Raw genomic sequence first — 144179 nt, forward strand, 5'->3', positions numbered from 1 at the left:
TTTTTTGGAAATCTTCAAGAGAGGTTTCGATGTTATGTGAGAAAATTTTTGAAACAAATAGATCACCATTCCTCGACTAGTCGCTCAAAGAACTTGGTCTGCATTCAGTTTGCTGGTGTTGGAAATGTTCATGACGTGCAAATAAGATGGGCAAACTGTTGGCAAAATATAAGATAAGAGAAAAAGGAATAAAAAAACAATGAAATTGTATTTTTGTCATTTTGTCTTATTTATAGCGTGATTGCTGTTTTTATTGATTTTTTGAAATTTCGACCTGGAAAAAAAGTCAGTTTTTTGGAAATAACTTTTGAACTACTTTTTCAAACTTAATGTATGATAGCTCAAAATTCAAGTTAGAGCATCCTCTATACAATAAAAAAAGAATGAACAAAAAATCCAAATCCTGAAGCTCACAATATCTCGACAAACCTGTATACTTTTTTTTGGTGCACCCGGTAGTAAAAAAAATTCTCTGATACAGGACTTGGGAGAGAAAAGAATAAGGGGACAAAAGTGTCCCCCCCGCCGAAGAGTGCAAAAAGTGGTAATAGTGCAATTACCGATTAATCGCACTCCTCTAAACCAATCAGATTCGAGTAATTTTGCACGGCTGACGATTACATATACTAGCGGTAATAACTACAAGTTAATCAGGGATAATACTTAAGTGGCAATTATAAATCAAAATATGAGGTGCGTAATAATATACCGTAAGAATATTTTTGGATGATTTTCGCCAAAAAAGTTAAGAATATCCATGATGGAATGAAAATACACCATTCTTATAAAAACAAGCAACATGCTGAATGGACCTACCTTGATCAATATCAGATTAAAGTAGGTATTCTACATATTTTACAATTATTGAGCAAACACAATAAGTTTTAGAACAGTGCAAAAACGTCTGATTTATTTTCTTTTATCATTGTGTAACTTGGTCGTCTTTTTTTGAAAATTTTATGACAAAAAAAAATTTTCCGAGAAAAATTACTTAAGCCACATTTTAAGGTACCTAGCACTCTATCTTTCTGACAAAAATCAGGAAAAACTAATGAAGCAATTTTGCACCAAGTCCAAAAAACCTTATTTTTAGGTAGTTTTTGGCCCAAATTTGCCCCCTTAAAATTTTTTTTCAAAAATCGGGCTCCGTCACTTTTCAGGCATTGCTATTTTGTATCATTGTGCAAAAAATTAAAAAAAACTAATGAGCCAATCCCGAGAAAAGCTGCTAACAGGAAAATGGTAAAAGGGAATTTCCCCAAAAAAGCGAAAATCCGTATTTGACGATGAAAAAAAATTTTCCGAGAAAAATTACTTCAGCCACATTTTAGGGTGCCTTCCACTCTATCTTTCTGCCAAAAATCAGGTAAAACTGATGAAGCAATTTTGCACAAAGTCCAAAAAACCTTATTTTTAGGTAGTTTTTGGCCCAAATTTGCCCCCCAAAAATTTTTTTCAAAAATCGGGCTCCGTCACTTTTCAGGCATTGCTATTTTATATCATTGTGCAAAAAATTAAAAAAAACTAATGAGCCAATCCCGAGAAAAGCTGCTAACAGGAAAATGGTAAAAGGGAATTTCCCCCAAAAAGCGAAAATCCGTATTTGACGACGAAAAAAAATTTTCCGAGAAAAATTACTTCAGCCACATTTTAGGGTACCTTGCACTCTATCTTTCTGCCAAAAAATCAGGAAAAACTAATGAAGCAATTTTGCACCAAGTCCAAAAAACCTTATTTTTAGGTAGTTTTTTGGCCCAAATTTGCGAAAATCCGTATTTGACGACGAAAAAAAATTTTCCGAGAAAAATTACTTCAGCCACATTTTAGGGTACCTTGCACTCTATCTTTCTGCCAAAAATCAGGAAAAACTAATGAAGCAATTTTGCACAAAGTCCAAAAAACCTTATTTTTAGGTAGCTTTTGGCCCAAATTTGCCCCCCAAAATTTTTTTTCAAAAATCGGGCGCCGTCACTTTTCAGGCATTGCCATTTTGTATCATTGTGCAAAAAATTAAAAAAAACTAATCAGCCAATCCCGAGAAAAGCTTGTAACAGACGAACGGACAACGGTCAAATTAAAGGACCTCCCGGTAGGTCCAAAGCGTGTAAAATCACTGGGACGAGAAGACCTCTATAGATTGTTATTTGAAGTGATGTCCCAAATCATTGATAAAAAAACAAAAACACAAGAATCAAGGAAAAAACGATCGATATTATATTGAAGAGAATGATTCACTGAGTGAAATAATAATGGATTACCAAAATGAGAAATATAGCGAAAATCTTGCATTTTTAGAAATTATCAGAAGTTTCATATTTTTTTACATTCATTCCAACGTAGTTTGAACTCCTTAAAATGCAAGAAAATTTGCACTTCCCAGCACTTCCTGCAATTTGTAAATATGAAAAAGTCAAATTTATATAATTTGGAAAAAATATCATAACATTTTTTTGTCCATTTTACCACCCTAAAACCGTCCCAGTCTTTCTTCGCACTTAGGGACAATAGAAAAAAGTGTAAAAAAAGGATTGGATCGAGTTTAGGGTGGTAAATCAAATAATAAAGTGGTACGCACCTGACCGCGTAACTATGGTAGAAAAGGTGCATTAACGTGATATAAAAATTCGTCCGACTGTTGTTACCATGCCACTAGGGCGAAGTTACGTTCATTTGGCAAGAGAATCAAAACAAAGGTGTGGGAATCAAACTCTGACCTTTTACAAAGAAAGTAAGAAAGAAAAACAAATACTGCGCAAATTTTTTATATTCATTGAGGCTTTTGATAGACTTTTAATAGTAACCCAACTGCTTGATCTTCGACCTTTCGTGCACCCCAAAAGTAAATTTTTGAATTTTCTATTTCTATTCTATTGACTGAAATTTCTTCCACCTTCCACTCCTATAAGAAATATAGGGCTATATAAAGTAGGGGCTTTTTCGGGAAAACAGTCAGTCCTTCTTACTTTAAGTAATCCCATATGTACGAGGAGGCTGGTAACAAGTTGTTGTGGTTCAACTCTTGAGTCTTTGAATGCTTCACCCAACACACATTCTATGGTAAAAAAGATTTCACTATTATTAGGATTAGCTGGTAACATAGTTTGATGAAAGTTCACATTTCCTTTTTTAGTCCTCTATTTGATGGGCATGAAAAGTCGTTCCCACCCAAAAAATGAAGAGTCGCAAAACCGAAAAACCACTTATACCACTTTCGAAAAACGATAGAAAAAGATTCAAACGAAAACAGTCGATTAGAGCCAACTAGGGCCGTAAAAACGCAAAAACCTATAAAAATTCCAAAATTGGGTTCAACACAGTCAATATGCATATCTTATGTCCTAGCTAGACTTGAAAATTGCTTACTTATCGTCAAAAGTAAATCTCACCAAAATTAGTACCGGTATGTTATACCTCTCAAGTCTGTCCAAAAGTCGTTCTGTACAAGAAATTGTCAAGATTAAGTACCTGAAATTTCTTTGATAGCAGATTCATCATTTTCCATACACCCACAGATCTAGCCAAAAAGAAAAGCTTTCTTATAATCATCATTAATTCAGAGCTGAAATTTATCGACAAGATATAAAGTCAGCAACACTATATCGCGGGAATGATCTGCTTACAAGGTGGTGTATGGTGCTCGCTAGTGTTGATCGAAAAGGAAAAAACATTCCGATTATTTGACTCATTTTTCTCATTCAGTAAATATTTCCTGTCAAGACGGACCATTTCGATATACTTAGTGTTGTCGACTGACATAAATAAGAGTTTGTCTATATCTCTTTGAGGATAAGCCTGATTTAGAGCTGTCACTGACAGTTTAAGGTCTAAATAAATTCAAGACAGTCTTATTTCCTAGTATCCTTATGTTACTGAGCAATTCTATTGTTTCCAATGGATTTTGCGAAATTTAGATATATTATAATAGATAGACACCAAACTTACATGAACGAAGTGGCGAGCAGTTTTATCTGTAGATGGCAACACACCCTAAAGATAAAAATGAATCAATGACGCTTAACAAAAGATGGATAAATACGATCGTAGCAATCCAATAAATGTTTACAAATAAGCCTAACTTACTTTTCTGGAATAACTACAGTTAGTATGAATAAAAAGTATCACAATATGAATTGTATTACCTGTTGCATATAATTTTTAAGCGCGTGTTTCCTTTGATTGACATCGTATTCCATCCAGGTTTTGTACGACGGGTTGTCTGCAAAGTTACGGATGTTGTCGACACTGCAAGCTTTCTATAATGATCAGAAAAACTCAATAATTTAACCATATAACGAAAACTTCACCTGAATGAGACGATCGTAAATTATTCAATTCAATTTTTGGTAAGTAGAGATTCCTGATATTCTTCTTTCAGAAAATAATTTAATAAAGCCTGTGCGCCCTTTTGGGATCTTTTTTCCAGGCGACCACTCAAAAAATTGGAATTATATACGATCCAAGTGTACTGAATTTTCTTTCTGAAGGAAGAAATAGCTCACCTTTCCTTTCGAAGGTGTCGTTTTATTGAGCCCCATACTCCCGATTTGTGACGTCAGATCATCCTGATCTCCAACATCAATATTGCTCTTCTAAAAATAAAGCCACAAGCAAGCTCGCTTAAAACCATCATTATCAGGCTTCGAGTTTCCTTTAATCATGGTATGTTTTCCAACACACTACATAATCTTTTATCTAAAGGTACGTCGAACTGGAAACAAGCAAACATTCTGTCAATATATAAAAAGCTTCGTGGTTGTAAATCGAAATTCTTTTCTTGTCTACAAAGTTGAGTGAAAATCAAAAAAGTAAAACAGCTAATTTTGGAAGGTTCTGATCTAAATTTGTCTTTTGAATCAGTTTTATCATTATTATATTTCGTATCAGTGAAGAAACACTTTCTGTTGTCCAAGTATGCACTAATATTTTATTTTTTGCTAATTGCAAACCAAAGCTTCAAATGTAACAAATCATATTCGATTGAAAAGATAATTTAGATTAATCAAGATTCATCTTAAATAATCTTGGATCTCGAGAATTTTCACTTCAAAAGGAAGAATTGTCGGGGCGAGTCCAGTATATCATGGAAGGATTCTTAAGCGAGTATGGATAATTTCTGTAATGAAAATGATATAAACGACGTATCGGCGTAGAAGTATGATTTATATACGATTTTTGACAGGTTGAGACACAACTTCTACATCAATTATTTCTAAGTACACATATACTAAACTTGTTTCTTATAGGTTTACACTGCCGTTCACTGCCTGCTCATTTTTAGAAATTGAAAAATAGAAGGAATTTCATAGATTTCTTAGACTTCCCAAAGTCTTGCGAACGCAAAGGGAGATGGTCCAAAGGCTTCCTTTACAGAGAGATAGAGGGTAGGGAGCAAAATATAATTACGTTCTGCTCTTCATCCTCCTCATCATTGTCGTTCTCTTCATCGGAATCAGGTTCTTCATTGTCATCAAACGGACCAAGTGAGTTGATCATATTGAACTCCGACATTCGATCCTGGATCTCTTCTATACATTCTCCAAGTTGGTTTCCTTATAATCAAAAAAATCATGAGAGTATGGATTTGCATGATCGAAATGATCATAACCGTTGCCCTATATTTTTTCTAAAACTGAAAATATTGATGTTCATCTATCCGCAAACACGTGTTTCGTCCTTCACTCATTAGTGCGACTCGGGTAAGCGAGTATAGACTGATGTTGGTACCAGAGTGCTCAAAACACTAAGTGTTGAGCTTCGTAATATTGATGTCCATGAATTTTCATATTAAAAGTATTTTATGAGAAAAAAATACAAAGAGCACAAAGGCTACAACGCTTAGACTCACCATCCAGATTTAAGAGTTCTAGAGAAGTTTTATTTTTCATTCCATTGACGACGGCCATTGCTCCGTCTCGTCGAATTTCGTTGAAGGAAAGGATGACAGTCTACGGTGAAAACAAAGGTAATGTTTAGGTTGAAGGGGCAACATTCAACAATTGTAGTTTTATTGCGATAATGATTTAGACAAAGAAACAAAGAACTAGCTTACGATAGCACAATAACAGCTTAGCATACCTTAAGACTTTTTGTTGCTGCGAGTGAAGGAGCGAGTATTTCCGCACCACGGTCTCTGACAAGACAATCTCCGATATTTAGTGTTTCCAGGTTTTCTAAGTGATGAATGCACTGAAAGAGGGGCGAAAATTACACAATTTTTGACATGAATGGTCTTTTTCCTCACTGAGACTGATCGAGACTCAAACATTAAACTTTCTAAAGACAGACTGCGAGGATAGAACTTCTTTTAAGAAACTTGCAACAGGGCAAGATAATTATAAAAATATCGTAATTCACCAAGCATAAACAATTTTAGCTTACATCAGCTAAAGCTTTAGCCCCAGTTTCCGTACAAGTGTTATCGTTGATGTTGATGCACTACAAAAGAACAAATGGAAAAGGGTGATTCTTGACTCTAATAAATCAAAACTGTTTTAAAAGATCATTGGTTATTCTGACAAGGGAAACACAAACACCTAAGTACAAGTAAAACAAATGACTCATCTGTTTGATCAACAGAAAACATCAAATTTAAAATTAACAAGAAATCACCAGAAACCACTTTTCATCGAAAATAGAGCTCTTGCTTAATTGTGCAAAATGGCATAAAAATATCAGGAGTGTAACTCGATAAAAGTGCTTTAGCCCTGATTTAGGCAAAAAGGAGAATTATGGGTCTGTCTATAAAAACATGATACCAGCAGGTGGCATCCTTTTCATCCATTTCAAAAGAATGACGACGTCATCTATGATGCCAAAATTTTAAGCAAAAATGGCAATTCATATTTGGTATACACTTCGGTCCCGTTCTGTTTACCTTTGTCATTGCCACCGTAATGATCACCTGGAGAACAAGCGTTTGCCGTCCGTTATGTGTTTTCCGTACCAAAAATGACTTTGTTCTGACAGGGAGAAAACCTACCACCAAAGGGGATGATTTCCCGTTCGACGATTCTGAATATGCTGACGATACAGCAGTATTATTCGAATCCAGAGATGATGTTGAAACCCTTCTGTCCGGTGCTCAAAAAGCATTTTCAAAGGTTCGGAATGGAAGTGCATGTCGGCGATGTACGAAACCCAAACAAGCCTTCGAAAACTGAAATTCTTTTTGTTGGAGCACCAAGGATGCTCTACACAACCCCTGAATCTTTTGATAACACAAATATTGAGCCCATCCGCCTAGATGACAACTGTTTTTTACCGATCGTCGATCAGTTTTGCTACCTTGGCACAATACTCTCGAGGAACTGTACTGATGAAGCGGATGTAAATAATAGAATACGTAAGGCTAGTAACGCATTCGGAGCTTTACGTAAGAGTATCCTGTCTAACTCACACATATCTCTATCCATCAAAAGTTCTGTTTACGAAGGGCTTATCTTACCAATCCTCTTATACGGATCTGAATCGTGGTGTCTAACTGAAAAATTGTTTAACCTTCTACGCACATTCCACCGACGATGTGTTCGATCGATGTGTGGTGTTACAATGAAACATGTTTTCGAGTTTCGTTTAACTAATGATGAGTTATTGAACAAATCTTTTATCGATTGATAGTTATGCTTACAAACGGCAACTCCGATGGCTTGGCCACGTTACACGTATGAAATATGATCGTTTACCTCGTAAAATGTTGTCGTCTTGGGTCTGTTCCAAAAGGCCAAAAGGAGCCCCTGAGTTCACTTATGGTCGGGGTATTTTCAAATGTTTGAAAAAGTGTGAAATTGAGAAAAGTAATTGGTTTTATTATGCCTTGGTTCGAATGAAATGGAATGGATTGATTGCTAATGTATAGAGTTCATTTCTCTAGTTATTTCTTTTTCATGTCTAGCGCTATGATTTTCCTAGGACATAATTTTTTTTATTATTTCTTAGGCCAATTCCCCTTGCAGGGATGGTACATCTCTCATCTCTCTCTCTCGTACACTTGCAAAATTTCAAGTCAATTTGATGATTATTTTAAAAGTTAATAATATTCCTGTCAAAAAATACCAGACTATTTTTATACCCCTCCCAAGATGCGCGAAGGGTTGATATAAAAATGTTTTTAAAAAAAATCTATGGCGTTAGTTGCAAGCTGTTGGCCTGAAATATTAAGTTTTACTTTGACTTACTTTTAGGTGGCTATTTTTTTTGAACGCGTCTGCAAGTAGGACAACTCCTTCTGGACGAATTCCATTTTGTGGCATTGTAATCTCCTCCAGACTGCCCAATAACTAAAAAAGAATGGAGAAGTCATTTTTGTATCAAAATAAATTTTCATGGTGAATACCATTTGTAATCTTGCAGTTTTATAGAACATACTTAAAATATAGGTTAAAAATAAATAAAATAAAACTCGATAACAGGCCAATCGAGTTGGGATTCTTCTCTAGATGAAAGAACAATACCTTGAAAGCTTTACTAAGCGCCTTTGCTCCTTCATTTTCGAGTCTGTTTCTGCCAGAGATGAACACTTTTAAGGCGAAAGGAGTTCCGGCAGCTGAGCTTGATTTGTGACAATCAATGAATGCTTCTGATAATATCTACAACGAGGCAAAAGAAAAGGACAATATTTTAGCGTTCTTTTTAGAAGATAAATTTCTAATCTAAAATATCATACAAAAATTTATGAATTAGTTTTTTACCTTTCCTCCTCCAATTCCCAAACCATTGTTATTCAGTTTTAAAGTGTGTAATAAATAAGATGATTCGCTGCGTAAAAGCTTCTTGATTCCATCCACTCCATCTGGACCAAATGCATTGTCACTCAAATCCAAGACTGTCAGTTTAGCACCAGCTGTTATAATGGCATCTCCAAGGAGTTTCTATATGTAGTAATCAAGATATGACCAGTTAGACGAGACAAACTGTGTTGTTTTACGGGTCATGCCACCCGAGGACTATATTAAAACAGCAGTAAAATTTTCAAATTCTGATAATAGAGCAAAAAGAAAATTTGCAGTGAAAAAAGGTGCTTTCCGCAACAAACAAAATAATCAATAAGATATACACTTTATGTATCATGTCGATTGTCAACTAAGAACTAAACTTGTTCGAGTTAAAGAGTTTTTTTAGTTATGGTACGGAAAATGCAGGCTTCACTGTAAAAAATAGCGATATAATGCTACACATCGGTCTCTCGTTAATTCGAACTTCTATTAATTGAATCTTTCTATAATTTGAACCGATTCTCAGCCCCGTCAAGGAAGAGAACCTTTGTAAAAAATGCTTTTTTAAATTTGAATCTCACCGTAATACGAAAAAATTTGATTCCCCGTTCGAGTTCGAATTAGCGAGAGTCAATATCTCAACTTTACTTATTCAAAATAGACTTCTTGCGAAGTGCTCGGATCTCACCCAAAATGAAAATGAAGTTTACACTTACCAAAGAGGGAGGGATTTCCGAACGGAGTCGTCCGGTATACATGTCACTCCATAGCGCGTTCTAAAGAAGTAGAAATTAGAAAGCTAGTAGTTCCTAAGAAAAGAATGTGCACAACTTTCAACTATTGGGCTGTTCCATGTAAAACCCATACTGGGGGTCGGACGAACCTTCAAGCCAAAAATAATTCTTGACAATTTGTGGATACCCCCTGGAAAATTGAAATATTTGCTAAATTGATTGATCGTCCTGTAAATGTACCCTTGAAAAAAATATTCCTCATACCTAGCACTAGTGAAAAAGACTCGTCCCCAGGTCCCAATTATCAAACCTTGTAAAAAATGAAAGAGATATCCTCAGATGTTCACCCAATAGAAACAAGTGTGCACAAAGTCCTCCCTACCACCTCGCTCCATAAAAGTGATTTAGCAGTATTTGACTCCTTCCAAATTATTTTTGTTGTCTAATCTAGATTCAGCCTAAACCACATAGTACCACCAGCTTTAAACTCTACTAAATTCAATACGCAAAAAAGGTTTTCGCAAAAAACGGAAAAGTTCGTACCGGGCTGTCATACGGACAGACAACGGTCAATTTCATGGGACGTCCAGGTAGGTAAAAACGCATATCAAGACTACTCATGTAAAGATTGAATTAATTTTCAAAATTGTCCTACCTTGAATGTTGTTTTATCTTTTAATGCATCTGATATCACTTTAGCAGCTTCTACACCAAGAGTATTTCCTTGTAGCTGTAACGTTTCCAAGTTCTTGCATTTTCCGATGGCTTCAACAATCTCGTTTGCTGAGAGAAAAATCCAATGGAAATTGACATGGAACAATCAAGTAATAAAGCGAGATAAAATGAAAGCACGAGGGCACTAGTTCAAGCTCTGGACTACTTTCACTCATTATCAAAATATCAAGAAGATATCAAAAAGCTTATTTGATCATCTCGAAACACTTATATCTTTGACTCTATCATGCTCAGATATTTGTAAGTGTTTAATGTGTATTAGTAGTAGATAATAGAGTTGAGTGTGCACGTACCATCTGATGCACAATCCAACTTCAGCTTTCGATCAAGAAAGCATACTTCTCCCATTATTGCCTTTCTTTTGGAATCTCTTTTTTTATCAGAATATAAATTGTTTTTTTCTGGAATATGAAAGGTATATAAGTTAGAAATTATTTCATTGTCAGCAAGGGTGATGAATGAGTGTCCACGGTCATTTAACGCTAGTAATAAGGAGGCGAAGACTATCAGATTTCTTTATATCTTTTATGATGAACTTTGGCAGGTTTTTTAGAGAAAAATAATGTAGCAGCCAGCTCCTAAGATCTGATAGGAAAAAACAAGCAATCAAGTTATTGATTTTAAAGAAAATAGAGCGAGTCTATTCTGGAGGTGTTGGAATAACCAGAAATGACCAAAACAACTACTGGTTGTTATTGGTGCGAAAAACTTCATTGCAGCTCTGAAATTTTGCACGAATCCTTCAAGAAATGTAGAAAAAACTTTTTAACAGAGCTACAACATTAATGATGACGTCATTTCAACCTATAAATTGACGTCATTGGTTGCCATAGTATAGTATAGTAATAAACAGTTCTTTTAGGAACCAAATATGGCTGGTGCAAGTGGAAGGAGCATAAGGGTTTCGGGGTAGAGCAGAAGCCAACCGATGATTGTTTTTTTTTTAATATTGAGGGTTTCTTCTTCCTGTCACAAGACGGAGATCAGGTCAAAGAGTAAAAAATATCAGCCAGTTCTAGATCGTCAAGATCCATTTAACGGGGAGTACCAGACCCAAACATCATTTGAATCACGTCATTTACAAAATTCATAAAATAGTATATAATGTCTTGTACAAATACTAAAAATTTAAAGCATATCAGCCCATTAGTGACAGTTTTAAAATAAAAACTAGACACGAAATTAATCTGCTTAAAAAAGTTTATGGTAATAATTTTTTACAATAAATAAAATATATTGCATAAAATAGTCTAAAATTATTCACATCGATATAAATCCCATTATGTTAACACGTCAATGGGAATGTTACGTAGAGTAGGTCCTAGTAGTGTTAATAATACTTAGAAACTGTCAAAAACAAGAAAATATCAAAAACAATATTGGCACTAACTCTTATTTTTCCTTATTATTCTTACGGTGTATATATTTTCGGCGATCTCAAAAAATATGAACTAATCTGTCGTCATCACATCAACAGGCAAAGGCAGCAGCAAATCTGTCATTGATCGGATTGATCTTTCAGTAGAGGTGATTGATTATCTAGCGCAATGCCAGTAATTTGCAGCGCCAGGTCGTCAATGTTTGCTTTCTTTTCATCATCTTCTTCCTCCCCCTCTTCATCATTCATTCTCTTCATCGGAATCAGGCTCTTCATTGTCATCAAACGGACCAAGTGAGTTGATCATATTGAACTCCGACATTCGATCCTGGATCTCTTCTATAGATTCGAGTTCATTTCCTGAATGTGTGTTAAAGAGAAGATCCAATTCAAGTTCCGTTACAAGCAAAAGATCAGACACGCAGGCAAATTTCAAAAACATAATGTATCAAAATCCTACCATCAAGATTCAGCATTTCAAGATGATTTTTATTTCGAATGCAATTAACGACGGCAAGAGCCCCATCTTGTCGAATCTCATTGAATGATAAGTTGATGGTCTAGGAAGAATACAGAGTTGGACAGGATGAAAAGAATCTTGATCAGTATTAGGTCATTCCATTTTATAGTCGGTTTTTCCAAGGGCTTTGATGACGAAGCGGTTGAAAGTTATTCTAAAATTCTCAGGGGGTAAAATACTGATTTTACTTCGTCTACCTCACTTTAAAGTTAAGGGAAGAAATTTTTTCTAATGGGGGGGGGGAGATATATATTTCTAAGTTTTCTTTTTGCAAATTTGGACGTATTTCCAGGGGGTGTCCATACATGGATACAGGATCTTTTTTCCACCCCCTGTATGGGTATTAAATAGAACAGTCAATGAATAAGATAACAGCGTTGAAAAGGAGAAACCTTATGTGTTAATCGAGTAAAATGGATAATACAACAAGTGATTTTGTCGACTATCAATAAAAAACATATCAAAACCTTTAATGAATTGCATGCAGCTATTGAGGGGGCCAAAACCTTTGCTCCGTTATTTCTAACTAGACAATCGCCAACATCAAGAACTTCAAGTTTGGTGAGAAGTGGTAAACACTGGAAAAAAAATCAATATTTCAAGCTGTGGTTAAAGCAAATTTCAATTAAAAAATTTGAAATAAACTATCCATTGTAATGCAAACAGTCATAGCAGAAAACAAATGTACCTCGGCAAGAGAAGAAGCACCAGACAAAGTGCACGTGTTATCGTTAATGTTGATGACCTTAAAAAGAAAATTCGATCTTTGTGATTGGTTGATAGAGTAAAGACAATATATCCTTGTAAACGAGGGTATTGAAATTCTTGATGCTATCTATCAAGATTAGTCTGATTTTCAGGCGAGTTGGATAAATCTATTCGTCAACCCTATCCAAGCAAAAAGATTGCTTTGGTATGTAGAATTTTGATTGGCCCAGTAAAAATGTTTAAACATTCATTGCTTTCGACAGTGAAAAAAGGGTTTATTGCAGCAGTTCTATTTAATTCAATTGATAAAAATTGATAAAAGTCACTAAACTTCATTCAAATTATAATGGGCGTATTACCTGGCGTTTGTCTAAAAAGAGTGCACAAATTTGAATCAATTTATTAAGAGCTGTCAACGTGTAGACTAAAAAGGTAGCTTTCAAACTTGTACACTTTTTTCAAACAAACGGTGTAATACACTGAAAATTATCATTCTAGTGTAAATAAAAAACCTTTAGATTCAGATTTTCTTTAAAAGCTTCACATAATATGGAAACTCCATCTGGGCGAATTCCATTCTGCGGCATTGTAATCTCCTCCAAACTGCCCAGTAACTAAAGTGAAGTAAAAGTTAATTATCCTTTTTTCTCTACTTAGCGCTGCCCGATAAACACCACTCTCTAAGAGTGTCACACCTAAAATAAAATATCTGAAAAAGAATCTTCATTACAAAGATTTCATAAAAGCTCTTAAAAAAGAGCTTGTACCATAGGTGAGGCGTATAAAGGTAGAATGAAGGTGGTATAAATGCAACACAACGACAAAACTGTAATGGTAAGATATTGTCCTTTGCTAAAATCCAGAGGTCCTTTTTAATTGTTTCGAAACTTGGATGAATCTAAGAGTGCTGCGACACTTATCATGAATTTACCAGAATTTACAATTTGTTTTTGATATATAACTACTTTAGTTTTTATATTACATTTAAAAAAATAGTTAGGTTTTTTTTTACATCACTCTTGACACAATTGAGTGATGTACTGTCAAACGCAATGCCACCTCAATCGAGGTTAGATTCTTCTCTATAAGAAAGAACAATACCTTGAAAGCTTTACTAAGCGCCTTTGCTCCTTCATTTTCGAGTCTGTTTCTGCCAGAGATGAACACTTTTAAGGCGAAAGGAGTTCCGGCAGCTGAGCTTGATTTGTGACAATCAATGAAAGCTTCTGATAATATCTACGAGGCAAAGGACAATATTTTAGCGCTCGTTTAGAAAATAAATTTCTAATTTATGGTAAAATTTCTAATTTATGTCATAGAATTAAACCTATATACACCTTTTCGACCGTAGTCCGCTTTATCCCACTAAAACTTTTTTTTTGCACCAATAGACAATAGAGAAATACGTCAAAAAAGGATTGGAACGGTTTTAGTGGGATAAAGCGGACAAAAAATGCCCGCGCGACTACGGTCGAAAAGGTGTATTTGTCAACTAGTAAAAAATACATTACTGTCAGTTTCACCCGAAGGATTATCAAATATAAAATGATTACAGTAACTTCTACTTCAAAGAAATTTCTCAATGTACACACAAAATCCCATTGGGAGTATATAATTAACACTATTAACATAGGAATAAAATGATTTATCTGATATTCCGATGGCGTATTGGCGGCCGCCCACGCTAAAGCTCTAAAGGAGCGGGCCAATATACCATCGGAGAGAAATAGTAGTCATCCATTGATGTGCCGACATAAGTTTAGCCCTCATTTTCGGGGCCGTGCTGAACGCTCAAAAATTGTTTTTTTGAGATCTGGCGCCTCAAAAAGACCGTCAAATCACTGTCGTTAGTTACCACGTCATGAGTATGTCGGCAAAAATTACAAACAATATGGCTGATGTAATTTTCAAAAAATGTGTGCTTTTATGGTTGTTTTTGGTTTCTTTTGATGGATTTTTTGTAGTTTAACTGTACTTATCACTCCCTGAATATTAGTTTTAGTATCCAGTGTAATTTCTGTATGTGCACCAACCCAAAAAATGTGTTTCTACCACAGAAAAGTTGATAATCATAACTTTAGTTTTTGTTTGTTTTGATGGCTGATTTTTTCTGCACTTTCTCAAATTTTATACCATTCAAAGACCAAAGAAACTAAAGCAGGTATGTTCCTATGGGCTTAGGCTTTTATCAGTAACTTTCATGTTGTTATCTATCTTAGACCGTCCCCCAAATATAACTGTTGTCCACCGGCCGACAACCGACAAACCGACTTCAGTGTTTCAGAACTGAAGTTTTTTGGATAAAATCTTTATTAAACTTCACAAAAGTGTTCATCGAGGGTTAGTATTCATTTTCTATAGCTTTAGTTTTTCTTTTAGTGTTATTTATAGATGCTGATTATGACTTTTCTCTTCTTTCCAGGCTTTTTTGTGTACAATGTTATTTCTATTTTGTTTTTGCTTCTGTGATCAGTTTAAAGAAGGAAAAATACTTATTTGAGTATTTCTACATGCCCTTCTTGTGAAAAGAATGATAATATTTTGCATGATTCCTTCTCCAAAAAGTTTTGTATTGGAATTTATTTCGTGAAACCTTTTGAAGTTTTTTCTGACCCAAATTTTGTCGGCCATGACACCTTCCCTGTCCAAATTGCACTCGGGCCCATTTTTCTAAAAAATTACGCGGTCAGGCGAAATTCCGTAATGTATTTCTTCCAGATGTTGAAAATTTTCCCGACCTTTAGAGCTTTAGCGTGTCGGAAGAAAATTTCTACATCGGATGCCAGATAATAAAATGATAAAAGAAAGTCGTAAAAGTTGGGTTGTAAAAATTAGGTTATGTCATACAAAAATTTGATGGATTAGTTTTTTTACCTTTCCACCCCCAATTCCCAAACCATTGTTATTCAGTTTTAAAGTGTGTAATAAATAAGATGATTCGCTGCGTAAAAGCTTCTTGATTCCGTCCACTCCATCTGGACCAAATGCATTGTCACTCAAATCCAAGACTGTCAGTTTAGCACCAGCTGTTATAATGCCCTCACTAAGCAATTCCTATTGTTGAAAATATAACTTGACTGGTAATTTCAATTAAAATTTGTGAGCAACTGTGAGCAAAGGGAAAACCCAATTACAGTATTCTGCAAATGTGTTAAATCTTTTCTGTAATTTACATATCGAGATCGAACCTGCGCAACATAATGGGCTAAACTTCAGTAGCTCCAAATTATTCATTGGTCCAACTGTAGCAAAATAAACCAAAAGATTAGTGCCCAGGCTCTGCAAAATGAAATCATTTGAAAAATGAAAAAACACTTCCAGATATTCACCCAAGGAACAACCAAGTTTCAGGCTTGCCCCAAAGTCTTAGCCTCATTTTGGAGAAAAACTATGCCCAGGCTTCAAAAATCAAAAAACACCCCCAGACATACAGACAGCCATATCAGGTATAGATTTAAAGATTTAAGAAGCATATTGTAGCCTTTTGATCTTGACAGAGTGAGCAACTTCTATTAAAATAAAAAAACCTAGGTGATACTCACCAAAGACTTGGGAATTTCAGAACGAAGCCTTCCAGTATACATATCACTCCATAATGCTTTCTAAAAAAGTTAAAGTTTTTTAATTAACCAGACACCCTTTACTTTAATTAGAAAATAAAGGAAAAGGTTTGTCTTTTCCCCTCCTTATCTTCTAATTCAGTGCCGTAGGAAGCATTTTCATATTGGCGGGGGGGGGGTGAGGTTTAGTTACACCGCGAGGGCCAACCATGGTTTGGCCTGAGGGGGAAATTTTGAAAATTTGAGCTCTAGATTGCTTGAAAATGCACTCAAAACAAAATGATTATGACAAATTAAAAAAGAAAAACTTTGCATTTTGCAAAATAACCATTTTTGAAAAAAAATTATTGGGGTGCATAGCCCCACCTTGCCCCCCAGTTGCTACGGTACTGTAATTTTAAACAGGCTCAAATTTATGGCGCGCCAAACTTTTTTTCGATATCAACTTTTTTTTTCCGACACCAACTTTTTTTTCCAATACCAGTGCAATGTAGACATAATCTTAAAGGTTTTCTTTTTACATAAGTGTTTCCGTTTCATATCAGACACATATTTCATATCAGGACAGTGTCTTGCTAATGTTATAATATGCTGATAATAAGCAAAAAAATGTTTTTCTTTTTCTCGTTCTGATCAATCTTGCTCCACATCCGTGTCAATCCAATGTGAAAAAGCTTGTGAATTAAAATTGATGAGTAAGCAAACGATATCATTCTTTAAAAACAAAACCTCTAAAACACTCATGCAATCGCCTGTTCAATCAGCTTACTATAACTAACGTAACGTAACTCAAAAACCTTTTGAAAAATTTGGAATAGAAATCAGAGTTACGTAACTGGGAAACTTTTTTTAAAGAAAAAATCTGGAAATCTTTTATTTTCAAAATCGAATTTGTGATAGGAAATGACATATTTTCTATATTTATGATGTCACAATCCTCGTAATCCGAAAATTCCTAACTGAAAAGTATGAATCAAAGTCTCATAATTCGAAATTCCAGGCCTACTTCCTGATAACTGTCTTCCCATTTCTTCCGCAGAAATATTTTAAGGGCCCCTTTACACTTGAATGGTAAAAGAAATTATTGAACAACTTTAGTAATATTATAAAATGATTTTTGCGTTAAAAATGTTGGTATCTAAAAAAAAGTTGGTATTAAAAACCCTTTTGGCGCCCCATGTACAGATTTACCATTTTTGATAAAAGCACAACATAAGCATTCAGGCGAGCATGAAATTAAAGGTTTACAAGATGAATTTTAATAAAGTTGGCTTTTTAACTTTTTTTCTTCAAATTGCATGAGATATAAAGTCGAGCCTGAATTCGATGGGAAAGTGAATTGTCTGCGCTTGAATATACTTTATATTTCAACAAAGGAAGCTGAATTAGTTGATTTTTTAGGTTACTGACAGTGTAGTACTGGATTCTATCACTAAAAATTTACAACAAATTTACAAAAAAATTACTCACTCACCTTGAATGCACTCTGCTGTTTCAAGGCTTCTGATATAACCTTACTAGCACCAACTCCAAGCGTGTTCCCTTGAAGTTTTAGAGTTTCCATGTCTCTACAATTTTTGATAGCGTTTGCAATTTCTTCACCTTTAAAACCATAATGAAATAGAGTTATTTTGAGTCTTGCGCATTGCATTAAAAGCACAGAAGTAAAATAGATTCAAGTTTTTTAATCTAAAGGTACAGTGGCCCTTGCAAATGACTGAAGGTGAATAGGCGTTTACTATGGGCCCTAAATTAGAGATGGTTAACCGCTAAGTTACCTCTTATTTAGCCTACTCTTCATATAAAGAGAGGAAAAAGTGAATACATATAATGATTAAGCAAATGAATGTTCCTGTTAATTGGCCTTTTCTGATCCCTGCTGGCAAAGATATCTTAGTAATTGCAGAAAACATTTAAAACTGGCTTTTAAACTTACAAATTCACCTCCTACTTTTACAGACATTGATATCTTTCACGACTATCATTAAAAAAATCTTTTCAAATTGAGATATATCAAATCTGGTTATAAAATGATTGGCACACCCCTGGTCTCCCTTGATGCAAAATAACCTCTATCACCATACTTGATTCCTAACCATCGATTGGAATAATTCCAGGGTTTGAATTATAGCTTTGTACTGGGAAGCAAATTCAGGTTTTGGCGATGAAAAATGTATTTTGAAATTAAAAATGTGGAGGGAATTTTTTAAGCAAAGTTAAAAGAATTGAAAGGCAGAGAGAAAAAGCAAGGAATTTTAATAAAACTCTTTGTTTCCTCTTTTATCCTTTCCTTCTTTCTTGAAAAAAGTAGGCTGCATCACAAAACTTTCAACCTCCATAACTTTTGATAAGAAGATTTTCAAGGCATGCTTTATACCTCAGTTTTCATCAGCATTTTCATGCTCTTTCCGCTGGAACCATCAGATTTTGAATATTTTCAAAAAAATAATTCTTTGCCCAGCCACCTGATAACGTCATCTGGCAGGTGGTCATGTGGCAAAATTGGTGTTACTTTGGTGTTGTTTAAAATCAAGGGATCATCTGTGCCAAATTTCATGCTTTTATCACCATCTGTAGTATTCTTACGTTTGTATGTGCTAACAGACCTCACTATTATCAAAAAGTCCAATCTCTTTCTAGTAAATAAAAAAAACTAAAATCTTTTTTGTCTATTAAAAGCTTCCCCTTTTGTTTGCCACTCTCTCAGTAAGCACTTAAATTTTTCTAAACATTTTATGTTGTATTTTATTCTACTAAACCATTTATGTAAGGTAAGTATATGTAAATTTGATCCCGCTTAATCGCAAATTACATCGCAAAACCCAAAAAATACCAATATCTAATAAAGAAACCTTAGCACTATTTGAAAATAAAACATGGAGCTCACAACACTTTGATTGGCAGTGTTTAGTTCCCTGTCGTAAAAATGTTAACATTCATATTCTTCTTATCGTTATAGGCTAGTATATAGTAATATTAGCATTTGGTGTGGCTGTGGGGCTTTTATATTATTCAGCGATATTGACTTTTCAAAAAATGCCTACACAGCTCCTAGATAAAAGAAGCTCTATTTCAGGTTTTGAATTAAAAACGTCATGTTTGTCTGTTTCAGACAAAAACAAAATTGTCTTTTAGAAGAAAAATACAGAGAAAAAAGCATTATTTGCAAATGCATCCCCTCTGTACCTGACAAAGTTTACATTGGCTTAGAAAAAATACAAAAACAAGACAACAATTTCAACATTATATCTGGAATTCCAAAGAAAAAATGGTTTACTTAGAAAAGGGTACTTGCCCACAGCAACATCACAAAGCGATGTCTACTTTGGTTACAGGAAAAGTTCGAAATTATATTTTACAAAAACTAAGGGGATTAATTAAACAAGAGGTCAGAAATAATTTCGAAATGTAGACACGAACACGAATTCAGTTTAGAAAATCTGACTTAAAAATTCACACAATTAGAAACAAAATTAATACCGACCAATTTCCAACAATTAACACATTTTCACAATTCTAATTTACCCAAAAGATAATTATACTTATTACTAACAACTAGATATAAAAACAAAGTTTTTCTAGAATGTGTATTTAAATAAAATCTGCAATACACTGCATGGCCTCAAGATTGCGCCAGCATAAAATTTATTTTTTTATTTTTTGATAATCACTTATTAACAAATGTGACCCCCCCCCCAAGCGATTTAAAGTACCTGAAAATGGGACCGGTCTTTAGACGGTCTTTTTAGGGCCGGTAAATGAACGGTAAAAATTTACCAAAAGGCCACTACGAGTCTAGTTAATTTAGCTGCCGCTGCGAAGCGTCCGGTCCCAGACTGGCCCTGATCGTCTGGTCGACATCCTTTTACATGAATTTTTTGATGTAATCGTTCCTAAAAATCACTAACTAGCGGCCTGGACCGGTCTAACGAGCGGCCTGGACTGGTCTAACGAGCGCGGACCGGTCTAACGAGCGGTCAGGACTGGTCTAACAAGCAGCCATGAGCGTCTAGAAGCGGCCAGGACTGTTAGAGATCATATTTTGAGAAGGTCTGAAGGCCGTACAAAACAAAAAGTTTGACCACTACTAGACCAATCGTAATACCGGACCAAGACCGGTCTGATTTTCAGGTACTTTAAACCGCTTGAGAAGTCACGAATGTTTAGTAAATTTTAATGTTTACTAAGTGTAAACCCAATGCGCAAAGATAATCCAGAATAATAAGTCGGCCAAATCAGGTCTGCAGGTTGGTAGCCTGCCCGTCTAATTGCAACCTCTTTGAGAGGTCCTTTACTGACTTGAATTTCTGGGTAGATTTACTAGATATCCATAAGTTGCATTTTTTTATTTCAAAATACATTTTTTTGCCTAAACCTGACATCAGTGAAGCTATAATTCCAATCCTTATTTTTTTTACAAAGTAACAAATTTCCCTGCTTGAAAATAATTCTGGAAAACATAACATAAACAATAAACTTACCATCTTCTTCGTTGTCAAGCTTGAGTTCCTTTCCAAGAAAGCTTACTTCCATCTTTGGCTTTAATAATATAATGTCTAATCTATAGGATAACAAGCTAAATGCTGAATGGACGTCTACCTGGAAGGTAAATGTAATAAGAGAATAGAAAAAATGGCAGCATTAGTAAGAAAATGCAAACTAAAACATGAGAAAATAATAATCAAGGCATTTGCGAGAAATGCTCATTTTCCCTAAAAATGACAAAAGGGAATTTCCCCAAATAAGAAAATCTGATTTCTACAGCCAAAAAAAATTTTCTGGAAAAAACGGCTTCAGCCATTTTTGAAAGAACATTGCCTCCTGTCATTATGAAAAAAAAACTGAAAAAACTCCAAATAATCCCATTTTTACAAATTTTTAGGCACTTTTAGCCCAAAAGATTATTTATTTGAAAATTGGGCTCCAGATTTTTTCCTTTTACTTGTGCAAAAATCAAAAAAAATACCAAGCCAATCGTGAGAAATATTCATTTCCCAAATTAAATACCTTTGTCGGAAAGTCTTGAGAGGGACATTTACGAAAGTTTATGCTCACAAAAGCTCAGTTAAGAAAAGACAGCTTGCTTGCTTACTTGAGGTTTGCTTGAAGATTGTATTTAACTGGATTATGTTGAATCGGTCTATTAAAGAAGTATTTCTCCCTCTAGCCTAGGCCAGGCCTAATTGATTGCTTGGTAGGAACCAAGAAGAAGAAGAAGCTTTAAAAAATGGGTTGGTTGGTCGGTTGGTCGGTTGGTAGCTAAATTTGGAACCTTTTTTTCACTTTCCGACCAAAAACCTCAATTTTTGAAATCCTCCATATTCCTTAAGTCCTGGAACCCAACCACAAATGTAAAGAAATAGCCTGGTATGTTCTTAAGGAATACAGCTGTGACTCTCTACTTCAAGGTGCTTAATATTTGTTTTTAAGTATGGGTTAGTTACACAAGGAAAATCTTAAAAGAACCATTCTTATTTCATTGGAAAGAAGAAAGATAAACTTAAATTTTGATGGGTCATCTATTAAATTCGATTCATTAGATCAAAAGATATGCTCAATGGAATAAAAAAGTTGCTTTCCGAAAGTGCTTGAAAAAGATAAAAATCTACCTATCAAATTAAACAGAAGCAATGCATAATTATTACATGATATATCAATATTTTCGTTTCAGTCATTAAAAATGATAATTAATTAACCACTGTCTAAATAAAAGAAGGCTAAATTTCAATAAAAAGAACTTGCAACTAACTTGCCTTCTGTTGGATGATCATTATGGGCGTTTTGACATTAATGTAAGTAGGTTAAATGTCGACATCCCTCTGCTAATTCCGACACCCTACTTCAGAATGATCATAGGAATAATAGGATTATATTTAGTCTAGAAGTATGAAACCTTTAACTATTCAAATAGAAACATGGAGAACAAAACCCACGAAACAGAAGGACAAGACAAATCATAGCAAATATCTAGAATGAATATCCACAAGAAAGCTATCAGGTTTGTTAAGAAATGGAAAAAATACGATGAAATCAATATTTATCAAAGTTAAATAAACTAAAGATCTAAAACAACCTCTGGAAGAATGGTAACTCAATAATGAGTCAAGATAGAAAGAAGTAGCGACTCAATATGAGTATAAATAGGTATTTTCATTTGGTTCTCCATTGTTCTTACTGTCAAGTCAGGATTGATGGTGACGTCACCGAAGAATAAGAAAGAAAGGAATTTGTCAGTTTTATGCCAGGGATCGAATTAGCGTATCGCACTTCGCAATTCGCGATGCATTTTTGGATTACTTACAAGCTAAAAATTGAAAATTGATCCATTTTAGGATGCAAAATCATGCTTATCAAAAAATTGCGATGCACTTTCTATCCCTTATTTCGATGCCTGTAATATAGTAATTTGTGAGATATTCTATTCGCCATAGTATGTTAGGCACACCTGGTTTCCATGGCCTCATTTTCAGTATCATGTCACAGTGTGAACTTAGTCTATTTAAGGCCTCACTTCAGTCACATCTCAGAGCTACCATTTTTTGTCATGTCATGCTGACTGACCATAATGGCATCATAACTCATAAGGCTCTAACTTTAAAAGTAAATCAATTTTGTGTCAATAATCAACTTCAACCTCAAGTCACTCATCAGAGTCAATTCATTCACAGTATTTTTATATTGGCTACCTGGTAGGTTTCATTTTTTGTTCTTGTTCTTTGGCGGCCATCTTGTTTTTGCTTTCACACAGCCATTTTGTTTTGTTCTTTCAGTACACACTGATAGCTTAGGGCCTTGCCTTGACATGATTCATAGATTCAGTATTTCATTCAAGCCTTTATTTCCATTTAGGAACTTAGCTTTTTCAATCAGACTTATATACTGTTTCATTTTTCAATAAGACTTATATACTTTTTTCATCGAATTCAGACATTTTCATTTCAAACTTAGACTTATTTTTTATGAACACAATACTCATAGACCTTTGGGTTGGTCTAAAAAGCAGGGTAGCCAATTGGGGTAGCCAATTGGGCTAGGTTGTGGGGTACCTAAATATTTTACAGACCAGAATAGAAATACCGAAAATGAATGCACAGAACCACATTTTACTGACCAGGGAGCATGAATCTGATTGATACTTAGATTGATCATGTATGATTCCAAAGATAAACAAAGATATAAATTACCGCGTGTTAATGCACGAGGAGTAAGAAATAGAGCTTCATTATAATAGAGCTATTTAAAAAGACCTTTTGTACCTATTATAAGCTGCCATATTTAAAAATTTTGAAAGGAATTAATTGTTTGAAACATCTAAATATGATTTAAATTAAATAATAGATTCAATAACAAAGGATTGTTAAGATATGACAAGATTAGAGATCATATGGCCCAAAGGCGATTCCAAAGCTATTATCATCGAATTACAGCTTCACGGAAATAACAATTAAAAACATAAATAAAATCTAAATCTAAAAAATTAAAAACTGTTTTGTATATATTTTTTATTCGGGTCTGTAAATTTTCAAACGAAGCCAAGAAGGAAGACAAAATGGCGCCAGGTCTCTTGAGAAGTAACAAATTTCAGTACCTTTGGAAAAAAGGCTATTGTGGCTGAAGTTCGAAAGGAATCTTAAATTTTATTACATGGAATCATTAACAAGATGTTGTAATAGTTATTTCCACATTAAACAGGTTTCAGATTTCAAAAGTTTAGGCAAAAAGAGGTACCCCATAACCTAGCCCAATTGGCTACCCCATTGGCTACCCTGCCTTTTAGACCAACCCTAGACCTTTGTTATTTATTTCTACAGTTTGAACACATCATCAATCAAAATATCACAATCAATCACAATCAAATCAGATTGTTAAAAACAGTGTCATTTTCTTGTAACACCACTGTTGAGCCCTAAGCCTTCGCAAGATTGAAGTGTTTGGGTAAACAAGACAAAACTGGAAAAAAGCTGGTGTTTTGAAGCGCTTCCGTGCACTTGGAATATCCAGGGATATGTTATAGCGTAGCTGGATGAAGGACGAGATTCCTTAGCGGATTGCTTCTTTGTCTTTTCTATTGTAAATTGTTGATAATAGAAATCCATCTCTGTCCCCTTGAGTGTTCTGTTTTTATAAAAAAAAATGTAGCAGACAAAGTATTCATGCAGTACGTTTGCACATATTTTGCTATGATGTTCCCGCTTTTCATCAAAATAATATATGTAGAAGATACCCCAAAAGCTTCCTTGTAAATGAAATCTATTTTTATCAGCGTGTGTTATGAATTTGAGCAGATCTGAGAAGCTTTCATGATTTCTCTTTAAAAATTTCTGGTGTAAATATTTTGACAAATATTGTTTCAATTGACTTGAAATTTTTTCCATAATCAGATATACCGACTTGCTATCTGAAAATATCAGTTAGAAAGTGAGGCACCCCGTGGTGTAGCGCGGTATTACTAATTATAATCTTAGAGAAGAAACTTCTTATAACTTTACTAATGAAAACAATGTTTTTCATTTTTTTAAATTGTCATTCACCAATGTTTTACATTGGTAAATTAATTACCCTCTTGATAATTAAAAGTTTTTAATCGTGAACGATAAATGCAGCAGCAGAATCATTGGCTAAGAGGAAATCCAGATTTCACGAGTTTGTAATTAAATAAGATAAATTTCATATCAAATTTTAATGTCGGGGACAGAGATAGAACAAGGCTTTTTTAAATGTGCGTTATCCAGCTACGCTATAACATATCCCTGGAATATCGCTCTTTGTGTTCTTTGTGATGCACTGTGAATGGTTAATTACTTTTGTCAGATGCAGTTTTCTAGACATATCTATTTTTGTGACATAAGGTCAGCCCAGGTCTAGGTCCCAGGCAAAAAAATAGGTCCCCCAAACATTTGAAAAGTTATTTTAAGCATCCCAGTCCTATAACTAGTATAAAATATTTGTTGATTTATAATATCATTTTTAGGAAAATCACATTTCTATTCTATTGACTATAATGGTTAATTCAAGATGGTAGAAAAGTGAAAACAAACAGAATCAATCTGTAAAATGAAAGGTTTTTATAAAAATGTGGTGATATAAAGAAAAATAATAGCAGAAATAGTCAGCCCCAGCCTTGCCATTGAAATTCCAGCCCCCCAAAAAACATATCAGGTCCCCCCAAATATTTGGCTGTATTTTAGCTCCCTATTTTCATTTGCAATTTTTAGGATGTAACCACCTCCCCCACAAATGTCAGGGGGGTTGACTCTTGTCCGCGCTAAAAAGGCTCTAAAAGAGTGATCAAATTTAATCTAATCGCAATTAAACTTATCAAACATAATCGTAATCAAACATAATCGTAATCAAACATAATCGAAGATCAATCAAAGGTAATTTATAATCAATCGAACAAATCAAATGTTACTCGAACGCAATCGAATACAATAGAATATTACCCAAGAATTGGCCGATTGCTATTCAATTGCGTTCGACAGTCGAATCGCAATTATTCAATATTTTTTTATCTCGTTCGATTACGTTAGATTGGTTCAATTACGATTTTCGTTTGAATCTATCTATCTATCTATATATTCAAGTAGTAACAAAACATACATGTTCGTTCTCCCTACATATAAAAACATTTAACAAAAAAATATAAATGAAAATGAGTTAAAATAAAATGTTTGGTTCTTTATCCAAAAATAATTTATAATATAAAATTCCTAAAGAAAAAGCTCATATCAAACCGAGGATAAGTAGTAAAGTTGAGATTTAAAGGCTGAGAATATTGACACAAAGCTTAACATAATGGCTTGGTACTGAGAATACCAAAATGTGAAGTTGTACGATTGACACCGTCTAGTTACAGCTTTTCTCTTTGATCTTTTATTGGTTTCTTTTGTTGATCTTCTTGCGTCATTGATGAATTGCGCAAAATTTCTTGAAATGGAAGCACACAGATTTTACCAAGCTGATTGATGTTTGTAAGTGCACCTTATAGTTTTGATTCAAATTGAAGGATCATATTCTGACTTTCATGTTATCATTAAAGCTCTAAAACAGCATAATTTTTAAAATATGCATGATACAGTAATTATGCATGGCTGTATCATTGTTTTTATGCTGGAGTACATAATTATTCAACATGGCTGCCTCTTTAAAAAAAGGTCTATTGCAAGAACTCTCGAAACAGAACATCTAACAATAGACTATAATGTCAAGATGTCAACTAATGTGATCAAAAAAACAAAAACGTGTGAGTTAAAAATAATTACCTCAACTCTGTATTCTGAATCCGTTGCTCATGTTTAATGTTAACTATTCGGACAATTTTGTAATAAAAAATTATGTTTTGTATAGAAGCAATTATTGTTATCAGTGTGTATCAAATTTTGCAGTTTAGTTCACACTTCGGTATCTTTGTTGCGTCACAGCGAAAGGTTTGTTTTTATTTTAGTTTGTATCTTTGAAAGACCCCATCGGATTTAGGCAGGGCTGTCGGATTTAGGACCAGTGACGGTACTGGGTCATTCCAGAAAATTTTTTTTACCCCCTGTCGGACGACGTGCATTTTTGAATTTTTTCTAGCATCGGAAATAATTTTTTCTTTCCAGTGGTGGTTGGAAATTCCGATAAAAATGTATATATACTTTTGCAAAATGCATTTCGGAAATTCCACTCTTTTTTGCCCTTTTTAATTCAATGCAATTGCCTTGTTTTTGTTATTAATTTTCCAAGTCCTTTGGAAATTCATACATTTTCTTCTCTCGCCTTGGAAATTTCGAATAATTACAATTCAATACACCGTTTAGGAGTCTCGCTATTTCACGGTACTCCATTGCAGAGGCCCGGTAAAAATGGTAGGTAAAAATGCGCACTTTAGTACTGTGAAAGGTTAGAGGAATGTAAACATTGTGAATTTTTTTCTCTCCTTTAAAGAGAATGATTTAGATATTTGAACATGATATCAATGATAATCTTATAAGTCTCTCCTGAAAATTTCACAAAAATTCATCAAGAGGAAAAGAAGTTATGATTAAAAGGAGTTCTTTACCTACCGTTTTTCTGCTATGTTTCCTTATGAGAACCATATGTTTACCTACCGTTTTTTGCGGAGGAGAGTGAATTTTCCGTGGTCGCTAAAATCAAAACAATGGAAAATTGGATTGACGCGTGCGCAGTCGACACTCCTAAACGGTGTATTGTCGAATGCAATCGAATCGCAATCGAATATTACCCGGGATTTGCTGTTTGATTGCTTCGATTACGTTCAAATGTATTCGATTACGTTCGATTGATTCAATTGTATTAGATTTTATTTGCTTTAGTATGGTACTTTTAAGCGCTCGGCCGCCCTCGCTAGATGTAAGAAGCTCAAACTCATCGTACATAATTGTAATCGAACGAAATTGAAGATTAATCCAATGTAATTGACAATCAATCGAACCAATCGAACATAGTCAACAATCAATCGAACCAATCTAACCTTACTCGAACACAATCGAATATTACCAGTCAGGCACATCCTGGCAAATGAACGGGGTGAGCATTTGCATGGGGTATTCGTCACCCAGTGTAAATGAGATAGGACGTCTCAGGCTAAAAGCGTGAAAATGAATAAAAATGGACTTCAAACTGAAAAAGGGAAAAAAGGAAGAAAACTGGGAACTTTATTTTTTCGTTAAAAGTTTCTTCAATCTTCGAAGACAAAATTGACCCATGGAAAAAAAATTTCATCTGTGCAGTTCTTTGAAATGAAGAAAAATATTTCCAACCCGGTTCAATTAAACTGGGTACCGTAGAGTCGTTTAATCTCGACATACGTCTTGCAATCTCGACATAGCTGTAGGCTGGTCTTCGAAATAAAAAATCAAACATAAACAAATACATACCAAAGTTATCAATCAATCACTAAAATGTACTCTCTCTCTATCACGTCACAGATTGTTAATATAATATGAGAAATGTGAAGTGTTATTACTTATACTTATATTTGAAAAGGAAACTTTAACGATGTAGTAATCGCTAAAAACTAATTAGCATGCTTTCAACGAAGATGTCTAAATCACAACAACACAACATTTTGCACGCGAGGAATTTTTTAGTAGACATTTTTACCGTGAACCGAAAATAATAAAAAGAACCCGGTTTCCTTTTGAATTTAATGTGACTGCCATACTGGCCATCACGGCGTGCGGCCTGTTAGCGCCTAGAGCGTGTGTTTTTATATATAAGGGAGGGGAAACCAGGCTAAGCGCGCGAATTATTTTTATCACGTGACTTGAAGCGTAATAAAGTTGTAAAATTTTAATGATGGACACGAGAAAGTTACGAGGAAGTTTGCATGCGTTTCGTGTGTTGTTGTGTAAAACTGCTTATAATTTGGCTTTCTTTTTAATTGAAATGATTGCAATGTTTACTGAACTTCTAGTTTGATGGATGAACTTGTTCGATAAGAATGATACCAAGAATTTCATTCAAGGTTTGTTTTGATTATTTTACAGATCCGGTGTCGAGATTGCAAGACGTATGTCGAGATTAAACCATTGAGTTTCAAGCCGAAGGCTAGAGGTCAATCTCTAACCTTTCTCAGGCAAGAAAAATTGAAGCCTTAAAATATGCGCCGTATTTTTGATGACGGATTGAATCTAGCAATTCCTTTGTCTTCGAGTGATATATTTTTCGAAATTTAGCGGTAAATTTTAGTTTCAATCTGTCATTTTTGTAAAAACCAGGCGGGTCGCTCAAGGCCGCGCAACTTTGGTAGGATTTGTTGGCTTCAAATCCTACCAAAGAGATTGACCTCTAGCCTTCGGCTTGAAACTCAATGGATTAAACGACTCTACGGTATTCGGCGCTATTACGTCACTTTCGTTTTCGACCCCGTTCATTTGCCAATGGTCGCAAGTGAAAAATACCCCGTTCATTTGCCAGGATGTGCCTGACTGATTACCCAGGAATCGGCCATTCGATTGAGATTCGATTACGTTCGACAATCGAACCGCAATTATTCGATCGCGTTCGATTACGTTCGATTGGTTCGATTGCGATTTTTGTTCGAAGTTGTTTGATTGACACCGTCTGGCAATAGCCAATAGAATAGAGCCGATGATGGTCAACGCCAACGCAACGGTGAAGCAAAAAGACTATAAAACCAACAAAACAAAACAAGTTTTTACCTTTTTTTACCTCTTTTTGCAACAATCTTCAATTGAGTCTAAAAATCAATCATGAGATTTGTAAGAAAGAAGAGAAAAGAAGTACAAACCTGACATTTTGCTATAAATATTATCGATTATACGACTTATACATATATTTGGGGTACACAGTCGGGTTAGGTTAATAGGTCTGTTCGATCGGCGACCGGACCTATACCTACCTAGGTATTTCCCGCGCTAAAATAATAAAGGCCTGTTTACATGCTGTAGGGGGAATTTTGTTTCAATTTTGAGTTTTTCTGCTTTTACATATAGATAGGTCTTTAACAACATTCACATTTTCAAAAATGGTACCCATTGTAGCGGAAAGCCTGAGTTCTTGGGAAAACGTAAGATACAAACCTCCGAGATGTGATCCTTATCTCTGATCCCGTCTTTCTCTTTTCTGACTGTCTGAGTATCTGAGTTTCTCATTTCTGACTGAGTTTTCATACCTGTCAATCATTTGACCATCAATTTCGACCAGTCTAATTTTCGCACCGAGTGGGATTCGAACCACCACTAAAGAAAGACCTTCAGATTCGGAAGCCAGCGCTCTATCCCTTGAGCCATCGCCGCATAGCAAAAGCACGCAATTCATAACATTTTATATGAAACTGGCAAAATACGGGGGTAATGTTATTATAATATGGGTAAAAGTACCCCTTTTTTAAACCTGACTGAAATTCGAGCCGTTACTAGCAACCCTGCGGGGCCCAAGGCGCCGAGTATGCACCCGGCACAGTGACAAGCCGTTACTAGCAACCCTGACCTAAACAATCCCAAACAGCAAAACCCCCGGAAAATTTGAAATGTCGGAATGAGCAATAGCCGATCACATTTTGGAGGTTTGTCTTTTATGTTTTCCGAGTTCTTGAGTTGAATGTTGAATGTTGAATCTTTCGATCTTCCTCTTTGTCACAATTTTCACATCAACAAGCACCTTCTTCCGCTAAATCACGTATTAGATGTGAGACATTTGCTCCTTTTTTTCCTTTTGTTTTGTTTACAATGTTTCTTTTACTTTTCTTCTTCTCACAATCTCACTTTTTTTATCATTACATTCTGTCATTATATATTGCATTGTTTATAAACCAAGTGCCTGTGTTAGAGACCATTGTTTGAGTCCTAAGTAATTTTTTTTGGAGCTAGCTAGGTACTAACACACCAACTTTACAGTCTGAGGAGCATTCATATGTATAGATAATGGGTCTAAGGACATCTTAATACTTTAAGCCAGACAGCAATCTCAATCAGGACCCTGCCGATGCACCCGGACTGTCCAGGGTGTATTTGTCCGGTGGCAAAAAGTATCCTTTCGCTACACCGGATGCAATAAGTCCGGTGTCAGTCCAGCGTTGCATACAGGGAATTTTGGACATTCACAAAACAAAAAATTAAGAAACACAGGACGCACTGGACTGGCTGGTTGTCATGTCCGGTGTTTTGATTGTCCGGTGGGAAAAAATTACCTTCTCAGACACCGGACATCCAACTTCCATAAGTCCAGTGTAGAGATTGTCCGGTGGTAAAAAAAAATCTCATTTTACACCGGACTTTTCCTGGACTTTCGCATGTCCGGTGTTCGTTAAAAAGTCTGGTGTGCGTCGGCAGGGTCCTTCTCATAGTCATAGACAGGCAGCTGAGGTCAAAAAAAAAATTGGACGGGGTGCGAACAATCCCAAACCACTTTTAATTGAAAATATACAACCTAAATATCTAGAAGCCATCAACCGGAGTTGTTGAAATTACTTACCGGACGTGTCCGGTAATATTTTAGTACCTGATGACGTCATGCGTGCCCATAGGCTAACTGAAAAAATTTTGAGAACCAACATAGACATATTATATACCGATCGAAGCGTTTTTTAACGTAGATTAAGAAAATGGTCAGTAACCATATCTGAAAATATTGCTATAAAAAGTTAGAACGCTTTTCCTTTATGTCCGTAACGTCAATTTTACCTGTCCGAGACGAAAAAAAAATCAAAAATTCAAACTTAACAAAATTGAAATCTAAGACCGCCATTCAAAAGCTCTCAAAAATCGATATAGAAGACTTTTAAGTGGATATATATGATTTCTCAACCTAACTCGAGAAAATCGATCCTAAAGAAAGTGTAAATATGACGTCATCAAAACTTCGGAAGCTTGTAACTTTTTATTATCAAATTTTCAGTCATAGCTACTGACCTTTTTCTTAATCTACGTCAAAAAACGCGTCGATTGGTATATAATATGTCTATGCATTTTTTCATAAAAATTTTCATTTTGCTTGTGACGTCATCAAATACGAAAATATTTTCGGACGCGTCTGGTAATTATTTTCAAACTGTCCGGTTGATGATTTTGTGTTCAGAAAGGTCGTATCTATTGAAAACAACTGTTTAAAGTTTGTTCGCAAACTTTGTAGCTACTGCACTTTTTTATGTGACCTCAGCTGCCTGACTATCAATCGAACGGAATCGACGATTGAACCAGTCGAACCAAATCAAACGCAATCGACTGATTGAAATTCGATTGTCGAACGCAATTGAATCTCAATCAAACGTCAAAATTCTGGGTAGTGACTCCAGAAGTCATACAACTTTCGTTGACGTCAAACCAAATGTTTCATTTTTCCGTGAACTTTGAACCCTTGGAACTTTTCTTCTATGTATGCTAAAGCGTTCCAGTTTTTACTAAATGAAAGCCCGTGATCTTAGCTTTCCAGCGGTATATAACACTGTGGACACGGGCTAGACGGCAAATTGGTAAAATGCCGAACGTTTTGCAACATTTTGAAAATTGTTTGCCGACGGGAGAATAAAAATTTGCAACTATCGATAAACAAATGTGTCTGGAAACGGAGGAAAATGTGTTTGAAGGCTGAAACTTTGTATGTTTATCAGAAAAAGGGTGAGGAATTCAAAAATCACAATCGCTAATTCTAGTTCTTTCATTTTCATTTAGTTTTTTTAACTTTTTTGCTTCTTTAGCATGGGAATGTCCCCAAAAAAAGTTTTTATTGCCGACCCAAAAAAATATCAGCGTTTTGATTGGTCGAGAGCATCGAGATATTTGCGATATTTCATATTGCTCTAGTATGGAAATATGACCGCGTTGATTTTAGGGGGACTGGGTAAGCGGCGGGAGAAAAATCAAAACAAAACAGCCGAAAAGAACTGACTTTCGGAGCTAAACTAACTTGGGAGTCAAAGGGAAAAACGCAACAAAAATATTTTCAGATTAACTTTTACTTTAGAGTTCTTCCATAAATAACACTAAAATCAAATCTGATGAACTAAGAAATTATAAAACTACTTGAGACCACCCAAATATTTTCAACTTTTGGTATAAAATTTGTCCGTGTGATAACCAAACAGTTTTTTATCAATGCATACAAAAAAACTTGAGATTCTTGAATGTTTGCCAATAATATTATTTCTCATAACATAGCAAGGGAAGTGAAATAAAAACATAGAAAAAGACTGAATGTTATCAATAAGATCAATCTGATTAATCCAATGATGAAGGGTTTCTTCTCTATCGAAACAATACTGTACACCATCTGCATTTTGAATTATCAATCTAGAAACTTTCAAATACATCTCTGAAAAATCTGCAACTCATCAAAACAAAACTTCTGGATCGAAAATGATCGAAAATGCTTCTCTGTTTTGTTTTTGTGTGAATATTTTCGGTGGGAACATATCGAATGTTTATTGTTCGAATCTAACGTTCGAATTAGATTTTCGAATAAAAACATTCGAAACTACACAGAAGAAAGAAGCAAGGCGGAAGTAAGTTTTGAAACAAAAACAAAAAGAAATTTATATCAGGACAATTTTTTTGAGTCGACAATAAATTAGTTATCACATGACTTCTCGTGCAATACTCGATATTTTACTCGTTCCGAGATTTTACCGATATTAAATATTACGGAAAAATCTCGGAACTCATAAAATATTTCTCGTATTGCACTCGAAGTCATGCGATAACTAGTACTTATTTCTGCCGAAATGGATTTTCTTTTCATTTGGGGTTTCTCCTTTCAGAAAAACTTATTCTTTACTCATAAGTTTTTATTCCTCCATTTCCAGAGGCCCCTTGAAAATGGGTCCTACCACCTTTTTTGACTCATTTCAACCTTTTCCAAGCTATTTTCTTCAAAAACAAAAATAAAACAATGCAATGTCTTCTTTTTTCAAAAAAAGATATATCTTTCGTTATTTTGATAAATATACTAATTTATTTACAAATATTTTTATATAATAATATTTTAACACCATCCAAGAATTCTCCCTCCAAATTTGAGGTCTCTAGCTACACTAGAAAAAAAGATATGCAAAATTTAAGAAGCATGACTGGAAAATTTCTTTTTTTTCTTTTTTTTCTTTTTTGACACATTTTTCGAATTTTTCCAAGCTATTTTCCTAACCTTTTTTTTGACATTTTTAGTCAAATTTTTGACACTAAAATTTGAATATCTTTACAACCACTTATCCTCTGGAGGCCTATGACCCCTCATTTTCTTTCTTTTTCAAAGCTCTACAGGATAAGATAGATTTTGAAAAAAAAATTAAAACTTGAAAATTCTTCTGGAGTTGCTATTCTGGGTAATATTCGATTGGTTCGATTGTTGTTCGACTGCATTCGATTGTCGTTCAACTGCGTTTGATTGCTCTATGCTCTAAAGTAGACCGATTTTCCGTCGTAAATCAAAGACACCACTTTCGTCATACTACCTCAACCGTATGGAAAGGATATGATTCGTCACGTGACCTAATTCGGAAATTTGTCCTTCCACCCTCATGACAGTTAGTCACACTACTTAGCGTCCCGTCGAAATCCATATAAAACATTAATGCTGCGAAAGCGCTATATCATTTACCTGACTCTCAAGCAAAAAAATGCGCCGCAAAATTTCTAAAGGGATTCATTAAAAAATAACCTGGCGCTTTTTAATGAAATTAAAATTCTCAAAAACCATGAGAAATTACCTGAAATTTATACCATAGATGAAAAAATTTGAGCCAAGCCAACCTTGAGAACTAATTTGAAGATCAACCTCCCAAGAAAAAGATCTACGGCGGGAGACGGAACCCACCTAGATCCGCGCACTGCCGGATAGGCTATTTCCCAGAAATTTTGCCGGACCTCAAACACTGCATTTACATGTGCGGAATTGTATTTACTTTAGCATATAAACAAGGCCTTAAAAATCGAAGCGCTGTCTCGGGAATTGAATGACAAATTTTGATTGGTTGATTTTGGCTGCTGCACGTTTTATTTTGTTTCAAACTTACAAGTTTTGATTAATTGTCTTGCGAATTTGATTCAGGTAACTCTCATCCTTGTTGTTGCAAATACATCCTGTAGATGACTGATGTTGTTTTTTCTGAAAGCCTGATTTCCTAGTGTGACTAACTGCATGATAACACTTACTTTTCTAATCCCGCCCTTACTCGTTTTGGGCGGAATCCTTAGGTCATGGTTCAAAACCACATGTTTTCCCGTGCAAAAAAAAAAGCGCTTCAATGTTAGCGAAGCAAAAGAACGGGAACAAAACGCAACCGCCAGCACCGCGCAATCAAACGCAATCGAACTCAATCGAATATCAATCGAATACCGTAAACATTCAATTACTTAGGTATTAGCGTTTCTCGAGATTGGCTCTGTGATTCTTTATGATTTTTTGCACAAAGATGCATAACTATAAACCCTCGAATGTGATGGAGCCCGACTTTCGAAAAAAAACTTTTTCTGATTTTTTGCATGAAAGTAGAGTGCCGTCATAGGTAAAAGATGGCTCAAGCAGATTTTTTCAAAAAAGATTTGTTGGCTCGAAAAACGCATGTTTATCTATAAGAATCACTAATAATAAGCATACATCAATGTTCTTAGCCAAATTACTCAATTTTTTGATGAGATAGATGTTTTTTTTGCTCACAAAGTCTTGAATATGAAAGAATATTTCAAGAGCATGAAATTTTGGTTTCCTAAACGTTTTTTTTATAAGAAACAGACGACTAATTTTGATAGATCGTCACTATTTGTGTTCTGAATGATTGTTTAATGGTCACGCTCACGTAGATATCAATGATATGTGTGTTAAATGCATAACCAGGTAGGTCCATAAAAGTATCACTTGTTATCTTTCCCTTTACAACAATACAATGCTGACAAGTTGACACAACACTGAAAAGCAAGTAATCCCTGAGAGAAGTTTACATCGAAATCTGCAACAAAAACGAAAGTGGTCCTTTCTACTGATTGCTTCTAGGCGCTCCTTTGCAGCTGTTTATCAAATTTCCACCAATGAGGTTGGCGCATTTCAAACGACCCTTCTTTTTGTCACCTGTGGCCTTCCAGTGCCTTGTACGACGGGCGGCTGTAAAATCCCACCCTTCACATATTTGTTTCAATCCGTGATCCGTGGCTTAGGTTTTTTCTCATCTTCAATTTACTGAAGAAAGCGGGAATTTGATGTGAAAGTTAGATTGTGAACAAAGTACCGTAAAAAATCATTGAATAAAAGAAGAACTTAAAATCTTAATTATTTTCATTTTGAAGAATAGGTGCAAAAAGTGAAACATAGAAAAGTTTCATTTTTCATTGCATTAATCCAAATGGGGGATTTGGGAAATTTTCTATGTTTAGTTTTTTGTACAAACCCTGTAACTATGGGTGAGCAACCCGTTGCTAAGATGTTGGCTTGAAATCGAAAATGAAACCACTCAAAACGAAAGTAAAATTGGCCTGTGCTCGAAATCCCGTAATCTTGATATACGAGTTTAAGTCTATACTGTCCGTGGTTGTGACGTAATTTACAAAATTTTTTCTATGTCATTTTTTGAAGCCTCTTTGTAGGAGAATGTGTCTTTCTATAAGGAATTTTCTAACCAGTCATGGCAGTTTAAAAAGATGATAAGAAAACGAAAGTTTCTTCGTTTTTCATTTTTGCATTTATGGGGAAGAATGAAATGAGTCTGTAATTCAATCCCAACGAAATTTTTAAGAATTTTCGTTAAGAAAGAAGAAAAATGGCAGGACTAATCTGCAAGTATTTATATAGTATTTTGCGGGTCTGAACTGCAAGTATATATATATAGTATTTGGCGGGACTAAACTGCAAGTATATAATATAGTATTTGGCGGGACTAAACTGCAAGTATATCATATAGTATTTGGCGGGACTGAACTGCAAGTATAGTAACTGAACAATAATTTTCCTTTTGTTAGTTTAGTCACTTTAAAAGAAGGATTGGCGGTTTCAACTTTGAAAACAGGGAAGAACGGGGCTAATTATAAATAATACACACTAATTATAAGGCTTTTAGGTATTTTTCGGGGCTGAAATTCAGTCCCACCATTAAATTATCGGGACTGAAATACAGTCCCGCCAGGTATTTTGGCGAAACTAAACTGCAAGTATATATCCAGATTGCATTACATTTTTGTTGGGTTTTTGAGTGGTTTTTTGTGTTTTTGTTTATGTGATTGCTGTGTTTGTATTTTTGCTTGACTTTTTAAACTTTATGTCTATTGGTTTGTTGGTTCTTTTTCGCATAAAATTCTCATTTCCTGACAGAATGTTTGATTGGTTTGATTAATGCTGCAAAAGTACTTTATTGTGTTTGAATTGAACTGTTTGAATGATTTTCCGAAAGATCGCCACCATGGCATTCGAACCCACTAAATGCAAAGTTTCGATGATCAGAAACCCAATGCTCTAACCACTGCACCACAGATTCATACCAGGAGTGTTTTTCTGATGGCTATTTATATTTTACAAACTACTGACCAGACTGTATTAAGAGAAAATCACAAAAGAGTGTTTGTTTCAAGCTCCAACCCTGACCCTAACTGATAATAACCCAATTCCTAGCTAATCTGATATTCAACCACAACCATACCGAAACCCTACTAGGTTGCCTACAGATACTGACACCATTCCCGCAGCCTGATCCAAAGAATATATTTGTGTTCTTTTGCATTTATGAAGAAGCTATCACCTTTACATGTGTGGAATTATTTTTACTTTAGCGTGTAATCATAAGGCCCAAAGAATCAAAGCACTATCTCGTGAATTAGAATGACAAATTTTGGTTGGTTGATTTCGGCTGCTGCACATTTTATTTGTCTTGAGAATTTGATATTGAGGTAACTCTCATCCTTGTTGATCCAAATAAATCCTGTAGATGACTGATGTTGTTTTTACTGAAAACTTTTTTAAAAAGATACCTTTTAAGTTTGATTAGTTTGATTGAAGTTAATCCAACTTTGTGGAATTTAATCGAACAATAATTTGAGAAAACCCTCCCAGGCCTCTGCGAGTGGGCGCAAGATTGATCTGAATTTTGATTGATCCTTGATAACACTCAGCCGTCTTACTCCCCTCGCTTGTGCGTAGTGGATAGAGTAGCCTTAAGAGGTAGGATTACATATATTTTTTGTCGTCACACTTTGTTAAACGGGGTTTTGCCGGGTTTGTTGAACTTTTCTTGTTGTAGAGCTTTGTCGAAAGGAGTTTGTCGAATTTGTCAAATTTTGCTAAAATAGCACTCCTAGAATATACAAGAATGTATATACAAAATCCCTTTTGCAAGGGCTAACAGCACGCCATAATCTTTGACATATTTTTTTATGGAGTGCTATTTTGGCACGCGCAAGGTATTGTTCATGGCCAGGCCTGTATTTAGGAAAGCATAATGAATGCTTTGCTTAAATCAGTCTGGGAAGTCCTCTTAATTATGTGCATTACTCCTGAGAGATTTGCAGCTATCCAAATTGTAGAAATTTTTAAGGGTGCAATTACACCCTTATCACTATCAATCAAAGTGGAAGTAGTAGAATCTTTTATCTGACCAAAATCAGTTTTTAAGGGACACAAACAAAAGAAATCTATAAACTAGCCGTATTGTATAAGGGTTGCGAAGTGATCTGGACTCCACCTCCATTAACAAGTAACCAGATAACAGCTATGGAGTTTTCTCAACGCGACACGCTGAAGCTCTAAAGATCTAAACATCTGAGGAATATGGCCCTATCTCTAGAGAAAGTTTTGGGTCAACTTTTTGTCTTGTGCCAAAAACTTCAAAATAAAAAATCAGCTGAAATGGCGCTCCATGAAAAGTGTGTTTTATAGATAGGAATTAAGATTCTATCCCACAATGCTTTGCAACTGTAAAAGTTTTAAATTGGAGGCAGAATGTGAAAATGGATGTTTGTATTGTTTTAAAACTCAAGTTTTTGGTCTTTATACTTTATAAACTTCATAAAAGTAATTCAGTATAATGGTTTGTATTCATTTTCTATAGCTTCAGTTTTCTTCTACTGATAATATAAAGATGTTTGTTTATGTTTTTTCTCTCTTTTTAAGAGATATTTGTGTATGATGTTATATTTTGTTTTATCTTGTGTGATCAGCTTAAAGCAAGAAATATTATTTTTTGAGCGTATTCATGAACCTCTTGTTTGTGAAATACAATAATGTTTTGTTTGGATGCTTCTTTTCCCAGAAAGTTTTGTATTTGGATTTTCTTTGAGAGAACTTGACATATCTCCCGACCCAAAAGTTGTCAGTCATGACACCCTTCCCTTTCGACATTGCACTTGAACCTGTTCCTCTTAAATAAAATTTTGTCAACCAAGCAAAATTACCCCCAAACAGAGCAAGTTTATCCCGGACAGGGCAAATTTTGTAGATTTTTCACTACCTCCAGACACTATATCCTCCACCTCCCCCGATGTAAAGACATTTTCTGGAAGAGCCCATTAAGCAATCTCATCTTCGCTTTAGGCATGAAAAAAATGATGAAAGGAAGTAATGATTTTTGCTGCTGGTTATGTGAGAGCACTGCTGCTGGGAAGGGGAAATACTGAAGAAAAAACAAAGAAATATTAAAACTAGACACCTACACTCACACTTACACGACAAGCAACACAAGAAAATCTAAGTCTAAGAAATTATGTTTTCTAGAGAAGAAAAAGAGAAAGAGGTAAGATATCCATGCTCTATTACAATTAAAAGTGAGAAAATTAGGGCCAAACTAACATATTCAAGAGATTGTTAATAACAACACCCTAACCTCCTGCAATTCTAACATACCTTGTCTGATTCTGTATAGCAACTATCTGGTCTTTTAAATGTTTATAAATAAAACCTTCTTAGAAAGCTGTTTCAAAAAATCACTCTAACTACGTTGCAGACCAGACAGTTGCTGTGAAGGAATTAGACAAGGTATGTCCTCCTTTGGGAGAGCGCGACAGTGTTTTGAATAACTAATTACTCCAGCATAAATTTTGATTTGTCTTCTTCAAGACAGCTGGGACAAGATGATAACCATTTATACTGGCTGAGGAAAAGTGGTGTATGCTGGAGTTGCGTTCTCCTAAACAAACTTGCCATAATTGATCTGCTCAATACTGCTCAATATTATTTTTCATGTCGTAAAACAGCTGTAAAATTCTCGGGTACCACTGAGTGGTTTCATTTTTGACTTCAAGCCAACATTTTAGCAACAGGGTGCTTGCCCATATGTACAGTAAATCTCAAATATTGATTGAACCAATGGAAAATAAAACTTTTCACTTTAACTATTTCAGTGGTCTCCCGGTATAACACGTTCTAACATTTTACATTTGACTGACATTGAGCTGACAGGGTGATAATTTTCTACTTTAGAGCGTTTCTTATCCCTACATACTTCACTGTTTTCACAAAATTTCAAAAAGAAGGGAAAGTACGTGACAGAACTGCTTGGTATTTTTTATAGTATTTTTCTTGGGATAATCTCAATGGTTGTTAAATACAATATGGACAATTTTCTCAAGCAGCAGACATTGCTAGACAGAAAATATTATGGGGAATTGTTATTTCATAACAGGTGTGGTTATGTGTAATAATTTTTTTTTCATAAAATGGGCTTTAGTTTTTTGATTCAATTATTTTTCAACTTTTTTTCAGAAAGAAAACAATCTTGCACTGATCGAAGAGCTTCGAAGAAGGTTGTTGTCCAGAGGTAATTCATATTCTCTGCTCATAATCCTAGAATTAGAATAGAATAGAACTAGACGGTTCCCGTCGTCGCAAACGCCGGTTTTTTAGCTTGAGAATCCAAAGTCCTTAGGATGATAAAAATGGTGTTGTTGATGCTCTCAAACTCTAACTCAAGGGAGAGAAAAACAGAAGCCTAGCAAATAATAAACCGTCAATGAGAGTTTTTTTCAGGAAGTTATGATTTCAATTTAACCAAGAACGGTAACTTATCGAACAGTAAAACGGCAAGTTAGAGAACGTCAACTGTACATTGTATATCTGCCCCTTTTACTAATTTGAGGTTAGTTGGCGCGCCTTAAAAGAACAAATAAATAAATATTTTGATTTCAAAACAATCATAGACATATCGAAACTTACGGAAAAACTTATATCTTCTTCTCGCCCGAAAGACCACCGTCTTTTACCTGTACATTGACTTTGAAAGCTCATTTTTAGAAACTTTCGTAGAAAGTGCCACGCCTTCTTAATTCAAAAAACTTGCAACGACGTCATATTATGATCCTTTGAATAATCTTAACTTAGGCGGCCGCCTAATTAGTCAATCTTTGTATTTTTATCATCTCAATTCAGGCGGCCGCCAGTTTTATCATTTCAAATTTCAAAACAAACAACAAACATGGTAGCCATTTTCCTTTGCTTGCTTTTGAAATTCCTCTGCAACTTGATACACCATTTTGGTATTTTTGTTTACTTTATTACCACGTGAAACAGAAGATAGGCGGCCAACTCTGGCGGCCGCCTAAGATTTAACAAGTTAGGCGGCCGCCTAAGATTCAAATATAAAATGCAGACCAGAAAGCTAATTTGATGACCATCCATCGATAAGTTAGGCGGCCGCCTAAGATGACAGGCAGTCGCCTGACTTTAACCGCCGCGGCAAGATAGGCGCAGGGATGCCCATATCAGCCACGGTAGCTTAAACTACAATCTCTTATTATTACTGTATTATTTACTTCGTACATTACGGACCGAAAACAATATTGTCAATATTATGTTATGTAGTGTTATGTGCTCTGTTAATTTCATCAATTTATTTCAGGTCCTGAACTTCAAGATTTTGATGAAGAGGATATTGAAAAAGTACAAAAGAGTGATGGCTTTGTGTGGCAGTTCCTCATCCACCAACATAAAGATATTGATAAAGCACTGGAGATGATGGTAGGCTTGTTTTTTTCAATCTCCTGTTAATTTATTTCTTGTTTTTAGGAATCTTTGTAGACAAAAAATGAATCTGTAATACAAGGGACATTCTGAGAAATTGTTAACCACGATTGCCCGATTGAACCGCCTCTAGGCGTTCTATCAAATGGTGCATGGGTCCCATTACTCCTAGGTCCTTACTAGCGGTATCAAGTTAAGAATGAGTGTGACGTAAACGTACCCCTGCAATGTCCGAATATAGCATATTATCAGTCCAAAACCACCAGCAATATTTTTTACTTCCTTGGAACAAACGCCCAATTAACATGTTACTTTTATATATTTTTACTCATTAAATATTCTTGCTTTGTAGGTCGAATGCCTAAAGTGGCGAGAAAGTTTTGGATTGAATGGTAAGCTCATTTTCTCATCATAATCACAGAAAGATCAGCGATTTTCAAAGGTCACATTTTCAAGGAGAAAAATCGAAACAATGCCCTGACAATATTACTATGTTATTGGTTGTTACTATAACGAGGAACACGAAGTAATGAGAAGTAACAAGAAGTAACGAGTGCTTAAATGAAAGTAACGAAGCAATTGTGAAGCAATCCGAAACTTTCCAAGAAAAGGAATATGATTGATTTTGTTATGTTTTTTAGCTCTTATATGATTTTCTATGCCCTACAAAGATAGATGGCGATCAAACAGTAGCATTTCAATCTAAAAAACAGTTTTGTTAAGCTCAGAGTGCCATAAAGAAAAGTTTCAAAGTTTGAAATGGTATCGCATATGAACCCCCCTATGAAAGCTTGGATAAAGAGATAGTTCTATGTAACTTTCCTTAATACAACACGAAACGATTACACAACTAGTGCGACTGTGTCTTCTTGCTAAAATAAGTTTTAAAATTGATATAAAAGAGTAATTAGAGCTAAGATGTGAGTGAAAATAAACAGAAAAGGCTCACTTTGCAGAAATTTGGACGTTGAGAGTTTCAAAACATTCCACTTTCATTTTTCCGTCTCATTCTATGAAGCGTTTTAAAAAACGAGGCATCGTGGGTACTTTTTTTAAAAGTTCGCAACGCGACCAGTATGTCTGAGCCAAAAATTGAAAATGGATACTTAGAGAGTGAAAAAATTTGACATTTTATGGACCCTTAGAGAAACTGTTTTCAAAAGTTTTGTCGATTTTCCCCAAAATTTGGTCGAAGGTGAGAGGAAGAATTTCGTGATTTTGTAAACCTTTTAGAGAAAAACATATGATGAAGTACTCCTTTTAAAAGACTTTAGATACCCTTTAGGCCTTAGTACCCTTATGGCTCGCACAAACCCGTTGCACGTTTTGTCAAAGTACGGCGGGTGGGGGGGCGTGAGATTTTAAGACGAATTTGACAAAGAATAAAAAACGAAATAAACGTGTCCAGATTCGAGTACCAAAATGGGCCAAAATGGTGACGCCATCACCAAAATTGACAAAATCTAATTAGGTTGATTTCAAGGCATTATTGTCAAGGTGTCACATGCCATATTAGAAAGGAAACAGACAAGCTAATCACGAGATATAGGTGCCCGAAAAGTAAACCTAGAAATGACGTCATAAATCTTATTTTAAAAGAATTGACTGGTGACAAAAACAAGACAATGGAACGTCAAATCCGTGGCTAAAGTACTCATTGCTTAGGTCTGGTATTTATTTGTTACTTCCATTTAAGCACTCGTTACTTTTCGTTATTTTTCGTTACCTACTCTTTACTTCTTGTTCCTCGTTATAGTAACAACCTATGTTATTACCATATTACTGGTGAGAGGCAATAAATGATCATCATTACGTTCTAAATATTGATTATCACGAAGAATTTGGCTTTGCAAACTATTTTTCAAAGTCGAGATATTTAAGTTACCAGTTTTAGGATGAAAACAATAGGATTTTAACGTAAGAACCGTGTAAGAACCCATGTTCAAAAATTTGATATCTCGATTTTGGAAAATTGTTACACAAAAATACTTTATAGTTTTACTAAGGACCATAGAAGGTTTCTGTAATCTAAATATTTCAAACCATCTGATTATCCCTTTAAGTGTTGAGCATAAAGCAGACAATACCGTTTTGTACTAAGTCTGAAATATTTGACATGACCCGACTGGGGGATTGAACCCGCGACCTTGAAAATCGTAGTTGAATGTTCTACCTTTTGCAATACAGCCGTCCTGATCGTTCAGCATTCGATATTCTTAATCTCTTAGAAATCACAGAGAGGAATATTGATCGACACCTTTTTGAAATTGGTTTCCTTTTTCCAAGAAATACTGACAAAAATGGAAATCTGTTACGTATGTTAATTTATTCTGTAATTTTAAGCCTAATTCAATTGCTATGAATCACCCATTGTCCATTTTCTTGCTCCATTTTTTTGGAGTTATTCATTAAACAGAGAATTGTTCGACTGTATCGAAAAACATCATCTTCTAAACTACTCACACTACTCATTTGTACATCCGGTCTTTCTACTCCCATCAGTCTTGTAGACTAAATGGCTAAAGTTTGCCATTAGTTTTTTTTTATAATGGCAAGATAATGAAAGCTCTTTTTATTTAGTACACTTTTTGGCGAATCGTTATCGTAAGGAGCTGTATAACATTGAAGAAGTCAAAAAGCTTTTTGCTTTCGCTCTTGAAAAACTAGTGAGTGCCCTTCCGAATTAATTTTGACCATCGTCTGCTCCTTCTTTTACTACTTTATTTTTTTGAAAACATATGACACATTTTCTCCTTATTTTGGATTTCTGTTTTATTTAAGTTATTCTACATTTATTTTACTTCAATTTAAACAAATTGTCTTCCTTCCACCCATTTTAGTGTGAAAATAATTCGGGTAAGAAAGTAACAATGGTTTTTGATATGCAAGACGCCGGCTTTGCTAACATGGTAAGATTCAAGAAGCTTTGAACTGACTCCTTCTTAATTAACTCTTACTTCGCCAGGCAGAGATTTAGATCTGGATCCTATGCTTTTTATTTAAGTTTTTGGTTCAATACAAACCCAAGGGTTGAATTGGAAGTAATTTCGTCAAAAATCAATGAAAAGGACCGACAATTTGGGAATTTTGGGGGCCATATCGGGCTTTTTTATCGATTACTATTATTTAATCCTTTGAGCGACAAAAAGTTCGTTACCAGTTTTTCTCATGATTGGGTCATAGAAATTTTCTGAATTTTGGCACAAATATGTATAATGAAAGTGCCGAAAATGTAACAGAGCTCGATTCCAAAAAGTTTTTGGGTACATTTCGGCCAAAATATACGTTTTAAAAAACGGGTTATTTGCCTTTGTGCAAAATTGAATCATAAATTTTTTTCTGATCTTTTGTATGAAAGTACCGTCGTTTTGCATAAGTTTCCATTTCCCGCACTAAGATTCTCCTGACTTTCCTGAGATTTCCCCTGTTCTGCCGGAGATAACCAGAATGGCATTCGAAAGGGTTTTTTTCTAAAGGAAAATCTTGTGTTTATGAAACTGCCAAACTTTCTGAAGCTTTTTTTAACTATCCGGAGTCATGTTCTTTATCTGATAGAAAAGCGGCAGTGAAATCTTGTAGCCCTTTCGATTGAGAAACTTATTTACTATAATCGCCAGCTTTGCCAAATCCAAAATTTCAATGTCAAAAGATCACAGTATTGTGGCAAAATCCTACACCGCTACGCCGCCATTTTCAAAATCTCTGCCAAAAGTGCCATTTTGGCGTTCGAAAAGCGAAAAGGACACAGGTCTCGTGGGAACAGTGTTTTGTATGGAGGTAAGTTCCAAAATTGCCAAGAATGACAGATTCACCACATATTTTTTATTTGGCATTTATGTTTCAAAAATTTTGCCCCAATTGCCAAATTTTTGCCAATCGAATGCAAAATAATTGGCAACCAGGGCAAAATCGGCATTTTTTGAAGTCAATTCAATTGGCTGTTGGCGTGGGAAGAATCTTATGCAAATCGACGGTAGTATACAGTCGTGCGTAAATGGTGGTTGAAGCAGATTCTCCCAACAAAAAAAAAAATTCGGCTTAAAAATTAACTTTTAGCTATGGTAATCGCTATGCCTAAAGACCGTTCTATTTAAGACCTATGCACGGTGCTGACAAACGCGACGCAAACCAGTTCGAATAGGTTTGTGGAGCAAGAACTCAATAAACGAAAGTGCACTAAAGTCAGTCCCAAAAGTTTGTGGATACTTTAGTTTTTTGACATATCCCCAGCATCAATCATGCTATAGTAGAAAGTTATACACCGTTGGAAAGATATTTCCAAAGGAAATGATGTAAAGAATAAGAAAAAGAAAAATGAACATGGAGAAAATAAATATTTTTTCTACTCTTTTACAAATCATGACATGAAGGATTTTAGAATATTTGAATCTTGCTTATTTCAAATCTGTGCTCAGATTTTGCGTATCTTTCTCGGATAAAAAGTTACAGCTCTTTGAGGAAGGTCTAAAACGGCCAAAAATGATCAAATTCACAGTGCTGTAACTTTTTTTCTAAGAAAGGTGCAAAAAAAACTGAACGCAGATTTGAAATCAACAATGTTTAAATTTTCTAAACTAAATAGCCTTATGTCACGATTTTTAAACAAGTAGAAAAAATCTTCATTTTTTTCATTTTCATTTTTCAAAAACTTTTTATCCTTTTAATTATTCTCCTTGGAAATATCTGTCCAACGGTGTATAACTTGTCAATATAGCATGGATGGATGGTGAGAAAATGCTTAAAAACAAAATTTATTCACATACTTTTGATACAGACTTAAGTATTATTGTAAATGAGGTTTTTTTGCTGCAACTAAATACTTTTCTGTTGTTCTAAAATCATTCTCACTTTTTTATATCATATAATACATATATTTCCAGGATATGGATCTAATCAAATTCCTGATCACTTGTTTCCAGACTTATTTTCCAAACGTTTTAGGTAAACCTTTTCTTTTCTTATGCTATCAAAAAAGTCTCTGGATAGGAAAATAACGGCCAGGTCCTGACCATGTGAAGTTACAAATCCAAGATTACTAGCTATTAGCCAAGATATCAACATTTTTACTATACTACTGAGAATTCTTTCTTTCAGAATACCTTATCGTCTTTGAAACACCTTGGATATTGATCAGTAAGTATATGATCACCCTTTGTTCTTTGCCCCCCCTGCCATAATGTTGCTATAATGACAACTTTTTTTAATGAGTCAGTAAGACGTAAAAGACTGAAGATGGCGACACGAATAAAAATCATGTTGTAGTTTTTTAACTTTTTCAGCTGGATGGAAACTTGTTAAAACATGGATGAATAGTGATGGAATATCCAAAATCAAGCAAGTGATCACTCAATTCCAGTTATTTTGTTGTGACTTTAACGATTGCGTTGATCCTCTGCTTTGTTGCTTGAAGAAATATTTTCTGTAATCCTGTATCTAGCCCAGGCTGAAATTTCCTTTTGTTATTCTTTTTGTTTAATTGCTCTGGTTTCTTTGAAATTCATACATCGCCGTCATCCCATGAATTGATTTTTCCTTTGTTACAACAGATTTGTGAAGAAAAATGAGATCAATCAGTTCATAGCTCCTAAAAATCTTTTATGTACCATGGGAGGAAAGGTAGGGCTGGATTCTGCGTTTGCTCGATGAGGTTTCCTTCTGTCTTCGTCAATGATTTTCATTAGTTCTTACCAATGATTTTCATTTCAATCTCTGAATCTAGATCTTATTTGTTTTTAGGATGACTACGTCTACAAGTATCCACCACAACTCTTCACCGCTAAAACGCAAAATAACATGTTGGTCTTCAAATTATTTACTGTACAAATCTTTAAGTCAGCAATTGCATCTGTACATTTATTTAACGGGAGTTTCTAAACGTCGACCAGAAATGACGACCACGACCAGCGACCAGATAAAGTTTTTTCCCTTTCTCCAACGTAGAGTGTCTCTCCTAACCATTTAAATATATATCATATTGAAGAGTAAGCTCACCCCTGTCTCTACTATCATCTATTTAAAGCCACGTGCTAAAAACGTAAAACAACCATTTCGACGCTCTTGGAGCTTGATTATGGTGTCGATTTATATCCTTTTGTATTATCAGCATCAAAATAATTAGTGGCACAAACTTTTTTGAAATAGGTTTGAGAAGCTTTGCATTTCATCATCACATTATTATTTCTGTCGAAATTAGTCATTTTGTCAGCATAAAGACAATAGAATAATTGATTAGATTCATATATCTCTAAAACTGGCCTTCCCAATTTTTTCCTACTGACAAGTTCTATCTATTCATACTAAAGGCATCTCATTCAGTATAGTTAAAATATTCGGTGTAACAAAACTTACAGACATCATACTTAATGACCCTGTCAATATTTTTGTCAAATAGTGTCACTTTGTCAAGAAAATGACTGGTTTCTTCAAAGGTCACTTTTTAGTATTCTGAGGACTTGATTTAAACATTCTCTACGGTGGAGAGAGCAGATAAACTCGATAATCCAAATTTATTTGGTCGCCGGTCGTGGTCGCTGGTCGTGGTCGCCATTTCTGGTCGATGTTTAGAAACTCCCTTATTTAACTGCAACTGTCTTTAAAATTCCTCGGCGTTTCCCGAAGTATTTATTAATGTCTTTGAATTCGGCACTAGCCAGTCGAATTGTTCACGGGCAAGTATTGATTTTTACTTTAACTTTCCTTGTTTTTCCAGTATTGAAGCAAATGGCGTCTCTTCCAACCATCTTACGGTCAACCAGACAGACGTGTTCAGTAGCATTTCATTGAATTTTGATGATAAGAGCGTCATTCAACAACAGCAGCAACAACAACAACAACAACAACTTTCTGATGAGGCTGCAAACAAAACTAATTATTCAAAAATGGTATTTTGCCGTTATACTTGTTTTTTTTGTACTTTATTTAACACTAAACATCTGTATCATTCTCCGCTAAATTGTAGGGAGTAGATAAGGGATAGGGCCTCCTCCAGGGTTAATTCATAATTTCAATCAACTTTTTAATTAGAATTTTTATTATTCGAAACTTTCTGTACTTTGTACTAAAATATTGGCACCCGTCAGTTGGAAAATCGTATAAAAAGCTCTCGCTAATTCGAATCCTTCTTTAACTAGAAAATAATTCTTTGTTCTTTGAAGATTGAATTTGAGAAAGAGGCAACAGTAAGTAGATTTGGGAAGATTTTGCTGTTGTCATTAGTTTTTCGGTCATTTAATTTTGTCGGTTTCATCATTCCCACGTTACTTTTTGGACTTACCTGGAGGTCCTGTAAATTAACCTGTGTTCGTCCGTTCGTCTGTTACCAACTTTTCATGGGATTGAATCAAAGGAATTTTGTGATTTTTGGTGCAAAATGATGATTACCAAAATGTGACGGAGCCCGATTTTCGAAAAAAAAAATTTTGTGAAAAATCTGTTCATTAGTTTTTCCATTTTTTTTGTACAAAGACGTAGAATCTGGTAGAATTACAGTGTGCTAAATATGAAAAAGAATAATTTTTCGAAAAAATACCGGGTGACCCACGAAAAAGTTCGGACAGTTTTCGGCGTCTCGAGGCCGAACAAATGTCTCAAAGTGCTTGAAATTTTAATATGTAAAAAGTAGATATTCTAACTTAAAGTTTGAGCTATTACTTTTTAAATTTGACCCACAAGTTCCCTACTTATGAGCTTTTAAAGTCAAAACTCACTTTTCGGAAAGAGCTAAATTACGTCAAAAAAGAGGTATCAAATTGTTTTATTATCAATCAATCAAGCAAGGTCGTTAAATCGTTTAGAAAAGAGCATGTTAGATATTTTTATTCAATTTTAAAACTTTTTTTAGATTCTTTACTTTCACAAAATTTATTAACAAGTTATTCGTTCAGAAAAGAACCACCACCATGCACTTTCTAGCATATTCCAGGCAAACCCACACTCTCTGTTCTTTCATAAGACATATTCATAAAGAAGGCAAATTTTGCTTATTTGCAAAATATTTTTGATAAAAATATTTACAATAATTAAATTTATATAAATCTACTTCGTTGCTAATTTATTATTTTACAAACTTTAATTACCTACAACACTAATTAACGAGGTCGTAAAACATCAGCACACTCGAAAAACACAATGTTAAAGATAAAGAAAACAATTATAATTTGATACCTCATTTTTGAAGTGTTTTTTCATTTTCCAATAATTGAATTTTGACTTTAAAAGCTCATAAATGAAGAACCACTGAACCAAATTTAAAAAGTAATAGCTCAAAGTTTAAGTTAGAGCATCCTCTATCTTTTAAAAAAAAGATTGAGTTTATATTACTTTTATTTCAGACCCTAGCCAACGAAAACCGTCCGAACTTTTTCGTGGGTCACCCGGTAATTTTTGGCACCAACTTGCAAAATTTCAAATTATTCAGTTTTTGTTTCTCCATTGCCTTCATTAAACTTTTATTATTCGTTTTATAAACAGGTAGGTCCATAAAAGTATCGCTTGTTTGCCCATAATTCTCAAAAAAAGGAAGTGAAAAGATATAGGAAAGCACGATTTCAAAAGATGCACGATGATCTTCTTCATGCTACACAAGAATATGATATTATTTCACCTAGGACCTCATCTGTAATGTTTCTTTTATAGATTCCATCGGTGCAAACAGAGGATGGTGAACCCATCGTCACTATCATGTAAGAATTTAGCCGGCGTTACAGATTCACGTTTACACTTAAGGGCTCTGACCATAGTCGAAAAATTTATTAAAGTATTTGAACATAAAAGTTATGTTTTAGGTTCTTTAACATTTTTAACAAAGAATTGCCTTTTTATAAATTGCTTTTTATTCTAAATTAATGCATCAAAAGTTATGGCTGTTTTTCAATGAAAAATTGGGATGGAAAATTGGTCAAAAAGCACTATTTTCAAGATTTTGAAGCAAATAAGCTTTTATAAAAATTTTCCGAAAAGATAATTTTAGTTCGATAAAAGATCCATCTACCATCTACCATCTACCGCAAAAAAAAATTCAAAATCTTTTTTCTTCGGCGAAACTAAGCTCTTCAAAGTTGAAATAATCTTCTTCGCAAAAGTCTTCATTTTCTTCTTCATCAAATTTTTTCATTGCGATTCTTAAATTTTCAGACTCACGGATAATTGGCCTAACAGAAAATGTATAACATGTCACAGTTTTGTGTGCTACATCAAGTAGAACTTTATATTTTGTAAGTGGCAAATATTAAAAATTCACTATGGTCAGAGCCCTTAACCCTTTAACTGCCCATGTCGGCATATGCCGACATGAGCATTTTCGATTTCTTTGCCCATGTCGGGATTTGCCGACATGAGCATTTTCGATTTATTTGCCCATGTCGGGATTTGCCGACATCGGCACTTTCCATTCCTTTGCCCAAAAATTTAACACTTCTACAAAGATTTTGTATTAGATGGTTTGAAATGAAAAAAGATCTTAGTTAAAAGCTTTTCTATGTTGAAAAATAACTATTCAACTATGTTCAACTCAAAATTATAGTCCTTGGCTGATACTTCATATATTATTCAGAAAATGAAGTCAAAATCGCTACCTTTTGACCTCGGCAAATGCCGACATCGGGCAAATAGGTCGAACCTTCTTTTTTCCCGTGGCAAATAGGTCGAACCTTTTTTTTTCCCGCGGCAAATAGATCTTAAAAAAAACGACGGGCAGTTAAAGGGTTAAGTAGACGCTACGTGGTTGAACTAAAATGGTCATGGTTTGTTGAGACATTCCTCTCGGGTGGACTGCGATTATTTGATTCAAGTCTGACCTTATTTTTGGACCTACCTTGGAGGTCCTATAAATTAACCGATGTCCGTCCGTCCGTCCGTTCGTCCGTTCGTCCGTCTGTTACCAGCTTTTCTCAGGATTGGCTCATTAGTTTTTTCTAATTTTTTGCACAATGATGCAAAATGGCAATGCCCGAAATGTGACGGAGCCCGATTTTCGAAAAAAAATCATTTCCGGCCGAAAATGCCGGAAATATGCCGGAAAAACTGTTTTTTTGGCATTTTCTCGAGATTTTATCATTAGTTTTTTCTGATTTTTTGCTCAAAGATGCGTATTAACAATGCCCAAAATATGCCCGAGTCCGATTTTCGAGAAAAATTTTTTTGCCGGCTTAAAATGCCGGAAATCGCCGTTTTTCTGGATTTTCATTGGACTTTTTCCTTATAATTGGTTGTTTTTTCATTCAAAAACATTATTAATAGCAATGCCCACCATCAAACATGTTTTAATTTTCAATAAAATTGATTTTTGAAGCCGGAACTATTTAAAAATCGCCGGAACAACCTATTTTCGCCGGAAAGACAGTATTTCTTGAATTTCTCAAGCTGTACTTTATATTTTTTTATGAAATTTTGCACACTGATGCAAAATGACAATACCTAAAATGTGACGGAGACTGATTTTCGAAAAACATTTTTTCCGGCCGAAAATGCCGGAAATATGCCGGAAAAACCGGTTTTTTGGCATTTTCTCGAGATTTCATCATTAGTTTTTTCTGATTTTTTGCACAAAGATGCGTAATAGCAATGCCCAAAACATGGCTGAGTTCGATTTTTGAGAAAAATTCTTTTCTGGCCGAAAATGCCGGAAATATACTGGAAATCGCCGTTTTTGCAGATTTTCATTGGACTTTATCCTGATAATTCTTTGTTTTTCATGCAAAATCATTATTGATAACAATGCCAACCATCAAGTATGGTACAATTGTGAATAAAACTGATTTTTGATGCCGGGACTTTCTTAAAATCGCCGGAACAGCCGAATATCGCCGGAAAAACGGTTTTTCTTGAATTTCTCGAGCTGTACTTTATATTTTTTCATGAAATTTTGCACACTGATGTAAAATGGCAATACCTAAAATGTGACGGAGCCTGATTTTGGAAAAAATATATTTCGGCCAAAAATGCCGATAATATGCCGTCAAAACCGGTTTGTTGCCATTTTGTCGAGATTTCATTAACCGTTTTTCCCGATTTTTGCACAAAGATGTGTATCAGCAATGCCCTAAGTGTGGCCGATTCGGATTATTGAGAATCATGTTTTTCCGGCCGAAAATGCCGGAAGTATGCCGGAAATCGCCGTTTTGCAGATTTGAATTGGGCTTTTTCCATATATTTCTTTGTTTTTCACTTAAAAAATTATTGATAACAATGCAACCATCAAGCATGATTCAATCGTCAATAAAACTTTCGCAATTTTGCAACCGGAACTTTCTATTTCTTTTTTCCCTAAACCCCTCCCCCCCCATCAACAATCAATGATGAAGTTTAATGCATTTTCGCTAACCGCTATATTTTCTTAATGATTGTTTTTCTCCTTATTGCTATCTAAGTTTCATCATCAGGTAGGTCCATTCAGCATGTTGCTTGTTTAGCTTATGTCACTCGAACAATTCACTGGTTTTTAAATTTCTATAATTTGTTGTTTTTTTTACCGGTTAAACATGCTTTTTTTCACGGTTAATTTTTTGAAAAGTTTTTTTTAAATGTGCTGCAAAAATTAGAATATTTTTTCGTGGAAGTCTCGGTGAAAACTTTCTAAAAATTATAAGCGGTGGAAAGCCTAGCTTTTCGGGCTACAAACATTTCGATTTTTTTATGTCACTTTTAAATGTTTCTATTTGCAGGGGTGAAGCTAAAGCATCTATATTAAAATAGTGCGGTGTATTTATTTCAGGCCATCGCACGAGCTTCTTTTCCACGCACACCACTCTATTTCGGGTGGTGAACCCAACCAAATATTGAAGATTAAGAATAATCTATCAAAACTTGTAGCCTTCAAGGTAAGACTTTTTCTAAACTAAGTTTCTTTTCATTGTAAGGATTACACTTCTGATGATCACTAGAATTTGAAGCAAGAATTAACAGTGTTGTAAGAAGCACTTTGATATCGGGGAGGGGGACTGAGGTTAGGTGAGGACAATACACTCAATTCGGAGGTATATAATGCATCAGAAATTTTATAATAAAACCCGTTCCTCAAAAACTTATTTGCGGGATAAGCCCCTATCAAACTTTCCCTAACTATACGAATTTAAATCTGTCTAAGAAACCAATTAGGTGTTTCATATTAAATGTGCCCTAAAATGTAACTTTCTTCGCTTTGACTATGATTTTTAAATAACCTTAAATTTACTTACATATACTATATTGCAGAATTGTTTTTCTCCAGGTTAAAACAACATCTCCAGAGAATTATCGTGTCAAACCAAGCTCTGGTCGCATCCCAGGTGGTGAAACTGTCGAAATAAGCGTACAATTACAACCAGGTACTTCAGACCATTTTTGGACCAATTTTCTAGGAATTGATTTTAAAAGAAATGCTATCGGTCACTCACACAAAGCTACGGGCGGGCTACGGGTAAATAAAATCCCTTTTCATTTTAGTTTTGAGAGAGATGGTTGGCTTTTTTCTTTTTATAAACTGGAAAAATAATTTTTAAGATGCGAGAAAAATGTTCTACAGTTTATAAGCTGCTGCCTGTTCTTTTATAAATGATAAATGATTTATTACAGTTAATTGAAAAATTGGAATATCTAGTTAATGTCAATTCTGAAGTTTAAATGTCATCAATTTTTATCAAAACTTTCGCAATTCTTTCTGTGTTATAAAATTGATCTGAGAATGGTTTGATGCGGTTCGTAGCCACGTCACAATAAAATGATTAAGCGGAATGTTTCTTTCAAAAAAGAAAACGGTGAATTAGTAGGTGGCCAAGCCTGGGGCTCCGTGACATCTTTTTTACGCCCTAGCCATTTTTAGTCCATTCCAAAGAACAGTATATTTTACAACCACTTTAAGACCAACTAACTGTCAGCTTTAATGTGATTTGACGTCAAATCTTGTCTTGATCGTACTGATGTCGGTATGTTTACGAACTTCAAGCGGCTGTATTTCTTTGTGTGTTTTAGTCAGAGAGTTGTTGTAATACATTCTTTTGCTCAGAATTTCGCTCTTTCAGATGGTACCAATCACTTTCGTTTAGTTTGACTTTTGGAAATCATCTATTTCTCTACCCCTTATTTTCCCTTGCAGTCCTATGGCGTCACTATTTTGGTCATAAAAAGTTTTTTCTGGGCCTAATCCGCGTCCTCCCTCTCAAAAATAGCGAGGTTAAGCAAGAAGCTATCTATTACGTGAGTTTTTAGACTGGATCCGAGGCGTTTTAGCCTTATTCCTAAAGCTTCACGTCATAGAGAAAAAAGAGGTTAAGCAAAAAAGTCGATCTATGACGTATGGCGTAATGTTTATTTTTCCGTATTTCACTTTCGGCCCCAACTTCTAAAATTTTCTTCTTCTTTTTTCTTTTTCAGTTTTCTTGTTGGTGGTTTGGTCTTTAAATTCCCCTTACTTTCGATTTTAATCTTAGTTTTTTCCCAAGACAAATGTTTTTCACAAAAATTAAATCTAGACAAGCATAGTCAGAGTATTCTATTACTTTTACTATTATTTATTATTCAACATTTTAGTAAACAAAAAATATGTCTATGACTTATCACTTCAATGAATTAATATAATATCATGACTCAACAATGCAATAAAAATATATAATTTCATTCCTAGTTGGTCAGCCCCGATATGACCCTTCAAATCCCTTTTTTCCAGCCGCCTCCGCAACTTAAGAGTTTGGTTTTTTTATTCCGATTTCCCGATCTCACTTTGATTTCTAAACTTTCTTCCGATCGGGTTAACTTTTTGGGTACTTTTAGCGTGCGTTGTTTTTACAGATCATAATGTGGTGTTTCAAGATGGCGGCTCAAGCGATAAGTGACTTTTTGATAAATAACGAGATTGCTCACGGGAATTTTTTGACCCGCATCCCGTGCGATCATATTTAATCGCCTGCGCGTGTACGCTCTGTGTGCTGTATATGGGTACTGTATGCAAGAACAACAATAACAAGCTCCTCTCTTCAGTCTTTTGATTCTTTAAAGGATATTGGAGAATTTCCTAACCCCTCAGATGGAAATTTCTAATTTTATAGACACTAGCAGGGTTTACAAACCGTTTGCTGCAGTCCTGCAGCTCCTTACTGAATTGGAATATGAGTCACTCTTCAACTAAAGAGTCCTGAAAATCTCTAAGAAGTCAATACCTTGACAGGGTAAAATTATAAAAGTCATGACAAATAAAAGTATGATTTGATTAATGATTGTTGGACTTCATCCCATAGCCGTGTGACCGAGTGGAAAAGGCGGTTAATCAGCAAATGAGGATAGTCATTTTCGAGAGTTCGAATCCTATACGGTGCGTTCAAGTTTGTGTTATTTTGTCAGCATTGACCAAACTTGTTCTAGTTTTATGAGCTCTTATTGATATAAATTCCTGTGCAACAACCTCAGTGCAGTTTGACTCAAGTACAGTATTTCAAAATGGATCAGGTTGGTTAGCGGGTGAAGAGTCAAGAGTCAAGAGTCATGACTTTCCCTTCTCTTGAAAATCCAGTGTTCCAAAACTTTCAACTAGAAAAAATGCATTAAAATCGACTTTCGTATTTTTTTGTTATCTTACAAACATTTTTTTCAGAACCACAAGTGAAAAAAAAGCAAAAAACTGATTGACAGGTCTAAAAAATGATTGACAGGTGCGGGTTTGCTCGTACGGGTTAGAAATTCCCGTGAGCAATCTCGTTATTTATCAGAATGTGATAAGTCAGATGTGATAAGTCAGTGTTGTTGTACCAAAGTATTTCCAGTGTAAATCTGTTGCAAGCTTCAATTTCTGCTATTTATTTTTTTAACTCGGCAAATCAAACACATGATTTTCATCAAGGGGATTCTTTTTCTACATCTTTTGAAGCTTTAAAGCCGTTTGCTCAAATTTTTCAAATTTTCATCGTCCTATCAAATTCTTCCATCTATTACTCTTCCAACGCGGATCACTGATACTTCAAATACTCTCATTAACAATATTTTTATCTCTCCTCTAAACTGCTCTTCAATTTCTGGAAACCTCGTTGTCTCGATATCCGACGATCTTCCACAATTTTTGATTCTAAACACTGATTGTAGCTCTCACTATAAACCTTAACTTTCTTTTCGTCGAGATTGGTCAAACTTGATGAAGTAGGTTTCAAAGAAGAATTCGAGAACGTTGATTGGAAAGGTACTGCATAAACAACATTTCTAAAGCTCTTGATGATGGTTAGTATAGATGTTCTATCTGCTTTATCCATTTGCAAAAAGCCTTAAATACCGTCAATCACTCAATTCTACTGTCAAAGCTCGATTTTTATGGCATTCGTGGCAAAGCTCTTGACTGGTTTCGTTACCAGCAAGACTGAGCTTATGATTTTCCGTCCAGTCAGAAAGAAAATCAACTACGATTTAAAAATTAAAATCAATGGTCATCGGCTACCAAGCAAAGTTGTGAGATATCTTGGTGTGTATATTGACGATCATCTGAACTGGAAACATCACGTTGATTTTGTATGTAACAAATCAAAAAGATCCAATGGGGCTCTGAGTAAACTTCGACATTAAAAACCTTAACATCATTATTCTTTTCTCTCTTCCATTGTCATCTTTCATATGCAGCCCAAATTTTTCGTCCCTAAGCAATTTTTTCTACCCTGACTCTATTTAGTCGCGAGAAACTTTGATGATGGCATGATAGATACCTACTATTAAAATTTATTATTCCAATAAATGCAATGGGCGTAATTGAAATGATACCATAAGCATCTACCTATGTAAGGAGCCACAAATATAGGGTTAGACATACAGACCTCCATACATAACTTCATCCCTCTCAGCGAGAGAGTGAAGCTTATAGCTTTATCTGGTAGCTGGAGGTAAGCCATGGTAGTTCTACCATGACGCACAGTTAGTCAGATTTTGACTTTTTGCTCTCTGCCGTTGTTGTACGAAGACAGTCAAAAATTGAAGAGAATAGAAAAGAAAAGACAGAAAAAATACCATCAAAAATACCCTCAAATTAACTGGATAAAATAAATAGCTAATCAACAACCAGTCAACAAAACCGTTATGGAATAATTCTCCGGGAATTGGGTATTACCAATTTGCATCCAATTTGTCACTGACCTTTATATAAAGGTCAGTGATCTTTGTACCAAAAATCAGAAGAAAACTAATGAAGCGATCCCGAAAAAAGATGGTAACAGACGGGCGGAAAAAGGCTAATTTATAGGACCTCTAGGTAAGGCCAAAAAAGATAACTGTTTTTACCATTATTTTCCATAATTCAAGTAGGACAGCGGACAGCGTCTGATACCCAAACGGTAAAGAGGCATACAAAATGATCTACATAACAGATTATCCATTCTGCCAGTATACGCTCTATGCGGCGAATCTTTTGATCCGACGAATTGACGCTTAGATATTTTCATCCAGATTTGGGATGAATATTAAACGAGCTTTTAAGTGCTGTGATTGGCTGAAAGTAAAACAATCGCCGAAAATAAAACATGAAATCCCCTTCTATTTGTTTTCATTCTGTTTTTACGTAGTATTTACGTTTCCTCGGTTTCCTCTGATGAATTTTAGTAGATCCTCTTTTACGGAGCTCACGGAATGCTCGGAAATAAGTTATAGTTATCCTCGCTAATTTGAACTCGAACGAGAAAAAATAATTTTGAATATACTCTTCTCGAGATGTATAAAAAGCATTGCAGGCCTCGTTCGCAAGAAGAATAATTATTCAACATAGTCGAGCGAGTCGATCAAGGATCCAAAATAAAGAGGAAGCGAGTTGATAATTTAAACGAGAAAAGGATGATATAAGAGAAATGAGAAAAAAGTTGATCAAAGGGAAGAAGTAGCGAGTCGATCAAGGATATGAAAGAAAGAACATGATGATAAGTGAGTAAGTTTTGCGAATGTAGTCGAGGGCGACTCGAAGGCCTTCTTATCCTGTAGCTATCTACCCAAAGGTAGGGGAAGGCGCCGCTCCTTTCCCTGGAGTTCTTTACTTACGCTTAACCTTTTTCTTTAGTTGTCTAGTATCAGAGGCGTCAAATACCATTTTTGTCTTTGATATGATCCGGCTGCGGGTTGAAACCACAACCTTACAAACCGTAGTCGAATGCTCTTCTTTTATGCTACAGCTGTCGGGATGATAAAGTAATGATCAAGGTGTTGATCAAAATATAGAAGTCGCGAGTTCATAGCTCAAATGAGAAAGAGTTGTATTAAAAGAGAGAAGCAGAGACCACAACAAATATGAACGAATAACGAACGCTTATTAGCTTTATATTAACCAAATCTGAACTTATCTTTTCCGGCAGTTGTAAGCACATTATACTAATGTTTATTTCCAAAGTAAACCAAGGAGCATCGGGAATACAGAAAGTTCGTATAATCAGACAAAAACAAATCTATTTTTGACGTTAGTTTTTTGCTTCATTTTTTTGACGTCGGGTTTGCTTGCTTTTTGACGTCAGTTTTAGCATGCAGACATCGGTTTTCTGAGTGACTTACCTCTGTTTAAAATCGAATATCTTAAGCTACCAAAGAGCTTTTCAAACCAAATTTTCAGCATAGTTTTAAAACATTTTAAGGTATGCTTTGATTTAAAGTTTAAGTCACAAATTTATCCTTTAAAACCCTTTTTGTTGAAAACAAAAGTCTGTAGAGGACGAAAATTCGATGAGAATTTGACGTATTTCTGCACATATCAGCGACATTACTTGAAGTATAGATACGAAACTTGCACAAAAATTTAGCCTATTATAAGAGTAACAAGCGTCTTAAGTTTCATTATTAAGCATGGTACCGTTTTTACGAAATAAGAGATTTAGTAATGACGGTTGACGTCAAAAGAAATTCGGTCCGTAAAATAGACACCTACAAGAAAATTTCGGACAGCAAACAAGTAAATTCGGAAACTTCAGACATAGTGCTATATGATGATATATGTTTGCACGTGCCTCTACGACTGTCATAGTTGACCTCCCTCAGCTCCCGGACTAAGATGAGATTCAAAAAATTTCTTCTGTTAGTATTCTCAGCTCAAACTTGTCAGAAGTCAAAAAGATTTACCAAAGTTTCTTGTCTGTTTACATTTTTTTCGGGTGATTTTTGATCCTAAACGATTCTGCCCAATCTCCGTAAGGTAAATTTCCCTTGGATCATGCTTATATCCTAATCGATATCCATTACGTGGGATTGGAGAATTTCGCGCAATAGATCCACTCCCCAAGCTACGACGTACAGGTCAAATTTCACGGGACAGAGTTAGCTTTGAGATTTGGGCGCTAGCCCGCGAAAAACTCGCGTAATAGATTCCGTATGTAATAAATAGCTTCTTGCTTAACCTCGCTAATATCTTCTAATATACTGTTTATTGGAATAGGCTAAAAATGGCTAGGTCGTAAAAAAGATGTCACGGGACCCCAGGCTTGCCCCCCCCCCTATTAAATAAGATATTTTTCGAGAAAAAAATTCCTTCAGATTTCTTTAAAAATATATGAGAAGGTTCCTGGTACCAAGCATTGAAAACTTTTGTGTCTCACTTTTTTGGCTAAAGAAAACATACTTAGACATGTAGATTTCTAGAACTGACGGCATATTTCTTCAAAAGATAATACAGTCGACGCTCTTTAATTCGACGTTCTATAATTCGATGAGCTCCTCTTTTCGATCAAATCGAAAGTCACCGTCAAATTTCCTTAAGTAATTCTCATAACGACGCTCTACTATTTGACATTCTATATTTTGATACGCTCCCGTTTTCGATGAAAATTTGAAGTTCCTTGAAAATTTTCCGCTCTCTTGTTCGATTTCTGGCGTGTAAATAGGCCTTTATGGTTGATTTCGAATTTTTTCGTTCAAGCGTTCGAATTGAAATTTTCCGAAACGAAATTTAAAACAAAAACAGACTTTCGACTGTAAAAATGAAAAAAGGTCACTGCGACTAATCTTTTGGGCTTATAACTAAAATTTTTATCCCCGCACAATACTGTTACCAAATTGTTTTAGTTCTGCCCAAAACTGTTCAAGACATGCCAGTGATGAAAATAATGATGATAAGACCTAACTGTTTGTATTAGAATAAACTATTAATTTGTTGTTTTTCAATTTAAGTTTGTTCATAGTGAAAGTGTTGACATGCTGAAACTATAAAGAAATGTCGTGATTTTCTCATACTATATTTAATCCATTAAAACGAAACAAAAAAATAATCTGCATTCATTTTTAGGTCATATATCTGGTGTTTCCAAAGATAAATTCTTGATCATGTCAACAATATTAGATGGTCTGGAGATAGAAGACCTTTCGAACATGTGGAAAACTCTACCAAAAGCCAGTATCTTCGAACAGAGGTTTGAATCTTTGAAAAGGTTTTATGTCCGAATAAGTCTATATCTTCATAAAATTATAACCAATCAACACATAAAGTGTTGTTATTGCAGTTATTGGACAAAGTCGAATCCAATATGCAAAAATATTGGGCGTACGAGAAAAGATATTGGTCGAGGCTTCGCCGAGTCCTATATCTTTTCTCGTAGCCCAATATTTTTCATATTGGATGAGACTGCGTCCAAATAAATGGTTTATTATCCGTTCATCGCTAAAATATTTCTCGTTTTCAAACATAATTCCAATTTATAAGCTCTTAAATCTGGTTTCTTGGTAGTTTTTTATTCAAAAGTATTATTTTTATTTTGTGACGTAACGTCAAAAAGAAGATGCGCTCAGTTGTGTGACGTCAATTTTTGAAATATGTAGCCTCCATGGAAGCTATATATTCGAAAATATTGGACAGCAAAGAAGCCAATCAAATGTCGCTATTTACACGCGTCGGATAATAACATTTTTATTACATTCTTGAACTATTATGCCTACTCTTTCTTACCTATCGTCTAGATTGCGATGTCGTTATGACAGTTCAGCCACGCAATCTGCTGAGAGTGATCGTGACTCGACCATTTCGCCGCATCACATTCGCACACAAGATATAGATCCACTACTCATTCTCTCCAAACATCTCATGGAGTTCGACAACAAGGTAGATCTCAACTATAATTCCAAGTAAAGGCCCCACCACACTTGACATACTTTCTTCGAAAATACACATGCAAAAAAGTATTAATTCAAAATAAATTTCATTTTAATTTCTTGTACCAAAGTTTTTAAAAGTCAATTAAACCTCTAAAAAATACTGATAAATCCAGAGTTATTTAGCTGTTTTCTACCGGGTGTTCCAGAAAAAAGTCTCCCTCTTTGATAGTAGGGGGCCAAGCATGGGGTTCCGTGACATCTTTTTTACGACCTAACCTAGATCAGTTATGATCTAAATGCTAATAATACATTACTTTTCAAAAAAGTCGAAAAAAGGCGAAAAATGAGGGTATAAAATCATCATAAAGATAACACTTCTTCAATTTATCCATCCAACATTTCATCTAGATTGCTATTTTTCAAATGTTGGATGAAATGTTGGACCGGTTTGCCCTGGCCTTAAAACACCCGATTTCTTATGAAGATGGACAAAATTACTCACAAAATGGTGAAAATAAGAATATCTTAAGAACATTTTGGGCTTAAAAGTCAAAGCTGTGAAGGCTATAAAAATTTTGCATATTCAAATAAAAAAACTTGAACTGCTAGTTTCTTTGAGTTGGATGGGTTTTGATGAAGTCCTAAAGGAATGGCCTATTAATCTCTCTGTTTCACTTTTAGATGAATAAAATGCAGAAGGAAATTTTGGTTTTGCAAAGCCACATAAAGATGTTCATCAAACTTTTTATCATTTTTGTGGCTGTTAGCACCCTTGTTTTGCTTGCATTTATTCTATACCTAAGCAGAGACACTATCAAATTGTTTTTTTAATAGATGCCATTTGTATATTTTTGCAGTTAATTTATTGGTATTTTTATAATCAAATGAATTTATATGATCCATACAGTTTACAGTTTATGGTTGGGGCAAAGTTAATGTTATTTGATTTTAGTGTTTTAGCAAGGAATTACTATAAACACTGGATAAATGACTCACAAAAGAAGTGACAATTGTCTTTCAATTGTTTCAGAGAACAATTGATGTTCTAGCTCTGTCCGAGCGGGGGCTCGAAGGTCTCTGACTTTTGAAAATGTTTCATAGTCTAATTTTTTAAAAGTACTCTAGCTCTTTCTTTTTGAACCTTTTCTAGCAAAAACTTTACAATAAGGCAAGAATACCAAGCCGAATACATCTGGTAGAAAGAAAAACATCATCGAACAAGAAAAATCAAACAAATGCTTACAGTGACACGAAATTTTCAATTTGGAATCTCTTTCCAACACTGTCCCGCCGAGTACAGTGTTAAAAGTTATTTCGTCTCAGTGAAGTATATAAAGAAGTTTTTGCGTCTCCGAATTCTGCATAATTCACCAAAACTTCAAGTCAATAATATTTGCTAATGTGCTGTGTAAAATCTAAGACGAAAAACCTTGCTTAGATCACTGCCACTTTGGTTTGAAAACCTTTTAGAGCCACGTGGTGGCATGGTTGTTTTTTGAGGTGGAAGGTCGGAAATAGCTGGTGTCAACATTCAATTTCTTATATAAAAGATGTAATTCTCCCAACTTGAAACGTCATGACGACATTCGATGAATGCGATTAAAATGCTACGAAAAATTATTTTATGTTTAACGAAGGAAGATCAATAATGCTATTTCTGTGGGAAAGGTTAGAACATGAGAAATCGGCAAAACTCAGTCGCTTGTATATCCAGTGCTTATAATAATTCCTTGGTTGTAGAATAGTCCAATATTATATGAATATTTTAAGCGCTTATTTCAATCGGGTTAATTTTTGCCTTTATAGATGCTTTATTTTTGCCTTTATAGCGATAACTAATTAAAACTTACGAATTTGCGTGAGAAATTAAACTCGTGAAATTAAATTCGCGCGAAATTTTTAAGATCAGATTTTCGGTTTAAATTTGATATATCTGGGAAAAATTGGCATTGCTAGGGCCATTTCGATTGATTTTTGGCTGATTCGCTAAAATAAATCTCCGCGAAATTTTTTTAAACGCTCATTTGTGAAAATAAATGTTTTGGCTCGTGAAATTAAACATTGCAAAAATTTATCCGATAAAAGTAATTCATTCATTCATTGTTTGCGTTGGTGAAAAAAGTTTTTCAATTAACCCTTCGTGTATCATGCATCCCCTTAACGAGAATTTTTGATAACTCAAAAAATTCAACTTTCATCTTTGGTACGAATTCAACCACCTGAAGACTTCGCATAAACATTTTCAACTTTCATATATTTTTGCTCAAATTTTGTTAGGCAACTCCACGTAAAATATATATTTTTATGTTTTTTTCATATATTAATTTTAGGGAATGGTCAATTTTTCAACACATGCAGGTATCATGTAGACCTGTCTTTTTTACTTAAATTAACCCTAGGCGAAAATGTATTGTTTCCGGAATGCGGGGGAAGGAAAAAAGCTTTCATGCGGCCAGCCGACCGGCTATTTTTGATAACTTAAGATAATTGAAATAGAACTTTAAAGATAACTTTTAAGTACAAACAATATGAAGTAAGCCCTGAATACTAATGTATCAACTGCTAACGAACAAAACTCGATTTAAAACGGGAATATCTAACCAAACGACGTTTGATCATGGAGGTATAAAGAAGCAGGAGATGTATGCTATTGTAGCCAAGCTTGCCTTACCATTAAAAAAGTTATGATGTATGCATGCTCGTAATCTCATATATTGTGCATTTTTAATAAGCTTTTTTATCCATAGGTGAAATCTTATTGGCTCATTTAAGCTTTAGAAATTAGATGAGACAAGATTCATTGTAAGAAAATATTTGGACTTAAAAATGGCCTGTAAGCGACTTTATGTCTACAATTCGAGTCTGAACACTTAGAAAAAACTCTTTATTTTCTGGCTTGAGAAAATATCTTTGCAAAACAAAATTTAACGAATAACGAAATTTAACATAAACTTGTTTCGTGGACGATGTTATATTCAATTTTCGTATATTATAAAGCTAGAAATCTTCAATACTGATAGTAAGAATGTATAGTCTAGTTCTACTAATAAAAAAGCCTTATTTCATCGGGCGAGCTTAAATTTCTTTTGATATATTTCATAAAAGAAATCAAAAGACTTTAACGACCAATTTCCGACAAAATCAACTCCTGTTTATCTTTATACCTCCATGGTTTGACAGCGATTCAAGTCTAAATCATGGTTTGACCTCCTTTTCACAAAGTCTGTGGCCGGCCGGGTCAGAAAAGTTTGTATTTTCACCCGGTCGGTTTCTGGAAACACTACATTTTTTTTATTTTCACCCTAGGTTAAATTTTTACCGGTTTTTGTTATTGATGATGTAGATTTACAGGCAATATTATCAGAAAAATCGGACCAATGGTTATGCTGAAAGAAAGTATTTCGTGTAAAATACGAGCTGGTCTATAAAATTACCTTATCGGCCATTTTTACGCCGGCCCCTTTTACGCCGGCCCTTATTACGCCACAGCCTGATTTTGGGCTTACACCAATTATGGCCGTAAATAACGCCAAAAAATTTGTTAGAATGACTATTTATGCTTCAATTTACATTGAAATATCACATTTCAGTAGTAAACTGTTGAAAATTCCATTGAAAATCACTGATTTTTGCGAAGTTTTAGATATGGAGTAAAACAATGGATAATCTTTGATCTTCGAATCACAACTAAATTCCTTTAAATAGAGAAAAATAGTCAAAAATTAACGCCACTTTTAATTAAAATTTGCAAAATTTTGGCCTTTTTTTACCGGCCCTTTTAACGCCGGCCCTTATAACGCCAAGGGCCTAAAAATAACGCCAGTTAAGGGTCGGCGTAAAAAGGGTCGATAAGGTATACGTGGTAGAACAAAGGAACTCAAAACACAAGTTTTATCTTCAAATCTCATAACCGATCTTTTGACTATGGCCAGAGCCCTTAAGTAAGAAAAAAACTGTCGCCCATTTGGCGCGAATTTTCAAAAACTGAAGACGTCATTGTTTTTTGAAAAAGAATACTTATCTTCTACATGGAATTTAACCGTCAATTTTATTAATTATAATAATTATAGTATGTAATAATTAATTATCGTATGTTAAAAACCGGCAAATATGTCAAAGATATTCTTTTTTGCTTTTAGAAATTCAAAACAGAATTGAAAAATCTCCATTCGTTCAACTGTCCTATTGTAATTGCTATTTTATTGAAAAGTACTTTTTCATTTTCTAGATCAAAAGTTATACAAGGCTGGTGGAAAACACCACCCCTCTTGAGAATACGAAACTCGAAAAAGCCTGATAAAAATAGGATTAAAATTCAGGCATTTTTCTATGGACCGCCACGATGCTACCCTGAGTATCAGAGGTCAAGTTTTCAAAGAGAATTTATTCGCGCTGTGATACTCACGGTACCACGATACGCCTTTACAACTGTACTCCTTTCCCGCTCTACTTATCTGTCACCCAGATGGTGAAATTTTCATCCGACACGCTAGAGCTCTAAAGGTCGGGAAAATTTTCAACATCTGGATGTGGCCTATACTAGACGTCACGGCTTTTTTTCTACGCTGTAACGTCTATTCCACTTTGCGACTTTTTCGAATGTTTTGAGCCCAGGTTTTCGGGCTCTAAACATTCGATTTTTTGACGTCACTTCAAACGTTTGAAGCTCCTGCAGTATCAAAAACAAACAAATTTATTATTATGCAATATTATATTATGCATTATATACAAATTTTACCTCATAAATAACTTCCAAGATGTTTAAAAAAAAGAAAAGAAAATCTATGTAAACTAAAAAAATACTAGTCCGGAGCCAGTCCCGGTATGGATCTTGATATTATCTCAAACGTAAGTAGTCAATAGTAATAATTTAGAAATTTTTCAATAAAGGAATTAAATTGCGCAAATAACCTCACAGTCACTCGAACTTTTCGTGAGTGAAGAGGAGAGGTGGTCTTTGTTCCATGGAGTTCTGCTGCCGCGGAGGCACAAGAGGACCGAACTCGATCACAGCAGGAGCTGCTGTAAGTACAAATTTCTATATTGATTCTCTGCCTGGTCGATAATAATAGACCTTTTCACCTGTTGTTGTTCCTTATAATCAGACGACCGACGACCCTGCCTATGCCCCGGACAGTCCGGGGCAAATGTCTGGGGTCTGAAAAAAATAACTTTTTCCCCGGACCTACATCCGGGGCTCCAATTTTTGCGCCATAAATTTACCCCGGACGTATATATATGAATTAGAAAAAAGCCCGCGCGGTCAGCGATTCTATAAAAAGCGACCGCGCAGGCTGTCTGGGGCGTCCGGGGTAGTCTCTCAAAAACAAATAATACGGACCCCTGTCTGGGGATGAAAAAACTATTTCACCTATGGTAAGCCGCATGGCTAGTGCGGCACATCACAGTACCAGTAATGTAAGGCGTATTTCTCTATCTTGACGTGTACGTTGTGCGAACAATAGACCTTTTTTCAAAGAGGCCACCCTGTTGAATAATTATGTAGTCCAGCAGAAAAACAATGATAAAACCATGCATAATTATTACAATATGCATGATACAGTAATTATGCATGGCTCTAACATTGTTTTTATGGCTGGACTACATAATTATTCAACAGGACGTCCTCTTTGAAAAAAGGTCTATGCACCAACTCCAGCACGCAGCAGGGTGTTCGGGGCACTAAAAGTTTCAAAATAAATGTTAAAATCCTGGACATTTAACAAGAAATCTCCGGACTGTCCAAGGTATTGGCATGCCATGGCTGTGTAAATCAGCCATCTTGAATATAGCAATTTTACTACCCTACAGTCTGGGAAATCCTCTCAATTGCACGCTTATGTTCCGAGGCCGTAAGCGCGCAATTGCACGGTTATCAAAATGGCAGAATTTTTAAGCGTGTAATTAAACGCTTATCGAAGTTGTTCTGAAGCGGGCGGTAAGCGTTAAGCAAGATTGGCGGGTGACGGCTTTTGCAGTAAGTTAGCCTGGATATCCAAGCTCAAAATTTAAGAAAAAACAAAATTTACCTCAACATACAAAGTTCTTAAATTATAGAGCTTGGTCTCCCTAGAGAATGAAAGTGAAAACCCATGTTTCCTAGCCAACCCAGGGCAGCAAAACAGAAATTAATAAAAAGCAGTCTTACAAGATCTAAAACTATTAAAAACATCCAAAGATTACACCAAAGTCCATAAAAAAGTTTGCATGCATTATCATGACCAACCATGTTTTCTTGGAAAATGAACTTGCCTTTGTTTTCTTCTTTTTCATGTTTTCGTGTAACAGAAAGCCCTATCTTCACTAGCAGCTGGAGGACTATCCTATTTTTGTTTCAGAATGCTCCACGCCGTGTAGATTGGTCCTTACGGCTTTAGCAAAGTGAGCGCAAGCAAGCGGACTGCATTCTCATACGAGAATGCAAAACGCTCTAGGGAGACCAGGCTGTAAATCAGAACATAAAATATCTAAAACTAGACTGTGAAATAATTTACAGCCTGGATATCCAGGCTAGCAGTAAGTGTGCAATTGCACGCTTTAAAATTTCCTAAATTTTTGACACGCAATAACTTCTGAAAGCTCTGTTGAATTTCAAAAGCCTAGGGCAGTTTTACTCAAAATTTATCGTAGAAGAAGATTCCGTAAAAATGGATTGCCCTTTAAACCATGCCTTCGCCCGATTAGAGAATTCTGAACCCCTTGAAATCCCTAAGCAATTTCAACCGGGGCGGGAGCATTGCTGTATCATTTTTTGTATGGCTGGACTACATAATTATTCAACAGGGTTGCCTCTTTGAAAAAATGTCTATAATTATGTAGTCCAGCCATTAAAAACAATGATAGAGTCATGCATAATTACTGTATCATGCATATTGTAATAATTATGCATGGTTTTATCATTGTTTTTCTGCTGGACTACATAATTATTCAACAGGGTGGCCTCTTTGAAAAAAGGTCTATTTTGACATACCTGTACGATGGTTGGTGTTGACAAGAAAACAAATATATTATGACTAGTTTTTAAAACACTTTATTATTTCTATTGTATATTTAGACTGCAGCTTGTAAGAACACATGTCATTAAAACATTGGACATAGCAGCTTCAATGAATGCATCAGAGATGCAGACAACAGAATTGTTGATATATGTTGGGGAATTATTGGAACTCTCGGATCCTCAAGTTTCACAGCTTTGGCCGCGTGGACTCTATGCAGCAAAGTCAATTTTGAAATCTGGGGACCTGTACTCTCCCCCAGAAGAAAACTTAATTTGTTTTGATAAGGTCGAACATCCGTTATATTGGTATGAGTTGGAAGTTGGAGAACCATGTCCTGGATGTTTGGTTGTTCCAGATTTACACAGATACTATTTACCGTTAAGAGACAAATTTAAAAGATGGTTTTCTAGTGTTGATATGTGCAACAAGATGTTGGCACACTGGGAAGACAGTGAAACCTGGCTTCATAAAACAGGACCAACTTTTCCATTAAATGAAATTTGGCATGGCACCCGCTTCAAAGAAATACAATGGTTTTTCAATCCAGAAGCTTCATGGCCTCTCCCTTACAAGTGTGTGTGCAACAACATAATAAACTTACAAACTATGGAAATTCAACAACACATGCAGACAGTTTTGGTTGATTGCTCACATTGTGAACGGCAAGCAAATGTCAAACCTGTATTTGTTCACGGTGACCCAAGGAACATAGCTTTAATTGGACATTGGGATGGCTGGCAAGCAGGATTTGGAAGAGGATTTTCAACTGGCTCAGGTAGGAAGCTTTGATTACCTGCACCAGAGAAGGGAGTGAATGATGTAAAAAGTGCAATCAATACTTTTTTTGAATCCATAATTTTTCCACCCCTAAGTGGATTTCTTGTACTCTTCAAGGTGTTAAATGTACGTTTCATGCATGGGTGATTTGCTAACTTTTTCCTGTGTTTTGAAAGGAAGCGTTATTCGCAAATACAATGCTTTTAAATCGTTGAAAATAAACCCTTCATAAGTGGCCTACAGTTGCAAGGGGTTTTATAAAAATATTTTGGCGACTGCAGCGTGTATCAACCACCTATAATGGTTACTCCAAGGCCAAAACTCAATTTCTAAGTCAAAAATCGGCCAATGACCAAAGTGCTTGGAATTTTGCCTGACAGGTATCTGTTATTAATCCTAATCCTATACTTTATACCTAAATATTGTATCTCAACTCTTACAGGCTCAATTGAAGTTACGATTGCCAACATGAAAAAGAGAGACCGCTGTAAAGATGAAAATGTTTTTGTATCCTCGTTTGTCCCAGAGAAGCACTTACCTAATAAGCAGCCATCTGCTCTGGATCCATTTTTAGAACCTCTCATACAGGAACTAGAAGAACTGTTCATAAATGGTATGAAATTGTCTCCTGTCTTTGAAGGGAGAAATTTTGGATGAAAAATTTTTTTTTGGATATATCCATAGCCAGGCAAATTTTATAAAGGGGGGGGGGATTCTGATTTTGGCCCTTTTTTTAAAGTATGGGGGAAAATGAAAAATTTGAAATTTGCTGGGGGAAAATAAAGAGGGGGAAAACCATAAATTTAGGAGATTTTGACTGGGGGAACTTCACTGATCTCAAGGTGATCTTGTTGCAAAACCTGTTTAAGCAATAAAATCAGCAAATCTTTTGGGATAAACCAACTTTTCAATACAATTTCATTTTTCCAGCACTTTCAAGGCTATTTTTTCAAGCTTTCCAAAATTTCAAACTTGATTTAAGGCATTTTTATGTTAACCATATGGGGAACCGCAAAATCTTCCAATAGCTGGGGGAATTCAAAAAAGAGGGGGGAACCGAAAAATTTTGAAATATGGTGGGGGAAATAAAAGAGGGGGGAATGGAGAAAAATTTTGATTTTTAGTGGGGGGAACCAACACAGGAGGACACTATGGTATTTGACCAGGTATTTCTTCTTCTGAAACTATACAAACTACCACCTTGAGTCAAATAGGTTCCATAATTCTACCTCATTAGACCTTGTCAACATATTCAAAAAATATAACTAATTTTATCTCCAACACTCATTTAGCATTTAAAAAACTATAAATTTTATTACATTTCAGGTTTAGAAATTGATTACCCACCTGGTGTTTATACTGAGGATGGAGGAAAGTTCACAGTGAGGTGTATGTTATTATGTTGGACCGGTGATTATCCAGGACAGTGCCAAGTCGGTAAATTCTCGTGCAAGGGAACTTTTGGTTGTCGTGTTGATAAATGCAAAGGTATGTATACAATCTGTGTTCTCAAAAGTAATCAGCTAATCAATTATCTTATGCAAATTGGAACCAGAAAAAAGTTGAAGAAGGAATGAAGATTGAGGATCCACAAAGAGTTCTAAAAGTCTCAACCAACGTTTATTGAATAAAAATGACAGTATATATTTTCTAAAAAATCGAGCTTATTCATACTTCTACATTTTAAGATTTCTTTAAATTTGTGAAAAATGCAATTCACTAGTAACTTTTTATCTAACTTTATATGGCCACACCACTACATATGTCACTAGACTAGGCCATATTACCTACCAATCGTTTTTGTTTTTATTTTTTAGGAGAGTCGGTCGAAAATAGCCATACAAAATATTACATTGGGAACCGCGATAAGTATACGAACCGCTGGCAACAAAGAAAAATTGAGGATGAATATGACACAATGTATGACATTGAAATGAAGGCCTCAATTCACGCCAAGCTTGCTGCTGCTACTAAGACCGGATACACTGGCCTTTCCCTTCTTCACAGGCCATATAAATTGTACGGCTTCAACCTCTTTCGAGACATGACTCGTGATGTCATGCATTTGGTTGCGTTAAACCTGAGCAAAAAATTATTCAAACGCATTTTTGCCGAATACATTCTCCAAGCTGAGGAATTCAACGAAGAAATGCAAAGTTTCCCATTGACACCTGGTAATTTTCCATATGACTTGTCACGATTTTTACCACAGGAAAAAGTATGGAAATCACATGCTTGGTAAAACTGATTTCCGAGCATGTGATCCTGCAAAAAATCACATGCGTGTGAAAATGTAATTCACAATCCATCTTTTCTCACTTGTTAAATAGAATAGAAGCGAGTTACTTTTAGGGTATTAAACCTCTCTCTCTAAGAAAGACAAACAATCCTATTTGTGATTTTAGATCTAGTCAGACACTCCATTTAAGTTGAGAAAAGATGGCTTGTGAATTGCATTTTCACACGCATGTGATTTTTTGCAGGATCACATGCTCGGAAATTGGTTTTCACACGCATGTGATTCACGGATTTTTTCCTGTGTACATGGCTTCATCTGTTAGATTCTCGTTTTCTCTCATTATTAATTGCCGATTTTCATACATATATAGCTACTTCTTTTACTATCAGACACTCTAACAGAACTTCACACGGAGTTAAACATAAATTCAATGCATATATTTTTATTTCAGAGCTCCGAGATGGTCACTGCCCAAGACACGTAGATAAGTGTAGTTCATGGACAGCAGAGGAATGGAAAAAATTTGCATTTCCTATGGCAGAAGTACTGTTGAAGGATAAGCTACCAGATAATGAATTTCATTTAGTCTGGCTTACTGCTCGTATTGTTGAGCTTTTGTTCCACAGAAGAAATGGTTTGGATTGTCTTCAACTCGAAAAACTTGAGAAGATTTGTTGGAGACGTTTGATTCGTTTGGAGGAGGAGATTGGTGGGAAACAGTGTGTTATTACCTGTCACAATAGCATACACATCGGTGAAGATTTGCTGAGATTTGCACATTGTGATAACCTATGGTGCTTTGGAAACGAACGGTGTGTTAAACGGTGAGTAAATATTATTCCCATTATAATTTTCAATACTAAGAATTTCTCTATTAATTTATTGACGAAACCAATATCAAGGTCGATGATATTTGACTCTGCGATTTCTAAAATCAGTTTTTATATAGTGAAACATGGAATTTTTATTATTCTCAAACGAAAGATCACAGGAAAAAACCATCGAATCACATGCGTGTGAAAACCCATATTCCCACGCCGGAATTTTTGAGAAAAAAAGTTTGGCATGTGACTTTTCTGGAATGACGGGAAGTTACTTTTTTTGTCTTGGGATTTCCAATATCACAGACTGGAGTATGTCTATTAGAAATTTTATTTTATAAGTTAGACATGTGATATCTAAAAACACATGTGTAACTTTACTAAAAAATTTTAATCAAAAAAATAGGCGTGTGAAACTCGTCTTCCGTGATTTAAAAATATTTCAAATTACACCTGTGATGACTAATTTCACACGCAGCTGTTTTCGTAAATGCTCAGATTTAGTTGAGCGTGTGAAATTCCAATTCACACTTGTAAAACTGCCCATAAGAATAAAGAAAGTCACGCGTGTGAAATCAGTTTTTCTTGATTAAAATAAGAATTTTAACAAACCTGGGATTTCTAATTCACACACGCAGTAATTTCGTAATGATCCAGATTTAGTTTAGCGTGGTGAATTCCCAATTCACATTTATAAAAGCTGCCCAGAAGAATTAAAAAAGTCACGCGTGTGAAATCAGTTTTCCGTGATTAAAAAAAGATTTTTAACGAAACCTCGGATTTCTAATTTTACACGCAGTATTTTTTGTAAAAATGATCAGATTTAGTTTAACGTGTGAAATTCCAATTCACACTTGTAATGCTGCCCAGAAGAATAAAAAAAGCCACGCGTGTGAAACTTGTTTTCAAGTTTTAGTTTACCGTGTGAAATTCCTATTCACACCTCTAAAACTGCCCAGACGAATTAAAAAGTCAAGTTTTTGTTAGCTATGGGAATTGCAGTTTCAAAATGAAAATTAAGTTCAACCAAACTTAGAGATTTTCAATGTCACACGTAGGAATGTAAAATACAAAAGACTGAAAAAAATGGCAAGGTTTGGAGTGGTCTTTGCTCCGAATATGGAATTTTTAGACTATCAAGAATCACCAATAGCCATATATACTAAGTTCAACATAATAAATGATGAATAATAAATTAGAACTTGATAAATATGTTTTTCAGTATCTGGTGAACCATTCGTCAGACTTTGAAATGATACGTTTTGGTTAATACCCAGCACAACGACTGTATGAAATAGTGAGGTTTTGAAGCCGATAAGGCGTTATGGTAACTCATGACTAGCATGTGTTACACAACATTAAGATCATGGGAGAGGCATTTCATCGGTAGGAAAGTATGCATCGATGAACATCAGCTCCCCGCCATTGGCAATACACCGACAAGAGCTTAATCAAGGTCAACCGCTGTGTTATCCCGACCGAGGACAAGTGAAGTTAGAAACTTGCTTACATGACTTGTTGTGAAGGAATAGAACGGCTGACCCCAGCTTCGCGTAACTTGTTTTTCGTCACGCACAGAACATTCGTTATTTTACTGTATCCCATGACCCTAATTTAACAGAACTCGGCTTTGTTGCTGACAATGAACTTGGATCAAACAAGTGATCTGCAAGTTGTTGGATATCAAAAGAATATTTTTTATATTTTTCCTATCATATTTAGTGCTATCACAAGATACAAAAGAATTGACATGGACTTCGGATCGTGCACTTTCGAAACGAAAGAATTAGCAAGAACCGGGGCACATGTGCTTTTGAAAAATACAATATCACACGCAGAAATATGTAGCTCAATTGAATTGTTTCACCAAAACAGATTAAACAGATTTATAAAAAAAAAAACCCGTTGCAACTCTAAAGGACAGGACTAATTCGTGTTTGTTTTTAAATGTAAAAAGAATTAGTTGCAAGCTTGAAAAGTTTGAATACCTTTCGAGTATACTTTTAACAAGCTGAATTAGCTTTTAATCCCCCCCTTTATCGTTGAAATTCTCTATATATATATACACTATAAATATGAACAAAAGCTTGGTTTCAAAGGTTCAAAAAACCCAAATTAAGGTAGCGCCTCGAAAGGAAAGTAAAAGTTAGGCTTGTTGTAGTCGATGCAAAATAATGTCTCGTTATTCCTACAGTAGGCAATGACCTTTCGCATAACAGATTCCATTTTGACTATGGCTGTACGACCAGTATTGTCAAGCGTAGGTATATCTTGCGGGTTGATATAGTGTTGAAAAGAGAATAGTTGAACGCGAGCAAATTTGAAGGAACCATTGTTGTTTTTGACATAATAACTCTGATATTTTTCCAACATATCCAGAATTTAAAAAAACAAACGATTCATCCTTAAGTAATTCGTTGTTTTTCTTTAAATAACACGATCTAAAAAGCTGATAGACATCGACATCTCCACGTCCAAGCAACGTCATTGCCTCTCGAATGGCATCGTCTGCTATCCTAACATTTGTCAATGAAGTTATACCGATAAAAACGAGTGGACAGTCAGCCGAGAATAGAAATTTCTTTGCAGCTTCAACACTGATACGAATCAAAGTACGGATGTAGGAAGGCAATTTAACAACCTTAGTTAAGTAACTTAACACGCAAGAAAATAATACGTATCTTTTTTTTGCTTAATTTCATTAACACAAACACACGACTGTTTAAAAAGTAAGACTCTTCTGGAGTTTCTCTTGTAGTTTGGGGACATTATATAATGCTTAGTTAAACCCGATCCCAAATTTAAATCGAAAAATCTCCATTCATAAATATCGTATCGTTTCAGCCCTTCTAAATTTAAATAGGATTTATGACAAAAATTTTTTTTACGGGGAAATAGATTTAAAAAAAATTTAAAATGATCATTCAACTTTCTTGATGCCCCAAAACAGAATTTTATGCTTACACCATTGATTCTGTCCACCTTATATGTTACTCGTTTTTCAAACGCTTCAGCGACTGCCAGTATTTCTCGTTTGACTTCTAGCTTGGCATAGGTTGCCTCGATGTTTTTGCAATTTGTCGGCAAACTTTTGTATCTAAGAAAAAAAGAGACAAAGAATTATACTTGTTTATAGAAGTGTATTTCTCAGGTCTATTGACCTCTATGAAACAATCTTACATCTTTACAATTTATAGATCTTATCTTTCCATTCGTTTGTCAATTCTAGTTTGAATTTCCCTACGGACGGTGCATTTACAACATTGGTTGCCAAACTGTTCCAAGTATCAATGCTTCTATAGTAAAGTGAATTCGTTTGGTATCCTCTAATGCCGTCTTCAGCGAAATTCCTCTTTAATTCGAGATTGTGCTTACGTTGAGGTCGATTTCGAAGAACGAGTTTCTGACATAGGGAAGATTTATCATAGACATTAAGATGTTTATATACTTCCACCATGTCCCCGATTTTACGCCGGATCTTGAGGCTGGGTAGGTTCATGACTTGTAAACGTTCTTCATATGAATGGTTTCTATAACCACCGACAAGTCTTGTGGCCCTACGTTGGACACTTTCAATTGCATCAGAGTGTTTGATCAGCCGTGGAGACCAAACAGCTTGCGCGTACTCAAGGTGAGGTCTCACAAATGCAATGAAAAGTGTGCGGAGCATCTCGGGAGAAAGGAAGTCGAAGCTTCTATTAATCAATCCAACGATCGAGTTAGCCTTCTTGATCTTGGTGTAGATGTGTTCTTCGAAATTCAATTCACTATCAATAATCACTCCAAGATCCTTCTCTTGATCAACATGTTCTAGGACAGAGCCAGCGATCTCGTAAGGATGTGCATGTTGAATGTTCCAGAATTTCCCTAGTGTCAGCACGTGGCACTTGTCAGGATGGAATTTCAACAACCAGTCACCAGACCACTTTTCCATTGCCTCGATATCGTGCTGAAGTCTAATTGCATCTTCAGCGTTATTTATTTCTTCAACAAGCTTTGTGTCATCGGCAAAGAGAAACATTTCTGAGTTGGTAACTTCAGCTAGATCATTGATGTAAATAACGAAAAGGAGTGGACCTAAGACACTTCCTTGTGGTACACCACTTTGCACCTGGCATTTCTTAGATAACTTTCCATTGACCTTCACATATTGGTAACGATCGGACAAAAATGCTTTCATCCAACCAAGTACCCTTCCTCTGATACCATACGCTTCGAGTTTTCTTAGTAATCTGCGATGTGGAACGGTGTCAAATGCCTTTGCGAAGTCGAAATAGATTACGTCAACAACCTTATCATTGGATATCGAGTCTGCACATTTGTCTAAGTAGTGAAGTAGTTGTGTCACTGTCGATCGTTTACCCATGAACCCATGTTGTTTGGTTGATAGCAATTTCTCATTCGTGAGGTGTTCCATTATTTGTTTCTTTAGGATTCTTTCCATTACTCTACACGCAACTGATGTTAAACTAACGGGCCTGTAATTTTCTGCAAGGTTCTTTTTTCCTTTCTTGTAGATCGGGGACACATGTGCAGTCTTCCAATCATCAGGTAGTTTACTTTCTACGAAGGACTTGGCCATGATAGTATGTAAAGGACCGGCTATGTAAAAGGCCAGCTTTTTCAGCATGACTGGGTGAATCTCATCAGGTCCTAGCGATTTATTAGGATTCAAATCTTTCAGTTCCTTTTTGATCATGTCGATTGTTAGATCGAATGCTACATCTGTGTCTGTTCGTGATGGAAACTCAGGTAGTGATCCAGCAGGTTCATTCGTAAAAACACTGCAAAACTGATCCTGTAGGATGTCAGCTTTATCCTCATCAGTAAAACGAAGTGATGATTTATCATTTGGATCAAGGAGAAGAGGGGAAATTCCCGTTTTGGTCTTCATTGAGTTCCGGATATGCTTCCAAAACTTCTTAGGGCTTCTTTTTGCTTGACCACAAATTCGTTCTTCTAGTGTTCTTCTTTCTCGTCTGATCTTTCCTGTAACCTTGTTTCTCGCAGTAGCGTAAATAGCTCTATTTCTCTGTTCCGAAGTTGTACCTATTGATCTTATCCATTTGCGATGAAGGCGACGTTTTTCTTTTAAGCTTTGTTGAATATCTTGATCGATTGCAAAACTTCCCTTTTTTCCGTAGGCATGTTTCCCCTTCGTACGAGGAACGTACCGATTCCTAAGCTCGAATAATTTATCTCGCAACATCTTCCAGCAATCATTTACGTTTGCATTTTCTGCTTTTTGATGGAAACCTGTAACCCAGTCAGAGTTCTCAAGATGTCCTTTCATTGCTTCAAAATCTGCCTTATTGTAGTTATAGTTTTCAATAATGCATTCTGTTTCAAGGTAACATTCGAACGTAAATGATAGAACACTGTGATCACTTTTATGAAGTGGTGAAAGATAGGTTATGTTGCTAACCTGGCTTTCTTCATTTGTCAGAATCAGGTCAATAATTGATGGCGTATCGGTACCTCTAGCTCTTGTTGGTTCATCGACGTGTTGGTAAAAGAAGGAGTCTCTTAAAGCTTCGAGAAATTGTTCGTCTTCCTTCGTGTCATCGTGAGGAGTTGACCAGTTTTCCCAATTGATATCTTTATAGTTGAAGTCACCGACGATACACTTATGACTGTATTTCTTATTCATTGCTATTTCCTTCAGAAGAAGATTAAGTGCTGTATTGTTTTTTGCTGATGTTAGCGTGTTGGTTGGACTTCGATACATACATCCAAAAAGCAAAGAATCCGCTCCTTTGAGTTTGATTTCCAGTAAGCACACCTCCTGAAATTCACTATTGGGTGTCACTTCGACTACATTTTTGATCGATTTATGTGTCAAAACGATGATTCCACGTCCAACATTATTTAAGGCATTTGTTTCGTAGGGTTCGGAGTAGCCTTCAATGTGGTAGTCTTGTATGAGACGTTCTTTTTTCGAATGTTTCGGTTTTACTTCACAAATTGCAATGATATCGGGTTGTTCTTTTGAAATCACTTCATTTAGTTCTTTTCTCTTTATTTTAGTTAGTTGGTCTGCATTAGTATATAGTATGTTAAGGTTTTTTCGTTTGTTAGTTTGTTCGTCTTTCTTCTTTGTTACGTCTTTTTTTCGTGTTTGGTTTATTGCCGATCTTTGGCGTTTATCTTCTTTACACCGAATCCGTTTTTTGCAAAACCCCGCACTCTCCAGACTCCATCTTTTTCGGTTTGATTTCGTGCCTTAGCATCTTCTGCCGCCTCTTTGTACTTTTTTCTTTGAGCTGGAGTTAGATCTTCGCAAATGCTCATCCCCTTATAGGCATCAATTCCTTTTAGCGCTGGGAGATTTCCAAAAACATTCATTTTCTCTTCCTCACTGTTCAGAGTAACAATGAGGGGACGCTTTTTCCCGTCTACTGATTTGCCAATTCTTGAGATATACTTGATGTTAATTTTGACGTGGAGCTTTTCGATGAGTGTTTTCACCCATGCTTCATCTTTTTTGGTAGCATCCTCTGTCGTTGGATCCTCAACACCATGGATGATGATGTTCTTTGATCTTCTGATCTTATCCCTTTCTTCTGCTGCCTCCTCCTCGTGGACCTCTTTAACGGCGGTCTTGATATTGTCATTAGGCACTTGGACATTGGCAGAAGTGGCTGCAGCATACGATTTTTTACATTCCTCTTTCAATGATGTTAAGATTTCCGTTCGGAAGGTTTCTAGTTTCTTTTCCAGTTTACTCTCTACATATTCGACAGTATGAAACGCCGGGTCATTAGACAATTTCTTCTCTAGATTAGTGAGCTCTTTTTTTTGAGATTCAATAATCTCGAGAAGGTGTTGTTCATTAGACTTCAATTTCTTAATTGTCTTTTCGTTTTCTTTAATCGTCTCATTTAATTTTGCAAGCTCGGCGGCCGTTCGCAGGGATGGTTGAGGTCCAGGTTGAGGGGAGAGGACCAAAAGATCTTTAGTTACTTTCACACAATTTTGACACACGTATTTGCATGCGTTCGCAGTTCTTCTCCCGTCTTTACAGACTGCAATCATGTAGGGTGGTAGCCTTGTACAAATGTAGTGCACTAGTCGATTACACTTCGAGCAGGTTAAACTTTCTTCGTTTTGGTCGTCAGCACAGGATGAAGGACTGCAAAGCGGATTTGGAGTATTTCTATTCCTCGTGGACGTCATGATGTTTGGTTATGGTGATGTTTAAGTTGAATTGGTTGATGTTTTTGATGAATTTGAGTGGGTCTAGTAGCGATTTTTCATGATTTTTCAGAAAAACTCAGATTTTGTTGAATTTGACTGTCGCTATCAGATGTGACCTTACTCAATTGTATTTGTATTATACTAACAAAATATTCTCCTAAAATGAGTTGTATTTTCCCTCCAAGAACAATCAATGCATCAAAATGTACCGGATTTCTGGAGCAGCTTTGTATCAAATTGTTTTTCGTAATACTACCTTAAGGGAACTTATTTTCGCGGTTGACACCCACTTTTGGACAAAATTCTTTCATTTTCCGAGGCTCTTTCGAGATTTTCAATAAAAATCGTAATTCGCGGTACTAATTTTCACGGTAGACACCCAAAAACGCGAAAGTTAGTTCCCACGAGAATTAGTTCCCATAAAGGTAATTCAAAAGTTAGCAAGAAAAACAGATTTATTTTTGTCAGATCAATCTGAGAAAACTGAAATAACTTACCGTTTAACAACTCTCTCATTGTTAAAGCACCAGACATTGTCACAATGGGAAAATCTTTCCAAATCATCTGCAATGTGAATCGAGTTGTGGGCTGTAATAACACACTGGCTTTCTCCAACATCCTCCTCAAGAAGAATTAAACGACGCCAGCAAATATTCCTTAGCGCTTGTACCTCACTTTCCTTCAAACCATCTCTGTGGTGGAATAACAGTTCGACAATACGAGCATTTAGGTAGACGAGATGAATTCCTGCTCTGGTACTTTTCCAAAGAACAAAATCTCTGCTACTGGATAAGCAAATATTTGCCATTCTTCTGCTGTCCAGGAGTTGTGCTTGGATATTTTTTTCGGGCAATGGCCATCAAGCATTTCTATGATTGAAAATTGACAATATATTACAACAGAAATTAAATTTTGACTGGATTCACTCTTCTTGAGATATTAAAAAATAAAAAACACCTCGTTTTCAGACATAGTGATCCTACAGAGATCGTTATCAACATTTTGATACAAAAGCACAAACACTCAGAGGCTAATTATGTCTAATGATGTGAGGTATTTTGACAACAATATTTTGAAACAAAGCCTGCAATATTTAATGCATTTCAAAATAAGTTTTCATTTCGGAGAATTCCGTCTCAATTCGCCAATATTTGTTCTCACCTACAGTAAATTAGTTCCCTAAATAAGGTAGTACATTCATACCTATCATATTTCAAAGAAAACACATTTGAATTTGTCAACAAAATAGATACCCCAGCTGTTCGACTGAAATAAACAAACAATGGGAAAAAAGCTTACCGGAAGTAAATGGGAAGTTTTCAAGATCATTTCCAAAGGCTTCCAAATCAAAGTTTTCATCACTAAAAATTCTCTTGAAAAGTTTTCGTGTGAGGTTCAAACAAACCAAGTGCATAACGTCACGATTGAGGTCGTGAAAAACATCGAACCCATAAAGAAAATTTAAATTCGCCAAAACACTAAGGCCGGTATAGCCCGTTTCAGTGGCACGACGTGATTTTTCTGCTGGGGTGGGCAATTCTTCAATGTCTTTCATGGTGTCATACTCGGTTACAAAGTTTCGTTTGTTCCATGGCTCTGTATAACGTTGGCGGTTGTTGGTGTAATATTTAGTTCTACTCCCTTCAACTGAAACTCCTAAGATGAAAAAACCACAATAAGATTTGGTTTGAATCTCCTCCTTACATTTCAAACTAATTCGATTCCTTGTTTCTAAGGGTTTTTGGCCAATCTTTCCAAATCTTGAGCTAATTTATTTATTCATTTAATTTATTTTATCCATGAATTTTAGTGTTTTAAACTTATTTTTGTTTTCTTATTATCATACACTGGTTAACTATTTAGGAGATTTTTTAAGTCTTAACTCTCTTAGCCTTTTAGCAGTTGCACTTCTCTGCTTTGTTTTTTGTATTTTGCTCTAAATAGCCTGATTTTAGCCTATTTTTACCTTATTTTTGGGTTTCAGAAGTACAATTTCCAACCACCCGGCAATTAGGCCCCCCTCCGTTTATTAAAATCTAGAAAATTTTCCAACCCCCCCCCCCCCCCCGTTTAGTCAAACCCCCCCGTTTATTTGGAACCTAAGAGTATTTACTTTACATTCGTGAAAATATACACAATTGTATTCTACGAAAGAAGAAATATAATAATAATATATATTTCTATATATTTTTTTATAGAAATCTAGAAATATAAATTGGATGATTAAAAGTTGCAGTGCTATTAGAGACTGTCAAATGTTCTTTCACCTTCAATGTGAATGAGATTAAAAAACTCTCTCTTTAAAGATATTTAAAGACATTTCTGTTACAAGTGTTACAAACAGTAAATTGAAATCAAACTTCTTTTTACCTTCACAATCATCGACACGACAACCAAAAGTACCCTTGTTCGAAAATTTGCCAATCTGGCATTGTGCCGGGTAGTCCCCTGTCCAACACAAAAGCATGCAGCGCAGGGTTGCTTTCCCTGCTTTAATCGGCCAAACATCAATCGGATAGTCAACTTCTGTCCCTGAATAATCAAAAAAAGTACACACGCTCTTTATTGTAAGAATAACTTGTAAAAGAATATTATCTGGGGGATAAAAAACATAATAAAGTATAACATGCTTTATAACAGGTTCTAAAGCCCCCTCCCCCTCAAGAATTTAGGTGACCCCTACTTGAAAATATTCTAGGTCGCCCTAAGTTTAAGTAACTAAGAAATTTGAAGAATACTGTAGATATAATTTTTTTAGAAGATCATCTACATCTTTTTGTCAAGCATAATCAAAGAACTACAATGGTCTGAACTAGTTTGTACAAGCAAATAACAAAGGGTTCTATTTATAGCAGACCGATTTTCAAAATGCACTTTTTGGAAGACCCCAGTTCGGCTTGAATAACCTTTAGGTGACCTTAGCTGAATAAGTGGCCCCTAGCCTTAGACTAGAATCAGGTACCAGTTGCTGTTTGACCTTCTACCATGAAGTTGTGTATAATAATACTAATAATATCCTCTAAAAGTACATAACCTTATAAAAAAGGGACATACCATGAATGAAAAGCTCTTCAAGCTCTGTAACAAGAGGTAACAAAAACGGGTCCAAAGAAGTTGGAGTTCTGTTTGGTAGATTACGCTCTGGGACAAAAGTTGATGTGTACACATGGTCATTTTACAACGGTCTTCTTTTCCATGTTTGCAATGTTCAGTTCTATTGAACCTTAAAAGGGTATGATGAAATTCATGTTATATTACAGTATAAACAGGTAAAGATTCAAAATTAGTTTTCCTTTAAGGATGTCCAATAAACTGCCATAACTCTTGATAGAATTGAAATTTTTGAAAAGATGATGAACATAGCCCAGGACAAAAACCCTAATCTGAATTTGTGTCACAATTTACCTTTTCCAGCCAGTAAAAATTTCGATTGCCTCTTTTTCCAAAAATGTTATAGACAGTTATAGAGGTAATAACAGCATAAAGGTTTCTGCTCTTTTACTATAAAAAAACTTCTTAATTTTTTTTTTTTTCAATTTTTATTATTTGATAAAGAGATTTCCATTTATACTTTGGGAGTAATTTTGGCATCATTCTATAGAATTATAACTTTCTGACTGTGGCTTATTAGAATCTAAGTGAAAGAGCTTGAAAAACACAATTTTATGTTTCATTCATTGAAGTTAATCTTATGGTTATTTAAGCAACTTACCAGTGGAATAAGAGACACCTCTTCCAAATTTGGGAGACCAGCCATCCCAATGCCCAATTAAGCCGATGTTTCTTGGGTCACCAGAGACAATTTCTGGCCTAACATGCTGCTTTTTATTGCAATTGAAACATTGAATTTCACAAGGCTGGTCACTGGTAATGTTTAACTCCATCAAATTTATGTATATTTTGCATTCAATACATTGTGTGGGGAGTGGCCATGTTTTCTCTGGGTCCCAAAACCACTGTAACTCTTTAAACCGATACCCATCCCATAATTCTTTCAAGGGGTATGTTACGCCTGTTTTTCCATGCCACTTATCTCTATTTTTCCAATGACCAAGCATCTTAGTGGTTAGTTCTGTATTAATCAACCAACGTTTAATTTTATCCTTCAACGGAAGGTAATAACAATTGACTATAGGATGCTCGTCACAATCTGGGCAAGTTTGGTCAACATTTACAACATAAAAATGTGCTGGATGCTCCTCATTGTTAAAACAAATTCTGGTATGCTCCGGATTAGCATATAGCCCTGTCTGTTTAAGAATGGACATTGCAGAAGCATAAGATTTCGGCCAATCATTTTCTATATCCATGAAATTGTTGATCAAACTTCCAACATATGCCAGAAGTTTTTCCGTGTTTCCAATCGATGCATTCATCTCTGATGCAATGGTTAGCGTTTGAAGCAAATTCTCCATGATAACACTAAATTTCAAAATTGAAAACATGATATTCATTTGAAGCTTGATAAGTAGTACTACAGGGTATTTTCCAAGCACTTTTCCATACCACCGTTTTGTTCTGAAAAATTTAGGTTCCGTTGTTGTCAATCCTTATCTTTTGATAAAGCAATACTTTTATTTTGAACTAAATAAACTAAACAAAACTCATTTTCATACCGTGAAAGAAGATAAATTTGAAATTTTACCTTCGAAAACTACTTGTTAGACTCATTGCAATAGATCGAGTTGATTTTCCTTTGATTTTTTGTACCGTAATTTCTCTTCTTTGCATTATTTACCTTTCACATATTTTTCTTCACAAAATTGAGTTTGAAAACTCAATTTCAAATTGAGTTTTTGCCACCAAAAAACAGTGGTAAAAAAGTGCTTGAAAAATACCGTCTACGACTAGTAGTGCTACCACTTTTCTTCAGTCCCTCGAACTTCCTTACTCAAAGAGGAAATTTGGATAAGTAGTAGGCCAAAAGGTACTACATTTTTTCACCAGTTCCCCTATTAGCATAGCTTCTGGAGTTATTCTTTTATATAATGATGATCAAATTGATACCATGGTTTGTGATATCAATTTGAATTTGCCACTTCTAACGGGGTGGGGGTCTTAGAATCTCAGACATCATGACGTTTAGCAACGTGGTGGTAAAATAAACTTAAAAATCCTTTTTCTCTTTTGAACAAAATTTCAATTATTTTTCCATTCAGTCAAATGTCTGAAATATATATTTGCAAAATTTTAACTAGTACCGTTCAAAAGTATCAATTTGTGCAAAAAATGAATTTTAAGATGCAAAAATTGAAAAATCAAGTCAAAATATCTCAAAAATTTCTTTGTACATGTGTACTAAAATACCACATTGGGGTGGTGCTATGCAAAAAATTCTCCAAAACCTTTTAATATAAGAGGCCCCCCCAGCAGTTTGCGTGATGGCGTGATTGGGACTTTTTTCTTGCGTGATGAGAGATTTTTTTGGCGTGATGGCGTGATCGAGATTTTGGCGTGATGCGTGATAGGGCAAAAATTTGAGGCGTGATGTGTGATTTTAGCAGTTTTCGTGATGCGTGATGGAGAAAATTTTTTTGCGTGATGGCGTGATTAGGGGTGCCACTGGGGGGGGCCTCATATAACACTCATATATGTCTGAGACTTTAGTACCAACCCCCCTGCCTCCAAATGACAGTTGATAAAACAGCCAATGTAATTTTTTTATGTTTGTTCTTTCACTTGTCACTTTTTTTTGGAAATAAAATGCACAACTTTCTAAAATTGTTTTTATTTTAGTAAGGGACAGTGCTGAAATCAGAATTTTGAGCCCAATATCTCTGACTCACAGGGCAAACCCATCTTGAATTTTTTAATTTGGGGGATGGCAGCAAAATTAAATTTTGTCAGTAACTTGAACTGTTTTTCCTAGCATACTTTTACCATTCTTGGCTGCTGCCATTGGTAGAAAATCAGTATGATAAAATTCAGTCCGCTAAACATAATTTCTTGTGCAAGATCCTAAAATAGTACCTTAAAGGAAGAAATTTTGGCGGAAAGAAAATTTGGCGGATTTGGCGGAAATCCGCCAAATTAAGTTCCCGCCAAAATTTCTTTTTCCCGCCATCCGCCAAATTAAATTCCCGCCAAATTAAACATTTTGAAAATATGATCTCTTTTAAGGTGTTTTTGCTATTTTTTCGCTGTTTTGACGCCATCTTAAGGTTAAATTTTTAAGCGACCGCCAAATTAAATTCCCACCAAATTTAGTTTTTTCGTCCATCCGTCAAATTAAATTCCCTCTGAAAAAACTTTTTTGGCCATCCGCCAAATTAAATTCCCGCCAAAATTTCTTCCTTTAAGGTAGAAAATTTTGAGCCAAGGCAACCATTTAAAAATTGCTCTGTTCATGTCGCAAAGGGTGTTAAAAGTGCAGACGGGTGGGCGTTCGGAAAGATTTCTGGGTTTTTGAAAACTGTGCCAGGAACTCAATTTATTTTTCTTGAGAGCAGAGGTGGTGACGCGAACAGAACAATTTTTCGATGGCTGCCTAATCACAATTTCATGTTGAATAATATTAGAAACTAACTAACTAATTAATAATTAGCTGCCAGTAAAAGTGTGTGCTAAATTTTCTTGTCATTGTTTTGATGCTGGAGTCAGCTGGATTTTTTAATTTTATCTATCTATATTTTAAGTATCAAAAGGTCCTAAGACCCATTATCCATACATCCAGACGATCCCAATCGAACGGAATCGACGATCGAACCAGTCGAACCAGTCGAACCAAATCGAATGCAACCAACTGATTGAAATTTGATTGTCGAACGCAATCGAATCTCAATCGAATATTACCGCAATTTTAAGATTTGATTGATATTCGATTGTGTTTGATTGATGTTCGATTGCGTTCGATTAGGATTAGGAAGTTCTGTGGTTACTTTTGGAATTGGAAACTGTTGAATAATTATGTAGTCCAGCAGAAAAACAATGATAAAGCCATGCATAATTATTACAATTTGCATGATACAGTAATTATGCATGGCTCTATCATTGTTTTTATGGCTGGACTACATAATTATTCAACAGGACGTCCTCTTTGAAAAAAGGTCTATTGAAAGCCAATAGAGTTTATTCTCAAGGGTGTCTGTGTTAAATTTCACTGCTCTCAGTCGTAATTTGCTCCTATAAAACGATTAGGATTAGGAAGCAATAATCGAATGTAGTCGAACAACAATCTAACCAATCGAATATTACCCAGAATTTTGACATTCGATTGAGATTCGATTGCGTTTGACAATCGCATTTCGATCGGTCGATTGGGTTCGATTTGGTTCGATCGTGGATTCTGTTCGACTGAGATCGTCTGGATACATACTTCAAATAATTATCCAACATGACATAAACATTGATCGTGATTTTATAGCAAAAGGGGTATACATCGGACGTACACTACACCGCGTACATGCCTTTGTTTCCCAGACTGGGATATGAAACAAAAAGAATTATTGCGAAGCGAATTTATGAGCGAAGCAGTTTTGCTATATTGTGCACGTACCTTTAAACTTCTATCCCAAGCGAAAATTTGCTATAAAATTTGCTATATAAATCACATCTTCCAACCGATGATTTCATCACAATGACCTGAATGGTTTGGCTTGAAGCCACGCAAATTTTCTCGGTTTGGTAGCTAGGACTGCGAAAAATGCCGTTTTAAAATGGTGTACCCTAGCAGTGAACAGCAACAAAATTAACGGAAGCCGAAACACGGACTTAGAATCTGAAGTTGATCAAATTGCCGCGCGGGCGGCACGCATCTAAGCAATTTAACCAGTGGTTCTTCGGTTTTTAATGTTTATTTTGCTGATAAATGGAAAAAAATTGTTTGAACGGTGACAGAAAGGATCTTCATCATCCCTTGACTTTTAACAGCAAGTATCAAGTATCAAATAAGGTCAATCAATGAGAGGTTTTTGCAAGTCGCGCGGGCGGGAGGAGTGCTCTTTTAGTGAACGAAACTTACCTTGCAAAACCAAGTGGATATTCTATGACAAAGAAGTACGGAGGTAATCAAATTTGTCGAATTTGTCAAGAAATAAATCAAAATTGCCGAAGAAACAACAAGCCATCTTTGTACATTTTTGTTTTTGTTTTATTTTTATGTTTTGTGATGATTTTGACAGACGATTCGTGATTCGAATAAAAACGTTCGATCGTTCGATTTTATTAAGGCACCATTTACACTAGAATAACTAGAAGGAAAACAAAAGAGCGATGCGTGGGCGGCAGCGGCGGGTGGCGTTGTGACGCCGTGGATTATGTGGTGTGTTTGGGGCATTATAAGGCTCTTACGACCACTGACCTTTATATAACCCTGGACCAAACAATATCTGCCATCTTTCATTGGAGTTTTTTTAGAATTGGTACCCAAGGAGAAGCCATTGCAATGTTAAAAATTAACGTCTAACGCCGCTACATCATCAAAAGAATTTGAGGAAAAGTAGACCTAGCGCTCTCGATGCATTTACACCGCTATCGAGTAGTGCCGACATTAGGGTACCAATTTTCAAAAAACTCCGATCAAAGATTTTGCTTGGCTGGGATTGAGAAGCTTTGTCCAGGGTATATAAAGGTCAGTGCTTACGACCCTGTCTCTATAGCGGCTTTATTAGAATAGAAGAGGGATTTTTAGAGAGTCTCTTATTTTGCTAGCAACTTGCGAGTTGAGGTGGAGTCTGGATCGCTTCGCAACCCTTATACAATACGGCTAGTATAATACATAATAGATTTACCTACGATAACCATTTTCTTCTGCACCATCGCCTTCTATTTCCATCCCATTCAGTGTAGACCTAAAGCTCTAAAACACCATCTAATAACATGAAAACCAGAATATGATTCTTCAATGGGAATCAAAACTATAGAGTGCACTTACAAACATCAATTTGTCAGATCTAACAAAATTAATAACCGCACTGTCATCATTGACAATAAAACAAACGATTTTCTGTCAAGAGCCTTGTAAACATTCCAACAACTTCCATCGAAATGATCTATCGCAGCTCAGTCTACCATTTTAGCGCGGTCCGAGGATTGAGCCGAGAACTCTCGCAGAGCGCCCGAGCTCCCACGCGGCGCGCACCGCGGGGATGAAAAACTTCAATCTGTCAATCATTTTCTCAAGCGAAGAGTACGCGAAGCGATTCTAGCTTTACGATAGTGCCGCGGATCATCAAAGGATAGTATTCAATTATCATTATCCCTTTATTTTCATTACTAGAACTTTTGCAAAAAAAAGGAAAAATAGAAAAGTTGTATTTTTTACTGCTCTATTCACATACTGAATTTGAAAGATCTTCTATGTGGCGTTTTTTTGCAAACTTCAAAAAACTGATTTTTGTCCTGCCTTTGCGGGATTTTGGTCCAAGTGCTTGAGTGCAGCATAGGGTACAAAGTCCAAACACGCGTTTCCCGTAATTTTTGCCCCCGCAGGAGCGTAGCGACGAGGAGGCACTCATAGTTTCACGCATAGATATTGGACTGGAATCTCAAAATTTTGCGAATTGTTTTGTTGTTGTTGTTGTTGTTGTCGCGTAAGCATATCCGTAGTTAGTCTCTTCCGTAAATGTTCGGTTTTTTTCCGGGACGGCAGTAAACATATTTTCATATTACGTTATATGGTATTATCATTATTACATATTACAATTTTAGTTTTGATTTAGCTTTGAAAAGCTGAAGCGAGTGTTATAAATGCAAATCAAAACAGTGTATGATATAACACGAATTACAATATTACTTTTGCAAATCAAAACAAACAAAATGGCAGACTGGTTATGATGATGATGAGCTGATTCATTGACTAGAAAAAGTGTTTTGTATGTCAAATTTTGTTTCTTATCTTTGAAACTGAATACTAACTACTGTAATTTAGTCAGAAGTTCACTTCAGCAATGATTTCAATTCTTTTTCCAGAATCTTTAAAGAAATTTGCTTAAGTTTTCAAATGTACATTTTTGATATTTTTGTTCAAACTCTAATTTATTTTTGTCTGTCATTTCATTGAGAACTATCTTTATTGTTTATAGGGCTTCTTGAGCTTTAAATACCATCATATGGTCGTAACTCGAGAAAGTCTTTCTTAACTTAGTAAAACAACCGGCAAAGTACAAAAAAGATGAATGTACGCATATGTAAAGTTGAATCCAAACGTGGTTGACTTTTTCTTTTGGTCTTCAAAATAATTTACCTCACTTAGAGTGTTTTTACGTCTTTTCAGTGTGGTAAATATTTTTCAAAAACCTGAAAAAAGTTTGTTTACTCGTTAAACTTTACATGCGCACATTAAACTTTTTCATGCAGTTGTGATAGCCTAAATAACTTCTGCTCCAGTGGTTTGGTGAAATAGCTCCAAATTCTGGCTTTCTAAGTTAGGAGAGACCTTCCCAAAGGCATTTAACGGTGGTTAGACTAGGTACACAGACAGTCATACAGAAACACCATAAAGGGAAAGTATATCGCTAGCTATAAACTCAAAAAGTCTAGCTACGTGTCTAGCTTCCTGAAGGCACGTCTCTTCATTGTCTGCGCTGCGATCAGCTTGGAGAAAAGATTGCATCATGAAAAAGGACTATGCACTTGAAAAGAAATTTAGGCGCATTTTAACTTTTCTCGACTGTACGTCTGAATGAACCACAATGGCATTCCTTTACTTTTCTTTTGACCAACAACATAGAGAAGATTTTGCTTGAGAAGTGCAATCACAGCGTACGCTATTGGAGCCCGGGCCTTAACTAGGATAAGTGAGTTTCTATTTCACCCAACTTAAGATGGCGCAGAACTTTTTGATAAATTTTATACGCAGTATCCTCTTGACTATAGACCTTTTTTCAAAGAGGCCACCCTGTTGAATAATTATGTAGTCCAGCAGAAAAACAATTATAAAACCATGCATAATTATTACAATATACATGATACAGTAATTATGCATGGCTCTATCATTGTTTTTATGGCTGGACTACATAATTATTCAACAGGACGTCCTCCTTGAAAAAAGGTCTATTGTTTATTAGGCAAAGTAGCAATAGAGAAATGTTGAAATATAGCAGCCAATGAAAAAAAACAAGCTATTTCTGATTGGTTACCTTGTGGATTTATTCACTGCGTATGTTCATATATTTCGCCTACAATCTAAGACAGTCTAGCACATCCTTGCAATTGCACGGGGCGTGCATTTGCAACAGGTTTTCCATACCCAGTGCAAATGTGATAGGATGTCTCGGGCAAAACATGCTAATTTGCCCTTTAAATTAAAAACGGCAAAAGAGGAAATAATCATGACTAGGGGAAAAACAAACAAACAGGAGATGTGAAAATCAGTAAGATAATGATACCATAACTTTTTAAATATATTTTTGAGAGGCTTTTCCAGCTTTTCCTTAAATTTTATTAAGTTATCAAGCTGCATGAATTCTTCAAGTATGTATTTTTTTATAATGGAATATAATTATTTTTTTCAAGGAAACGCCTCAATCAATCAATCAATCAATCAATCAATCAATCAATAATTAAATCAATCAATTATTCCTGATTATTTTTTAATGTTTAATCTTTAAAGCATTAAAGCTTTATAAGTGCATGACATGATCTTTATGTGGGGGCATTTAGTGAAAGCTATGACTAGTTGTATGAAGAGTTAGGTCTATACTGCCATTATCGACATTGATATCGTCATCATCATCCAGATGATCTTCTGGTTCACAACTGAAGGTAGTATTATCTTCACTTTGAGCATTATTGTCTACAGAATCATAATCTGAAATAAGTTCTTGGCAATCAGCCTGTATTTCTTCAGCAACATAAGAAGAAGAAGAATCACTTTGAACTTCTTCCTCGACTGCCTCATCGTCTGAACCATCTGAAGAAGTCCTTGTTTCCTCGTCATTAACGTTATTCTGATTGTCTATCAAAGCATATTGTGTGCGATGTCTTTCCTCTGTTGACCTACTCACAGCTTTTTTTCCACAATTGATACATGGGCAGTGTTTGTGAGGCTGCATTAGTGAATCAGAGCACCAGCAAGGTAGAATTTCGTGTTTTTGCCAAGATAACTTTCGTTTTGACATGATGATGATTGTTTGTGGTTGTGTTGTTATAAAAATAACAGTTTATTGATGTGTTGTTATAAAAATGACAGTTAATTGTGTAATGAAAAATCGAATCAATCTTCAATAGCAAACGATGACTTTTTGAAACCAGCAACAGAAAATCTTGGATGAAAATACCCTACCATCTTATCTTTACCAAAAACAAAATTTCGAATCAATTTGATTGGTCAAATGTCGAAAATATGATGCAATCAAGCCGAATAAGCCAATCAGCGGCTCAAAGCGCCAAATTCAAATTCATTGTAATGGTTTTACTTCCTAAATTAAATATTCATCCGAAAGACTGAGTAAAGTGACCACGTTTAAAAATTTCAAGATAAAAATTACAGACCGCTGCAAACATAAATGATTTTGAGAATTATACTGAATGAAACCCAGAAAATTAACATTATGTTTAGAATTGATCTGTTTTATGATTTTTTGTCATTCTAAAGTTTTATATTTCTTCCGAACAAGCACTTCACACAATAATGGACACAATTATTTGAATCCTTTTTTGGTCTGTAATTTTTAAATATCGGGAAGAATTTGTTTCTATAGATTTTATCAAAACATCGCTCAGCTACACGTGCACGGCGGCTTTTGACTTTTAATTTTAACTTGTACCAAGAAACAAGTCAAACCAAGAAGACAAAAAATTGCACCAAACATGTCAATGCGAAACAAAGTGCCTACTGAAAATTTACTAAACCTCAATACTGAAGAGGTTTCCACCATGTTGACAGACGTCCTTCCCCCCGACGTGGCAGACCACCTTGTTGGTAAGTTACTTTTTTTATTAAAAAAATGTAAGTCTTACAGAATAGATTCTCCTATATCTCGTATTCTATCCTCCATCTTATGCAGAGAAAATGTAGGATAATAGGGAAATAATGAAAAATTGGACAAATATTCCACACTGGCTTTTTTTCAGAGCAGCTAAAAGACTGAGGAGACTCAAACATTGTAGAATAATTTTTAAAATTGCTCCCAAAGATCTTTTTTTTTTTCATTTGAGAACTCACCCCCAGCAGTTTGCGTGATTGATGGTGTGATTGGGACTTTTTTTGGGGGTGATGGCGTGATTTGAAAACTTTTTTGACATGATCAAGACTTCGGCGTGATTCATGATAAGGCAAAAATTTGAGAAGTGATGCATGGTTTGGGCTATTTTTTTATGACAAATTTTAGCGATTTTTGTTATGTGCGATGGAGAATTTTTTGGCGTGATGAGGGGTTTTGCTGGGGGGGGGGCTCATTTGAGGGCAAGTAATGTGTCCTGTTGTAATTTCTTATTCAATAGACCTTCGCTTTTGGCCAAAGTTCTATATTGATATTTATTTTCCGCTGATGCCAAACTATTATCCATTAATTTTATCTAATTAGCACAACAAATGGATGGACAATTACTATACACATTGATAACAACAGATGATCAATTTCTTACACTGGACAAAATGGGGCTCACTGCCAGGCAGATACTTGTATTTAAATCTGTTTATCCAAATTTGACAACTGATAAACCTGTGCCAATGACACCATGCAGGGCAAAAGTGCAAAATCACATTGAGAATATGCAGTAAGTAGATGATTGTATACCTTTTTGCAAATTGCAATATTGTAACAGTTTGGATCACATTGAAGATACCTTATTACACTTATATAACTTATCAAGTATATAACGCGGGGAAAATTAGTGCGACAATTAATTAACGCAAGAGGCAGGATTTTTGAAAACTACCTTAGCTCAAATTTTGTATTTCATGTTGAATAATTTTTCTTGTCATCCCATCTTTGTTGTCAAGAAAAATATGTCATTGTTTATACTTTTTACTTATATATATTTATTGACACTGACTGAGATAAAAGACAGATAATGAATATATTAAACCCAATTATTAAAGTGAAATTAAGAATAATTCTACCTTTTTCTTTTAGACAAACAACTATCAGGAATCAAGTTGCTAGAAAATGGACTGGTAATTCTTTGCCAACTTTTTCAAAGGAAAGCCAAAGCAATATTGAAGAACTTACTGATTTTGTGAAAGACTTACAAAAAATTCCAATTTTGAAATACCTGGAAGAGAAGACCATCAGGAAGAAAATCGTCAAAATCATGAGCGAAAGAAGAAGAGCAGTTCGTGGTGGGAGGGACTATGAGGTAAACCATTTTTGCAGCTTTTCTTAAACAATGTATTCTAGCAGCTCAATTAATTCATTCAAAGTCCCCTTTTAGGGCTCTACTGTTCTTTGTAGGATTAATAAGGACAAGTTGACAGTTAATGTAATGTAATGTACTTACTTGGATTATAGGCTCCAACAAAGAATGCATCAAAGCCCGAAAAGAAAGCCAGGAAAAAACTCGATTTGGGAAACAATGTAACGGTATTTCAATTTTTGCATCCAATTTAAAGTTCTTTTTCTTTCTTCAATCTTGTCAAGAACTAATTTTGGCGAATGTCAGGGTAAATTGTATTATTTTTGCCTTAAATGTGTTTAAATTACTACACTTTGGACATTTTCAATGAAGACACTGGAAGGACACCATATTTGAATTTATTTGACTCATTTGAAGAAATGGGAACGTCAAATCGGCTAAGTTCACTTTGAGTTGAAATTTTATCCTTTTCTGTCTTAAAGGGAGATGCAAACACTACAGCAAATGATGGCATAGATATTCAGGTACATGGACAATTTTTCGCTGTGGCTCATTTTTCTGTTTTTGAAACTTTAGCAAAAATTTACTTCTTATCTTGGCTGATTCTACAAAGGTGTTGAACCTTTCAGACATAAAGAAAAAAATTCTTGAAATGTCAAAAGAAATTTTGCTTAGTCATATCTAAGTACTGTACACTGTTTCCACTTAAAATAAGGTCTGTGCTTAAGGTTCTAGTGTTTCTTGTTGGGAAACTTGCCAGGCCTCATTATGACAGGTATACTTGACCATTGGCCATTTCTAATTTAATGAATTTGTTCAACCATAGATTAATTCAGCTAATAAAAGAAAGAAAAACAAAGAAAAAACCGAAAGTAGTCCTAATAAAAAGATAAGGAAAAGTGTAAGTAGATATTTGTGTTTTAAGATGTTATTTTGCAAGTCACGTGTTACCAGATTTTGTAATCTGCAATATTGTGTCATTTCTTTTTTGAATAAATTTGAATTAAAGCAAGATAAACAACAAACTTGTAATAATCGTCTTTAAAAATCAAATTTTTGTGAGATTTTTTAGATTAAGTTTCTGAAAATATCTTGCCTTCATAACCTTATAGAGTATGGATCCAAAAGAGAAGAAAGAATATCCGAAAACACCAAAACAGAGGAAGGAGAAAAGGAAAACTTCAACTCAAAATGATGAGGTAAGAACTTAAATCCTAAATATGATCCACTTTTTTTATTCTTTTGATATTGTTTGATTTTGCAGACTTTGCAGAGGTTATATCTGGTTATATATTCAATATAATTTTTCCTTAATGTAATAACAGCGAAAAGGGCTAATTACTCTTATTATTCTATTTTACAGGACGACCGAGTTGATATTTTCTCTCAGGATTTAGTAAGAAATTTGATATCTTTGTTATACCATAAAGAAAGGAATGTGACAGAACATTTATTTTGGCAAATATTGGGATTCAACTTAGCAAAGCTAATGCAGTTTTTTCCAAATTTAATTTGATTTGAAAAGTGAAAAATTTCTCCCTTTAAAAAAAGTTCATGATATAGGTTTATAATTCAAATACTTATACTCTTTCCTTTTTTTAGTTTGGCAATCAATATAAAGCAATTGATCCTGATGAAACAGCTTCCCTAACATCATCACCGATCAAATCACCGATCAAATCACCGATCAAATCACTAAGGAATACACCAGAAAAGGTATGATCATTAACTTTTTCTTATTTCTAGCCTTCTTTTTTGGACAGTTTTAAGTTTCCTCCTTTGCAAATACAATCATTCTATTTTCAAGTAATGCTTAATTTACCATTTAGGAAAAATCTGATATCAGCGATGTTGGGTCTCCTGATTACCCTCCAATACCCCAACAAAGAAAACTGCAAGGTAAAATGCATTTCATTCATTTACTAAAGTTTTTAACAATTTTACACTCTGTTAGCTTATTTTTCACGATTTTCAGGCTCTTTTATGTTCTTTAAAATGTTATTAAAATGCTTACTTTATTCACTTAATCACAGGAATTCACTTTATTGACTTAGAGGGGTCTTGAAATCAGCATTTTTAAGCCATTTCTAATCTAAAATATAGGATTGTTTTGTTCTTAGATTTTTGCTACACCTTCTATTCTTATAAAATGCATGTAAGTACATAGCTCAAATTTATGCTAAAGTTAAAGTGCTTAATTCGCTTTTAGAAGAGTCACAAGATCCTTTTGAATCCATGACGCAAAGCCTGACGGAGCAATACGGAGTGAAAGGTAATATTGGCATATTTGCACTCTATTCTTGCTGAGAAAATTGGTGTCTGGTTTGAGGTTCTTTTCAATTTCCTGTTTTCTAAAAAAAGAACAGGCTGTCATATTGTATCAGAAGGCGAAGGTGATTTTATGTAGTGTTCATCAAACCTGTCAAATATTCTATACTATAGCTTTATCTATTTCAGATCTATCGGACGAAGACTTGCGTAACATTGCTTTTTTCATGACCGTTATGAAGCCAACCCTGCCCGAAGAGCCTATTTCAAAGAAAGATTTACTATCGACCATTTCAAAAACGGATTTCAAAACGTCGGTGCGCCATTCCACTGATACGATTGGAACACTATTTGGAGGATGGCTAATTGAACAGAAGAAGGTGCTCCCACTGGCGAAACATATAAAGGAATATACAGACTTCTACATCGACAAAATTTGGGCATTGAAATCTGGTATATTGAAGCGTCAGAAAGGTAAAAAGTAAAATATGATTGACATACAGTACAGTGATGTGTCCAAAAGAAAGCGGGAAAGCAATATTGGTATTAAGTACCTTAAGTGTATTAATTTTGGCGGTTGGCCAAAGGGTAAATTTTGGCGGATGGTATATTTTGTAAAATTTGGCGGGTATTTAATTTGGCAGGTTGGGAATTTCTAGCAAATCTAAAATTTTAATGGTTTTAACTTAAAAATGCTGATTTTCAATAGAATTTCTATCCTAAAAAGATTTTGTTAAATTTGGGGATGTTCTGGAGTTTTTATAAGATACTTCACTAATTGGTCATTAAAAGTAACAGAGATGACGCGTTCTTTAGAAAAAGTAACAAAATTGTTTTATTACAGGTTAACGACTTACCAAATCAAATAAGAGCTTGTAAAAACTCCAGCTTGTCCCTAAATTTGGCGGGCATTTAATTTGGCGGACGGCCAATTTTTAAAATTTTGGCGAAAATTTAATCCTGCCAAAATGAATACACATAATATCGAATTTTAAGCTTAAATGTTAACTTTTTGTTTCTTCACGTTCAAACGACCAGACTTGGGTCATACCATTGAGAAAAATTAACATGATATATCTATATTTTTCCTTCGACATTCTTTGGAACGTTTTTCCTTGAGTCCGTCAACAAAAATCGAGAAAACCAGTCAAAATTCGCTTCGCTATTTATAAATTATATTCTCCTTTTTACTGTGAGGTTTCTTCAGTTTGTATAAAATTTAGTCTTCAAGTTCATTACTTAATATTAATCAAGCCAATTCGTAAAGATTGAATACAATCTTGTTCTTTGTAAAAAGGCTAACAGGTAAATAGTTTTTTAAAAACGAAAAAATGGTTATTTATTTACATTTCATGTATTTTACAAATACTGTTTTATTTTTTTCTAAAAAGTGTGTAAATTTTGTTTTACGAGATCTTGTTTATATTTATAAAAATACTGTATATATTTTTTAAAGATTTTTAAAAACGAAAATCTAGCTTGATATTTATTTTTTTTTTTGTGATTTTTTACCACACGTCACTTTGTGTTTATCTAGATAGTCTGTATACTTTTTTGTAGGATATCTCTTAAATATTTATTGTTAAAGCTTCTAGAGCTTTTTTACCTAAAAGAAAACTGTCTTAAATTTCCAAGCAGGTCGACATTTTAGAATTTTTTTGGTTGCGACTTTTGATCTAACACGTCCTTTGTGCCTTTCGATTCAACACGCCGGAAAACCAAATTAACACGAGCCTTTTTTGGGACTCCGTATTGTGATTTTCGATTTAACACGCCGGAAAACCAAATTAACACGAGCCATTTTTGGGCTCCTCCTCTGTGATTTTTGATTTAACACGCCGGAAAACCAAATGAACATGAGCCAGTTTTTGGGCTCCTCCTCTGTGATTTTCGATTTAACACGCCGGAAAATCAAATTAACATGAACCAGTTTTGAGCAACTTACCCGTGATTTTCGATTTAACACGCCGGAAAATCGAATTAACACGAGCCAGTTTTGGCCTCCTCCTCTGTGATTTTTGATTTAACACGCCGGAAAACCAAATGAACATGAGCCAGTTTTGGGGCTCCTCCTCTGTGATTTTCGATTTAACACGCCGGAAAATTGAACCTGTTGGGGGCTTCTTGACTGTGATTTTCGATTTAACACGTGGGATTCTCGATTTTAAGGAGAAATACCAAGTTTGTAATTTAAGGTTTAACAAGTGGGAAACTTGGCTTCACACGTGTGAAAAATCATCATGTGATTGACATTTTCACATCCATGTGAATCTGTGCAGGATCACACGCGTGTAACTCGCGTGTGAAACATATACTTTCACATGGCTGGAATTTAGTATTCACACGCATGTGATTCAATGATTTTTTCCTGTGCACTCTCCTCAACAGAACTTTCAGATCATGAAGATACAGAAAATTCAGGATTTTCTGATGACAGTAGTGATGAAGCAAGTGATTTTGATGAGGATGATATGGATATACCTCCTGAAAACATACACGAAGAGGAAGATCAGGTAGCTTTAGGGTGGGCTCAATATCAAAATATAATCTAGCTGTATTAATTATCCATACTGTCGGGTTGACTACTTAAGTCTTCCCCAAGGATGAAGATTCATTTGACTAAGACTTTTGACTGTGAATAGTAACCGTATTTTTCAACCTGTACATACAAACTTATTTTTTAACTATATAACTGCGAATTCATTTTTTATCACGCAAATACTGTATATTATCAAGTTTTAACATTAAATTTCGTTCCACAAAACAGAAGGATTACTGTAAAACCTGGAGAAAACCATTAAATCTCACTTTGTTGCAGGTAAAGTGAATAGTGGTAGAAGCATTTAACAAGAAACCGTTAGTATGGTTCTCCTATCTGTCCGTTTGGCCTCCAGGCTAAAGGGATTTTGCCCAAGTTAGTTGGGTACTGCACACTCTGCATAGGTTGGCTTCTTGCAGTGTTTTATTTTTGCCTCATGGGGTGGTTGACCTCTTTAGACAGTATTTACTGTCATTCTCCCTATGATGTATCCAGTGGCGCGGAGCATTAGAAACATTTAGCTATCGAAAGAAATACCATGAATAACTCTTTAAACAGCACCAGGGTTAAAGCCCCTGCTTTCTCAGTTTCAAACTTAAACCTTGTTTCCCGCGAAACCAATGAACCGTCTCCTCCAAACTCACCAGAGAGAGTTGACGGTGATAGGATTGAGTCTGTAACAAAACCTAAAACACAAAGACTACTAGTTTGCAAACATCCAGCCATTTTTAGCACTTTCAACGTGCGCTCTCTATCTCTTGTTAGTAGAAAACAAGAGCTTCTTTCGTGTTTTTCCAAATTCCAAATCGATGTGCTCAGTATTCAAGAGCATAGATTTCTACACAAAGACATCGAATTCCTCCATTCAAATCTTGGTAAAAACAAGCTTGTAACCGCCTCAGCATGGAAAAATTCCCAGGGAACAACAATCGGGGGTATTGGTATGCTACTCTCTTCTAGAGCAGCAGAAAATCTTTTATCTCTCCGTAAAATTTCAAATCGAATTATTGTTGCCGAATTTAATAGCAACCCTAAAACAACCTTTGTAGCTTGTTACAGTCCAACTAATGTCTCTGAACAGGTTGATGTCGATAGTTTCTATTCCATTCTTTCCCAAACTATCCTTTCTATTCCTGCGCATAACTTTCTTATATTAGCTGGCGACTTTAATGCCCAGTTAGGGAATGATAATGTAAAATTTGCATACCATAAATCGACAAATAGAAATGGTAATAAACTCTTTGATTTTATGTTACAACATCAGCTTGTTGCTACAAATACACTTTTTATGAAAAATACTAATAAGCTTTGGACTTTCCAACATCCCTCTGGAACTAAATCCCAAATAGACTATGTCCTTGTCCGAAATAAATGGAATAAACCAGCTGCGCTGGAAGCTCCGGCTTAAGAGATTAAAAGATGTGAAAGATGAGTTTGCTGAGTTAGTTGTGTTAGAACGTTGCCCACAAACTAGTAATCAGAACAGATCAGAAAGCAAAGTAATAATTCTATTGCAGAGCGAGTATGAGAAATAATCTTAACGAATAAATAAACCAGCTGGAAGTTTAGCTCTTCTAAGTGATTACACATGCACTTTCTTGCCTCAAGAACGTACCCCACCCCCGCCCACTCATCTTCCACTGAAAAATTGGAGCTAAAGGAGATAAACAGTCAATATTTCCAAGTTCTTATAAATTTATTTTTTTTTAAACTTGCCAATAGCGAAGCTATGATGCGTCGTTGATTTGATTGTCCGGCTAAAATTTTGGGGAGAAAAATAGCCTAAATTAGCTTTTAGCTAGGTAAGCGTTATTTTTTCTGTTGGGATAATCCTTGGTGGAGGAGAGTAGGATAATCCAAATAAAATGGTACAATAGTGTGTATGTAATAAATAGTGGTATATTTGGAAAAAACCTGTTTCGGGTTTGAAAAATCTTCAAAAGGAACGGTCGCCCCAACCAATGAAATTACGACAAAGTCCAAAAAATATCATTTTCAGTCATAACACTGTGAAAACTTCTCCGATCTTGTTAAAATTTACACAGGAATTGTGTTTTAGTATCCTTTACTGAATTCTCATAGTGATATAATTTTAAAAAATCTGTGTCGGGTTTGAAAAATCAAAAGGAACGGTCGCCAGCCGCGATGAAATTACGACAAAGTCCAAAAACGATCATTTTCAGCCATAACACTGTGAAAATTTCTCCAATCTTGTTCAAATTTACACAGGAATTGTGTTTTAGTATCCTTTACTGAATTCTCATAGTGATATGTTTGTAAAAAATCTGAATCAGGTTTGAAAAATCAAAAGGAACGGTCGCCAGCCGCGATGGAATTACGACAAAGTCCAAAAACGATCATTTTCAGCCATAACACTGTGAAAATTTCTCCAATCTTGTTCAAATTTACACAGGAATTGTGTTTTAGTATCCTTTACTGAATTCTCATAGTGATATGTTTGTAAAAAATCTGAATCAGGTTTGAAAAATCAAAAGGAACGGTCACCAGCCGCAATGAAATTACGACAAAGTCCAAAACGATCATTTTCAGCAATAACACTGCGAAAATTTCTCCAATCTTGTTCAAATTTTCAAAGGAATTGTGTTTTAGTATCCTTTACTGAATTCTCGTAACGATATGTTTGTAAAAAATATGTGTCGGGTTTGAAGAATCAAAAGGAACGGTCGCCAGTCAACAAGCAATGATGAATACAAAACAGGACATTTTCAGCCATAAATAATAAATAATAAACATAACACCACAAAAACTACTCAGATCGTTTTCAAATTTTCACTGTAATGTTGTAATTTTAGTATTCTCTTTTAAATTCGAATGGATGTGTGTTTGAAAGTTTCATTGTCAAGTTACCAACAGAATTTTATGGTTTTGTTAGCCATATGCAAGATTTAAGCACTCGATCAGCTGACGATTCATGGCCAAAATTTCTCCAAAGTCTTTCCACATTCATTGTTAGAGAGCCAGTATGCATCAAACTTCTCATAAATCATTTCCAAAACACCATGAATAATGATGAAAATGATCAATTTTCACTGAGATTTGCCAGTATTTGCTACACAGTCAGCTAGCCCACTTTCGGCAGCCATCTTTTTCTTAAATACTTTCGGCCAATCAAATCACAGTATTATTGGAATCAGATAATCCGTTTTTATTAAATCGGAATAGATCATCGGATTAGATAAACAAACAAAAAATGTCTTGACCGTCGTCGTCGGACGAGAGAGAATTTAAGGCTCCTAGGCCGGAGCAAAAACAGTGTCAGAAATGCTCAATCATATTTTTCTTTTTTATGTTGGCTCAGACCACAGAGTCGTTTCTGCACACATTTGTCTAAGTTTGAGATCTTCTAAAAAGTGCAAACCCAACCCTCTGAAATCTATTGATTGGCAACAAGTTTATACAAGTTCTAATCTTCGCTCTATTTATGCGGTTGAAGTGAAAAATAGATTTGACCTCCTCTCTCGTCCTGATCACAATATTGAAGAGAAATACCAAACTTTGGTAGAGGCAAATGAACATGTCTGTCTCTCTCTTTTGCCCAAAAAAGTTAAAACAAAAGGAACACATCTGTCTGAAAATGATCTTGTCATCGCAGCACGCAATGAATACAATAAAGTCAAAGCAAGGCACCTATCTCGCGCAACCAGAAGAACCTCAAAACGCCTTGCTGACGCCCAAAAATATTTAGATGAAGCTTATTTAACAGCTGAAGCATCTTTTATTCAAGGTAAAATTGACTCTATTTCACATCTTCATTTTTCCAATCAACACTCAGCTGCTTGGAAGACAATCAATGAACTGTCAGGGCGCAAGGATCATCCATCGATCCAGCTCAAAGGAGGATCTCCAGAGAAAAGAAAAGAGAATTGGCTTGCTCATTTCAAGTCACTGCTTGGAAATCCCCCACTTCTCGGACCTGACCAACTTCCTCTGAACCAAGTCTTTGATCTTTTACACATTTCAACAGAGTCTTTTACTAAAGATGAACTTAAAATAGCTTTAAAATCATTTTCTATCAATAAATCTTCCGGTCTAGACAATATACCCACAGTTCTATGGAAAGACCCTATTTTTCTTGACCTCCTTCTAGAGTTTTGTAACCATACATTTAACGATTTTGTGCCACCTTCTGCATGGTTAACAGGGGGTATCATTCCAGTTCCCAAAAAAGGTGATCTGACCTTAGCCTCAAACTACAGAGGTATCACCTTGATGCCAATTGCCGCAAAAATTTATAACAAACTTTTATTTAACCGTATTGTTCCTATTCTTGACCCCCTCCTTAGGAGAAACCAAAACGGTTTCCGGAAGGGCAGGAGCACACTCTCTCAAATTTTATCTATCAGACGAATTCTGGAAGAAATGAGGAAACTCAATAAAGATGCTTTTATATGTTTTGTTGATTTCAAAAAGGCCTTCGACTCCATCAGTCGAGAAAAAATGTTTCAAATTCTAGGTCTCTATGGTATCCCTGAGAAAATTATAAATGCTATTCAAGCATTGTATACTTCTTCCAAAGCAAAGGTTGTATCGCCTGATGGGGATACAGATATTTTTAATATTCAAGCAGGAGTTCTTCAAGGAGACACTCTTGCTCCTTTTCTTTTTATAGTTGTTTTGGATTATGTTTTAAGAATTTCTGTTGATACTTTTAACAAAAAGGGAATTCAAATTAAAACGCCCCAGGGCACACGTGACCCTGGCTTGTTTGTGACTGATCTGGATTTTGCTGATGACCTCGCACTTGTTGCAGAAAGTATTCAAAATCTCGAAATTCTACTCCATTCTTTAGAAACTGCAGCAAGTCAGGTCGGTCTTTACTGTAACGAGAAAAAAACAGAATATCTTTGCTCCTCTGAAAATTTTCTCCCTTTATTTTCTTTGAAAGGTGTTGACATTAAAAAAGTAATCGATTTCAACTACTTAGGCTCTCTTATCAACAGTTCTGATAGCGACTTTAAAACCAGGAAAGCACTTGCGTGGAAAGCTTGTAATAAGCTCAACAAAATCTGGCAATGTGATCTTGACAATAACCTCAAGCTGAAAATTTTCAAGTGTCTTGTGGAGCCCATTCTTCTTTATGGTTCTGAAACCTGGACCATGACAAAATCTATGGAGAAAAGTCTTGATGGGTGTTATACCAATCTCCTAAAAAGGGTTCAAAATCTTGATTGGAGAGATCATCCCAACCTCGCCCAAATCTACCAAGGTCTCCCTAGAATCTCTTCTGTTCTTTTTTCCAGGAGGCTAACTTTCTCCGGCCATTGCTTCAGAGCAAAATCTGAAATCATTTCAGATATCTTATTGTGGTGCCCTACTGGTCCTAGACGCTCAAGGAAGCGAACTTTCCTCGACAATTTGAGGCGGGAAACAGGGCTCGAGTTAGAAGAACTGAAAACAGTTATGTCAGACCGTGAGCTGTGGAAAGAGAGATACTCGGTATTTCCGACCTAACGGTCGAAGGATGATGATGATGATCCATACTGTAGTCCTTTTGAATAGTTTTGCTTAATACTTGAGTCCAACTGCTGTAATGAGTCCCGGACAAGGAATAATTATTGAAATTATAACACTCACTTATTGCTGACATAAGCATGGGTGCGCATCAAGAGGAAAAAACTTTTTATTACCGAATAATACCTTTAGGGTAGAATTTTCAGATTTTCATCTCCGTTCAATGTATTTCTTAGACAAAATCTTGTCACTCAGGAATTATTCAGCTTAACGAAGATGTATTTCCAAATGTAAGCCACAAAATGCTCTCACTCTCTATGAGCAAATTTGTGGCTGACTGTAAAAAATGTCACAAAACAGGGGTTAATTTTTGATTAGCATCCATTGTGTTTTTTCTTTTTTCAGGACGACCCAGATTTGAAAGAAGCCTGTTGTTCCTTTATATTAAAAGTCAAAGATAAGCACAATCTTTCGCAGGTAAGACTGTATGTTTTATGGTAACTTAGAGAGGTTCCACTAATTTCATGTTATAAACCATTCATAATAACACAATAAATTTTCGCAATTTTCGTGTATTTTGGCCATTTTCGCGAAATTTTGTTCACGCAAAATTTTTAACATTGCAATTTTTGCCAAAACCCCTCCGGAAAATGAAACAAGTACATACGGTGAAAAACAGGCTGATTCGCAAAATTTTGTCCACTTGAAAATTTAATCCACTTAAGGTCAAAGGTATAAAAAGAAGCATAACCCAAAAATAAACATTTCCTTGGATTTTTAAATAAAAAACAACAAGAAAATAGAGTCGATGTTATAGGAATATTTCGACGATCTTTATGTCATCATTTTCAACCATATACTAGAAACATTTCAAATGCTACAATTTATTCTAAAAATCAGTACAGCAGGTAATAAAAATCGTAATTAAAAACATTAATGAGATTAAATAAAACTATGCACAAGGGAATGAAATAATAAAATTGATATAAAAGAATAACGGCTTAAAAGAAACAGAGAGAGTCTCTCTCTTTTTTATTTAAAAATCCAAGGAAATGTTTATTTTTGGGTTATGCTTCTTTTTATACTTTTTGAAATTGTCTGGCACTGTTGGATTAAGGTCAAAGGTGTTTTTAATATTTTAGGTGTCATTGGAGTCGATCATGGAGAGTACAAAATATCTATCAACCATTTCAAACCATTTATTGAAGGAGAAAATCAAAGGCGTACTTGAGAGGCACAATTTTCCACACATACAAGAGATTGAAAATGTATTCGATGAAAACCCTGGGCTTTTTGAGGGCCTTGAGACATTACCGTTACAAAATCGCTACATCGCCGAACATTACGATTTGTTATCTTTCAAAGAAATCTTTCTGGGAAACAAGATGAAGTATAAAAAGAAAGGTTCTAAACAGGTGATTGTCGAAGATCAAGATACGTTCATTTACATTCCAATCATTGAAAGTCTACAATCAGTTATTAAAGGANACATTTAGATAAAAAAAAAATAATAACAATAATGAATTGTTATGTCATTTTTTGATAGAACGTTTCATGGAAAGTTTCTAACCTCGACCAGAAATGACGACCACGACCGGCGACCAGATGAATTTGGGTTATTGAGTTTTTTCCCTTTCTCCGACGTATAGTATCTCTCCTAATCATTTAAATATATATCATATTGAAGAGTAAGCTCATCCCTGTCTCATCTATTTAACACCACGTGCCAAATAATCTCATTCAGCATGATTAAAATATTTGGTTTAACACTGCTTGCAAACATCATACTTAATGACCCTGTTAATATTTTTGTCAAATAGTGTCATTTTGTCAAGAAAATAACTGGTTACTTCAAAGGTCACTTTTTAATATTCTGAGGACTTGATTTAAACATTCTCTATACCCTGGGTATCTGAGGTTAAGTTTTCAAAGAATATATTAACCTCTGAAGACCAATAATAAAAGTTTTATCGCGCATGTGTCAATCTAATCACTGTAGAAAGAAGATCAAAGATGAAGAGCAAATATTGGGAGTTTCTAAACATCGAACAGAAATGGCGACCACGACCAGCGACCACGACTGGCGACCAGATAAATTTGGGTTATCAAGTTTTTCCTCTTTCTCCACCTTAGAGTCTTTCTCCTATGATCAATTATTTATCGAATTGAAGAGTACAGCTCACCCCTGTCTCATCTATTTAAAGCCACGTGCAAAACGTGTAGAACAGCCATTATTTCAACGCTCTTGGAGCTTGAATGGGGTGTCAATTTCTATCTTTTTGTATTTTCGGCATCAAATTAATTAGTAGCAAATTTTTTGCTGAAATTCATTTCATTTCATTTAAGAAGCTTTATATAGGAACTCTGCAATGACTTCTTTAACGGTTAGACGCTTTTTTGAAAACTAACATCAAAAGAGTGAAAATAAATTAGTTTTTATTAAAATTCTCACTCAAATTAAAATAAAGTGAGCTGATTTTTGCTGAAGAAGATGAAGGAAGCTGCGCTCGTCGTATTGGTGTATCTCTTTCTATATCAAATGGGAAGTAGCCACGAGAAATCGAGTTTTAAAGTTCAAAACAAAGACTTTTTGACTCGACGTCAAAACCACAACAACAAACAGAGGTTTTGCGCACCGATCCATCTCTACGCAAATCATTCAGCAACATTCAGGCTCCTCATCTCCGGTGATATCGAAACTAATCCGGGTCCACTCGCATGTCCAGTTTGTGCCAAAACTGTCCGTAAGAATTCGTACCACTTGGAATGCAAGGTTTGTCTCAACTCGACTCATGTAAAATGTATCTATAAAACTGTCAAAAACTTCACAGAGAAACGCAACTTATGGACATGTCACGACTGTCTGCTTACCGAATTACCATTCAACAATGCTGACATAGACTTTTTACTATTCGACTCTTCAACCGTCAATACCATCCCTGAGCAACAAAATACCCAAATCCAGCTGGACCTTCTTAACGCCAACCGAAACAACTACAGCATAGCGCATCTTAACATACAATCTATTAAAAATAAGACTGCCCAACTTGAAGCCATGCTGCTAAAACACAAATTTGATATTCTAACAATCTCTGAGACATGGCTCGTTGACAATCCTGCACTGATCAGACAACTCAACTTCTCCGGTTATCATCCTTTTAAGTACAACAACAGAAATGGTAAACGTGGGGGTGGTGTTGGAGCCTACTTTAAAGACGGCATCAAACATCGCCCAAGAACTGACATTGATAAGAAGGACACAACGATCGAACACCAGTGGTTTGAAGTGAAGGGAAAGAAAAGTCCCTTTCTTATAGCCGTCTTCTATCAACCAAGTTCCGAAGATGTCGACAAACGCGCCTGGCTTCAAAAATTCGAAATATTGATATCATACGTTCACACCATCTGGTCTGATCCAATTGTGATCACTGGTGACACAAATATCGATCTTCTGAAAGAGAACTACAACGTTGCTAACGAATATAAAGATACCCTAGATCGTCTCGGTTTACGTCAACAAGTGAAGAAACCAACCCGGAAAGGAAAAACCTGCATTGACCATATCATCACCTCGTTTCCGAAAGTCGTCGGCGAACACGTGATACCCTGTTGCGAAATGAGTGATCATGATGCACCTTTCGTCATCTGCAACCTCAGAAAACCAAGATTCGAACCAAGGTTTAAATACATACGTAATGAAAAAAACTTCGATATACATGCGTTTAAAAACGATATCGCACAAGTACCATTCAATCTAGTTTACGCCTTCGACTCCGCCGAGGAACAGCTTGACATATTCAATGAACTGTTTACTAGCTGTCTTAGCCGACATGCACAAGCAGAAAATTACACGTCCGCCAGCTCCATGGTTGAAAGATCTCAATATCGGCGCGAAACAAAGAGAAAGAGATTACCTCCGCGCTAAGTGCCATACCCCCGATGCCGAAGAGGGAGACTGGAACCTCTACCGTAAAGCTCGTAATGAACTAAAGACTCTCATTCGTGTAACCAAATCTTCTTTCTTCCGTCGTGCCCTATCCTCTAAACGACCGAAAGAGATGTGGTCTACCATCCATCGTATCCTCAAGCCGAATCCTCAAAAGATCCACGCTGAGCCTGACACCCTCAACCAACACTTCAACACAACTGCTGGGAGACTACTTAATTCACAACCGAAACCAGAGCAGCTCCTTCACCAACTCATTGACGATCTACCTGAATTTGATGACGCGTTCACCATTGCCCAAGTCTCCTACGCTGATGTTCGTAAAGTCATTAGAAATCTTCGGGACGATTGCTCAACCGGTCACGACCAAATGCCATCAAAATACATAAAACTATCCACAGATGAAATCTGCAGTCCGATATGTCACATCATTAACACCTCTATTCAACAATCGATCTTCCCAAGCCAATGGAAAATATCAAAAATCAGCCCAATTCCTAAAATTGAATCACCGAATGAGCCAAGTGATTATCGTCCAATATCGATTTTACCCATTCTATCAAAAGTTTACGAGAAACTCATCATGATGCAAATGACAAACTTTCTTGAACACCAGGAACTCTTGTCACAATACCAATCTGGCTTTCGTAAGGGCCATTGCACTGTAACCACATGTATTAAAATCAAAAATGACATTCTGAAAGCTATGCACCACGGAGAGATCACACTTGCTGTTCTTGCCGATTTCTCGAAAGCATTTGACACCGTTGACTTTGAAACTCTGATAAAAAAGCTTCATTCACTCCACTTCTCGAAGAAGTCCTTACGAATTCTTGCAAACTACCTCAGCAGTCGACAACAGTACGTACAAATTGATGATAAGAGATCACCCGTCTTAACTGTCACTAATGGTGTGCCGCAAGGGAGCATATTGGGCCCCGTCCTCTTTAACATCTATGTTCACGACATGGCATCTAAGACCAACGCCAAATGTGTTCAGTATGCCGACGACACCAGCATCTATCGTCACACCAAACCTGCCAACCTTGAACTATGTAGTCAAGAAGTTCAGAACGATGTCAATGTCATCGAGGAGTGGTCACGCGACTCAAACTTAATCTTCAATGCAAAAAAGACAAAAACGATGCTCTTTGCCACCAGTCAAATGGCACGAAGACACGAATTTACTTTTGAGATAAAATCAAACAACGAAATGATAATCGAGCGAGTTCCGTCATTCAAACTGCTTGGTGTCACGTTTAACGAAAATCTCACATGGAACGCCCATGTTAAAAATGCGATAACGAAAGCTTACGGAACACTTAAAAGTCTCGCGCTGATTAAACGTTATCTATTGTACCGACTTCGTTGCCAGCTTGCCGAGACCCTCGTCTTAAGTAAACTGGACTATGGTAATGCTGTCTTCAACAATGCACCAGACTACCTTTTCAAACAACTACAAAAAATACAAAATGCCACTGCCAGCTTTATAAGAAAGAGTTATTCGCGGGAAACTGATGTCATCGCTATGAAATGGCTTCCGGTAAAGGAACGCTCGGACTACAGTATGGCTAGACTCGCATGGAAATCCGTTAATATGAGTACTTGGCCAAAGTTTCTACCAATGGAAAAATATGAGCAACCTATTACTAGGAACGACCATATCGGTGGTACAAAATTGCGTGAATCTTTGAACATTAATGGCTCGTTTGAATTTGAAGCTCCAAGAATTTTTAATGACCTTCCTGTTACATGTCGTAACTCACTTGAATATAAAGTTTTCTGCAAAGAAGCGAAAAATTATTTCCTAGATAAAGCTCTTGCTAGAAGCCTGCAGTAGTACAAGCCTTATTTAAAGCTTTTTCTCGGCTTGATATCTTCTGCTATCTTCTCAGCATAAGCTTTTGTTTTACATATACTGACACTCAATCTCTAGTTTCTCGTATGCGATATCTCCCATAATCACTTAATGAACTGCTTAGTATTCCACTTTTTATATTGCAATACCCATATTAGTTTGTTAACAAGTCACAATTCTAGATACCATTATTATTACCGTTTTTTAACTGATGATGGTCTTTGGATGAAGACCGAAACGTTTTAAATATTAAACTAGTCATAGCTTTCACTAAATGCCCCCACATAAAGATCATGTCAAGCACTTATAAAGCTTTAATGCATTAAAGATTAAAACATTAAAAAATAATCAGGAATAATTGATTGATTTAATTATTGATTGATTAGTTGATTGATTGATTGATTGATTGATTGATTGAGGCATTTGCTTGAAAAAAAAAATTATATTCCATTAACAAAATACTTGAAGAATTCGCAGCTTGATAATTTAATAAAATTTAAGGAAAAGCTGGAAAAGCTTCTCAAAAATATATTTCAAAAATTATGGTATCATTAGCTTACAGGTTTTCACATCTCCTGTTTGTTTTTTTCTCCTAGTTTCTTTCTTACAACAATATATATCGTGATTATTATTCACTAAATAGACCTTTTCTGATAATGCCGCAGACATCTTAGATTGTAGGCAAAATATATAGTGGTGAATAAATCAACAAGGTAACCAATCAGAAATAGCTTGTTTTTTTCATTGGCTGCTATATTTCAACAATTCTCTATTGCAAATCAAAAAGTTCTGCGCCATCTTAAATAGGGTGAAAAACAAAACCAATCATAGTTAAGGCCCGGCCTCCACTTGCGTACACTGTGGTTACACTTCTCAAACAAAATCTTCTATTTTATTGGTCAAAAGAAAAATAAAGGAATGCCATTGTGGTCCATTCAGATGTACAGTCGAGAAAAGTTGAAATGCGCCTAAATTTTTTTTCAAGTGCATAGTACTTTTCCATGATGAAATCTTTTCTCCAAGCTGAAAGGATTGAAGCCATTAGGATGATCGCAGCGCAGACAATGAAGAGAAATTTCACTTTATGGTGTTTCTGTATGACTGTCTGTGTACCTAGTCTAACCACCGTTAAATGCCTTCGGGAAGGTCCATCCTAACTTGGAAAGCCAGAATTGGAGCTATTTTACCAAACCACTGTAGCGTAAGTTAAGGCTATCAAAACTGCATGAAAAAGTTGAACGTGCGCATGTAAAGTTAAACGAATGTAAACAAACTTTTTGCAGGTTTTTGAAATAGATTTACCACACTAAAAAAACAGTGAAAAAACTCTAAGTGAGGTAAATCTATTTTGAAGACCAAAAGAAAAAGTTTGTTTACATTGATTGACATTCAACATTCATTCAACCACTTTTGGATTCGTGCATACATTCAACTTTTTTGTACTTTGCCGGTATCTTGTTTTACTAAGTTAAGAAGGACTTTCTTGAGTTACGACTATATGATGGTATTTAAAGCTCGAGAAGCTCTATAAACAATAAAGGTAGTTATTAATAAAATAAAAGACAAAGATATAAATTAGAGTTTGAACAAAAATATCAAATGTACATTTGAAAACTTGAGCAAATTTTTTTAAAGATTCCGGAAAAAGAATTGAAACCATTGCTGAAGTGAACTTCTGACTAAATTACAGTAGTTAGTATTCAGTTTCAAAGACAAGAAACAAAATTTGACATACAAAACACTTTTTCCAGTCAATGAATCAGCTCATCATCATAACCAGTCTACCATTTTGTTTATTTTGATTTGCACAAGTAATATTGTAATTCGTGTTATATCATACACTGTTATGATTTGCATTTATAACACTCGCTTCAGCTTTTCAAAGCTAAATCAAAACTAAAATTGTAACATGTAATAATGGTAATAGCATATAACGTAATATGAAAATATGTATACTACCGTCCCGGAAAAAACCGAACATTTACGGAAGACACTAACTACGGGGATGCTTGGGCGACAAAACAAACACGCAACAAAATTTCGAGATTCCAGTCCAATATCTATGCGTGCCTCCTCGTCGCTACGCTCCTGCGGGGGCAATAAAATAAAATATTATTACAAAATGAAGCTTCTAAGTTACATAGATACCATTATAATCTCTTCTCTAGCACAAGCCATATTATTACGTCAGTAAGCAATCATGTTTCTTAATTTCATTAAAAGTTTAAACCAAATATGTTACTTGAAATTTATTTTTATATACAGTACGATTATGTTCATAGGCACTGGTACAGACCCCTTCGCACTCGTATTTAGTATCTATTCTATATGTCTATTCAGTTCTTCGCTCACTTTTTCAAAGTCTCAATTAGCTCAATTAGTATTTACAATTCCTATCTCCCATCCAATTTTGTATAGTCTAACTCAATTTCATATTTCATCATCTATTTCATTGGTGGTCTACCAGTATTATGTTTGTTTTTTTTGTTGTTTTTTTTTTAGGTAAAGTTAGTTATTTATTTTATGTTCACCTTAAAATATTGAAAATGACAAACAGGCCTTGCTATACCGGTTTATCTTCGTTTGACTGCATTCGAATTTTTTACTTCTGGTCGCGGGACTAGATATCGTCCCAATTCTGAGTTAATCTTCTGCATACAATTACTAACACTCTACTTTGCTAGCGTAGCCGGCCAGAGCATCTCACTAGTATATATAATAATTTTATAAATATAAATATTTTTTTCTAGACTTTGCACACATATGTTATATAATATTTTCAGCCGAAGAGCCAAATGTAAATTTTGGAGATTGAAATATACCATTATTATTATTATTATTATTATTTGATCATTAAATCATTATTTTGTGAAAATAAGTCATTTTAACAATGTAAGGACAATAGAATAATTGATTAGATTCATATCTCTAAAAGTGGTCTTCCCGATTTTTTCCTACTGACAAATTCTATCTATTCATACTAAAGACATCTCATTCGGTACAATTGAAATATTTCGTGTAATAAAGTTTACAGGCATCACACTTAATTGCCCTGTCAATATTTTTGTCAAAAAGTGTCACTTTGTCTAGAAAATGACTGGCAACGTCAAAGGTCACTTTTAGTATTCTAAGCTACAGTAATTCTCAGCCACGTGCTCAGTGGTCCATTTGAAAGCCCAGGACTCGATTTGGATGTTCTCTACGGTGGAGAGAGCAAATAAACTCGATAACCCAAATTTGTCTGGTCGCCGGTCGTGGTCGCTGGTCGTGGTCGCTATTTCTAGTCGATGTTTAGAAACTCCCGCAAATATTACCTTATTAATGTCTAGCAGACTGTACTAGTAGTACTTACTATCTACGAATTCCCAAGAAACCTCCAAGTGTAATCGAATTCAGTTTCTTTCAAAATAAATCTTTTACATGATCCCCAATTGTATAACAGTAATTACTAAACTATTAATTATGGAAATGTCACTTTTAATTGAATCGAAACAATAGACAGACTTTATGTTATGATTCTCTTTCACTGACTTTTTTTAAAAAGCATTGATGATATTTTTTTGTTGAGTTTTCAACGACGGGAATAAAAATATCAACTTTGAACTTCATCCAAGATCTTGGATGGTCGTCATGGTTACTTTTGTCTTCGTTGATTGCGCGATGAATAGAACTAGTGCAGTTTTCATCCGAAGGGAACAAAACTGAGGAAATAGGTTACGGAAAGTTTTATTAACATAGGTATTTGGGATAGAACTAGAATTAGGACTAAAATTATATGATAATTGATATTAGGAATAAATTAGTTAACTTTTTAAAGTTTTTAGTTAGGAAGTATAATCTGTGATAAGAAACGCCGCTGCCGCTCGCTGTTTTCCTATTCTTTCCCTTTGAATTCGGCATCCTTTGAAGAAGCAAGGCTGTAGAATAGTTGAGCAAGAAGGAAGGCCGAAACAAAATGGCGTTACGTACAGGTTAACCAATGTTCAAGAAAAAAGTCCTTGAATAAAGCTTTCCAGTGAGTTCTTTGCGAAACAGAGACTGGGGTGTGAATCTTTGATCTTCTGGGGGTTTCCCCTGAGAAAATCGAGGAAAATCATTCTATATTCTGGGAGTAAAGATGGCGGACATGAGGCATGCTTGAAATTTTGAAAAATTGGGATCAATTTCTTTCTGGCTTGTATTGCTCTGAATGAATTTTTTGTGTTGCAGACATAATTTTTATGGGTAGTAGGAAGGTTGATTGTGCCCACCTATGCCTTAGTTTTCCTGGGCACTCTCTAAAACGTCTCGGCATTTTGATTTAAGATGGGCAAAATCGATTGATAATTTTGTTGTTTTTTTTCAACTTTTAGATGAAAAAAAATAGTGTAATCTTAGAAAAACTTCCTCCATGGTAATGGACTTGAGATTCAGTAAGTATACTTGATTTCCTCTGTGGTACTTTTAGCTTTATCTAGGGAAAACATTGACTTTTGGGTTGGAAATTTAAAGTTTCGGCTAACAAAAACATTGTAAAGTTCAAATAACTTCGACATGTGATATTTATAAAGTCTGACTATTGATGGGCCGTGATTTTGACCGGTCAGTGGATTGACTCACAAGGCTTGGACAACTTTGCAGCCAAAACATAATTTCATCGGTGGACTTTACAGTCTGTGTTAGGGTAATTCATACAGATTATTGCTTATACAAAAACAAAAAAGCCCTCTAGTTTTACAGTAGATTTTAATTTTATATATTTTCAGGGCTAGTTATCGTCATTTTCTCTATGAAATACTGTTTATAACAACACTACCCAGAAAAACCATTCCACAGAAAGTTAAGTATGGGCCATCCAAGCACTGGTGCAATGAAGCAAAGATTGACTCAGGATGGCTCAACATTTTTGCATTTTGACCGTCACGTTAAGGCATGGCAAAGTCTGCTAAAAAATGAAATTAAACCTGCAGAAACTATATTACGTGCATTATCTAGCTTGACCAAAACAGAATGGAATAATATAAATATATGCAGAGGATGTTAATATTTTGTAAATGTTTTCTGGACAACCGTGGTTATGAACAGTTGAACCTGGTTGAGCACCGCCTACATATCCTTTGAAATTGGACATATACTTGGAAAATGTTCTCTGGAAAAAGTAGATTTCCATATATACGTATTATATAAATTTGATCAGTCTGGAGAATTTTTATCGAATCTGTATTTATTTGGATGTTTGTTTTGTATCCAGGTTGTCCCTGGAAAGATGGTCCAAACAAGTCATCAGAGCCAGGAAACATGTGGGCCAAAATTACCAAATGTAAACAAACTAGGAGACCCCAAAAGTGCTTCTATTTAAATTCTACAATTCTACTTGAACACATATTTTCACTTGTTGTTATGTAACAAGTTTTTCTGAGCACAGGCTGATATTATTTTTCCAATTATTTTTTCCAAATGTAAATGTATTTTATTTTTTAGCAATGAGTTACACATCTGTTGAATTTAGTCCTCTATGGAGCAATGATATAATTTTCTAGTCCAGCTTTCAAGTTATACAATCCGAATCAATGTACTAATTAAAAATCAGTTGGAAGGTTTTAGTCTTTTTTTATACAGTAGTCTTCTCAATTTTATTTCAATGGAAAGTCATGAGTGATATTGATTTTTTTTCATGCAATACATCTTTATTTTCCCAGGTGTTATAAATGAAGGTGAATCATAAAAAACCCTTTTGGGTTTAATCTTTTTTACATTTTAGAAACATTTCAAACCATTTTTATCAGCATTTAAAAATTAAAAGAGTTGCATAAATGTTTTCTACTAAGAGAAGGATATTTTTAATTTTTAATTCTTATGCACTTTTATTATACTGTTTTATTTGCTAGATAGATATTTCATTATATCAAGGGAAATCCCTAGATGGAGCTGTTTTGTATAACTATTGTATTTTTTCAATAATGTTTTTGGATTATTTTATGCTTTATTGTTTCGAGTTCATATAAAGCTCTTAAAAGAAAGATTTCATGATATTTGTGATCTTCTAGCATTGATATCATGAATTATCATCGCTTCTTTTTTTCTTTCTTTCTTTTGAGCTCTATTTTTGTCCTGTTTTCAATTTTTTTTTTTTTTTTTTAAGTCTCTTTCATCACCAAAAACTTGGTATATAATAGCTAAATATCTCCTAGGTCTATAAACTAAAAAAAAAAAAAAAAATTACAACTCAGTACCACTGTTGATATTAAGATGAGAGAGAGATGCAAAAAGAACAAGGCTAGAGTGTCTGCTTTGCCCTGGAGGGAAGACCGCGGCATTTCACCGAGGGGCCTATCCGAGGTGTACACCAGCGGTCTTTCCTCCTAGAGCCTATAGTCGACCCTCAAAAGGCCGGGTGGCCATTGACGCGAGGTCCAAAATGCAAGCTGAGCGAGGGAATCGTCATGACAGAAAGAGAAAAAGAAAAAAGACTCAGAGCGCAAAGGTAGAATGGAGATTCCCTGGCATATGTAAACAAAGTAAAATATCAATCTAAATAAGATACCGTAATGGATAAAAATAATACCCCTAATACCCAACATCACTACCCGGCTGAAGAGGCCTCCATGATATTGTTTCTTAGAAACTCTAGTCCAAGAAATAACCAAAAATTATCCTAGTTTTACAAGCTTATCATTTTTGGTTTTATAATGTGAATTTCAATTCTTTTAGCCACAGTATGTATAAATTGATTCGATCATTCTATAAAGAAAATATTTTGGTCAAAGCTGGTAAATTCTCCCCTTCAAGCACAACGACGACTTGAGAAACAGTGCGTTCAAAGTGAAAAGTGCTTATAAAAAATATCAAAATCCGCGATTTAAAAAAAAAATTATTTCACTTTCGATATCAATCACGGCTGCCATTTTTTGTTTGTACTTCTAGTCTTGTGCGCATAACGAATCAAGCGCTCTGATTGGTCCAGAATAAAAACAATCGATCGGCCGCAGACATCTCAATAGAAACAAAAGATTCTACAGCCTAACTTCAAATAGATGAATAGCGCATTTCTTATCCTCTTTTCCCAAATCTCTGCTGTATTTATTCGACTATAGGCTTTGGTAGTAAAGTAGGCTGGTAGGTAGTAGTAGTAGTATACCGTATTAGACCCATTGAAGTTTAGCGAAGGGGGCAGAACCGACGAATTTTTAATAAATTAGCTTTCAAACGCTTAAAAAGCTCTATTTAAGCGATTTTAAGGCATTTTTAAGCAAAAAACGTAAAAATTCGACCTTATAAGCGAGTGAACTACTTCCAAAGGCTCTAATTAGCATATGACCATGGTGCTGAAACGATTTAGAGGGTTTAGAACCGACTGGGAAAAGTAGTTTTGCCAGAAAACTGGTTTTTAGGCCTACAGAGCCGCCTCGGCTTACGCTGTAAGCTTACAGTGCTTTACTGGAGCCTTAGTTAAGCTTATTCTGAGCTCCATACAGGGCTGAGCTGGTTCCCAATGGTCTTAAACCTCGTGGAATACTCCCTTGCAATGGATTAGACCCATTGAAGTTTAGCAAAGGGGGCAGAACCGACGAATTTTTAATAAATTAGCTTTCAAACGCTTAAAAAGCTCTATTTAAGCGATTTTAAGGCATTTTTAAGCAAAAAACGTAAAAATTCGACCTTATAAGCGAGTGAACTACTTCCAAAGGCTCTAATTAGCATATGACCATGGTGCTGAAACGATTTAGAGGGTTTAGAACCGACTGGGAACAGTAGTTTTGCCAGGAAACTGATTTTTAGAAGCTTACAGCGCTTTACTGGAGCCTTAGTTAAGCTTATTCTGAGCTGCATAAAGGGCTGAGCTGGTTCCCAATGGTCCTAAACCTCGTGGGACACTCCTTTACAATGGATAATACATATTGAAGTCCAGTGAATCGGGTAGAACCGACGAATGTTCACTAAAATAGCTTTATAACGCTTAAAAAGCTCTATTTATGCGATTTTAAGGCATTTTGAAGCAACAAAACGTGAAAACACAACCTTATAGATGAGTGAGCTTCTTCCAAATGCTCTAATTAGCATATTTCGATGGTGTTGAAGGTGAGGATGAGTTAGAGGGTTTAGAACCGGCTGGGAACAGTAGTTTTGCCAGAAAACCGGTTTTTAGGCCTACAGAGCCACCTGGGCTTACGCTGTAAGCTTACAGCGCTTTACTGGAGCCTTAGTTAAGCTTATTCTGAGCTCCATACAGGGCTGAGCTGGTTCCCAATGGTCCTAAACCTCGTGGGACACTCCCTTGCAATTGATTAGACCCATTGAAGTTCACCGAAGGAGGCAGAAACGATGAATTTTCACTAAAATAGCTTTAAAACGCTTAAAAAGCTCTATTTAATCGATTTTAAGTTTTTTTAAAGCAAAAAATGTAAAAACGCGACCTTATAAGCGAGTGAACTACTTCCAAAGGCTTTAATTAGCATGTTTTCATGCTGCTGAAGCGATTTAGAGGGTTTAGAACCGGCTGGGAACAGTAGTTTTGCCAGAAAACTGGTTTTTAGGCCTACAGAGCCGCCTCGACTTACGCTGTAAGCTTACAGTGCTTTACTGGAGCCTTAGTTAAGCTTATTCTGAGCTCCATACAGGGCTGAGCTGGTTCCCAATTGTCCTAAACCTCTTGGGACACTCCTTTGCAATGGATTAGACCCATTGAAGTCCAGTGAAGGGGGCAGAACCAGCGTATTTTCGCGCAGTCGAAGATAGAGCGAAAATTAGTTTCTCCGCGATCTCGCACTCAAATAGTAGGGCGTCAGGGCGTGATCGTGAATGGGCGGACGGGCGTCCGAGAGACATGGGTTCGAGTACGCATGCTCAGATGAGACATGTATGGGTTTAAAAATGGTAGCCCTTTTTCAAAACAACATCTCGGGTCGAGGGCTCTGGACAGCTCACAGTTGACAATCAGCAGAGACGTACTTCACAAACAAAACACCATGCCAGAAGGAGACGCCCCTCAAGAGGGAAATCAACAAATTACGAAAAATGATCTTCAAAACATGCTTGCAAACCTACTCGAAAAAGCAAACGAGAATACCAAAAGAATGCTGGACGATAGAATCCCAGAAGAAAAATCAGAGAAGCGCAGAAAGCTTGAGAAAGTAAAACTGACCTCAAAAGCAAATCAGCAACAGTTCGACTATCAAGGACAAGTTGTGGACATATTTGAGAAAGCCGAAAACTCCCTCCAAAAGCAAAAATATGACGAAGTGTCAGACCTATTGACCAAAGCAACAACAAAAACATCAAAAACAGTGGTTGGAAAAATCCTTGAAGCGGCAGAGTTTTGGAAGAATGATTTACAAGCTTCACCTTTCGTTCTTAGCATCATTGAAAATGGATACAGAATACCATTTAAAAACAAGCCCACAAGTTTTTTCTACAAAAACAACTTATCAAGTTTCAAAACTATTCATTTACAACCAAAGCTATTATTGATTTGATTGATAATGACTGCATTTCAGAAATCCGTGAACCAGCTTATTGTTGCAATCCCTTAACAGTTGCAGAAAAGAATGGGAAATTAAGACTTGTACTTGATTGCAGAGGAATCAATGAACTTTTGATCGAAAGAAAATTCAAATATGAAGGCATTAGCACAGTATCTCAAATAATGGAGCCTGAGTTTTATTTTGCCACTTTCGACCTAAAATCAGGGTATCATCCCATTTCTATCGCACCAGAAGATCAAAAATTTATCGGTTTTTCTTGGGTTTTCCCTAATGGGGTCCAGAGATACTTCAAATTCAAAGTTTTACCATTTGGCTTAGCTTCAGCATGTTATGTTTTTACCAAACTAATGAGACCATTGATCAAAAGATGGAGAGGTTTAGGAATCCGTTCTGTTGTTTACTTAGACGATGGTATATTGGGAGATAAAAACAAAGATTGCTTAGAAAGAGCATATCAATTGTCAAAAATGATCTAGATCAGGCAGGGCTCACTATAAACGAAGAGAAATCACACTTAAACCCCTCAAAATCTTGTGCATGGCTTGGGTTTATTATCAGTTCTGAAACTTTCAAATTTTTTGTACCTGAGAAGAAAATATCTGCTCTGAAAAAACTGCTATCCAGTTTTATCTTACGTCAAAGAGGCTCTGCTAGGGAAATATCAAGAGTTGCAGGCATGATTATTAGCATGAAACCCGCCATTGGTTCGATATCCCAGATTTTGACGAGGCACTTGTTCTTTTTCATAAACGAAAAACCAACTTGGGATCGCCAGCATAACTTGAATAATGAAGTATGCGAAGAGCTTTTATTTTGGTTCAATAACCTTGATTTTTACAATGGGCACAAAATCAGAACAAACAATAGTATTACTAAGGTAGTTTTTTCAGATGCCAGCGAAAAGGGTTATGGCAGTTTCATTATCGAAAAACTCGGCAATATCGTGGCAAGGGACAATTTCAATTATTCTGAAAAAGGAACAAGTTCAACTTACAGAGAGCTGTTGGCAGTCAAATACTCATTAGAAAGCTTTTACTCACTTTTAACCAACCAAAAAATCCTGTGGCATTCAGACAATACAAACGTAGCAAGAATAATTCAAATAGGCAGCAGAAAGCCTCATCTTCAAAACATTGCTTTAGACATTTTTAAACTTTGCTTAAAATTTGACATAGAAATTACAACACAGTGGATACCTAGGGAGTACAATCAAATTGCAGACCAAATTTCCAAATACATAGACTATGATGATTGGAGCATCGATTATGAATCATTTAGTTACATCCAAGAAAAATTTGGAAAATTCACATTTGATCGATTTGCCTCATATACAAACAGAAAGGTTGACTCATTTAATTCAAAATTCTATTGTCCAGGCACCCTAGGAGTAGATAGTTTTACATGTGATTGGAGTAACCATTTCAATTGGCTTTGTCCACCAATATCTTTAATAGGTGACACATTACAACATTTGAAAAGTTGCAAAGGCAAAGGTGTATTGTTTGTTCCGCTCTGGAGATCAGCATATTATTGGCCCTTGATAACTAAAAGGAGGGGACTTTCGAGAGTTTTGTGTCAGGATATCTAATTTTGCAACCATATTTTCTATCAAATTGTAGTTCATTATTTAAAGGATTCACAAATTTCAATTCGATTGCTTTGTATCTAGATTTTTCATCTCTAGAGAAGACATCCAAATAATTTCATTTTCAAATGATGCTAGAATGATTTTTTCCTACTGCCATATGTGACCAATTTTATGTTAATGATGGGATTGAGACTAAAAATTTGCCATTTATCTTTCCCTGTACCAGCAGTGGCTGGGTAGTACAGAATGGATTTGGATTTTATCTGTACCAGTAGTGGCTGGGTAGTACAGATGGTAGTAACTGTTTTCTCATGTACCAGGAGTGACTGGGTAGTACATGGTTTAAATCTACTGTTCCTGTACCAGCTGTGGCTGGGTAGTACAGGGCTAAATTTTGTTTTTCCTGTACCAGTAGTAGCTGGGTAGTACAGGTGCATTGATTAGTATGCTAGAGAAAAGTCAAGTGAGATTTTATTTTGATTGCTTGTAGGCACAGAAGAACAAAGTCTGGAGGAGAGATTGGAAACTATCTAAAATAAAGAGCTCCGTGAGAAAGGAAATAACTTGTATGAATTAATCGATGCCAACTGGGCAAGGAGCACAGCTAGAAAGTATTCTTATGGATGGAACGCGTGGGTAAAATGGAGTGACCAATATGATGAAGTTTTAGCCATACCTGCAGATCCTTTTCACATTTGTTTGTATTTGAACGATCTATCAAAAGAGAAAAACAGCCAGGCACAATAACTAACGCCTTAACAGGAATACGGTGGGGTCACTTGAGAAAAGGGTACCAGTCTCCTACAGATGATTGTCTTGTACAGTTAACTTTTAAAGGTGCATTACGTATAGCTTCAGAGCATAAAGTGTCAAATCAAAAAGAGCCATTACCACCTGAATTAGTAAAAAAGGTCTGTGAAGAGTATGGGCACAGTGACAACCTTATGCATAAACGTTTTTTGTTAACAGTTTTAATCGGCTATTTCGGTTTTCTTCTCATAGACGAAATCTTATGGTTACAAGTTAAACATTTGTTTTTCAGCACAGATCACATTGACATTATGTTAGAAAAATCAAAAACTGATCAAAACAGACATGGTAATAAAGTTACTATTTCAGACATAGACAGCAATTGTTCGGTCAAAGAAGTTCTTGATGATTACCTCACAAAGGCTAAACTGAAAGACGATTCAGAAGCATACATCTTATGTAAAATGGTCAAGACGAAGGAAGGACATAAGGCAATAGGACATCATAAAATCAGTTATACCACGGCAAGGAAAGAATTCCTTAGTTTGTTAAGTTCAGTCATGCCAATAACAGAAGATGTTAGGCAATTTTGTACACATTCCATGAGGTCAGGTGGAGCTACAGCAGCGATTAATAACGGAGTGTCTGAAAGAGAGATTGATTTGCACGGGCGTTGGAAATCGGAAAAATCACGAAATAAATACTTAAAGGACAGTTTGAAGAGAAGACTTAAAATTACCCGTTCTTTGGGAATTTAGACTCAATTTCATATCAACTGTACAATCCTTTGCTCTTTGTATTCTCAGTGCTTGCAAAGACCCGTCCACCAAATTATAAATAAGACACTGTGTCTTTTCTTCTGTGGGTATGGGAGTCGGGAGTTTAGGGTGTGGGAAGTTACTATGGTTTAGAGTTAGAGGAGAAATTTATACCCCTGGAGAATCGGTAAAACAAAGCTTTTTCAGACAAAAAAAAATGTGTTAATGTTGTGCAATGTTATCAAAAATGTTTGCAAGATTTAAAAAATAAAGTGAAAGGTGTAAAAAGTTTTCGTAAGTTCAAACGATTTTCAACACTGAAGTGATTATTATCTCTGGATTGTTGTATATGTTTCAAATGATAAATATTAATTTAAGTTCAACTTAACCTTTAAGGATAAAAAAGTTTAAAATCTATATCATTACCTTGGTAGCAAGATTTAAAAAATTGTTTGAAAAGTATATAGAGCAAACGTATTGTGAAGCAATTTTCAACACTGAAGTGATTAACATTGCTCTAATTGTATTAAATATTTTGTAAAACTTTAATAATAATAGCTAGAATCTAATTTTACTTTCTATTAATAAAAGTGACAATTATAAATCTGGAAAATTGGTAGAACAAAGCTTTTTCAGACAAAGATTTAAAAAAGATTTAAAGAATAAAAGTTAAAGGTGTAAAAAGCTTTCGTAAGTTCAAGCAGTTTCAATACTGAAGTGATTAACATCGCTGTAATTATTGTAAATATTTCAAATTATATAATATTAATTCAAGTCCAACTTCACCTTTAAGGATAAAAAGCGTTCGTTATCTATACCAATATCTTGGTAGCAAGATTTAAAAAATTGTTTGAAAAGTATATAGAGCAAACGTATTGTGAAGCGATTTTCAACACTGAAGTGATTAACATTGGTCTAATTATTTTAAATATTCTGTAAAACTATAAAACTAATTGCCAGAATCTAGTTATACTTTCGAGTAATAAAAGCAAGCTTTAATGACCTAAAGGATCGGAAAAATAAGCTATTTCAAATGAAAAGAAAAATGCAGAAATCTTGTGCAATGGAATCAAAGTATTGTTGCAATATTTAAGAAATTGTTGGAAAGCATATAGAAAAAACGTACTGTGAAGCAATTTTCAAAAATGATTAACATTGCTCTGACCGCATTAAATATTTTGTAAAACTATAATATTAATAGCCATAATCTATTTCTACTTTCCATTAATAAAAGTGACAATTATATATCTGGAGGATTGGTAGCACAAAGCTTTTTCAGACGAAGATTTAAACAAGATTGGAAGAAATAAAGTGAAAAGTGTAAATGGTTTTGTAAGTTCAAGCAATTTCAACAATGAAGTGATTAATTTTTCTGTAATTGTTGTAAATATTTTAAAATAACAAGTAATACTTTATGGACCTACCTATTTATAAAACGAATAATTAGAATTTAATGGAAGTAATGTATAATTTTAAATTTCGATTTATATATCTATTGGAACGGAGAAAGCAATTAAGAAACGCATCGATGTTTAACGGTGAAAGAAAAATAATATCGACACTTTAATCAATCATTCAGAGAAAATTAAAACTGAAGTAAAAAAAACATTTAGTTTTCAGTTTTCATTATTTCATCACAGATTGAGGAGTGTCGGGGTGGAGGATGGGAGGGGGGGGTAGTCAAAAACAAACTATACACACAAACTCAATCATAATATACATTTAACAAATTGCTAAGTTTTTGGCATCATCATAAAGAACATTTTTCTGTAAAGAAGCAATTAAATAAGTTGAAAAAATGTGACGGAAATGTGAAAAAAACGACGATTTCCGGCACATTTCCGGTTCTACAGACCGGAAAAAAAAATTTTTCGACAAACGGTTTTCGACACCTTTTCGGCAGTACTAATGTGCATCTATGTGCAAAAAATCGCAAAAAACTAATGAGAAAATCTCGAGAAAATCTCAAAAAACCGCTTTTTTCGGGACATTTCCGGTTCTACCGGCCGGAAAATCTTTTTTTTCGAAAATCGGGCTCCGTCACATTCGAGGGTTTATAGTAATGCACCTTTGTGCAAAAAATCAGAAAAATTGAATGAGCCAATCTCGAGAAAAGTTGGTAACTAACGAACTAACTAACTAACGAACATGGGTTAATTTATAGGACCTCCACCCCACCGGGGTAGGTCCAAAAAAATATTAATTCAAGTCCAACTTCACCTTTAAGGACAAAAAGCGTTCATTATCTATACCATTATCTTGGTAGCAAGATTTAAAATTTTACGTCATTCTAGTTTCCAGACTCTTCGAGAGTATAGCGAAGAGAACGCGGAGTGGAACAGTCAGTTCATGACGTGGCGCTCATGCAGTCAACATGACGGAGGAAAGAAAAGACAAGATAATTTTGTAATATTTATTTTTAAACTTGAGAGGTTTTTAAGATTGTTTAAAGAAACATCAAAGACAAAGTTGTCAAACAAAAGATAAGTACCTTCTTTCTACCCTTTATTTATTTATATATTTTTCTGTCATAAATAATACACTGCAAGCTGCTTGATTTTTCCAGGAAAAATTTAAAAATGCCTAATTCTGAGAAATCACTATCAGAATTAAATAAACGTTTGAAAGATATTCAATCCCAAATAAAGGATATGAAGGATAAACAACAGGAAAGATCAAGCAGTTTGCAGTCGAAATCAGATGATGATGGTGAGGAATCCTCATCATCCTCACCCTCAACAAGAAAAACCAAACATAAACATAAGAAAAAGAAGAAAAAACATAGCCGAAAACGTAAATCAGGGGAAGAAGAAGAACAACCTGCATCAATGCATGCAAAAAGGAAGTGCATCCTGGTGCATCCCAGTGAGGATCGATACTAGCCCAGTGCGGCAAAATCATAGCATAAATCGTAACATCGGCTGGGAGACAGACCACAGATCTGTAAAGCCCGAAGGGCTAGATTTGCGGCTTTTATCGAAAAGTGAAGCCTAGGTTTGGAAGGATTTCCTACCAAAGTCACGTGACTAAAATATGCAATTTCACCGGTTTGAGAGATGTGAAATAGCGTTTGCCGCCTACTTTTCTTTATCTCGCGCTCCGAAAACAATTAAAATGCTAGATCCTATCCATCGGCACGAAATTTAAAAAGTCAAATTTTTGCTTCACTTTTTTTTTGCTGGAGAAAGCTTAAAGTTGCTTATCTAGCCCTTCGGGCTTTACAGATATCTGTGAGATAGACTCGGACAACCCAGCTCCTTTTAATGAGATTGACTTATCAGAGCCAGAGGAAACATTCAATGCAAGGGCTAGCCAAACAGATGGCTATGAGTCACTTGACGAAAATGAGAATCAGAAACCTGTAGTTTTAGTAGATAAGCAGGAACAGCAAAACAATGGGGAACTAAAAGAGCCAGAACTTGAATTAGATGTCGATAAGCTTGTCTCTGTGTCAACTGAGGAAGAAAGGTCAAGCCCTATTCGAAAAATTGGCTCAGTTAATTAAGACAAACTGGGAGATTGAGAAGCCCTTTGAGAACATGAAAAAGATTTTCAAAACATAGCTATTTTGGGCCATGCCTCCCACGAAATTTCACTAAAACGCAGAATCTTCATTCGTGGCAATATCAATCACAATACAAGGACTTATGTGCACAGTCACAGCGAATAACTACAAAATTGTTTTAAGAAGTCAAACTGAGCAAAGAAAATATCCAAAACCAGGTAATAAACAAATTTAACCTTGACACAAGCTAGAGGAATTTGAAGGAGGACAACTATCTAAGCATCAGGCCCAGTGGGGCAGATATACATCTGATGCTGCTATCATGAATATCATAAAAGGAGACACTTTTCTCTTTTTGCTTACCAAGGTCAAAACATTTTGCAAAAAATGCACAATTTTCTCCAGAGGAGGAATCTTTCATCAGGGAAGAAATAATCAAGTATCCTTCCATTGATTTCACACCTGACGAAATGATCGATAATATTCCGCTATTTGTTAAGGATCTGCAAGACATTTCAAGTTCTACTGATATCAATGACACTCCCCCTACTATGGATGAAATACAATCTCACATACAAAAGCTGAAAAATAACAAAGCCAGCAATGACATCGAACCAGAGCTACTCAAACAATACTCCCATCGTATTATGCTTGAAGTGATCCATAGAATCACTAATAATATTTGGTCTGGAGATGACTTACCAAATAGCTGGGGACAATCTCTTCTAAAAACACTATGGAAGGGTAAAGGGCCGAAGAAAGATCCTTCGAAATACAGTGGGATCAGCATTGGGTCCACTGTTTGCAAACTTGTAGTAAATATCATTCTCACCAGACTTCGTGAATGGTACGAAAAACAGCTCTCAGATGAACAAAATGGGTTTCGTTCCAACCGGGGTACAACCGATGGGATATACACCGTCAAAAGAGTCCATCAAATCAGCCACCGCAAGAAGCAACTCGTTTTTCTCTTATTCGTAGACCTGTCAGCAGCGTTTGACCATATACCTCGCAAATGGTTATTCGATTCCATAAGTTTACGATTCAGCAACAGACGATCTCCAATTCTGATCCAAATCCTTGAAAAATTATATCACCAAACGTCTCTGTCGTATGAGGGAAAAGTATTTGAAACCACGTCCAGTGTACGCCAGGGTGGCCCAGAAAGCCCTTTTCTCTTCAACCTGTACATAGACTATGTCATGCGCCTGATGATCGAGAAAAGTCTTGCTGATCCATCCATTAAATTTTTCGTCCACAAGTATCGTATTAACAGTAATTCGATCTCAAGAAAGGAAAGACTGTCTTTGCGAAAAAATAGGTTGAGTTCATTAGGGACATCATCATTACCTTGGTGTGGCTATGCTGATGACTTAGTTCCTACAGAGTAAAATTGGTCTCCAACAGGCTACTGTTTTGCTTGATGAAGTCTTCACGAAATTCGGCTTAACCATCAATTCTCAAAAAACCGAAACAATGATACTTAACCATCCCGATGAAATACCGTATCCCACTTCTATCGTTGATCTGAACGAAAGTCAACTGTCGAATTTCAAATACCTTGGTGCTTATCTCAATTCGAATCAACCTAATACCGGAGAAAAAGAAATCGCCCATCGTATTCAACTCGCAACTGCAAAATTTTCGCAAATGTCAAATGTCTTACAAAACTTTCATATTAAACTGAAAACGAGAGTATTATTTTTGAATATCTTTGTCAGAAGTCGGCTGGTGTATGCCTGCCAGAATTGGAACCTCAATCAGGAACACTTTGATCGTCTTAATGTGACATATCGGAAATTTTTGCGTCGAATGGTACGCGGTGGGTTCAAGTTTTTATGAATGAAAATGAAAATGATTATAGATATGCAATTAGTAATGCCCAGCTCCACAGAATCTGTGGAACTTCCGATGTTGACTATTTTATTAAATCCCAACAACATCACTATGCTGGTCATATGATTCGAATGTCATCCACTCGTACGTTGAAGTTATTGACATTTAATGACGACCATTATACGCGAAGAGGTCGTCCTGCCAAGTCATTGCTGGATCAAGTTGTTGATAATAAAAATATCTCCATTAGTCAATTTTGTTCTCTTGCCTTAAGCAAGAAGTAGTGATTGAATTTGAATTTAACTAGTTCGACATGGGGAAATAGCAAATGAGTAGGCCTCATGGTGAGGTATTTCTCCATGTCCAACCATGCCCAGCAATGGGCGGTTGTAGAATTGTATTATTATTATTATGATTATTATTATTATAAATAAAACGATACTCAAAAAATGCCATCATGAAGATGAGGAATTTATCTCTCCAATTTTTAACAGACAAAAATCAGATGGTTCAATTAGAATGATATTGAACTTTAAAATATTGAATGAACACATAAAATTTGAACACTTCAAAATGAGCAATATTTATTCAGTACTCAACATGATTTCCAAGGGATGTTTTATGGCAAAAATTGACTTAAAAGATGCATATTACAGTGTAAGGATAGCAAAGAGATACCAAAAGTATCTGAAATTTGAATTTGATAATCAATCATACCAATTTACTTGTTTTCCAAATGGGCTTGGGCCATGCCCAAGAAAGTTTACAAAAATAATGAAAGTACCAACCTCAAATCTTAGAAAAGCTGGTATCCTAGTGTGTGGATATATTGATGATCTCTTTACTAAATCTCAATCCTATGAAGGCTGTCTTAAAAACATTATTGAAATAGTAAAATAATTTCAGTATCTTGGTTTTGCCATTCATCCAATAAAATCTGAATTTGAACCAAAACAAATTTTAAATTTTTTGGGGTTTGTTATAAATTCAATTGAAATGTCAGTATCTTTGACCCCAGAGAAGGAAAACCGACTTAAAAATCTAGTATCACAATTACTAAAAATCAAGTATCCAACAATAAGATTTGTAGCAAAAGTTGTTGGTACCTTGGTATCTAGTTTCCCAGCTGTAAAATTTGCTCAACTGCACTATAGACATATTGAAAAAGTAAAATCTGAAGCATTGGCAAATAATAAAGGAAATTATGAAGCCAAATGCCAACTTTCCAATGAATCTCGGGAAGAATTAAAATGGTGGAAAACAGCCAATCTTAAAAATTGGATAAGTCCACCACCAATAACTCTAGAAATGAAAACTGATGCATCCACGGGTGATTTCTCTCCAAATTCCTCTGGCGGTTGGGGAGCAACATGTCAGGGTATTCAATGAGGAGGTGCATGGGACATTATAGAGCAATCTTACCATATAAATACTCGTGAGCTTCTGTCTATCTACTTTGCACTTCGATCTTTTAAAAACCTTTATAGAAGTAAACATGTTCGTATTCTGAGTGATAACACTACAGCAATTGGCACGGTCAATAAAATGGGCTCTAGCAAAAGTCTTATAAATAATGAGATAAGCAAAGACATTTGTCAGTTTTGTGAAGAAAATGAAATTTGGGTCACAGCAACTTACATTCCAGGAATAAAGAATGACATTGCTGACACAGAATCCAGAAGAGAGTATAAAGAGGCAGAGTGGAAACTGAATCCTGAAATCTTTGGATTTCTAACTGCTACTTTAAATTTCAAACCAGAAATAGACTATTTTGCTAGTAGGCTTAACACTCAGCTACCCAAATATGTCTCCTACAGGCCTGACCCAAATGCTCACTCAATAAATGCTTTAGCCTAAAACTGGTCCAACACTAAAGGCTATATCTTCCCTTCTTTTAGCTTAATCGACCGTGTACTTCACAAGATTCGACACGAAAAAGCAACAGCAATGGTAGTAGTCCCAGCTTGGACCACCCAACCATGGTATACAACTTACACGGAAATGCTGAGATCAAAGCTGGAAACGATTCCACCCTGTCCAACCGTAATGACAATGCCACAAGCTCCGGATCTGGTACACCCTCTTCACAAAAATCTTACTCTAATGGCTGGGATCTTATCCGGCAAAGATATCAAAATGACGGAATAGATGAAAGCTCAATCAACATTCTTCTGACAAGTTGGAGAAAAGGTACAAAATTTTCCTATGCTAAGTACCTCACAGCTTGGAAAGACCTCTCTTTGTCAAGAGGTATTGATTCTTTTGACCCAACATACCACAAGCCTTAGCTTTCCTAACAAATTTATTTGAGAAAAATCACAGCTATGGTCAACTCAATACAGCTTGCAGTGCTCTTTCAGCTGTATTTGCACCAAAACAAGGGACAACTTTCGGAAAACTTCCCATTATAAAAAGATTCATGAAAGGTGTATCTGAAACTAAGCCATCTTTCCCCAAATATACAGTCGTTTGGGATGTAAACAAAGTCTTTGATTTCTTCAGATCCCTTGAGATCACTGCCAACTTGCCACTGAAAATGCTAACTCTAAAACTATGTATGCTTTTAATGTTGATATCAGGGGGTCAAAGGTCACAAACCATACATTGCATTGCAAGAGCTGATGTCAAATTTATTGACGAAACGTCAGTTTACATTCCTATTATGGAAAACTGAAGCAAACAAAAGCCACAAACCATGTGGAACCCTTAGAATTCAAAATGTTTTCTGAACATAAGTTGTGTGCAGTGATACACTTAAAAGAATACATTAATAGAGTTGAAACCTTAGCACCAAATGCAAAACAGCTGTTCGTTAGCTTTGCAAAACCGCACAAACCTGTATCTAAAGACACGATTTCACGCTGGTGTAAGGAGGTGCTAAGGTTGTTCAGTATTGATATTTCTAAATATACGACCCATTCTTCTAGATCGGCAGCTACATCGGGTCGTTGTAAAACATGGAGTAGCTCCATGGAGTACTCCAATGGAGTACCTATTGGAGTACTCTAAAAATATTGCAGACCAGATTTTAGATCGCCGCGAGAGGAAAATAAAGAACTGTATAATTTTGTATTTGCTCTAAAACCACTCTGTAGCAAGAATGTGGCTTTCATGTTGGTCTCTTTTTATGGTTTTATATCCTTTCATGTCATCACATTGAGTATGAAATTGTCATATCAAAGAAATAAGTTGGCGGACTCCATTTATTGTGATTGTCTTATTATTTTGTTAATTGAAGTGTATTTTGTCAATAAAATGACAATGAATAATTTAATAATCTAAAACCCCTCTGTAACCTCTCTCACAGACTGTCCCCAACTGCCATTTCATATCCAGTCATACTACCTGCATCATATTGAGTATGATAAAAATTCCTTTTGGAAATGGGTTGATAAGCTATTTATTCTATGATTGTCACAATATTTTATAAAATTCAATCTGTTGACAAAAGGACAAAAGAAAAATATTGCTTAAGAAAGCTCTAGTGCCCTACTGGTGTTACATAAATAATATATCACATAATACTATATACAATTACACTGATATTATATGTATTATTATAAAGTGTTTGATATATCAGAGCTATTCTGCAAGCTAAATCTGGTCTGTTAATTGTAGAATCAACAAAGATTTTTAAGCAGAGAGCGTGCGCTATATGAGTTTTACTGCCTAGCCATTTTTTCACAAACAAATACTTGAGAAATTCTTTTGATTGCTATAAATTGGAAGTTTACAGCTGGTGGAAAAGGTTGATTATCAAATTTGTGATATTCATCGCTCTGACTGGTATTTTAGGGGGTACTCCATTAGGTACTCCATTGGAGTACTCCATGGAGCTAATCCATGTTTTACAACGACCCAGCTACATCTAAAGCATCCAAAAAGGGGATACCTCTAAAAACAATTACCAACAAAGCTGGTTGGAAAAATAAACGTATGTTTGCAACCACTTATCAAAGGACAATTGAATGCGACTTTGACATTGTCACTTGAAAAAATGAACACTATTTCATAGTTTACTATAATATTACTTTGAGTTATGTATATGAAATTTTGGGCAAATCTGGAGTATTAGAAGCCATTTACGTACTAACTAAATGAGATGCGAATTTGATTCAGTTTGAAATGTTTTTTATTTATTGATTATCTGCTGAGAATTTTTTCTAAAGTTCATGACACTAGTTGTGTTTTTTGATAGTATGATAATACTATTTTTACCTACCTTGATGTAAGTTGCGTTATATATTTTTAATTCACAGAAATAATTTTCTAATTGCACCGAAAAAGGTGTTACATGATATCTATTTCGTTAAATTATATTATCTCGCATTGGCTTACAGAAAAACTTGCGAAATCTTCGCTATACTCTCGAAGAGTCTGGAAACTAGAATGACGTAAAATTGAAGAAATAAATGAGACTTACCTAAGTTGATATTTATTTGTGATTTTATGATTTCTAGTTTCCAGTAACGATGAGCGAGATTATAGCGCCCACCCAGGTGCTTTACCCTCCCAGGTATCTCTCTCATCGTTATGTCTGTAAGCTGATTACTTGCCAATACTGACTGTTCCGGTACGCGTTCTCTTCTCTATAATCTCTCTCATCGTTACTGGAAACTAGAAATCATAAAATCACAAATAAAAATCAACTTAGGGAAGTCTCATTTATTTGTTCAATTTGTTTGAAAAGTATATAGAGTAAACGTATTGTGAAGCAATTTTCAACACTGAAGTGATTAACATTGCTCTAATTGTTTTAAATATTTTGTAACACTATTATATTAATAGCTAGAATCTAAATTCACTTTCCATTAATAAATGTGACAATCATACACCTGAAGAATCGGTAGAACAAAGCATTTTCAGACAAACATTTAAAAAAGATTTAAAGAAATAGAGTGAAAGGTGTAAATAGCTTTCTTAAGTCCAAGCGATTTTCAACACTGAAGTGATTAACATTGCTCTAATTGTTTTAAACATTTTGTAATACTATTATATTAATAGCTAGAATCTAAATTTACTTTCCATTAATAAATGTGACAATTATACACCTGGAGAATCAGTAGAACAAAGCATTTTCAGACGAAGATTTAAAAAAGATTTAAAGAAATACAGTGAAAGGTGTAAATAGCATTCATAAGTTCAAGCAATTTTCAACACTGAAGAGATTAAAATTCCTGTAATTGTTGTAAATATTTCAAAATAAGAAAATATTAATTCAAGTCCAACTTCACCTTTAAGGACAAAAAGCATTTATTATCTTTACCATTATCTTGGTAGCAAGATTTAAAAAATAGTTTGAAAAGTAAATAGAGCAAACGTTTTCAACAATTTCAAACAATTTCAACACTGAAGTGATTAACATTGCTGTAATTGTTGTAAATGTTTTAAATTATGAAATATTAATTCAAGTCCAAATTCACCTTTAAGGACAAAAAGCGTTCATTGTCTATACCATTCATAAGTTCAAGCAATAATTGTCAACACTGAAGTGATTAACATCGCTGCAATTATTGCAAATCTTTCAAAATATGAAATATTAATTCAAGTCCAACTTCACTTTTAAGGACAAAAAGCGTTCATTATCTATACCATTATCTTAGTAACAAGATTTAAAAATTGTTTGAAAAGTATATAGAGCAAGCGTATTGTGAAGCAATTTTCAACACTGAAGTGATTAACATTGCTCTAATTGTATTAAATATTTTGTAAAACTTTAATAATAATAGCTAGAATCTAATTTTACATTCCATTAATAAAAGTAACAATTATACACCTGGAGAATCGGTATAACAAAGCTTTTTCAGACGAAGATTTAAAAAAGATTTAAAGAAATAATGTGAAAGGTGTAAATAGCTTTCGTAAGTTCAAGCAATTTTCGACACTAAAGTGATTAACATCGCTGCAATTATTGTAAATCTTCCAAAATATGAAATATTTATTCAAGTCAAACTTTAACTTTAAGGACAAAAATTGTACATTATCTATACCATTATCTTGGTAGCAAGATTTAAAAATTGTTTGAAAAGTTTATAGAGTAAACATATTGTGAAGCAATTTTCAACACTGAAGTGATTACCATTGCTCTAATTGTATTAAATATTTTGTAAAACTTTAATAATAATAGTTAGAATCTAATTCTACTTTCCTTTAATAAAAGTGACAATTATACATCTGGAAATCGGTAGAACAAAGCTTTTTCAGACGAAGATTTAAAAAAAATTTAAAGAATAAAAGTGAAAGGTGTAAAAAGCTTTCGTAAGTTCAAGCAATTTTCAACAGTGAAGTGATTAACATCGCTGTAATTATTGTAAATATTTCAAATTATATAATATTAATTCAAGTCCAACTTCACATTCAAGGATAAAAAGCGTTCGTTATCTATACCAATATCTTGGTAGCAAGATTTAAAAAATTGTTTGAAAAGCAAATAGAGCAAACGAATTGTGAAGCGATTTTCAACACTGAAATGATTAACATCGTTTTATTTATTTTAAATATTCTGTAAAACTATAAAATTAATTGTCAGAATCTATTTTTATTTTCGATTATTAAAACTGACAATTATACCCCTCAAGAATCGGTAGAACAAAGCTTTTTCAGACGAAAAGAAAAACGTGACAATGTTGTGCAATGTTATCAAAATAAGTTAGCAAGATTTAAGAAAATAAAGTGACAAGGTGTAAAAGCTTTCGTAAGTTCAAGATTTCAACAATGAAATGATTAACATTGCTGTAATTGTTGTAAATATTTTAAATTGTAAAATATTAATTCAGGTCCAAATTCACCTTTAAGGACAAAAAGCGTTCATTATCTATACCATTCATAAGTTCAAGCAATTGTCAACACTGAAGTGATTAACATCGCTGCAATTATTGCAAATCTTTCAAAATATGAAATATTGATTCAAGTTCAACTTCACCTTTAAGGACAAAAAGCGTTCATTATCTATACAATTATCTTAGAAGCAAGATTTAAAAATTGTTCGAAAAGTATATAGAGCAAACGTATTGTGAAGCAGTTTTCAACACTGAAGTGATTAACATTGCTCTAATTGTATTAAATATTTTGTAAAACTTTAATACTAATAGCTAGATCTAATTTTACTTTCCATAAATAAAAGTAACTACTATACACCTGGAGAATCGGTATAACAAAGCCTTTTCAGACGAAGATTTAAAAAAGATTTAACGAAATAATGTGAAAGGTGTAAATAGCTTTCGTAAGTTCAAGCAATTTTCGACACTGAAGTGATTAAAATCGCTGCAATTATTGTAAATCTTCCAAAATATGAAATATTTATTCAAGTCAAACTTTAACTTTAAGGACAAAAATTGTTCATTATCTATACCATTATCTTGGTAGCAAGATTTAAATATTGTTTGAAAAGTTTATAGAGTAAACGTATTGTGAAGCAATTTTCAACACTGAAGTGATTACCATTGCTCTAATTGTATTAAATATTTTGTAAAACTTTAATAATAATAGTTAGAATCTAATTCTACTTTCCTTTAATAAAAGTGACAATTATACATCTGGAAAATCGGTAGAGCAAAGCTTTTTCAGACGAAGATTTAAAAAAGATTTAAAGAATAAAAGTGAAAGGTGTAAAAAGCTTTCGTAAGTTCGAGCAATTTTCAACACTGAAGTGATTAACTTCGCTGTAATTATTGTAAATATTTCAAATTATATAATATTAATTCAAGTCCAACTTCACATTTAAGGATAAAAAGCGTTCGTTATCTATACCAATATCTTGGTAGCAAGATTTAAAAATTGTTTGAAAAGTAAATAGAGCAAACGAATTGTGAAGCGATTTTCAACACTGAAATGATTAACATCGTTTTATTTTTTTTAAATATTCTGTAAAACTATAAAATTAATTCTCAGAATCTAGTTTTACTTTCGATTAATAAAAGCGAGCTTTATGGACCTGAAGGACCGGAAAAATAAGCTATTTCAAATTAAAAGAAAAATGCAGAAATTTTATGCAATGGGATTAAAGTATTGTAGCAATATTAACAAACAGTTTGGAAAGCACATAGATCAAACGTATTGTGAAGCAATGTTCAACACTGAAGTGATTAACATTGCTCTAATTGTTTTAAATATTTTGTAAAAATATAATATTAATAGCTAGAATCTATTTTTATTTTCGATTATTAAAACTGACAATTATACCCCTCAAGAATCGGTAGAACAAAGCTTTTTCAGACGAAAAGAAAAACGTGACAATGTTGTGCAATGTTATCAAAATAAGTTAGCAAGATTTAAGAAAATAAAGTGAAAAGGTGTAAAAGCTTTCGTAAGTTCAAGATTTCAACAATGAAATGATTAACATTGCTGTAATTGTTGTAAATATTTTAAATTGTAAAATATTAATTCAAGTCCAAATTCACCTTTAAGGACAAAAAGCGTTCATTATCTATACCATTCATAAGTTCAAGCAATTGTCAACACTGAAGTGATTAACATCGCTGCAATTATTGCAAATCTTTCAAAATATGAAATATTGATTCAAGTTCAACTTCACCTTTAAGGACAAAAAGCGTTCATTATCTATACAATTATCTTAGAAGCAAGATTTAAAAATTGTTTGAAAAGTATATAGAGCAAACGTATTGTGAAGCAATTTTCAACACTTAAGTGATTAACATTGCTCTAATTATATTAAATATTTTGTAAAACTTTAATAATAATAGCTAGATCTAATTTTACTTTCCATAAATAAAAGTAACTACTTACACCTGGAGAATCGGTATAGCAAAGCCTTTTCAGACAAAGATTTAAAAAAGATTTAACGAAATAATGTGAAAGGTGTAAATAGCTTTCGTAAGTTCAAGCAATTTTCGACACTGAAGTGATTAAAATCGCTGCAATTATTGTAAATCTTCCAAAATATGAAATATTTATTCAAGTCAAACTTTAACTTTAAGGACAAAAATTGTTCATTATCTATACCATTATCTTGGTAGCAAGATTTAAATATTGTTTGAAAAGTTTATAGAGTAAACGTATTGTGAAGCAATTTTCAACACTGAAGTGATTACCATTGCTCTAATTGTATTAAATATTTTGTAAAACTTTAATAATAATAGTTAGAATCTAATTCTACTTTCCTTTAATAAAAGTGACAATTATACATCTGGAAAATCGGTAGAGCAAAGCTTTTTCAGACGAAGATTTAAAAAAGATTTAAAGAATAAAAGTGAAAGGTGTAAAAAGCTTTCGTAAGTTCAAGCAATTTTCAACACTGAAGTGATTAACATCGCTGTAATTATTGTAAATATTTCAAATTATATAATATTAATTCAAGTCCAACTTCACATTTAAGGATAAAAAGCGTTCGTTATCTATACCAATATCTTGGTAGCAAGATTTAAAAAATTGTTTGAAAAGTAAATAGAGCAAACGAATTGTGAAGCGATTTTCAACACTGAAATGATTAACATCGTTTTATTTTTTTTAAATATTCTGTAAAACTATAAAATTAATTGTCAGAATCTAGTTTTACTTTCGAGTAATAAGAGCGAGCTTTATTGACCTGAAGGACCGGAAAAATAAGCTATTTCAAATTAAAAAAAAATGCAGAAATTTTATGCAATGTGATTAAAGTATTGTAGCAATATTTAACAAACAGTTTGGAAAGCACATAGATCAAACGTATTGTGAAGCAATGTTCAACACTGAAGTGATTAACATTGCTCTAATTGATTTAAATATTTTGTAAAAATATAATATTAATAGCTAGAATCTATTTTTATTTTCGATTATTAAAACTGACAATTATACCCCTCAAGAATCGGTAGAACAAAGCTTTTTCAGACGAAAAGAAAAACGTGACAATGTTGTGCAATGTTATCAAAATAAGTTAGCAAGATTTAAGAAAATAAAGTGACAAGGTGTAAAAGCTTTCGTAAGTTCAAGATTTCAACAATGAAATGATTAACATTGCTGTAATTGTTGTAAATATTTTAAATTGTAAAATATTAATTCAGGTCCAAATTCACCTTTAAGAACAAAAAGCGTTCATTATCTATACCATTCATAAGTTCAAGCAATTGTCAACACTGAAGTGATTAACATCGCTGCAATTATTGCAAATCTTTCAAAATATGAAATATTGATTCAAGTTCAACTTCACCTTTAAGGACAAAAAGCGTTCATTATCTATACCATTATCTTAGAAGCAAGATTTAAAAATTGTTTGAAAAGTATATAGAGCAAACGTATTGTGAAGCAATTTTCAACACTTAAGTGATTAACATTGCTCTAATTGTATTAAATATTTTGTAAAACTTTAATACTAATAGCTAGATCTAATTTTACTTTCCATAAATAAAAGTAACTACTATACACCTGGAGAATCGGTATAACAAAGCCTTTTCAGACAAAGATTTAAAAAAGATTTAAAGAAATAATGTGAAAGGTGTAAATAGCTTTCGTAAGTTCAAGCAATTTTCGACACTGAAGTGATTAACATCGCTGCAATTATTGTAAATCTTCCAAAATATGAAATATTTATTCAAGTCAAACTTTAACTTTAAGGACAAAAATTGTTCATTATCTATACCATTATCTTGGTAGCAAGATTTAAAAATTGTTTGAAAAGTTTATAGAGTAAACGTATTGTGAAGCAATTTTCAACACTGAAGTGATTACCATTGCTCTAATTGTATTAAATATTTTGTAAAACTTTAATAATAATAGTTAGAATCTAATTCTACTTTCCTTTAATAAAAGTGACAATTATACATCTGGAAAATCGGTAGAGCAAAGCTTTTTCAGACGAAGATTTAAAAAAGATTTAAAGAATAAAAGTGAAAGGTGTAAAAAGCTTTCGTAAGTTCAAGCAATTTTCAACACTGAAGTGATTAACTTCGCTGTAATTATTGTAAATATTTCAAATTATATAATATTAATTCAAGTCCAACTTCACATTTAAGGATAAAAAGCGTTCGTTATCTATACCAATATCTTGGTAGCAAGATTTAAAAAATTGTTTGAAAAGCAAATAGAGCAAACGAATTGTGAAGCGATTTTCAACACTGAAATGATTAACATCGTTTTATTTTTTTTAAATATTCTGTAAAACTATAAAATTAATTCTCAGAATCTAGTTTTACTTTCGAGTAATAAAAGCGAGCTTTATGGACCTGAAGGACCGGAAAAATAAGCTATTTCAAATTAAAAGAAAAATGCAGAAATTTTATGCAATGGGATTAAAGTATTGTAGCAATATTTAACAAACAGTTTGGAAAGCACATAGATCAAACGTATTGTGAAGCAATGTTCAACACTGAAGTGATTAACATTGCTCTAATTGTTTTAAATATTTTGTAAAAATATAATATTAATAGCTAGAATCTATTTTTATTTTCGATTAATAAAAGTGACAATTATACCCCTCAAGAATCGGTAGAACAAAGCTTTTTCAGACGAAAAGAAAAACGTGACAATGTTGTGCAATGTTATCAAAATAAGTTAGCAAGATTTAAGAAAATAAAGTGAAAAGGTGTAAAAGCTTTCGTAAGTTCAAGATTTCAACAATGAAATGATTAACATTGCTGTAATTGTTGTAAATATTTTAAATTGTAAAATATTAATTCAAGTCCAAATTCACCTTTAAGGACAAAAAGCGTTCATTATCTATACCATTATCTTGGTAGCAAGATTTAAAAATTGTTTGAAATGTATATAGAGCAAACGTATTGTGAAGCAATTTTCAACACTTGAGTGATTAACATTGCTCCAATTAGATTAAATATTTTGTAAAACTTTAATAATAATAGCTAGATCTAATTTTACTTTCCATAAATAAAAGTAACTACTATACACCTGGAGAATCAGTATAGCAAAGCCTTTTCAGACGAAGATTTAAAAAAGATTTACAGAAATAATGTGAAAGGTGTAAATAACTTTCGTAAGTTCAAGCAATTTCCGACACTGAAGTGATTAAAATCGCTGCAATTATTGTAAATCTTCCAAAATATGAAATATTTATTCAAGTCAAACTTTAACTTTAAGGACAAAAATTATTCATTATCTATACCATTATCTTGGTAGCAAGATTTAAAAATCGTTTGAAAAGTTTATACAGTAAACGTATTGTGAAGCAATTTTCAACACTGAACTGATTACCATTGCTCTAATTGTATTAAATATTTTGTAAAACTTTAATAATAATAGTTAGAATCTAATTATACTTTCCTTTAATAAAAGTGACGATTATACATCTGTAAAATCGGTAGAACAAAGCTTTTTCAGACGAAGATTTAAAAAAGATTTAAAGAATAAAAGTGAAAGGTGTAAAAAGCTTTCGTAAGTTCAAGCAATTTTGAACACTGAAGTGATTAACATCGTTGTAATTATTGTAAATATTTCAAATCATATAATATTAATTCAAGTCCAACTTCACCTTTAAGGATAATCTTGGTAGCAAGATTTAAAAAATTGTTTGAAAAGTAAAGAGAGCAAACGAATTGTGAAAGATTTTCAACACTTAAGAGATTTACATCGTTCTATTTATTTTAAATATTCTGTAAAACTATAAAATTAATTGTCAGAATCTAGTTTTACTTTCGAGTAATAAAAGCGAGCTTTATTGACCTGAAGGACCGGAAAAATAAGCTATTTCAAATTAAAAGAAAAATGCAGAAATTTTATGCAATGGGATTAAAGTATTGTAGCAATAATTAACAAACGGTTTGGAAAGCACATAGATCAAACGTATTGTGAAGCAATGTTCAACACTGAAGTGATTAACATTGCTCTAATTGTTTTAAATATTTTGTAAAAATATAATATTAATAGCTAGAATCTATTTTTATTTTCGATTAATAAAAGTGACAATTATACCCCTCAAGAATCGGTAGAACAAAGCTTTTTCAGACGAAAAGAAAAACGTGACAATGTTGTGCAATGTTATCAAAATAAGTTAGCAAGATTTAAGAAAATAAAGTGAAAAGGTGTAAAAGATTTAGTAAGTTCAAGATTTCAACAATGTAATGATTAACATTGCTGTAATTGTTGTAAATATTTTAAATTGTAAAATATTTATTCAAGTCCATATTCACCTTTAAGGACAAAAAGCGTTCATTATCTATACCATTCATAAGTTCAAGCAATTGTCAACACTGAAGTGATTAACATCGCTGCAATTATTGCAACTCTTTCAAAATATGAAATATTAATTCAAGTCCAACTTTACCTTTAAGGACAAAAAGCGTTCATTATCTATACCATTATCTTAGCAGCAAGATTTAAAAATTGTTTGAAAAGTATATAGAGCAAACGTATTGTGAAGCAATTTTCAACACTTAAGTGATTAACATTGCTCCAATTGTATTAAAGGGGACGTCTGCTTTAGGATATCATTTTTGCCATTTTTTTAGAGAAGATAGCTACGATGAAAAAAAATTGATTGCAAAAAGAACGAATAAAAAATCTTTTATCTCTGCCGAGTTATTCCATTTTTAACTTTTATTGTTTAGGCTCTACGAGGGAGAAAATATACGAAGGAGAGTGAATTTATGACGTAGATTTTGTTATCTCCCCTCCTTCTCTTTTTCTTTTTGTAATGGAATACGAAGAGTGAGAGAAATTTTTTTGAAATTTTTTGGATTGCAGAAGTTTTAAAGTTTGTTTCATCCTTTGGACTTTATCGATTCAAAATTAGTCAGTTTAACGTTTATCAATCATGCCAAGTTGTCTTGCATTCGGATGCAGTAATGCCTCGGGTAAAAACGTAAAAGACAAAGGTTTCTTCAAGATTCCTGATCCAAAGATACCAAAATATTATGAACAATGTGCACGCTGGCTTCATAACATGGGCAATTCGAACTATAATATTAACAATTTTGAAGCTAAACTATATCGCGTTATATGTAGTGACCATTTTCACCCTGATTGTTACAAGAGGGATATAAAGAGAGAAATTTGTCCAGATTACAAGGATACTAGAGTAAAAAGAGAACTTGTCAACGGAGCAATACCGACCATATTCAAGCACCGCACTTACGACCAAATCAACATGGATGGCACAAAAGTCATGTCAAGACCGCCCAGTAAAAGGACTTTAGAAATGGAGAGGGTTGATGTAAGTATAATTCGTGTATATGGTAGATAGCACGTGCACTATATGGCCTATATGGAGATTAGTCACATTCTAAATCCGTAAATTCAAGTGTTATAAGGATAAAGAAAATTATCCAGAGTAGTGCTAGTGTCCAAGATATAACAGAACTCTATCATAAACTTTGAATCCTCTCTGAGCTCACTTGTTAAACAAATGAACTTTTTTTAGGTTGTCAAAAAGCTGCTTTTCGAAAACGAACCTCCTAAACCTGACGGAGCATCTCTACCGATCGATGACACAGATGAAATAAACGTTAGTAATGGACCCATTGTTAATGAAAACGATTCTATCGAGATTTTGAACGAAAACACAGGAATCGATATCGATATACATGTGTCAACCATCGAAAGTAACATTCCGATAATTGAAACAAGTAATGAACCGAAAGTTGCAGAGAAAGAGGTCGTAACCACCGAAATTGCAACCCAAACAGATGATTTTCTCTGGCCTACGTCATCCAGCCCAATGAAGTCTAGAGCCTCAATTTTATCCCAACCTGATTTTTCATTTGAAAGTGAAGTTGATAATGATGACATCAATGACAGTGATTTTAGACCCTCCATTTTGGAAAATTCAAATCATGAAGTAGAGATCGACGTACTGAACGATACAAAATTTGTCGTGTATGAGAGTATGCTTGATCAACTTGTTTCCTTTGTACGATGTAAGAAATGCTTACTTCCGGCTGGTGATATCAAGAAAACGAAATTCGGTACATGTATTGGCTTTAAAATATATTGTGAAGAAAAACATTTGGTCGTTGATTGGAGGAGTCAACCACTAATTGGAAAAATGCCTGCCTTCAACATGTTGCTTCCGGCATCAATCTTCTTCTCGGGTTCCATCTTTGAAACTTTTAGAAAAGCATCTGAATTTTCAGGTCTAAATTTTGTAAACAAAGAGACTTTTTACAGAGTTCAACGTGTTTTAGTAATCCCTGCGATAAATCAAGTCTTGAAGGAAACTATACAGGAAGCAAGAGCAGAAATTAAAAACAAAGATTCTCTTTCAATCATGGGTGATGGTAGATTCGACTCGCCTGGAAAGTCAGCAAAATATTGTACTTACACTTGCCAAACACCAGATACAAAGAAAATCATTGCCGTCTCAACCCTTCAAACTTCAAAAGGCAAGGGATCAGCTCCATTAGAATTAGAGGGATTTAAAAACTGTCTTAATGAGTTAGAAAGAGGGGGCTACAACGTTGTGAAAGTAGCAACCGACAGAAATATGCAGCTTGCAAAGTGGCTAAGGGAAAATCGAGCTCTAATAATAAGAATTTACGACACTTGGCACTTCGCAAAAAACATAACATCAAAATTGAGAAAACTCGCAAAAAGGAAGGGTTGCAAGATAATTCAAGAGTGGATACGGCAGATAGGGAACCACCTATTTTGGTGTGCTGATAATTGTGGAGGGGATGCGGAAAAAATCAGGCAGATGTGGAAATCCCTTCTCCATCACATATCAAACCGTCATCGATTTAAGAGAGCCTATCCCAAGTACCCCAAATGTAGTCACAAGCCACTAACGAAGAAACAAGCTCTGAAGAAAAAGTGGATTGAAAAGGATTCGGTAGCTTACGATGCTTTGGAAAAAGTGATCCTTGACACCAAGACCCTCAATGACATGGAGCATTTGGTCAACCCTCTCCATACAGGGAACATTGAGGTATTTCATTCTGTCATCAATTCTTATGCTCCAAAAAAGCACGAGTTTGAGCTAAATGTCATGGATGCAAGAGTGAAATTAGCAGTCATCGATTACAACCACAACACAAATCGAAACCAAGCAACCGTAACCAGAGAAATAAAAGGGTCGGCCAACAAAGGAGAGAAGCAGTGGAAGTTCGTTTCGTCTAAATTATCTAAAGCATGGGTTGCAAAAATAAAGAAAAGAGACAAAGTCGTTTTTGTTCGTGAAAAAGCTGATGTCAGAATTTTTGAGAAGGAAGGAGAAGGGCGAAAAGCTCAATCAGAAAGCTTCTGAACTGATCGATAGGCTAATTGCTCCCAAAAACATCGCTTTGAATGAACGTCCAGAAACTAAATCAATTATAGA

General features: G+C 34.9%; 6 protein-coding genes across 7 annotated transcripts in view; 4 read left to right on the top strand and 2 right to left on the bottom strand.

The window, feature by feature from the left end:
• The window catches only part of LOC136820534 (ran GTPase-activating protein 1-like), a 16065-nt gene extending 5487 nt beyond the window's left edge, over positions 1-10578 (bottom strand). Inside the window, exons 1-15 of the mRNA XM_067076721.1 lie at positions 10474-10578; positions 10101-10228; positions 9428-9487; positions 8688-8867; positions 8451-8585; positions 8175-8276; positions 6379-6435; positions 6076-6186; positions 5846-5945; positions 5404-5549; positions 4500-4589; positions 4140-4253; positions 3943-3987; positions 3466-3514; positions 2964-3052 (exon numbers count right to left, since the gene is read on the bottom strand). Of these exons, the coding sequence (XP_066932822.1) occupies positions 2964-3052; positions 3466-3514; positions 3943-3987; positions 4140-4253; positions 4500-4589; positions 5404-5549; positions 5846-5945; positions 6076-6186; positions 6379-6435; positions 8175-8276; positions 8451-8585; positions 8688-8867; positions 9428-9487; positions 10101-10228; positions 10474-10528 (1461 nt within the window). The 5' untranslated portion in view covers positions 10529-10578. The remainder of the gene's footprint in view (positions 1-2963; positions 3053-3465; positions 3515-3942; positions 3988-4139; positions 4254-4499; positions 4590-5403; positions 5550-5845; positions 5946-6075; positions 6187-6378; positions 6436-8174; positions 8277-8450; positions 8586-8687; positions 8868-9427; positions 9488-10100; positions 10229-10473) is intronic.
• Positions 10579-11213: 635 nt separating this feature from the next.
• On the bottom strand, positions 11214-29624 carry LOC136820535 (ran GTPase-activating protein 1-like). 2 transcript variants are annotated; one of them, XM_067076723.1, is made up of 11 exons: positions 29602-29624; positions 20828-20945; positions 17821-17948; positions 16329-16388; positions 15661-15840; positions 13888-14022; positions 13299-13400; positions 12767-12823; positions 12546-12656; positions 12019-12118; positions 11214-11918 (listed from the first exon to the last, which is right to left on the bottom strand). In XM_067076723.1, exons 2-11 carry the CDS (start codon positions 20877-20879, stop codon positions 11800-11802), a joined length of 1044 nt encoding a protein of 347 aa, XP_066932824.1. In that variant the 5' UTR covers positions 20880-20945; positions 29602-29624; the 3' UTR covers positions 11214-11799. The 2 variants fall into 2 exon arrangements, with proteins under 2 accessions (XP_066932824.1, XP_066932823.1); XM_067076722.1 differs by lacking the exon at positions 29602-29624 and adding an exon at positions 29513-29542.
• Positions 29625-39312: 9688 nt separating this feature from the next.
• On the top strand, positions 39313-62628 carry LOC136820570 (motile sperm domain-containing protein 2-like). The gene is made up of 19 exons (XM_067076759.1): positions 39313-39513; positions 40482-40536; positions 41614-41732; positions 42088-42127; positions 43964-44050; positions 44316-44401; positions 44576-44644; positions 46616-46676; positions 46830-46868; positions 47015-47069; positions 47282-47351; positions 47472-47530; positions 48445-48616; positions 50370-50416; positions 53446-53551; positions 53941-54037; positions 60928-61051; positions 61596-61737; positions 62412-62628. Exons 1-19 carry the CDS (start codon positions 39484-39486, stop codon positions 62559-62561), a joined length of 1608 nt encoding a protein of 535 aa, XP_066932860.1. The 5' UTR covers positions 39313-39483; the 3' UTR covers positions 62562-62628.
• An 8028-nt stretch (positions 62629-70656) lies between these two features.
• On the top strand, positions 70657-72572 carry LOC136820564 (uncharacterized). The gene is made up of 4 exons (XM_067076752.1): positions 70657-70671; positions 70798-70993; positions 71323-71679; positions 72196-72572. Exons 1-4 carry the CDS (start codon positions 70657-70659, stop codon positions 72570-72572), a joined length of 945 nt encoding a protein of 314 aa, XP_066932853.1.
• An 18845-nt stretch (positions 72573-91417) lies between these two features.
• LOC136820525 (DNA ligase 1-like) lies at positions 91418-97276 on the top strand. Its single transcript, XM_067076710.1, has 12 exons — positions 91418-92624; positions 93229-93421; positions 93781-94003; positions 94156-94227; positions 94483-94524; positions 94827-94901; positions 95113-95199; positions 95364-95396; positions 95603-95716; positions 95830-95899; positions 96210-96272; positions 96458-97276. The coding sequence occupies exons 1-12, from the start codon at positions 92513-92515 to the stop codon at positions 96751-96753; spliced, it is 1380 nt and encodes a 459-aa protein (XP_066932811.1). The 5' UTR covers positions 91418-92512; the 3' UTR covers positions 96754-97276.
• Positions 97277-98625: 1349 nt separating this feature from the next.
• LOC136820565 (uncharacterized) lies at positions 98626-105775 on the top strand. The gene is made up of 3 exons (XM_067076754.1): positions 98626-98781; positions 104685-104756; positions 105422-105775. The coding sequence occupies exons 1-3, from the start codon at positions 98626-98628 to the stop codon at positions 105773-105775; spliced, it is 582 nt and encodes a 193-aa protein (XP_066932855.1).
• Positions 105776-144179: the final 38404 nt, after the last annotated feature.

Source organism: Clytia hemisphaerica, unplaced genomic scaffold, assembly GCF_902728285.1.
Source record: "Clytia hemisphaerica strain Z4C2 unplaced genomic scaffold, Clytia hemisphaerica genome assembly, whole genome shotgun sequence".
Lineage (NCBI taxonomy): Eukaryota > Metazoa > Cnidaria > Hydrozoa > Leptothecata > Clytiidae > Clytia > Clytia hemisphaerica.

Coding starts and splice junctions, on each gene's coding strand:
- LOC136820535 (XM_067076723.1), bottom strand. CDS start 20,879: ATGGAAGTAAGCTTTCTTGGAAAGGAACTCAAGCTTGACAACGAAGAA. Junction 14,023..15,660: donor TGGGAATTGGGGGTGGAAAG/GTAAAAAAACTA, acceptor TTTGCCTCGTAG/ATATTATCAGAAGCTTTCAT. Junction 12,657..12,766: donor GTGCTTCTTCTCTTGCCGAG/GTACATTTGTTT, acceptor TTTTTTTTCCAG/TGTTTACCACTTCTCACCAA.
- LOC136820570 (XM_067076759.1), top strand. CDS start 39,484: ATGTTTTCTAGAGAAGAAAAAGAGAAAGAG. Junction 47,352..47,471: donor TATGTACCATGGGAGGAAAG/GTAGGGCTGGAT, acceptor ATTTGTTTTTAG/GATGACTACGTCTACAAGTA. Junction 47,531..48,444: donor GCTAAAACGCAAAATAACAT/GTTGGTCTTCAA, acceptor TTGTTTTTCCAG/TATTGAAGCAAATGGCGTCT.
- LOC136820525 (XM_067076710.1), top strand. CDS start 92,513: ATGTCAATGCGAAACAAAGTGCCTACTGAAAATTTACTAAACCTCAAT. Junction 94,004..94,155: donor GTGGTGGGAGGGACTATGAG/GTAAACCATTTT, acceptor CTTGGATTATAG/GCTCCAACAAAGAATGCATC. Junction 95,397..95,602: donor ATATTTTCTCTCAGGATTTA/GTAAGAAATTTG, acceptor TCCTTTTTTTAG/TTTGGCAATCAATATAAAGC.
- LOC136820564 (XM_067076752.1), top strand. Junction 70,994..71,322: donor TCGTGTTGATAAATGCAAAG/GTATGTATACAA, acceptor TTTATTTTTTAG/GAGAGTCGGTCGAAAATAGC. Junction 71,680..72,195: donor AAGTTTCCCATTGACACCTG/GTAATTTTCCAT, acceptor TTTTTATTTCAG/AGCTCCGAGATGGTCACTGC.